Below are 118094 nucleotides of genomic sequence, written 5' to 3'. Positions count from 1 at the left end.
CAATCATTTTTTTTTTCCTTTATTCGATATTGAGCAGTGAAGAGACAGACAGGAAACAAGTGGAGAGAGAGATGGGTATGACATGCAACGAAGGTCCCGGCCAGAACTGAACCAGGGACATTGCAGTCACATTAACCATTCCGCTACTGGGGCACTCAATTTGTTTTAACAACAGTCATGTCTCCAATGTTTTAAAATTATTCATAAGAAAATTATTGTGAAACTGAACAAGACAAAAAGCAGATTGAAACAACAAAGTTCTGATTATAAATTTAGCCAGTGATTTCTGAAATGGTAATAATTGATTAATCTTGAAGTAGTCTGGGTTGTAACCTCCTTTCAGAGGGACAACTGCCTCTATTTCATGGTTCAAGAACTCAGCTTTTCAAAGTGAGAAGACAGATTGGCTCAAGGTTAAATGCTTTGGCAAGACAGTCATTAGTGTGCAGCAAGTGAAGGCTGGTGGTAAGAGAGAAAACCTCTACTTCTTGATTTTCTGTGAGATATCTCCCACTCAGACAATTTGGCCTGTGGAGCCAGGAGTCACAAGTCAATATCAAAGTCCTTGTGTTACACCATTTCAAACTGACATGACTAATTAGAAAGAAATAGTCAGGTCTTCTCGTTGAAGTATTTCTGAGAACTTGCTTGTCTCTGTCAATATAAAATTAAAGCACACATCAAGAATGTCCAGATCGACTTAATTTATTTATTAAGTCGTACAAAACATACAAAAGTGTTGTATCGTAGCTTCTTCAGGTTTGCTCATCACATGTTCAGCAACAGGTGTACACTTTTAAAGCTTAATGTAGCAGCTGATTTAGCTGATTATGTGATAAACGTACCTGTCTTTCTTAATAAATTAAAGTCTAATAGACAAAGTACAAATCATGTATAAATAAAGAGCTGTCTAAAGGTCTAACAGGCCTATACATTACATCTAATACTGACAAGAGTCAAGAGTGTATCAGCTCTCACTATATAAAGCAGATAGAAAAAAGAGCTATGTTATTCCATCATAAAAATCCAGTGCTTCATTGCTTATATTCATATAAGCAATCATATACTTCATATACTCATATTCTTCTTCAAACCTTTATTAAAACAGGGAGGGCCATTGAGAGCAAGCTCTCTTTTACATGGATGCCATGATTACAGTACATAAAAAAAGCACACGAAAGTTACAGTATACATCAACGACAACAATTCAGCTATAAGAACAAAAGAAACAATAAAAGCGCAAAAATTACAGTACCAACAGATTATACAACAAACAGGCCAAAGACATCAACATACAGGACAACATCAATTCAAAAACACGTGCATTCACACTGCTCCATGTCAGTCAAAAGAGATTTAAAATGATTAAAAGGGATTAGCTTGTCTAATTTTACAAGCTTCTCCAGATTGTTCCACTTGTGTGGAGCATAGTATTTAAAAGCCAGTTTCCCAATCTAACATGATGATTTTTGAGGGTGAGATACCCAGGAAGTTTTCCAAGAAGTGCTCTATAAAAAAAATAGATTGCATCGCCTTTCTCTTCTAACTGCCAATGACTGCCACCCAACTTTCTCATATAGTATACAATGATGCGTTCTAAAGCCATCCCCAGTTATGAACCTAAGAGCAGAATGATAGACTGCATCAAGAGGTTTAAGAGTAGAGGCAGGAGAGTACAGTACATATAAATTACCATGGTCCACAACAGATAAAAAGATTGACTGAACAGTTTGCCTTTCGCGATTTGGGTAATATATGCCTTATTTCTATAAAAGAATGCCAGTATTGTTTTTAAAGACTTAGTCAGTTCATTAATATGTTTTTTGAAGCACAGCTTGTCATCAAGCAAGAAACCAAGATATTTATAGGAGTATACTCTTTCAATTGGTGTCCCATTAAGGGTAGTAATATTCACTTCAGTGTAACTGTTAATCAGTTTTCTAGAAACAGCATGGATTTTGTTTTAAAATGTATGTTGTGTAAAAATGAGTTTGAAGGTAAATGAGTCTAAAAGTAATTTAAGATCAATTAAAATGTGCTGTATAGCACAGAAATCAAAATGCAAGTTTTAAACTGCTTGATCAACAGAGGTTGCGTCATCCACAGATGAATTGTACTGTTTCTAACATTTTCTCCTAAGTCATTCATGAAAATTGTGAATAAAAGTGGTCCTAGAATAGAGCCCTGTGGCATACCTTTGTTAACACTCATAAAGTTGGACTGATAGCCATCAGCCACAACAGCATGTGTTCTACCACTGAGGTAATTTGCAAACCAATTACACAACTTTTCATGAAATCCAATAGATTCCAGGAATTTGATGATCGACAGTATCAAAAACCTTGGATAAATCAATAAAAATGGCAATACAATCCTGCTTGTACTATACACAGGTCTAAATCCTGATTGATGCAATTTTATAATGGAGTTTTGAGACAACATTTCAACTAAACATGATAGTTTAGAAATTGGTCGGTAATCATTTATTATTTATATATTATATAAGTCAACTGACAATGGAGCTGCTAATAATAAAAGCCTTGGCTCTAACTGATTAGCCCCAATGTACCTTTTAGGATCAATAAAACAAAGAGCATTAAACACTTCAAGGGTCGTAAAAGGCTTCAATAAAAAGGTCTGAGTGCCTTATTTGTTTGCCCAGCAAGGTGCACTACGATCAGAGACAGTGGGAGAGATATCCAGCATTTTCAAATAAATAACCTGAAGAAATGAAATATTCATTGCATCACATATTTTCTTTCCGACTGAGCTAGCGATGGAACCTTGAACAATTTAATTGGGTAAGGATGAAGAGGGATTATGTGATAATGATTGAACCATTTTCCAAAAGTTTCCAAATGGTTTCCTTTGCTTTCAGATAGTGCAGAGACATAAAATGAAAGATTTGGAATACTGGATTTAGAATAACAGTGAGACACCTATTCTGTTGTTGACGAAAATATTGCCAATCAAGAGGATGATTTAGTTGTTCACGCTTTGCACCAGGCAGCATCCCTTTTATGTAACATTTCAGCAATTTCCAAACACAACCAAGGATTCTTTCTGTTTTGACTCTGAATTTCTTAAACGGCGCATACTTGACAGTGATGCATGCTGTTGGGCAGTGGTCACTGAAGTCTAGAGGAAAAACACCACTAGACTTATAATGTTGAAGTCTATTTGTTAAAATAATATCTAGAAGTGTGACCTTTTCTACATTTTTAGATCTGGCTGAGTTGGAGAAGACATAAACTGTGTGAGATTGAATTCAGTGCAGAGATTTTTCAGATCAGAAGTATTAGTTAACCAGTTAATATTCATATCACCCAGAATAAGAAGTTCTGAATTTTCATAGCTGGATATCAAATCAAATAAATCATCTATTGCACCTGCAGGCGTAGAGAGTGAATGATAAAACCCAGTAACTAGTACCTTTCCAGTATTAATTTTCCCAAGCAAACACTTGTAGCCAAGAGTTCAAACATTTTGGCTTAGATACAGAGGCAACGAGAGAGACAGATAAACAACTTTTCACAAAAATGGCAAAAGGTGTGCATCTATCCAGCATGCCTCTCTTTGCATTAGCTGTTCAATGAAGTTGCCTCCTTTTGGGTAAGGCAAGACTCTTTCCATTAAGAGTGGAGGCTGATCCGTGTTTTCAACTCAAATTTTGTTCATATACAACGACCTTAATCAGCAAACATGGTTTACAGGAAATATGATGCCACTCATATCATGTTATGTATTAACATTGTCAATATAATGAGGAAATGTCCATAAGTTGCCAGTATTTTACTGTTTTTTACACTGTCACCACTGTAATTTACTTCAACAGTTAATTACTGTAAAAATCATTATTGTATTCTTTTGTAGAATGTGGTGTTTACAGTTTGATACTATAGCTGGGCCTGCAGTAAGGACCTGTATTTTCACTGTGTTGCTATTGTAATCTACATTAACAGTTTCTTACTGTAAATGTTTGAGTAAACAACTGAAAAGTTTTCTTCTTATTCATATTAATGAAAACAACCATAAATTGCAGACATATACTGTGAATAACAATGTGTCTTCAATCTCACTGGTCCAGTAATGAGATCTGCTCAGTTTTACATTTAAAAAGTCATAACCCCTCTACCATAACATCCATCACAAAAGAGGATGAGACAAGTGACAGCTTTATGGAACTGAACATTTATTCAGAGGCATTCAAATATGCCAAATAAATTTCAGTATACGTGTTTGAAAAAAATCATTCAATGTATATCTGTTAATTATAATATCCTGAGCTGCCAGCAAAACTTAGTCATGAGTCTAAACAGCAACTGAATAAAATAAAATATTAAAAAAATATAAAAGCACAAATGAACAGATTGCAGGATACACAGTTGGTAATGCCTTCAAATGTCCTCTGTTATAATTGGCAGAGGGTTGGCTTCCAGGCTCACAGCTCACTGAGTGAGAAAAAAACAAGAATGAAAATCGAGCACACAGTGAGAGAAAAAGAAATGAAACAGTTGAATGGCAGCGAGAAACATTTTAAACAAGGACACCTAACTTACCTTCATGAAGTGACGTCAAGTTCTTCAGAAGAGTGGTGATAAGGATTCACTGTGAGCTTGTTTGTCTTCTTAAGCTTCACTTTCGCCTGGTTGGCCTCTGTTCCCCTCTCAGGGTTAATCACAATGAAGCACCTGAAAACAACATGTAACACTTTTACAAACAAACAGCATTGCCTGGAAAATCACATATTATTATCACTAGCTTTTAGTACAGCTTGGAAACAAACTACAGTATCTTTGCAGAAACCTAGCTACAGCTTAGGAACACACTTGGGTTGAGCTTAGACAACCAATATTACCACTCTGTCTTTTGGGGCTCATAAGGTGTAGGTATAGATTATTAGAATTCACTGATATGTAGTTAAACTTGACTTGCAAGCAGAAGTGAAAATATTGTTTAAATACCGGTAATTCAAACTTCCAACTGAAGAACTCTACCTGAAAATGCTCCAAGTGCTTGCTAGGATTATATCAGTTTAATGTTAGCAAAAATTAAACGTAGTTGCTAATTGGGTAACCAGATGTTGTTCATGGTTGCATGTTGCTTCTGTGCCTCCATTACTGCTGCAGTGAAAATGAAAATACTATATTTTACTGTCAAATAGTACAGTAGCCTACTGTTAATGTGTGTTCTTGATTTTGGTTCAAAAAAGCGTTAAAATTTACAGTATAGAATTTGGTTGTATTTTTACAGCAGTTTATTACAGCGTACTTATGACTTCTGGATGGGAAAAATCTTACCAGTGAACATAAGTCATTCAGTAATTATGCTTCCTCCAAAATATATTTGGAAATAGTTAATGTTATAAAAATTATGATTGCACTATGTATGAGTGTTACTATTTTATTTAGATCATGATGAATTGTTCCTGTCTTGTACTGCAACTCTGCAACATCAGCAGACTTATCAGCTAAGGTTAAAGGAAGTTCAGTATTATATTTGTAAAGAGGAAGATGTAGAAATTGAAATTCATTGGAGACAGGGTGAGACATGTCATCTGGGGGTCAGTTGGGCAAGATGGCTCCTGGACAGGAGAACTGAAAACAGACATGACGTTATCTATAAGTCTGTATTTTGATAGATTAAGAAAAGAACTGTAATGCCAACTTAAGATGTATAAAATCCTGTTGTAGGCGCTCCACTGGGAGCCTTTTTCTTTGTAACCTCATCCTGTGTGTTGCATTGTGAAACGCTCCTTCTTGTACAAGAAAATAAATTCTTCGGCTCCGGTCTCTATTCTTTAATGGTCAGTAGGAAGAATTTTTTAACAGTTAAACTAAGGGTTTCTATTCGTATAATGATGGCATAGTCTACATTTCCACTTTAATTGCAGCTTTATGTTCTTTGGTTTTTGATGGCATTTGGCCACATTCAAAAGTCCCACTCTCACCAGAAAGTTGCCATTACTTTGGACATAAGGACATTCTTACTCTCCGCAATGCCTCCAGACTGCTGGTACCCATCTTTGTGAGAATGAAACCTGATACTGGCTAATCTCCAGAGTGTTATAGACCTGCTTTTTCAAACCCTACTTTGCCTACATATCCTAGTTGAGTATACACATACAACAGAGGCTCTGTAGTTTTGGCTTCTTGTTTCTATGCCAGGATCCCATTTGTGAACTTCATCTCTGCTTTCAACACTATTATCCTGTACCTGCTCCACAGCAATCTGTTGCAGCTGTACATTGCACCCTCAATGAGTGGGTTGATATGGGACTTCCTGACAGATCGAAGGCAGCTACCTGTCAAGCCCCAGGCTGCAAGCACAGGTGTAACGCAGGGATGTGTGTTATTTTCCTCTCCACTGCTCACTGTAAATCCATGATTGTATGTCCTATCTTGTCCATCAAGCTTCTTAAGTTTATGAACAACACTTGTCTTGTGAGTTTCAGCTACAAAAATAAGTTTGAGCTGAGAAGAGAGGTGGAAATTTTTAGATCATACTGTTCCATTAATGACCTTGAGGTGAAGACACTTAAAAATGTAATGAGAAAAATTCACGTTCATAAAAACAAATTATATCTGAATTTTCTTTATCAATCAGTTTACTTAATTAATCTTATAGACTAACTAAGTAAACTAATGTAAAAAGAGTAAAAAGCGTCCAAATGTCAAATTGGTTGTGTAATTGTACCAACAGTCCAAAAACCAAAGGTATTCAATTTACAATGCTATATAACAGCATTATAGCATCAATCCAGATATTCTACATACACGTAAACACATTTTCTGCACATATCTACAGTTTGTCTGTAGATTATTATTTATTATAAATGTGGTGTACAATAGTATGTACACCTTTGTGAACAAGTTTGTGCTTGGTGCTTAGTTTTTCTTTTTTTATAAATGTGTATTTATCCATTTCAAATACAATATTTACCTATCTACACACACACACACAAATGTCTATCTGACCGATAAAACCGTTGTCGATTAGTTTCTGGTTGAGCAGCTAATCAATTAATTGACTAATCCTTTCAGCACTAAACTGCCTGCTCATCCACACTACAGTAACTTTGCTGTGTGTCATGTAAACAGGTTAATGTATTCATTTTGTAGCTGCCTCACACATATTAAAACACATTACTACTATTCTTAATCCATAACATGGATACATTTTTATGTCAGCCATTTACCGTGGTTTCATTTTTGGATTATCATGTCTTTCTCTTGTCTTAGGGCAGCCCTCTCATGTCAGACAGGATGGCTGTACTCTTCTATATATTACTGTGATTTCTGTCTGTGAGGGTGACATTTTGGGTAAACAGGAATCTGTGATTATTCATTCAGTTTATTGGTTTATGGCAACAGGGAAACTCAATCTCAGGATAAATTTCCATAGACATATTCAAATAAACAGCTTAAACCAAACAGGACCTTAATCTACAATCATATTGTTAATTTGTATATGTTAATCTAGCCAGTCCACTGGCTGATCAATTTCTAAGGGTCTACCACCACCAGCAGCATTAAATGAGGATGAAAATATGTAAAATCAAAGGCCATTAGTGAATATCCTGCCCATTGTGCAGTTCAGTAACAGAAAGTACCCTCACATCAGACTGCAGTCTCAGGTTTAGCACTGCAACCTCCTGTCTCAAGAATAAGCTCCAGTGTGTTGTCTGCATTGCTGAACAGGTGACTGAGCAGTTGACTGTCCTTCATTTGACTAAAACTGAATGACATCATGCAGAGACAAAGGCAGAGAATATTGCACACCTGTGCCAGAAACTTTGCTCTGACAGAAAGAGCTGATCCAGATCACCCTTCAGCTTAGTCAGTTCTTCATGTGCAACAATTACATAAGTTAATGCAGATGGTAACAAAACAAACAGATAAACAAAAAAAAAACCTAAATACAAAATTCCAAGGTAAAAATAATGTTGTGATGTATTGTGCTATGGAGAGCAAAGAGTCCAGATGCAACCTATTGCAGCTGTGAGATGATGGCTTTTTGGCTGGATAATCAGACACAGATATAAAGGGAACTTGACACACAACAGTATTATAACTGGAAGTCACAGAGAAAATGTTTGTGATTAAAGACAATACTTTATTTATTTTATATTTGTTGTTTTGCCTGTGTCTAGAAGAGCATGTGGCAGTGTGACACCTCTGCAGAAAATAATCTGTCTTCCCTTGCTGTCAGAGAGGCGGCCCTGAAAATGCTTGCCTTTCTGACTCCTGGCGACGTTGACAAGCAGCTCATTTTAGCATCTCATTTACTGCCTGAGGACAAACGTAATTCAAGTATTTAAATGACATCTTCCAAACAACAATGAAAAGCTCATTGTCACATAGAGAGAGTCACATGCAGTATCTGTTCCCATAAAGATCAGAGGGAAGTAAGTAAAACTGCATGAAGTCGAATTCAGTTAGTTTTCCTTTGGCAGAAATCATCACAGTAAATTGATAAGAAAAATTTCCCTCCAGTCTTGAGCATTAAAGACTTCATGAAATATTCAAGACTATTTGCAGATATTTGTGTTTAGGGTGGCTATACTATTAAGTGTTCCTTGGAGCTTTGATGCGCCATTATTAGCAGTGTGCATGGGTGGCTAAGGAATACTAAATGTTCATTCAGTAGGTTAATCCAAATATCCTTTTTCCTTTTGCCTTCCTAAGGCTCAGCGGGGCATTCATTAATTTCTTCTGTAATTATCACTCTCCCACTGGCTCAAACAGAAGTAGATTCTCTTAAATCCCACTCAACATTATGAGTGGATTATGTGCCAGAGGCGTAGTGCATATAACAAGTTCTGACTGTTTAAACTTTATGAGCTGGCAATCTGTCCAGTGTTGTGTAGTAGTAGTAATGATGTGCATGATCATACACCTGAATCAACTGACATGGACGTGATTTCAGACGTGACTCTTTATTTATTGTGTAAATTTTGTATTAGTTTGTAATACCATATACAGTGTCAAGTCAGGTCAAGGCAGTTTTATTCATATAGTGCCAAATCACACCAGAAGTTATCTCAGGGCACTTTTCACATAGAGCAGGTCTAGACCGTAATCTTTAATTTACAGAGACCCAACATTCCCCCATGAGCAAGCACTTGGCGACAGCAGCAAGGAAAAACTCCCCTTTAACGGGAAGAAACCTCGAGCAGAACCGGGCTCTAGGTGGGAGGCCATCTGCCTCGACCGGTTGGGTTGAGAGAGAAAGAAGGAGGAGGGAGAAGGGAAGTGGGAAGACAAAAAACGTTAACGCATCATGAAAAATTAACTGAATAATTTTTATCACAGTTACAAACCCTGCTACAAAGGTGGGTTATTTGAGGTTGAATGCCATAATCACGTTTTTTCTGTGTTCTTTCAAAGCACGAGGCAACCAGCAGAGCTTCAAAGAGGCAAAATCATCTGTTGCCAAGCTCCAAGTGCATGGAAATTGTGCAAAATTACTTAATATGTCAGTCATATACACAAAAACTGTCAACCTAACCAACATGAATAATAAACCAGTGGTGGAAGAAGTACTCAGATTCTTTATATGAGTTAAAATGGCAATATCAGTATTTAAAAATTGCTCCATTACAAGTAAAAGCCCTGTGTTTAAATTTGTACCTAAGTAAAAATATATAAGTGGTAAAATGTACTCAAAATACCAATAATAAAAGCACTCATCATGCAGAGTTGCCCCTATCAGAAGTTTATATTATAATATACAGTATATTATTGTATCAATATTATATAAGCATTAACATTTAAGTGGCATTTTAAAATATAATGTATATATAGGCCTACAGTACAGTGCAAAAGTTTTAGGCACTAAAAGTAAAGTGAGGATGCTTTAAAAACTAATGTCACGAATAGCTTTTATTTATCAGTTAACCTTATACAAGGTTAACTAAACAGAAGAAACATAAATGAAATCAATATTTGATGTGACCACACTTTGCCTTTAAAACAGCAGCAGTTCTCAGTACACCTGCACAGTTTTTCAAGGTACTTGGCAGGTTGGTTGTTCCTGCATCTTGGAGAATTTGCCACAGTTCTTCTTTGGATTTAGGCTGTATCAGTTGCTTCTGCGTCTTCATGTAATCTCAGAATGACTCAATGATGTTGAGATCAGGGCTCTGTGGGGGCCAGACCATCTGTTGCAGGACTCCTTGTTCTTGTTGCTGAAGATAGTTCTTTATGACTGGCCGTATGTTTGGGGTCATTGTCATGCTGCAGAATAAATTTGGGACAGAGCAGGAGCCTCCCTGATGATATTGCATCATGGATAAGAGTCTAAACATGTACAGTGCCTAAAACCTTTGCACAGTACTGTATATACACAGTGGTGTTGGGCATTTTCATCTAGAATAGAGCTGTAGCAATTTACATAATAGATTAAATGATTGACAAAAAAATCAATTGGTGACTATTTTTCTAAGCAATTAATTGCCATTTTTAAGCAAAAATGCAAAACATTTTCTGGTTCCATCTTCTCCAATATAAAGATTTGCTGTTTTTCTCTGTTTAATATCAGTGTAATATGATTATCTTGGGGGTTTTGCTTATTGGTTAGACAAAACAAGACATTTGAAGAGGTCACAAAGGACAAAATGTGATGGACGTTTTTCACTATCTTATAGATCAAATAATTAAGTAATTAATTGAGAAAAGTGGCAGACTAATTAAAACTTGCAGATTAATCCATAATGAAAATAATCATTAGTTGCAGCCTTAATCTATAACAAGCATTTTACAAACTGATAATGTGATTTGTATGAAAATTCATACACTAACTAAAGCTGAGTAGAAGTATAAAGTTGAAGCAAATGGAAATAACTGAGTAAAGTAAAGTACATGTGCCTCATAATTGTACTTACAGGAGGTACAGCAGTTGACTTAATGTGTGCTTCTGACTTACTTTCCACCACTGTAAAGAGCATACAGTTCACAGTGTGAAGAGTTTACTTTAATGTAGGCAGGCTACTGCTACTGTAACTTCAGAGTTTTAGCTCCTCCGTGCATTATTTTGCCTGTTTTATATAAGTATATTAACATTTATTGATAGTGGTAAGCAATTAAAATACGCCTATAAGTCACTCTTTTCCCTCACAAATGTAGCCTCTGATAATAAAATGACATGTTTTTATTTATCTCTGATTGAAACACTGGAAGAAAATGACCTTTTAATACTTTAATGAGTGGGAATAAACAAATATTCTCAAGCGTCTTCAGATATGAAAGGTCTTCTATAGGGTGAGTTCTCGTGCCAGTTTGAGGATAAGACGAGTAGGTTACTGTAAATGCACCTCCGATGTCCCATGTGCCACTACCGCCGCGCGCGCAGGCAACTACTGTACAGTCCTTATCCTTTTGCGCGAGCCCGGACGTGTCAGGCTCAACACGACGTCAGCCAGACCGTGGACACTTTCTGCCCCCTAAAAATTAATCCATACAGTGAAATGTAAAGACCCACGAAACGTACACCTCCTTGTTTGAGGCAACCGCTGCGGGTTTGGTTCGTAGTAGACCGGCGGCGGTGCGAACAGGAGTGCCGGTGTGTCCTAAATGAACGTGCCGGGGATTGAAGTGGAGACAACGGAGGACTGGGCTGATGCTGGAGAAAAACCAGGGTACTGACAACAGCGGTGGCACTGGGGGTAGACACAGTGAACACAAGGGCTCGGGTTAGCCATATTAGAAAGAGAAAGAGTTTGGGGCCATTTGTACGAGAGCGACATCCGCACTTTGAAGAGACGAACTTCACTGTCGCCGTCGCCTCGATGCTGCGTGCTGCTGGGCTGAAGGAGTGAAGGAGATGCGCGGTGTAACATGGATATCCGAGAAGGGATAAACACCAACAAACACCGCAGGGGACGTAAACAGGTAAATAATTACAACTATTTGCTTTTCTCTAGTGTATAATGTTAAAAACCCTTATTTTCAATATTCCCCGCTTGTTTTCTGTCTGTGCAATCATCAGGCTGTTCTCACTTCTTACTTCCACTTCTGGCCTCGAAGAAAATTATAGTAGCTAAAATAGTGTCAAACTTAATATTTTAGACATTCACCGCAAGATATAAGCATTTAGGTTGTCCTGTTCTGTGTTTTTTTTTAGACTATGCATGCCCATTTTTATTTCTATCACAATGGTAGGCAGCGCACAGTTATTACAACGTGCAGCGTGTAATTGTAGCCTACATGTCAAGGCATATATTTGTCTCCATGCATTTTATGGCCGTGCATTAATTCAGAAGAACGAACTGGTTTGAAATCCCAGTGTTCCAATTCATAGTTGAGTTATACAATTTCCATATAAGCCATTAGAGATAATAAAATTATATGTGTCCTTTAATTGCCACGGCTATCACACCATGCATGTTTTCTATAAGAGCGGCACACATTCACTTATCAAATCCAGGCTCATTTAAAACCTCTGGCAGAAGTCATTTGTTGTCAGTGATCAACAGAGGGGATTGGGCTGAATCCGGGCTCATCATCTCTCGCTTGCTTTGATTGCACCGAGCTTCCAGCTTGATTGCCGTTCAGATTGTCTAAAGTCCTTAAGCGTGCCACTGCGTTGGAAATATTGATTCTCATGATATCAAGTGTCCATATGTTTGGAAAGGAGCTGCCTTGCACATGATGATTCTGCTATTAATTAAGGGGTGGCTGAGAATAGATTCTTTTGGCTTTTAACTCTTTCCTATGGCAACCTTTTTGACATTTTGTGTTATTTTGCCTCTCAGCAGGAAGTCTCAGTGTTGTAAGCACTGGGTTTAGTTTCATGTTGACATGGTGCCATCTGGATGTTCCCTAGGCATAACTGCTACCGCCACAAGCTAAGGTTTAATTCTCTACTCTAAACACTGCTTTGGAGTGTTACTCCTCTTACCTTTTTGTATCCAAGTGGTTGGAAATGTAGAGCTACTACACATCTCCTTGGGGAAGTGTGCTTATGGCTGGACACGTTTCTGATGATGTCACTGTCTCAGAGAGAGGAGGTGGGTGGAACATGAAGTTTATAGTAGTCATAGAGTGGAACCTGGTCTGCATGAGAAGTGGAGGAACAGCTCTGGTAAATGTTGATGCAAGGGAAAATTATGTGCATTTTGATATAAGTAGGGATGTTTTTCTCCCCCAGCATTTTATAGCACAACAGGTAAGCATAGATAGTAGGATGAGCTACAGTTTTTATGCTTCTGCTGTTCATCCTTTTCTTTATGTTCAAAAATAACAAAATGCTTTTGTTGTGCTGCAGAGCTAAGCTATATAATCTATATAATTTATTCAACTGAGTACAATTGTGACAGTGACAGATATAGTTCAGAGGAACCTACTGAAATGTACATGCATTAATAAAATTCTTCTTCTCTTCTACAAAATATGTAGGTTGAACAGCAGCAATACAAAACCGTGTGGATCATATGCTTGCCTATTTTCTAGGTGGACTAAGTGTGAGTAAACTGAGAAATGGATGGGACGTTGCTTTTCTAGATCTTGACACTCTAACGAGGCACATGCAGCAAACAAGTTCCTCTTTGTTTGTCTTTCAACAACTGATGAAATTACATATTAAATACTAATCCTAACAGAGGAGGCAGTGCATTCACACTGGAAGAAAAATGTTATTTCTGAAATTTAAAGCAGAATCTGCAAGTTGTAGTTTGATATACTGTACATCGTCTTGTATTACTTCTTGACTTTACACAGTGTGAAAGTTCATAAACTTGTTGTGTAGTAACTGCCAAGACAGTGCAGTAGGAACATATATGTGCTACATACTGTAGTTTGGCATTGGGCCACAGTTTACACTCATCTCTACGATACAGTTTGCCAGATTTTTTGTGATTAGTGTGTTTCCAAAAATGCCTTAAGCCATCGTGCTTAACTGACAGTGAAGTTTTTTTGTTTATAAGATGATCTTCCATTCCTCAAAGTAACAACTGCTTGCCTTTTACCTCCATCATGGGCTTTAAAATTGCCTCCCGTGATAACAGAAAGGTGTTCCACCAAAGATCTAAATCTGTGTATTTAAGGAACTATTAATTGGCAGGCTCTAAAATCCTAATGGGATCCTTAATTAGTGGCTTGGTAAAGGCAGGTGCGGTAGAATTGTCACCCACTTGTGCCTAAAAACGCATTCAGCCAGAGCTAGCATCAGTTATAAGACAAATACACAGTATGCTGGCTGCAGGTGCCTAATTAGAGTGATTAAAATCTAGGCCATCCCAGTTACATCTCGGCTATTAGCAATGAAATCAAAAGGTTACAACCATTTATCAATTCACTCACATCTATTACTTATTTTAGGGTATTTACAATGGGCGCATTGCTTGAGACTTAACCATTTAATCAATAATGCTACATAATATATATATATATATATATATATATATAGTAGCAGGGAACGTGATATATATATATATATATATAGGGATAAAGGGTGTTGAGAAACTTTCTAACTGAATTTTCATGCATTTTTATATAATGATGCGTAAATTATTATCATATACTAGGTCCATTATGCTAAAACTTGGAGCTTGGAGCATGCGTGTAAGCAGGAAGAACCTTTCAACATACTCCGTTGTCTTTGTCACAGGGGAGATCGGGATGAGCGCTTTCGTGGAGCGCCCCCGGTGCGGTCTGGAGAAATGAAGAAGCTGGCACGTGTTATGTCATGCCTGCGGCTTGTGTGCTTAGATCAAAACACCATTAGTCTCTTTGTCTTGTGCCACTATTTGAGGTAGTATCTTGGCTAGGGAATACGCTGGCACTTCCTTGACTCCCGTAGTGTGCCATTTGTGAGGAAGAAAAAAAAAATGCGTTGGCACACATAAAAGCTGCAGCTCAACAAAGTTTTGAGCATATTGGTTATATGTGCCTAGATTATAGAAGAGCAAGATTGGCAGGAGGAAGTAAAGGTTTTGTGGCTTCGTCATCTCTGTGTAGCTTGAAAATTACCCTGAGTTCAATGTTTACAATCAGCGTTAGCAGAAGCTTCAAAATAGCTTTGGAAGTACTGCTTTTCTTTTCATGTTAAAATTGTACAGGAGGCTACAAACATTTATGAGACCTACTTAACATAGAGCGAGGACAATGTCAGTTCAATAATGAAAAAGAAAACTATTTCAGAACTTCAAAAAACAGCAGTATAGTCTTGGTCAATGTATAAATCGCTCCCACAGTAAAAAAAAAAGAAAAGAAAAATCTTAATTGCTGTCTTATTCCTGTGTGTACTTGGCTTAATGATTAAATATTTAGAGTAAAGAGGCTCATAACTGTAAAATACTATCATCTGATTAGGACTTGATATCATTATCGCTGCCACTCTTCCACGGAGCTGCTTGGTAAATCTTTGATTCATGTCTGCGGTGAATCAAAATATGCAGGATTAGGGAGAAATTTCACGTTCTCTGCTACTACTAGTCTCAACTCGAGCACCACCAGAAAATGAATTTTAAATGACTGGAGGCACTCAGAGCCGTGAGATGAGCCTCACATGCAGGAAAACACTGATCGAGCTGGTGTCTGCAGATCAAGTGAAGTCACAGCTCAGGTGATTAAAGATGCAGCATTGTATGCCATTTTTCCTGGTCTTGTCTCGTTTCTGCGGAGTGTGGGAGTCTGGTCTCATTCATGATTCAGAGCTCGGGGGGGGTTCGGGCATGTGTGTGTGTATGTGTGTGTGTGTGGGGTGCTCATGCATTTTAGTGTGAATTTTATCTTCATCTGGACTCTTCAACCAAAGGGACCTGGAGTACCCTTCTATTAATACATTTTTGAGCCCTGAAAAATTGATAGCAGTGGAGAGATCGGTTGTAGTGGAGAGGGTCGAATCAACTGCCATCACTGTCAGCTTCTGTGGCTGACTGAACTACAATCTGTGGTTTATCAACTCCAGCTGGTGCTGTCAGAGAAGAAGAGGAAAAGAGGTGTCACTTTGACAACACTGAAATTTGGATGAGTGCTTTGTCTCCACAAATCCAAAGCTTCCCTCAAAGCAGCTGAATTTCCTCAAAAGTCAAATAAAATAAAGCACAGAGTTTTACATCCTAACTTCCTGCTGCCTGCTACATGCCATTGATTCCATGTGATTAGATGAAGTCCCTGTACTACCACGCCTGGGAATGGAATCTGACAGTTACTACAAGGAACTGATTGACTGATCATTAATTGATTAATTTACTCTGTAAAAAGGCAGAAACTAATGAAAAATGCAAATCACATTTTCCTTAAGGGCAGAGAAAAGCAGCAATCATCACATTTGAAAGGCTGGGATGAGCCAATGTGTGGTACTTTGGCTGATTCATTAATACATTTTACGATAAATTAATTATAAAATTTGTTGTTGATTAATTTTCAGTGTTCATATAATCTTCATATAACAGCGGACATCATGATTTTTGGTTTTATGTTAACATGACATTTGGGTATTTTGCAAATTTTTCCTTTAAACTAAATATTTATGGAAATTTTACCCAAAGATCATGAGAGTCAGAGATGACATCTCTGAGTTGCACCTGACATTTTGCAGATCTCTCATCTCATAACTTAGATCTAATGAAAATGTTTGCATCTCTCATCATCTATCATCACGGTTTGGCAAGCTTTAGGTAAACTAATGTCAAAGCTTTTGAATTTGGCAGATACTATTTATGTTTCCTTTAGAAACTGACAAGTTTGTTTAAGTACTTGAGCTGAAATGTCAGTTTCACAGCTTGGAAGATGAGACTCTTCACACGGGTAATGTTGTACTCTATACAGCATGCCCATCACAGGGTCAGCAGTGGTTGAATCATTACTCAAAAAGAAAGAAAATATGTAAATCTGTCATTTATTGCATGTTATTAGCCATTTACATCATCTGCATTTGTGGTAGGAAAGGCTGAATTCATTGTCGTCGTGTTACATTTAAATACAGTTGAGTTTGTACAAATTGGGTCAGGAAATGTTTAGGTCATGACTGTCGTTCCAGCCTTGATCATATTTCATTTTTCAACCATTGGCTTTTTCCACAGACATGAAAGAGGGTGGGACTTGAAAGGCAAAGTTTGAAAGCCTTTCCTATCATTAACTTGCATCTCATACGGCAAACAAATGAGAGAATCAATTTGGGATGAAAGTCAGTCATTGGCCTTGTCACTACCACTTAAGGTCACAGGCGTAATTCATTTGTGTTGAAGAAGAAGTCAAATACTGCCACGGACACTCCCCAAATCCCCTAGCCATCATCTTAGTGCTGAGCTTCTTTGGATCAAAAGGTTGTCTTTTATCCCCCTCCCACTAACCACCCTGTCTGATGTCTTGTGTCTCAGGGCTTGCTGAGGAATAGAGATCAAGAGATTGCTGGTAGAGGCTAACAGATACCTGCTTTTATGAATGGGACGTCTCAATAGTTCACACTTTTCTGGTTGTGTTTGCTTGTGGTGCTGTCAAGGCAGGATAAATTAATTTTAGATGACCATAGTGACAAACATTTACATGGCTGACAAAACAGTTACTTGAATAGTTTTGGAAAACATGAAGCAATATTTGCAAGTGTAATGTTAATTTGACAGTTCAATCTGCAGCCTGAGGTGAGTATTTACTTAAGAAGTCAAAATCAAACTTGATGATTTGTTAAATTTAGTGTACGTTTAAGTGATAGATGTTAGCCAGACATGTTAATATCATGGTGTAAGTGTGAAGTTGGAATTTAAAGTTTTATTGAATTTCTAGGCTCCTCTTTTCTCTTTTAAACACGTTGTATGAAATAATTTATTCAGTGCATCTCCCACAATTATTCCCTCAAAGGAGGAGCACTCCAAAAATATCCAGGAGCACAAAAAGGGATTTGAAGTCTCTCTGTTTTATTATTAAAAGCCAACATTTACTCATGACATTTGCATCCTAATAACTGCAAGATAAGTTGGAACTAAGATGACACTCTAAACCCAATCTCCATAATGAGATTTATGGAGGGAAAGTGTTGCCTTTAATGGTTTAGTACACTCAGAAGGGAGAGTAGTGTAGGCGAATGTGTCAGGAACACAGTTGATATATTCGCATAAGCATCAGTATGCTCTGTCATGCCTTTCAGTGGTGCAAAGATAAGAGGTGTGCAGATAACTGAGTAACTATAAAAGTGTAATCTTTCAGTTGTCTCTGCTTTTTTGGCACTTGCTTTTTGATAGACTACACTGTACGCTCTTATTAATTTTTTTCCTCTCATTTATTTCAGTAGGCTGATGGTGTGTAATCAGAGAAAAATGTGCCATCAGTCAGTTAAATGTACCAAGGAGAGTCAGTTTGAGCAAAGACAATGGCTAATTTCCTCTCTTCATCCTTTCTCACTCCATAACCAGCCCATCACACGCAAACATTTATGTGCTGATTTATCAGAAATGATCATAGCTATCAACATGTTTGAGTATTTAGACAAATAAATACATCACTGTTTATCAGTGACAGGAGGAATATGTCTCATTATCAGTTCACACTTTTTAGGGGACTTTATTTGAGTCTAAGCAGGGATAAATTACGGTTTAGTCCTTGAGAAAATCAATTGTGTGAGTCTCCCGGGGGACCAGAAATGGTTTTGCGCTGGGTACAGTCAGCTCTTTATGTCAGAAATACATAATCCCTCCAGCTCAAAAGAATTCGAGGAGCCAGGACAGTGCTTTATTACATGTGTCTGACAACCAGCTTGCTTTTTGTTTTGTCTCAGCAGGTTTCAGTACAAGCAAGAAATCCCTTTATGTTTTTTTCTTGCAGACATGATCCCTATTATGCAGTGTTAAGCACACTTAAGCAAACTCTGCAGCACAAGTGTTTTGTAAGTGCTTTGCTTGAACAAATCATTTCTGTGTTTGCAAGAGACAGAGCAGTTTCTTGATTATACTAACAGATATACACTATATCCAGACTACCATTGTCTGCATTTCAAAACAGAGATGATTTTAAATATCACCTTAGAATTGAGTGTTTTCAAAGATTAAATGTATTAGCAAAAGACTTTGATTTTTAGGACGTGACTGATATTTTTTCCTCTCATGTTGTACATCATAAAAGTAATTGCCTGGCAAACATGGACAATTATTGTCCGTGTGAAATAACAGCATCAGATGAGACCAGTGACCAGAATGTCTAATGGCTTTTCCCCCTCCTTCTCTTTTCATTTGACAGAAGAACGGTGAAAGTGCTGAAAAGGACAAAGCCAGGATTCTACACACCTGTGATTGGATGTGAGCTTGTATTGACCTGAGACCATTAAAATGGAGTTGCTATGGAAACTTATACTGCTACTGTCATTGGTGGAGTGTCTGGCAGGTAAGCCTCCCAAACATGCACTTTTTTTATGTTGTTAGCATACTGGAAAAGAATTGTTATTTATAGATTTTTTTGTGATGAATACTTGGCATACAGAACAGATGGCACTTGAAAGTAAAAAGGAAAACTAAAAGGTTTTATGGCAAAGAGTGCCCAAAGCTTTCTATCAATTCTAGAAATTGTAAGAGAAGTTCACGCCGTTCCTTTTCATTGGTGGCTCAAGGCAGCAAATCAACATTTCTTTATTTGTGCATAGTAGCTATCCCTTTTTTACTAGCATTGAATCCAGTTGGAAAAGAATAAGCAAGGTTTCTATCTCTCTCTGAAAGACAGTCTCTATCTAGCAGTTGAATGTGCAGTCATTCATTTTAAAGAGCACCTCAATTGTTACTCTAATTGAGATTGCACTGGTAGTAGTACAGAAATCTTGTCATTGATCTTGCCTTTAATGAGAGACCTAATTTTCTTCCCTTACAAAATGTTCAGGGTCAAATGCTAGTTCTCTTCAGAATGTCAGAGTCTGAAGCTGAGAAGAAGATGAATAAGGGCTTTGTCGCATGAGCGCAGTATCTTGAGGAATGAGTAATCTTTCATGTTGCCTTGTTCCAAATCAGCAGCCCCTCCTCACAGCTGGGACCTAAAATAATTAGTGTTCATGCGTGTGTGTGTGCACTCATAACTGTGTCTGTCACTGTGTGTTTGTGCATGCGCACCTCTTTTCAAAAGCACAACAGTACGTCAGCACCTAATTTGCCTACATGGCAATTAGCACCACTTATCACTAAATCCAATACACATCAGTGGATGTCTAATGAGGCTTTCCTCAGGGAACTGTGACTCACTACGGGATTAGGATCTACACCACAAGTCTGGATCACATATTATGTCCTACTTAACCATTCTGTTAAATACACAGACGAATGAATGTCTTCAACATCAGCGGAAATCCTGCCACAAACCTGACAGAGTTTTGATCTCAGACAAACAGGCTGAGGACAAGCTTCAAGGAGACAATTCAAGTCTGCAGTCTGTGCTGCATACATGATCCCAGCTGCAAAATTTACTCTTGCAATCATGAGGTGCAGAAACTGAGTTTCAGAGTTATCTATTCAAAGCAAATTAGTGTTTAACAAAGGAACACAGGGCAAATCGTTTCTGAAAAGCATTGTGTTGCAAAGCCCTTGCCTCACTCTTGAGGCTCACACTCACAGTTGGTAACACAGAGTAACCAAGCATTAATATTCAGTATGGGGCTACATTACATATGCTCTGCTTGCAAGACAAGTATGGCGCAATATAACGATAGACCTCCAGAGTCTCCGTGTTCTGAGAAAGACATGATGAGCATTTTAGTATGCAGAAGCACAATACTGGGAAGAGAAAGCACAGTGTGAGGGTGTTTGATAGGTGCTTCTTGGTAGGTTGGGAGTGGGTTTTTTTTGTGGGAGAGCGCAGGGACCAAGGGGAAATCATTCCCATAGCAAGTTCATCGGGAGTTAACCAGCCCTCCCCCCCATTCCTCCCCGAGGGTCTGAGCGGCCTGAGGCAAGGGTGTGCGCTGTACGTGTGTTTGTTTTGAATGAGTGAGTGAGTGAGAGAGAGAGAGCAAGGGAGTAGAGAGGAGGCTTTTGAGGGAGGGTTGGATGTGGTTTGCCCCACACAGATACAGATAACCTTTGTACAGCAAGTCACTTCCAGCATTGCATCAACAGTCTCCATATGACCGAAGTGATTTTGTACACAGTCATAGCCAAGTTGGTTGAGCATGCTCACAATGGTGCATTATGTAAAATTACTTTTAGAAAGTAAATCATTATTTGGGGAGAATTTCAATTCTATTAACACACTGCAATATTCAAAATACATTAATATATATCAAAGAAGGAAAATAAAACTTGCTGCTCGCTTTTTGCCAAGAATATAAATCACTTGATGCAAAGTATTGAGTCTAAAAATTTTTACTAGAAGCTCAGATGAATTTACAAACATCTGCTTAAAAATAATTGGCAGGAGAGAAATCATAGAAACATCTGTAGTTGGTATTGAAGGGCTACAATTTAGCAGCACTGTAAACCAAAATGTAAACATATCCAGTAAGATTGTGTCAGGGCTCTAACCAACAATCAAGTGTTTTGTGCTCTCAGAATAATTCGGAGTTAACATTGGAAAAATCTTTCATGGTTTGTTTAGTGGTTTTGTACAGTTTCAAAGAAGTAATGCATTTTTGGCACCTGGTCTTGATGTTTCATTTGATGATCAATCTCCAGGAATTGTTGAAAGTGGAGCGATATGAATAGATGATTAGTGTTCAGAAATCACTCATATTAGACTATATTTATAGGCCAATCAGAACTAAATATTCAACAAAGCTGTAATGAGTTTTCATTATGCTTATCTGAAGTGGTTTGGCACAGCAGTCGTGCTACGATTAATCTTTGCTGTGTAAGAAAATCAAAATTTCCATATGTCACCCTTGTTGTGCTGCTGGAAACCTGTAAGCCTTAATGTGACAGTTCAGAACACAGCAGCTCACTCTAAATAAATAAATACAAGACGTTACAATTTTAGCACCACCACTGTTCATTTAAAGCAGCTTCATGTCTTAGTGATATGCCAGTGAAAATGAAGAGCTGCTTCTGGCCAGCAATATAATCTCCTAGAACTACTTTTACTTTGCTCTCTGCTCTGTACCCCCATGTGTGCATCCCAGAGATGACTGGAGTTTCAAATATAGACTTACCTCATTGATTCATCAGAACATGGCAAAGCCTTTTAGGAATCCTTAAGCAAGGATTTTATTGCATCTTTGAAGTTCTGTATATGTGAAAATGTGGAATATTCCCCATTGAATCTTCCTCCCGTAGCTGGTTGTATTTTCGCTTCACCCAGGAATGAAATATCATCCATTTTAAATGTGTTTTCATACACAGTGTACCTTTAATTATAGATCCATAATAATTAATCTGCACTGTGTATTATTTCTTGTAAATACGTCACTATCAATGAAACAGGAACACATTTTTGTGACAGGATACATCCAATAGCCTGAAGCACAGCTGTGAGCTGCTTTTATTGGCATGTGTCAGTTTTACTCCTGTTTTCTCCTGATGCTGAAATTTGCAGTGAGTAATTTTTAATTACATTAATATGAACATTTTGCCTGTATTATCTTACATAGTGCCAAAGACATGACAGTAATTATTCTCCTTGCAGTTCTCACACTATATAGAGTATATTTATCAGAAAGAATTATACATTTATTATCATCGTCACATATATATTAGTTTAGTCAGAGGGTGTAAAGTGTGTGTATGATGGATTTGTTTCACAACCTATTAACAGTATTCTTGGGTTTATGTTACATTTTGTAAGAAATATTTACAAAGTAAATAAACCCACTCTGTATGTTACGCTGTGTTGTCAAGAAAAATGAAAACCACTGATTGCCAAATCAGGCATTATGTAAGTTACTGTGGTCGGGAACATTACTGTACAGGTTTAAACCATGATGAATGCTTCCATTAGTGTAGACCATGGTAGCTGGTAAGTGACAAATAACCTTCTCACCAATCTTGGAAAGGAAAAGGTAGGGATATTACTACAATTAGATGACAAATGGCAGTCTCAGAAGCAATATGTTCCTGGGTTTATGTAGACATTCAATAGAAAGAACAACAACAACAAAAAATTGCTTTAATTTGCCATTCACACATGTGGAGTTGGACCTAATCAATTCTGTGTTTCCCTTGTGAACACTGGATACCCTCAATACAAGGGGTGTTATTGAATTTCAGATGCACTAGCTTTGATTAACTAGAGAATGGTGTGACGTGGTTGGATAATGGTTGGAAATGTGTTGGCCACATTCCTCTCGGACTATGTGGATGAAAATGTAATCAACTTAATTAATGAGAGTCTGCAGTACAGTACACCCAAGCTGATAGTCATAGCAGGAAAGTATGGCCTGGAACATTTTGTATTAGACTGACTCTTTGGCTTTTTCTTTTTATGTGTCTCTAATATTTCTCCTCACTACATCAATAGTACTGGAATCACAAGAATGTGGCCATCTCTTTCAACTATTTTTACTTTTGTATTTTTCTGGTAAAGTGTTATAATATTAATTGTTTAATTATTTAAAGTTCAATGTTTCTGTTTTTCAAGGACCTTAAAAAATAGGTCCCACAAATATTTCAAGTATCAAGACAAAATGTGATCGAACCTTTCTCAAATCAACCCAAACCTTCTCTCTGCTCTGGAGTAACATTTGCTGCCCCTGAATGAGAGACCTTAAAGGTGTACCTTATCGGGCTGGACAGAGGGGAAAGATGCTTTAAAAGGCAAGATTGGCTTTTTTTATTTGATGCATAAAACCCTGAGCTGAAACGAATGGATTTGGGACCTCACAAACGACCGATACCTCCCCCACAGCCGTCTCCCCATGTGCCTGTTTATTCATGCTGAGGTAAGCTGGAGGAATTCATTTGCTGTCAGCTAGTATTGAATTTGAGATTAGTTTTTATTTCAGCCTCCAAAACAGCTCCCTCTGCCTTCCACTTGTGCTACGATGCTGAGTCTTGTGTTGTCTGAGGAGTCTCGGTAAAACGGCTGCACATATTACCATCTGGCAGCAGGTGACAGATATGAGTGGAGGCGGCCTATTTTTTTCATAAAGACCCTTTCATAATGACCTCCATCTCTGTCCTGTGGCATTGTGCAGTCAACTTCCTGTTAGGATTCTGGATCAGTGCACTTCTCTGATAGAGCACTTTTTCATCATTTTGCTTTCTGTGTTCAGGGGTGCTCAGTGCTGGACCTGCTATCAGATTCTGACATTCTGGTTTTAACAGGATTTCTTGACTCCCTCTTAGATCTTTAACCGGCTAACAATATGTCACCTAGAGTCTTAGTGTTGATTTTAAATTTTAAACTTTCATTTCTTGGCTTGATGTATTTCCATTATGCAGCCATGATGTGGTCAAGCCAACAACTATGCCACCAAAATGAAATCTTCCTGGGAAAAAAAAATCCTTTCATGTTCTTGGCTGGTGGATTCCAGGCTGAGCTGACTGGTGTAGTGTGTAACACCTCAATGTTTGATTACCAGAAAGCAAGGCTTAAAATTATTCCGCTTTTCCCTACCACCTCTTACTTATTCATTCCCGTTAGGGCAACGAAAGACTTTCAGAGAGTTTGCATCAGTTTGAACTGACGCCCTAGGCACAGCCCCCGGAGCTCAATCCCCTCTCATTATTCTGACACTTATTCACCATTATAATAACAGTTGCCATGGTGCTGCCAAAGATCAGGTCAGTTCAGCGCTGCCATGACTGAGCGTACGGGCTTCCAAATATCTTTGTTGATTAATTTCCCATTAATTGAATATTGAGTTACATTTGCGTACGGCAGTCCACTCAGGGATTGAGTGCAATACACACCAAGGTTATGCAAATAAAGTCTGACAAACATGGTTCAGTGTGTTGAGGGTGTTCGCTTGTGGTTGCAGGAGGGGTAATGCAAGATGTTCTTTTGAGCGTACACAGTTGTTTGTGCTTTAAGTGTAGCAACAGCAGGGCACAAGTGATAAGTGAGAGGTCCAACGCATTAAATAAGCACCATGAATCACTCACTGCGCTCAAAAACAATTTTTTTCCCACACATTCTTAATCAGGAGGTCATAAAATTAAGTTAAGCATGAAGCAGAGCAGTGCATTTTCTTTTTCCAGTTTCCACGCATTCATTTAGTCATACTAAACTGCTGTATTTAACAACCCTAAAAAATGAAGCAGCTTTTAAGAAAAACAGTGGTTACTTCAATAGTTCAATATAATAATCTTTTTTTTACATAAAGCTGTTGTTGCTGTAATTGCCAGACTTGGAAGTGAAATTTCATTAAAATTGTGCCAAATATACATACAAAACAACGTTACTCCTTCAAATGTGAATGAATACTGTTAAAAGCTTAACTATATTGTTGATTAAATCTCTTTGGGTTTTGTAGCATCATCAAGTTTTGACATTATTTTCTGTGATAAACTGTAGCATGCATAATCAATTAATGGCATACTTTTTAACAGTAATATACAGTTGCTAAATTGTAGAGCAAGCAAGATTACATATAGGTTAAGGTAATCTTATTTAGGTAAGGTTATTTAGGTTGGAGAACTTATAAGATCAAATAACACATGTTGGAACAAACACAAAGATGCTGTTCTGTTTGTGGAAAATTAAAAAATAAATTTAATTCTGACTGGTACTGTATATACCACTGAATTATTGTTAATTTAATGCTTTGTCTTTGAGTTCTGACTTTCTATTGCTTTGACTCAAAGTATTAATTAATAACTGAAGGGTTGGATTACGTTTCCGGGCTGCCTGCTGAATAGCCCAAATTTAAGCATTTTTCAAAATGATGCTGAATGTAAATGTTGATGACTTGATAACTGAAATCATTTATCAATTTAATAAGGCACAATGATTCATTTCATGTTTACAGCAGGCTCTATCATCCTTGAAAGTTTGTATACAACAAGTGTGAGGATTTGTGTTTGAATATGAACTGTATAAGAAGTGTCTTCTAGTAATCAATCATCTCTCAACGCTGTTTCGAGGGACACGCTTCATCTAACAAAGATTATAATTAGGCAGATTTTATTCTGTGTAACTTTCTGAGAGGTTTATCCTTGTGGAGAGGAACAATCAGTGTACAAGGTCCCTTGTCAAACATCTCCACCCTCTCAGAGAGTTATTTTGAGTCTTGAGGATAAACCTGTACTTCCAGGGCTCCAGAGACTTGTAAAGGATACCTGCCTCTCATACAAATGAGTTATCCTACCTACAGATTCTTCCCACTTCTATGCCATTACAGAAATGCAAATGCCTTCTGACAAATCCAAATGAATTCCCCTTCCATTGCGGAGAGAAATGTTTATTCCAATGAAGTTTTGACTACCCCATGGGTCACTCGTTTGCTACAGAATTACTGTGGGTCTTGCCTGCATAACATGCATTCACTATTGTACCTTCATAATTAACTAGGAAGGGAATGTCACACTAGACATGATGCTGTCTTTGTGTTTTGTGTGTGTTTTCCTTTTTTTGGTTCTATTATTCTTCTGAATGCAATGAATCAACATTTCTGTTATATCACTTAGGGAATTTATTGTATTGATGTATGTACTGTGCTGTATATATTATATATTTAAAAGTATGTCTTCCTTGCAGAGCACCACATGATGAGTAATTATGATAATAATATCCAGTGTACACACAGTGCATATATGCAAAAGCACTGTAAAAGTGTAATTCAAAGAGATTTGCAGGCAGTGCTGGCTATTTGTTATATCATGGAAAGCTTGCATTAAAAGTTATAATGCATAGTTTGGATGATATTGGGAAAAAGCTATTAGTGTTTCACCTCCTCAGAACAATATTTAGAAAGAGCACAAGACTTAGTTTTGATTTTGTATTTCAAGAAGAAAAACAACTCCTCTCTCAAGTATTTTTCCCCTAACTTGGAAACTACAGGCATTTTTCCTTGTCTGAGTTGCAAAGGGCACCATTTTGTTGGCTCAAATGAGAGGGCTGATTTAAAATGAGACCATATTACTGGTAGTATTTGTTGTGACATTTTATTTCAGATTTCACTCCCTGGGAAGATGGTGATAAGTTCGAAGGGTTTAGATGAAATTGTACTGAAGCATAGTGGCAACTCAGTGTGCCATTCAGATGTTTGCATTAAAGGGGCCTATTATGATTTTCTTCAGCCATATTTGTGTATATATATATATATATATATATATATATATATATAATGTTACAATATCCGATGTTCATATTAAACTTGGCCAAAGTTTCAAATGATAAGGTAAACATATGTAGAAGTAATCTCTGTTAGCAAAAAGCACCGGCTTCAGACTGCTCTGAACGCTTGGTTTCTGACAGCTTTTTCTACTTTCAGCCCGAGCCCAGGTCAGCTCATGCTGGATTTCTTCATATGCTCCATGCACAGTGTGCCAGTTTACTGCTCCGCTCTGCCAACATTATGTTGTTTTTCCATTGTTTTGGGGGTAGTCACACCGAGTCATGACTTGAGTCGTGCTGGCATGCTGTGTTTTCCACTACACAGCAGGGTAAAGTAAAATAAGCTGTTTACCTGTTGGAGGTGTGCTGGTCATCTGCAGCTCCTCATAAAACATCACTGTGACTGTTTCTGCTTGTACTGTTTTTATTGAATAATAGTGCCGCTAATGAAGCTCTGCTAATTCGGTGGTGAACACGTTTCATTTCCTCACAATAGTTATTTGGTCATTTAAAAACTTTTAATGTGAAACAGCAAAAGCAGGAAATGTTAGGTTTTCATCAATAGTAACTTAACGCGACTCTGATACGGCTGCCCCTCGACAGGCTTCCTGAAACTGGCCAATCAGAACAGTAGGCTCATTGGGAGCGGGGTCTTAAAGTGACAGGAGCTAAGACTGCCTGTTAAGAGACAGAGGCTGAACTGAGGGGCTGCATAATGGGCCAGTGTAAGATAAATAAAGAGTTTTTTGAAATTTGAATCATGCAAAGCTACTCTAGTGGAGTCCCTGAATAAAAATATAGAGCTGGAAATGAGCATAATAGGTCCTTTTTAAAGTTTCATGAAGGTTGCAGCTGATTATGCAGTACCTCAGGGATATAGCAACTTTTTATGACTGATACGAAAAATGCTCATGCTCTGCTCACATGGCTGACAGATATAGCGATTCACCCTTCTCTTGTTTAGCACTGTTTTCCACTTGCTTCTGTCCTCTGTAAGCCTTCGATATCTGCTTGCTAGCTAGAAAAATGTTAAAAGTGTTTTCAGGCTAATCAGGACATCAAAGCTGATCTAGTTTTGTTGGTTCTCCACCCAGGAAGTGGAGTCCTGCTGAGGCCTGTGTTCACCAAACAACCCGGCAGTGTGGTGTTTCCCCTTCAACCTGGCGAGAATCGCAGAGAGGTGGTGTTTAGCTGTGAGGCCCAGGGACACCCACCACCCTTCTACAGGTAAGACCTGCAGGCATCTCTCCATGCACACAGTTGGGTTTTTGTTACACAGAACCTTTAGGTAATATCCCAGAGCTTTCAACATTTGCACAAAACACCCAAGCAAGACTGGATTTATTGCCCAGGGAAAACTAGGTATTTGTGGACATTATGGCTCGCTGCTGCTCACTGCCTGCAGCAGTTAGCTTCCCTGTCAGTCGTGGTTAATTTGAGAATGATGAATTAATTGGCCTCAGTTGTTGGTCTAATATATATTTGCATTGGCGAGTGGACATTGATCTGCTGTACAATTCATTTAGAGAGCTTCCTGTCATCAGTGTCACTGACCACTGAAAAGATCAAGTGACCCAAGAGAATCATGCACCAAAACTCGGCTGCTATCATGACAGAGATAGAGTGATGAGGATAAACACCAGTGGAGTATGTTTCACACACCAGAAATGAAGTGGCAGAAGATTTTCTTCCATATCTCTGCTTTAGACCTTTAGACATTTTATGTGAAACCCTACTGTCAAAGGCTGCATAGACGTTGCCACGGGGCATCTTATTGGAGGTTATCACTACATGATAAGCATGATTTAAATAACTTGTTGGACTGTACACTGGCCCTGTGTGGTTCAGTGATCCCCCAGTGACTGTGTTAGAAACAAATTGATGCCCAATTCTTCTGCCGCTAAAATGATGACAAATGAAAACAAATGACAAACGATGATTTGCTTTAAAGTGCATCAAGCGCATAAACTATTAATTCATAATCTATCAAATGGGGATACATAGCTGTTGTACTCCCGTCAGTGTAATTAAATGCAAATTGCAAAGCCAAGCATTTAATGTGTAATAGGTTGAAACGATCCCTCATAACATCAGCATATGCGGCCGTTAATGTAGCTTGAAGATCCTTGGTGTTATGCCTAATGGGCACAAATTGAAATGAATGTACAAGATCTTATCACTTGGATCGGCTGGAATACTTATTAAGCAATCAGTCGCTATTTCACTGTCTGGATAGTCCTACTTTTGAAATGAAAACCAATTTATGAGTTCAAATCTGCAAGTTTTTTGCCCTTCTGAGTTCAAGTCCTGAGAGCGTGCCCGGCTCCATATCAAATCAAATTTAGCTTTAATTAGCTCTTTAATTACAGCAAGTGCCACCAACTGTGGCAGTTGATATACCACATTAAGAAGTGATTTTCAGATTGATCACAAGCTGTTATGATATCATACTTTTATCCCTTTTAATGGTGGGACTCATATTCAGATGGACATATTGCTGCATTGTTAGTTCAACCAGCATACATCATAGGACTGTCATCGCCTTGGCAATTATCTTTTTTTTTAACCAATGATCATGTGTGCCAGCTTTGGAAATGGGTTTTGAAAGGGGTTTGGGTCCTTGTGAGGTTCGGCAGCAGGACACCATATGCTGAGTGGCTCCTCACCGCTGCAAATGTAGGCAGGTCTATTTCAGGGGAGCCAAGGACAAATTAATTTGTCTAAGGCTACCCAACGGCCGCTGCCACATAGAGCCCCTACTTCAAATTGTCACCATGGCCCTTGATTTGTCTCATCTGGAGCTCTTGGACCTGTTCCAGCTGCAACACCAAATCATTAAATCAATCTAATCAGCCAATCTGCCACTGAGCACTGCTCTGCTGCATATGTCCCCCCTATTCCCTCACTTCTTCAGCCCTGCCTCCTACTCTCTTTGTCTAAATCCTTCCCACTGAAAAAGGAGGCAGAAAATCAGAAATAGAAACCTCTAGCTTCCTTTTTTTCAGAGAACTGTGAAAATCTAATCAAGACCAAGGAGCTAATATTCACCCTAATTGTGCCTTATTTCTACAATGAAAAGCAGTTTCGAGAGAGTCTCCTTTTGCAAGTGTCACTTTTCTTTTTAGTCTGTTTACTTTCCTCTTTTTTTCTTATTTTCTTTCCCTTTGAATGTGATTTGGTTTGAGAATGAAAGTGCAATTTGCACACTAAATTTGCCTGAGTAGAATGCAGACAATTTCAAGAACCTATTGAATTGATAAATTGTATCTGAATACATTTAGAAAGTTTTCTGCAAAACAAAGTGGCGTTTAATCCTTTTCATGTTGTGAACTCTTCTTGAATTCACAGCAAATAGAAACTGAGCATTTTACTCTACACAATTTAGGAGGTAATGGTCAGATGCTGCATTTAGTTGAACTGAGCATCAACTCAGCAGGTTTTCTTAGCCCATAAGCCTTAATTACACAAAGTGAACAACATTAGGTCTCCCAAATCAAGCAAGCCACTTGTACAGTTAGAAGTTGATTGTTTGCAATTGCATCTTGCTCTCTCTCTCTCTCTCTCTCTCTCTCTCTCTCTCTCTCTCTCTCTCCCTCTTTCACACACACACACACACACACACACACACACACACACACACACACTTGCTGGACTCCCATATTACTCAAAACAAGAGGTTTAATCAAAAAGAACCGTTATTCTGTGCTTTGCGTGTGGCCATTTTGTTTGAGCAGTCCCGGTGCTTAGCCCTCTTGTCTGATAATCACTATGATTAGAGAGGAGGATTTTGATTCACAGTGAAAGGGCCTTCCTCATGGGGCTGTGGTTGATTGACAAACAGACTGAAAAGAAAAGGAAATGTCAGGAATTTAGAGCATTTGATTTGTGAGTGAGACTTCTGTTTGTAGTTAGTAAAAGTTTGAATAGAATGAATACTCTTTTGAAGTGACTTGCTGATTGCCTCTCATTTCAGTTAAACTAATTTTGGTTTTGCTGCAACGCACATCAGACTGTGTTATTTCTGTTAATGTTTGCTTCATCCACAATAAGGGCTGTTTAGTCACAGTTTAGAATACTGGGTAGTCTCTATATTACAATAATTGGGCAATTTATTAAAAGTGATTATCAGACAACGGATACATGGAAATGACAATAAACAGTACACCAAAACTTTCTGTATGTGTAATTTTGTTGTGTGCTTGCATTCACAGGTGGAAGCTAAATGACTCTTTCATCCTGCCCAGACCAGGGTCACGCTATTCTCTCATGGGAGGAAACTTACACATCAGCCATCTGAATAAAGAGGAAGATGTTGGCATCTATCAGTGCCTGGCATCAAACTCTTTTGGCACCATTGTCAGCAGAGAGTCCAGTCTGCACATTGCATGTAAGTTCATATTATAAGCAAACTATACTGTGCATTTTTTCAGAATAATTCCACTTTTATTGGTAATATATGTTTCCAGCAAGCAAAATACAACACTTAAATTTGTCTTTTTCTTGTATTGTCTTGAACAATATCTATGTTTTTTTCAATTTTATGTTTTCACTTCAGCTGAGTTTAGTTCACCTCAATTCATCTTCAGTTCTTTTGAGTTCAGTTCTATTTTTGTTTGTCTTAGAAAGTAAAAGTTTTGTTACACTTCAGACGTTGTGGTTCGCTGAAAGTATAATGACTCAGTAGGATTCTCTAGGAAATTGTTTGTTGTCAGATCTTATCTAACAAAAAACAACCAGTGACAAGAGAATCTTAGGCTGATACTGTTAGGCTATTAATGAGAAAAGACAAATCAACCGGTCGTGTGTATATCACGGTATGTTTTCACCTTTTAACCCTGATTAGAGCTCCAGTGCTATGCTGTTTACTCTGATTGGTGGTTCTAAACTTCTCATAGACCTGTGAAGAAGACTGTGTGATTGTGTGGTGGGCCTTGACAGACCCTGTATAGTTGATGCTTTACAGTGTTCATCCATCACATTTTATAAGACCAGAGTCTAAGGCATCTCTGATGGCAAGGTGAACTTGAAGCCCCCACTCTTGATGGGCAGCCCATATCAAATGACAGCCCTGATATCTGTGAACAGATGGTGCAGCTAGATTGAATTCTGATGTCTGTTTCTCTGCCATAGCAGATGCAGAGATGATCCTTGGCAGGGAGAGCATAAGAGGTATCCATCTCTGCACTATTTGGTGCTTCTTTGTCACAAAGCAGCATTAAATCTTCAGCATATAGTGCAAATTGGTGTCCTGAGTTGCCAGCAGGCTGTTGATCATATTCACATTTCCTATCAATTTTCGAGGCCTGACCTGAACTGTATGTCATCATGATTGGACTCATCCATTGCCGGGGCCTGACCTGGGACCCGCTGCTTTTGTCAACGGATGAGGACAAGCATCAGTGCTGATGTGTCATACGTCTTATTTATTGCTCTTGGTTTAACTTAATTAAGTGTGCTGTGTGATTGAGCGGGTCTCAGTTCAAGGAAATAATTCATGGAGGAGAAGCCTGTTATGAGAGTCAGTATTGTGTCATTTGTAACAGACTGACTCAGAGTAGCTCAGTATGCTCTTTCAAACACCAAGGGGGCTTGCACCTCTCAGTCTTGTAATAACTCTGTGAGACAAACACCAAGGTAAAGGCCATTAATGAAGAGAATACAAGGGTCTACAATAATGTTCAGCTGGTAATCTTATCAAGTCTGGTATCCCGCAACCAATGCTTTTAGGCAGAAAACAAATATAGACACGTGATTACAGCAAGATTATTATTAACAACATTATTACTTTCTTTACTAATGTAATCTATATTTGGCAATGTGTTCATGGAATTCCTTGCTGATGATGCTGGACAAGATCAATGTCTTAGATTTGCACCAACTAATGAGGTCTCTCACCATCAAATTTGTATTGCATGAATGTGTAGTGCATACATAAGAGTTAAGATAGCCTACATTTTTAATCCTCTGAAAAATGGATGATATAACAGTTTCTGTTACCATCTGGTAGGGGCTTAAACCTCTAAAAGTATAAAGGTTCTTGATCCTGTTGACAATACAGACTTAAATGTTTAAAAGGCCCTGCTTGCCTGCTGGGAGCGCTGGAAGGAATAATCTACTGTAGTTTGTTATTGAGCCAGATTGAGTTTCCTAATCTCCCTGGGATATTTTTGTTGTAAGTGAAAGGATTTTCACTGATGCAAGATGCAACATTATACAACAAATTGCAATGTCTGCAATACAGGCAAGGTGTATTGGAGGCCCGTCCTGAAGAAGGAACATGCTACAAGCTCATTGCTGTGTAGCTTATAGAGCCACAAGGGTAATACAGTGTTTAATGAAGGGTGAAATAGCTGTATTTATGAAAGCAATGCAGGATGCAACTCCCTTGTATCTTGCTGTCCGTGATTTCAGTCCTATAATTGCACACAATTTGCATTTTTTTCCTTACTGGCTCCTGTCTAACTTAACTACCTTATCTGTGTAATTAATTTGCAAGATTTCTATCTCATGTTTTTTTTTTTCTTCTTGCCCCTCTCATTGTCGTGACTTGTTTAATTTAAGTAATTAAATAAGGTAATTAATGTTTAGTTTAAACTGTATATCAAGAAATGTAAAAGATGTACTATTTACATTTGTAATATTTACAGTAAATGTGACACATTATGAGAAACCTGGTAATGGTAATAATTCAGTGTTACTATGGAGAATATACTGAAAATACCTTGTTTCAAGCTACACACAGAGATGATTTCATTTTGAAGTTTCAAGGAAATAAGCTGCCCTATGCTTTGTCAATGGCTTTAGTAATGAAAAGTGTATGTTCAAGATGTCAGGTATGAAGTCCGCTGTTTCTCCCCTTTCTGTAAAACTGCAGCATGTTGGAGAATAAGTGTTCAGTCTGAACGATATCTGCTCTGGTCATTAATATGAAGCTTCCACCATACAACACTCATTTCCATCATTTGTGGTCTCATGCCTCAGGTGAAAATTAAGTCTATTTTGAGCTGGAAAGCATCTGAGGTAGGGACAACATTTCTCGATTTCTGATCAGCACTATGATGCTAAGTGCTCAGTCTGTGCTTCAAATCTACTTTTTCGGAGGAAGGCAGTGGGTTTTTTCTGAATGCAGCACTTCACAACAGTTTTGTAATTGTCAGGAGACACCAGCAGTAGCACTCTGTAAGAATTAGGCCTCTTTGATGTTTATCACTCCTCAAATGTCATGTGTCACTCACTGTTAAGAGTTCACTGCATGAACAGAGGAGATGAGAGAGATGAAGCAAGATGGGAAGGAGACAAATACATATGATAAATGGTAGATTTTGTGAGCGGATGATGGGTTTTACCATCTATCATAAATGTCCTTTGCAGAAACAACATATGATCGCTTGTTGATTGTAGCTTTTTGTACCCTTTTGACTACAGAGTATTTATGTATTTATTTAAATTTATAGTATTTAAATATGGATTTCGGATGGTAACAACCCAACAGCATAATTCAAACGGCTACACCATAGAAATACCTACTCTGTTCCTCAAACTCTCTCCTGTATCTAAATCTAAATCTTGTATCTTCAAAGGTTTCAATATAACATTCCAAGGATATTTTGTACTTCATTGGTATTAAAACAGAACTTCTCAATAGATTAGTTTTTCTCATATTTTAATATTTCAGTGTTTACCCACTTAAAAAGGTTCTATTAAACTTTGCTTTACTGTACAATGTTGTTTTTCCCCAAATAATTTCAAAAGGCTTTGACTCGTCTATTATACTTAGCTGCATGTCAGAGGTTTCTAAAAGCATTGCATGAAATTACATTTTCGAAAACTCTATTGTTGCATGTTTCATGATGCCACTTGTGTGTGTGTGTTTGTGTCAAAGAGAGAGTAGAAATATTAGAGATGAATAACGTTATGTTACTTCTAAAGTGGAAAAACGTCAATCCAGCAGGATTTCAATAAATTATTACTCACTGGATTGACACCCAATGCTGTGTAGAAGCTCGTAAATATGTTTATTTACAGTTATTTGGAAATTTGCTATACAAGTTGGGTTGAAGTTAAAATATCGTTAAACCTGAGATGACTAGATTCCAAAGTTGTTCTTGTATGTTGCTCTTGGTGGCTACAGTGGTTACTGTTCTATATATTGGTCTTTGTTCTCTCTGTGTGGTGTTTTCATGGTACGTTAGGTATTATACATTCTCCTGTCATTTCGCTTGATGAAAAAATTATAATAATAATGTTGTTTGAATATCAGTTTTTAAGCAAGTGTACTAAGTGTTTTCTAGTGCAGGGTGACAATATCAAAACGGTCACACATAAAAACAACAGCATAAAAGAACATTTACAAATAAAATCATCCATAAAGTAAAAAACAAAACAAAAAACAGTCAATGAGAATTTTTACAAACATAAAATCTGGTGATTACAGTACAGAGCCGTATTTGAAAAATGAAGTCTAGTGGTCATACAAGAACTAGAGTTGGTCCTGGGTACAAGTATAACTTAATCCAATGGTACTTAAAGGTGCCCTGTTTCTGACCTTTAGTAGCACTGTGGAGCATTGTGCACACACACAAAGATGCACATGCACGTGAGTGTACACGTGGGTGATCTGATGCAATGTCCCGCCATTGGTTTCAAACTATTTCAATGATCTACAGGTGGCTTTAATGCAGCATTAATACTCAAAAAATTCGGTTTTGCAAATGTTTTATGAGGAAGAAAATACATTCAACACACATGTTAGACCTCAAAATACACATAATGTATTTTGGTGAGTAACACTCACTGTAAACATAACTTTTGTTTGTTTACAAGGAAACTCCACATGGCACCTTTAAGTGTGTAGGCAACATAAGAGTGAGAGGAGATATCCAACTACCACGTGCTTTTGCGGCATACCTCTGTCATTTCGTTATTTAGACTCCCGAATTTTGGATGGATTAAAATGCACTTGCACAATTTTGTTGAGGTAATCAAAGAAAAGTAAATGATTTAGTAAAAAGGTTTTACAGAATAATGGCAATAGTGAGTGAAGGCTCTTCCAGTTTGCTGTTTGAAGACAGCTGGGTGGGAGGTGGATGAATCACTGGCAACTCACCCACAGCCTTGGCTGTTGCAACTTGCGACTCTAAAAAAGACATAATTTAGGTTTAGTAAGAAGAGAGATGGTTCTTTTGAAACCTACACTACCCTGTTCATGCACTTTTAGTCCCTTTTTTGTATAGTTTCCTTTATTCTCTAGTGATGGCAATGTTAGTCCGTCTGCCAGAGTAAAATATGTCTACAGCTCTTGAATGGATTGACATAACATTTGGTACAGACAGTCATGGTCCCAAGAGGACCATAAAGATTTGATAATTCCCTAACATTTCATTATCCTGTCAACCTTGGCTGTATTCTACACTTTTACCAGGTTTACATGGTGTTGGATAAAAGTACTGTACTGTAGCAATAGAAATACCATCAGACATTTATCGGATGTTAATTACCATTTATATTAATGTCCTATTTTCTGTCAAATCTAACATGATTTTTTTTTGTTAAAGATGTTATAAGGTAAAAAAGCCTAAGGGGTCATACTGTAGTTTTTTAAGAATATATTCGATCCAGATCCGCTCTGACTGGTCAGCTTCCTTCAGAAATACTTTCATTAAGGGACAGGAGCTTAATTAAGCTAAAAAGTTCTTTAGTCCATTGCTAAAGAACTTCAAATAAAGGTCCTTTTGGATTTTTTTTTAAACCTCTGATGCCTTTTGTCCAGTGGTTATGTGACAAATGTAACCACATCACAAATCATCCTCAAGCTCACACTTCAACAGAATGGCTTCAATTTTTCTTCTCTACAATCGCCTCTCATTCATTACAATGGGTCACATTGGAGTAGCTAGCCCAAAAATGCAAATTCACATCCAATTTCATGGATCTGAAAGCACTCAAAATAGCCTGAACCCTGCCATGGAGAAGCACATGGAGGTGCAGAGCCGTGATAGGCTTGATAAGATGATCCAGGGGGTGCAGAACAGCTTGGGTTGTCAGGCATTGTTGGCTTTTAGTGTGTCTAGCTCATTTACGCCCCACCATACTCCAAAGGAATATTGATCAGGAGAGTTTCACTCTCAGTGTGAGTTGAGCAACTCTAATATTCTCAAAAATGTGAACCTGTTTTTTTTTTTTTTAAAGAGTTTAATCTGAATCTGTATGTTGTTCACAACATACCTACTGACGGAAAACATGCCTTAGGGAGAGATGTGTGGCCCTATATTTCTTTGTCATTAATGTAAAATATAAGATCCGATGTAGCTTTTTCCAACACGAACTTTGTGCTCTACAGAAACCACACACGCACACACACACACACACACACACACACACACAGAATCACCTGCTATGACTTAAGTGCATGTCTATGTGTATACGTGTACTTTGCAAAGCTGTAGCAAATGCCTCATCAATACACTACACCTCAGATGAAAAAGATATATAGGCGCACATAATGGTACATGTTGTAAGTGGAGCACATGTTACATTTGTATAAGGTGACAAATGATTCAGCGAACTAACGTCAAACGCCTCACTAGCGCTGGCTTAAGACACCTAAGATCTGACCAAACCTCTGAATGCACGCCAACAATTTACATAGACTCACAATGGAGACACAGACATTACACACGTGACATAGGTAAATGATAAATGGACTGCACTTATATAGCTCCTTTCTAGTCTTCAGAGCACTCAAAGCGCTTTTACACTACAAGCCACATTCAGCCATCTACACGCACACTCACACACTGATGGCAGCAAGCTACCACGCAGGGTGCTGGCGCAGCCATTAGGAGCAATTTGAGGTTCTGTATCTTGCCTAAGGACACATTGACATATGGACTGGAGGAGCTGGGAATCGAACCACCGATCTTCTGATTAGCGGTGGTCGTTTCATATAGTTTGGTGACCACCAGTAAGAGCCGCACTAATTGTAAAACAAACATACCTCCCTGCCCTCCGAGGAAGAAAGAAGATGCAGCATGCCCCAATCTGCTCACTGTGACGTGTTGAACTCTGAGGCATAAAGTTGTGGAAATTCCATGGAGTGTCAGACAGCAGGACTGTAATTAGCTACACATGCTTCCAACAAAATCAACACAAAAGTGATGAACTGTATAAGTGACACTCCCCTGCTCTGAGTATGAATGCATTTTAGCAGTGGACAGACATCGATCCAGGTGAGCAGCTGTTCCCAGCAGCTGGACTAACATTAGCTACAGCCTTTTTCAACTCGTGTAGTATGTTGATACAGCTTGCCAAAGTGCATGTATACATATATACATGCACTTTAGCTGTAGCAGGTACATGGTGAATTTACTGTGCATTACTTGGCTGAATCATTAGGGTGCAGACACACCAAATCTGGCAACGACACACTGGGGGTTTAGGGTTAGGGTGGGTGATGTGGTGGGTAATGTACTGCGAGTTGGGTAGTGCTCGGTTTTTGCTCTGCCGTTTTTGACATTCTCGTTTTACAGTTAAACAGTATCAGTGTTTCCCCTATAATGGCATTTAAAAAAAGTTTTTTTGGCCTGGCAGGGGTTGTTGTTGGCCTGGCAGCCCACCAGGCCAAAAAAACATTTTTAAATGCCAATAATAACTCCAAATACCCATTCAGTCGGAAATCAATAACGTTTGGGAACCTCTGAGCAGGGCTGTTTCGAAATGTGAGTCTGTGTTGTTGCCTGGGAAACTCCTGGTAGCATAGCTCCTTCCAAGGAGTAGGGCAGTGCATAAGCAAGCGAGTGGTTAAGTGAGAGAGCGAGCGGCAGAGAAGTGACAGTGAAATATGTGGCTGTGCACCAAATGTAAACATGCGCTCCTCTTACAACGTGTACCTATACGCATGCCTAGTTATCTATCAAACTGTAAGATGTAGTGTGTTGATGTGGCGTAGCTATGTGTGCATATGAGATTATACACAGGTAGGTGTGGCGGATATGTGGTAGGATATGACCACCACCAGCGCCACACCTATGCCACATGTGTGTGAAGTCTTGTTTCCATTGTGAGTCTACGTGAATTATTGGCGTGCATTCAGAGGTTCAGATCTTAGATGCTAGTGAGGCGTTTGACGTTAGTTGGCTGAATCGTTTGACACCTCATACACACAGACGGCTGTTTACAGAGGTTGCCACACCTGAGCTGCTTCATTTAGGAGTATATTTAGAGGAGCTGCTGCATGGTGGCTGTGAACACAGCTTAATCGCAGGAGACAATTTCATCTGTGGATGTACCTGTGTCTTTAGTCTGTTCTATTTTCAAAGCTGACAACCCTCTAGACTTCAACCTTTTATAGTAAACTGACAATAATTTAAATGATCAATTCAAATTAGGAGAAATATAATTCACTATGTGTACAATAATGAAATTGTTTTTCAATTCAAAACAATGAAAAAAAAGAAAAACTATTTCACATTATTTTTAAGATAAACACCATGTTATACCCATTTTAAGTTCAATTTGAATTTTTTTTTTTATTTCAGATGTTTCTTTTTTCTCCCAAAATAATTTTTATCAGGAAAAATACTGATGTTACAAGCACATTAATGAAAGACTCAGAAGATATTATAGTATTCAGACATACAGTACACAGATCTACTCTCTACTGTCTAAGAAAGCACACACATATACACAAAATGGCTGTCTGTGTAACAGTGGACCAAACATTGGGTGGTTTCATCAAGTCTGAAACTACAGAAAGTCTACTGTAGATATTTCTTATCAGCATTCGGATGACAACAGTGTGCAGAATATAGACTCAAACCAAACGGTTTCACAACATCAAACCATTCAGAATCTTTGCTACTGCAGCTGCTGGGACGTACTGTGTGACTCAGCAGGCAGAGGAACTGCCAGAGCAGCTATAGTTTAATATGTTATCAGATAGCTGGTTACCCTGCTCACCAAGCCAATACAGATTATTGTGTATATCATAGGTAGGAGAAAAAAAGTACTGTTTTTATTATACTATTTTAATAAAGCAAATGAAAAAAAGATGAAACTTTTATGTACGGATCTGCTTCTCTGGGTTTCCACTGCTGCTTTGCTAATATCTGAGCTATGTCTTGTACCATGCAGTATTCTGTTATTCAATCCAATTTTAACTTACATTTTTTATTGTTGTGTTTTGAATTCTTGCAGTAATTAACAGCACTAATGTTACATGAGGATGCGATATAACTCGAAGTTAAGCATGAAATTACATAAGCATCATTAGGGGGCTGATAATGTCTGCTTTCACATACATTTCTGGCACACACTGCACATAAAGGACTTAATAAATTTCTCACATTCACTTCAGCACATCTAAAGGGATCTATAGATGGCTTGTTGGTCCATAGAGACGCTCACTGTGTCTGGTCATGCACATAGAGGTTTTATAAGATTATTAAACACGGATCATCCATAGATTTAGAATTGGCCACTGAAGCGTCCACCCAATCTGTCTGCACCAAAGGAAAGAAAAGAACTTAATGATCTACTAATTAATTTGTGAAGTCATACACTTTCCGCTAAATCACTGGTGAGCAGAAAAATAAAAAATAAATAAAAAAAGCTGCATTTGATTGTGATAATGTAATATAGTCCTGCTGGATGCAATTTCCCATTACTCACAAGGTCTACAAAGATCATGCACTGTATTTATTATGCAGAGGCTCATCCTGCTGTGCTTGTACACTGGAGGTGTCAGTTTTGCATCCTTTCTCCCTGTTTTTGAATTCAGTCTTGATTATGTCATTATATGGCAGCTGCATATTCGGCAGCACTGCTTGCGATATCTCCAAGAGCCACAGCAGGCAAGAAAAGGCGACGTGTTCAAGGATTGCTGTCTCTATTTGCTTTCTCTCAGCAGGTTGTCAACAAGTCTCCATACAAATGATGTTTCAGTCTTAGTCATTTAATTGTTGCTGGTCTGTGTGCAGCGGATGAAACACAGAAAGTGATAACAATACGCAGTTCCAATTAAATTCACTCATGTGTGACTTATACTTGAGGAATTGCTTTCTGCTCCAGTCAGAAGTGTTTAGGACTTTACAGCACCATGTCTGCATTTATGCAAACATAGCAAGAGTGTTTCATGAAAATATGCAAAAGTTCTGCATCATATTGCACTGTTAAACTCTGGTCTGTAGCTGTGTTCTAACCAGATATGAAATTACTAAGCAACCACAGATATGACTTGTAGTGCATTTTTATCTCAGTAAACAACTAGGCGTGTCTTGCTTGCATCCTGTGTGCTTATGGCTTTTGTGAAGAATGAATTGATTATTTTGCTTTTATTGCTTTTGTGTTGTGGTAAACAGACTTGGAGAACTTCAAGACTCAGAGAAGAAGTCCAGTGAGGGTTCGTGAAGGTCAAGGAGTGGTCTTACTGTGTGGCCCACCACCCCACTCTGGAGGTAAGACGGCCTATTCTGCACTTATTTATCATAAGAAGACTTATATTTGAATTGCTACCTCATACAGTTTGTGCTGCAGTTCCACCAATATTCAGTATCAGTGAAGAGTCACTATCTGTCCTACATGTGGAAAATGGAAAATGTCGGCATAGTGTGATATCACTTTTTTCCTTCCTCATCTACTGCCTGTTTATCTGAACTAAGTGGAAGTCATGTTTGTCCTCTCCCTCTCGGATCACTGTTTGTTTGTGTTGTTGAGGTCAGTGGAGTGAGTCATTTTTACTTTGGGACACTCTGGCCTGTCATCCTGATTTTCAATGGGGGCGAGAAAAAAAAATTGGCATGCAGACTGGAGAGGCTGTCTGTGACTGGGGCCCTGCCAGGCTGAGTAATAGAGCTTCTCTCTGAAGGTGCTTTGTTTGCTTCACATCAGCCCTTTGCATCCATGACATTATCAATGGGAGTTAGCATCCACTGCTATTAACTACCACACAGGGGTCTGGAGATAGGCTTTTTTACTCTCTCAGCCAGCGAGGCTGAATGTAATTCTCCACTGTTGGAGAATCTGGATATACTGTAACATACTGCGCTCAGCAGGGGAGACAGGAGCTTCCAGCCATTATTTTCAAAGATGAGTTTTAAAGAGCGTAGTGATAACATTTTTACAGTAAGTATTCACTGGCTCAGACCAAATTATCTTCTCAGTTTCATTTTTGTTTTAAAAAGCACCGACTCAGATATATTTTGTGAGAGTTTCCTGTGATATTTCACAAGGAAATGGTATTGAAATCAAAACACTTATATTTCCAGTTGACTCAGAATATAGAGCCAGATTGTAACAGATGTCAAAAAGCTGTGATTAAAATTTCTTTTTCTAAGGGTATTTGTTTTACATATGTAAATTGAGTTTTGTTTGATGTATTGCATTAGAGTTGTACATTAATTAACATGAACATGAATGTTGTTATTTTATTTATTTATTTGCCATATCATAATAACAAATATATTGTTATGTAAAAATGCACATGATATTTATGCTGTGATAATGATTTTGGCCACATCACTCACAAAATCCTGCTAATGGTACAACTTAAACAAACCGGAATATGCCATTGTCCTGAAAGTAAAAGTAATCTTATTTTATGATTATGCGAAAACAAAAGAAGCAATTTCATAGATAAATAGTAATACAGTATGACATCAGGAAGCAGCTACCAAACAGTTATGGCTGCTGGATGTTATTTGTACATATTGAGCACAAACTATTGCCTGTTATCATTCAGGGTGAAGCTTAGTCACCTAATTCATGTGCTGCTGCTGTGTGAAACCATGTTCAGCTGCTGCACTGAGAATCATTTGAGGTGTTTTTTGTCTTTATCACAGTCACTTGCAAACCTAACAGTAGGCCTACATTTGTAGTGCTTTGTTCTGTACAGTATGTGTTACAATGAGACATCTCACTCATGGGCCATATGCTTACATTTGGCAGCCTCCTAGTGTAATGGATTTTTTTAGACACATCCCCTGGTGCAACGTGTCCAAATGCCAACATACACTCTAGCCAGCTTAAAATCAGAACAGCAGCATTTTCAGGGACGTTGGGTTGTAGTAGTAGTGTAATGACAATGTCAACAATTATTTTAAAAATCTGGGCACAATTTTAATGCAGTATTTTATTCATTATTTGCGGGGAAACAGTACTGAGTTTGTCAGGAAACTGTCCCATATGCAAAATAATGTCTTTCTATTTAGAAGCTTGTTTGTTATGAAGGCAAATCCAGCATGCACTAGGCAAATGTTTACAATTTAAAAGATGAAGATGCTTCTTTTATGTGCGTGCACTGACAAGGAATGTGGCACTCTCTGGACAACCTTTTGGATTAAGCAGCTTTTTAGCAATGGGCACAGAAATGAGTCAACACTGACTGATCTCTCCTTGGATAGATTACACTTCCCATATCTTTTTTGGTAATTTGCACACAGCACACAAACAGGCTACAAGTATTATTTGCAAGCCAATCAGAAAAGGGAGGGGATTTACGTAACCAACAATTCATTTAGTCACTTGGAAATGTATTGACGTAGTTTAATGAGTCACCTTGAGTCATAAAAATAATCTGGATTGCTTGCTTGTTTAATGGATGCCCGAGTCAGTGTAGGTTATATCATTTAATTCAAATTTAAATTCATTTTGTGTATACGATGGCTATGTATTGTGTATTTATAATCATTTTAAATGTTGTATACAGTCATTACAACACGTTTCCTAGTAGTTAAAGTTATTCATATTGGAAGTAAAGCCATACAAAGCATGAACTTGCAATATTATTTACTGTAGGTATTTGTTTTATGCAGAGCAAGCAATTCTTTGGTAATTTCCCATCGTTTAAGAACAAATTGGTAAATGTGGATTTAAATGTAGGCACTGAAGCCAATATCAGTACAAATGTGATTTAATGTTAATTAAATTTAATTTTACCAAGGTGTGCAATTTATGGGCTGCCAAACAGACAATTTTGAATCATAATTAATTTATTTGCAAAATGTTCACGTTTTTTCCTGATGCCAATTGTGTAAATTAGGACACAATAACAACTGACTTTGCAGTAGAAGTAATGTACATAAAGTTACATACAATATGGCACAAGAACAACGGGGTGCGACAAGGAAAGTATAAGAGAAAGTCCAAAAATATTTTACTTTTAAGTTTAAGAGATCCTGTATTACATATAAGAACCAGGCCAAGGACAGGTTTGACTTAAGGCAGTTAGTTATTTTCACATTTTAAAACCTGAAGAATGAATCAGGAGTGCTGCTCTGCTCTGACAGAACTGGAGGGGCTGAATGATCTTGTCTGGAGGTAATAATATGAACATCACACCTGCATTTTAAAGCACCGAAGCATATTAGATGAAGACACCGTTTATTTACATTAACAGCAAGTAGGATCTTCTCTCCAGTGTGGAACTTCTCAATGTGTTTGTCATTTGAGTCCTTTGAAACTCAAACTAGAATGTAACGTCTCTATATAAACTAATTTTCATAACATTCAGGAGATCCCCCCGGCCTCTGTTGTTGCACTTTGTTCAAGAACTCCAGCTGCTTTGTTGTGACTGAGATCTTGCACATTTGACAATATCGCACTTCAGGGATGTTTACAAAGAAGTATGCCACAGTGTGTTTGTGTGAAGATTTGACTAAATCATTAGAGATGCTATATCTGAGACTTGCTTTTGTCTCCAGGGAAATGTAAATAGATTTATTCAATAATTCATGTTCATCTTGTCTGTCATTTGTTACCTAAATTTACTGCTTTTTATTTAGTTCCAAACTCCCTTTGGACTTTTCTCCAACATGACACTGATCATTTGGGACTAGAGTCCTGAAGGGGTTGTTGTCAGTAACCCACACTGTTACATTGCACCTGGCCCATATCTGTCACATCCAGTCTGATACCAAACCTTTACCTGCTCTTAAAGGGAAACTTGGACTTCAACCTGGACCCTATTTTCTCATCATTTTGTGCCTAAGTGACTAATGGAGACAACAATTTTTGAGACTGGTCCGGTATTGAGCGAGAGCACTACAGCTGGCAGCAGCGAAACGGGCTGCAATGTAATCCTTTGGGGCAATTGTGCCCTGTCAGTGTCCTTTCGCTAAAACTGCTTGTTTTTGCCACCGACAGGCTCAGATTGTTATAAGTGTCTGAAAACATTATGGAAAGGACCATACAGAGAAATAAAACTTCTTTCTTTATGTTTCGCTTGATCTGGTCTGTTTGTTATTGTGTCTAACCGAGTCTTGCTCAAGGAGAAGTCTCACTCTGAAATCTCGCGAGAGTTGTTGCAGGAAGACAACGGTGGAAACTTGAGTTGGAGGAGAGGAGTGCCCGGAAGAGTTTGTTATGTTGGAGCACAGAAATGTAGCTTAGTGTTATCAAGGTTTTCAAAGTCATGGCTGAATTTACTCTTGAGATTTAGGAGCAAGACTTCTCCTTGAGCGAGACTTTGTTAGACACAGTAACAAACAGACTGGATCAAGCGAAAGGTAAAGAAAAACATCTTATTTCCCCGTACGGATCCATGATGTTCAGCCTGCCAGTGGCAAAAACAAACACTTTTAGTGGGCGTACATTTATGGGGTGCTATTGCCCCAAAGGATTACATTACAGCCCATCTCTTGGCTCCCAGCTGAAACGCTCTTGCTCAATATTGGACCAGTTTCAAAAATTGTTTTCTCCATTAGTCACCTAGAAACAAAATTATGGGAATATGGTGACTGAGTTTAAAAAGCCCGTAGTTTCCCTTTAGAACAGAATAATAAGTACAACCATGCTAACATAAATTCTGTAGGCCTGTTCAACATTTTGCCATCATCATTTTATAACCTTTGATGACACAAAAATGCCACAGAACCACTTAAACCTACATTGTTATTGGAGTAAATGCTTCCTCTTCCATGTTAAAACAATGTATTAATTTAATTTGACTATGGTACAGACTTATGTTTATGCACACTGGGTAGCAAATGTTTTTGCTGTTGGCTCCATTACTCAATTTGCTACAATGCTCCTTGAAGGTTAAGCACAGAAATGTTGGCCCATTCATTTAAGGACATTAAGTTGTTCTCACAGTAACCCTCCACACACAGATAAAAACTGCAATGGAGATAAATGTATCACGTTACTGATATTTCATGTCACCTAGCCAAAGTTGTTTTTTTTTTTCAACATGAGCCAAAATAAATCAGGGGATATTATGAGCCTGTCAAATGCATTTCTGTCTTTTTTAAGAAACAATCTGCCACAACGTACAAGTAATTTCACTTAAAGAGTTCTTCAAAATTCTGTACAGAAACTGTGTTTGAGGAAAAGTAAGTCAAAATAATGCCATGGACTTTATGAGGTAGAGATGTCCAGCAAATATAATTTAGTATAATGCGGGGATATCCAAAATCCAATATGCATTATCAATGCCCAGACTAACTGTCAACTATAATTTTACTTGGTGAATGGTGATAAATTGCTAATCTTGTTTAGATTCATTCAAACTGGGTCAGTTCCCTTCCCTGCTGTTTCCCTCATATCAAATAAACACAGCCAGAGCCTGCATTTGGACAAGCGACCAGTAATGTACAGTCTGCTTTTATTTATACCAACAGCCCCTTCATTCCTTCTTGTTGTGATGGATCATAGCTGTTCTCTGGAGACCTAGCACAGTGCTTGGAATGATCCATTTTCTGACAATATTTTCAGCAGCTGTCATTGTAGATTATGCCTATTGATAGAGATGTTGAGGATGCTGAGACACTCTTTAGGATGAATCACATCCAATTTTCTAACATCTTTGCTGAAAGGTAAGCCTGACCATATCTGCTATGGTAATAATGTATCCCTCCTACTTTCAGGTTCATACACACACAAAGACACACTCTTAATGGTCACATTCTCTCGTCCTCATTCAGAACCGTATTTAGACTACACATATGAATAGTGATATTGTACCTGATTACTTTCATCCACTGGATTCTTTTTAGGAGAAAACTGTGAAGAAAAGCAAATAAATAATTTGGATATCAATGTTAGTGACAGGAACTGTTTTTTAAAAAGTAGAAAAATGCCTGATATGTGTTTATAGTATCATAAAAATATAGTTTGATTTTACAAAGGAATTGGTTTAGCAGAGAACCATTACTGTATATTGTCACAGGTGGGAAAAAGACTATAAAGACTAAAAGAATAAAAAAGAATGCAAGACACATTCTCTCATAAAGGGGGGCAGGACATAATTCATGATCAGCACAATACAGCCTTAGACAAGGATCTGCCTCATCTCCCCTTTAAAGGATTTCAGTATCCCATGCATGATTCAGGAAGCCATTATTTCATTTTAACGATGCCTCAAAACCCACCGGACAGCTGCAGGAAGTAGTTTGGTGCGGCCAGGATGCTCTACAGTTGTGAACAGTTTGAAGTTGCACTTTGAAAATGACCAAAATATTGTCAAGTATCCAGGCGTTCTTCCACTGCACTGTACTGTATTTGCATTAGATGCCTGTCTGTGTCATCCTTTGCTTTGAGAGGGTCTGAATGACTGCGGTTAGGCCGGGACCTAATGCATCTGACCTCTTTTCACTAATGGAAGCGGGCCTTTTAGATTTACTCAAGGCTGAAATCACTTGTTCTCTCTGTGTAGTGCATCTACCCCAAAACAGAGGCTGCTCACTGGCTAGTAAAAACACATATAGCTTGCAGGGATTTTTCCCATGTGCATGACCTAAGCCATTTCATAGAGTGAACTTGTTGTGTGTTATGAATACAGATAGGTAGCCCTGGTTAATGGCTGTTACTGCCAAGGGAACAGACTTGCGAGCACAAACTTTGACACCGGTTGTGCATATACTTTTCTTTGAAGCAACACACACTTGTGCAAAACCCCACTCTTGATTCAGTATGTCCTTGGTCTGTCATGTTCTATTTCTCTTTCCTCCTCTCAGATCATTAAGGGGGAATTGATGCTCCCTGTTCATTATACAAGGGCTAAATGGAACTACAATGAAAATCTGCCACTCACCGTCACTCATGATTGCATTATTCTATGACAGCCCATCTGCAGAAGGCTCTCAAGTCAAATCATCAAGTACAACCAATGGTGCTTTCCACTTCCTATTTCCTGTTTCCTGTTTCTCACCATGAATCTTTAACTAACCAATTAGTAACCTCTTATTTGCTGTTGTTTCAGTTTGTTGTGCCCTGCACCTTTGGAAGATATTGTTTCAAAAACAGACATTAAATATACATGACCTTGTCAGGATGAGAGCTGGGATATATTATTTAGAGGAGAGGAGGATATTACAGCTGTTCCCTCTGTGGGTCTGATGGATCAAGTCAGGAAGCTATAGTAGATACAAGTCACGAAGGCTAGGTTGGAGTTCAGGGCAGGAGAACAAGAGAAATACATTGAAAATGAAATGTAACTCCACTTATTACAGTATCTGTCTCAGTGAGTCTGTGAAAGTCATCAAAGGTATAGTTCATTTTCTGAAACATTTTTATTCATTTTCTTGCAGAGAGTTAGACGAGAAGCTTGATACCATTCACTCTACCACTTTCTCATGTCTGTTTGTTATTGGAATATATTGTATGTATGTTTGAGGATATAAGTGGAGCCACGATACGGTTAGCTTAGCCTAGCTTAAAGACTGGGAACCGGGGGAAAGAGCTAGCCTGGCTCTGTCCAAAGGTAAAAAAAAAGTCAACCAATCAACAAACTCTAAAGCTCACGAATTAACATGTTACATCTCAATTTTTAATCCATTATAAAAAACAAAGTGAAAAAAATGAGAAATAATAGTGACGACAAAACTCCAGGAAGTCACTGCTCCTAGCCAAGAAATAGTCCAGCAAATAACGCCTCCCTTGAAACCGCAAATTGTAATTTAAAAAGAAATTTTTTTAGTCACCAGACAGACATGAGAATGGTATTTTTTTATGAAATATCAAACCATTCCTTTATTTCCAAAGCACATCTTTAGAATGTTAGCAAACGTACTGTATGAAAGCAGCAGGAGGGTGTTCACACAAGATTTCATATATCATAATGTTTATACACATTGTTATATTGAACATATGGCAAGTTGTAAAGCAGGAAACATTGGTGTATCTGGCACAAGTTTTAATCTCATGTTGTCTTCTCTGGATGATCACAAAGTTAGGTTGTTTTCTACCAATCCAACCCACATAAAAACACCCACTCTGTACTTAAAAGGAGCATCCTCGCAGGCGCATCACAAGTTCTCAAGATTCTATGTCAGAATGTGATTTGCAAGGTTTGCTGTAATATGTCAAAGCCCACACATCCTCTTGCCCCCTAACGAGCAGAAGTGAAGAATTCTGAGTCAGTAGATGAGCGTCCAACTCACATCTCAATTATTCCCTGTACTGTAGTGCCGAGTCATCGCTTAGACAAGTTTTTACCAACGGCCAAGATTGCTTTTGGGACAGGGATCCAATATGGTCCAGAGCAATCTATCCTTGTGTCAATATGTCAAAACACCATCATTCCTTTTTATAATGTTACTGATTGTTAGTACAAAGGCTCTCTGACTGCACTCCATTTGGTTGATAGTACTGGGAGTCTTTCCCAGAAGCTTGTTATCTGGGATGATGAATAGTAGACTAGGTGGTACCAAACTGAATAACATGATCTGAAATACATTGGTTTTATTGGGCATAATACAGTGTTTTATGCATTATCTGCCACTAAGGGGTTGATTTAAGGTCCTCTGCTACTACATGACAGCCATAAAGGGAGAGTGTTTTTTAATGTACAACCACTGTGTCTGTGTTTTTAAATAAACTCTTATTAAGTAATACATCCCAAAAAGAGGCACCAAAAATAAACAACAGGCTTACTTTAACTTTAAGGTTACTTTACACTGAAGGACTATGATTAGCACAAATACACTTAAAGTAAGGCTCTCCTCAAGGGTTGCAACGAACATTTATTTTCATTATCTATTAATCTACTGACTATTTTCTCAATCAAGCAATTAATCATCTATAAAAAAGTCCAATTTCAAGTAGCTCAAAGATATTCAACCAGCAAATATTGACGTTGGAGAAGATGGAACCAGTGAATTTTTGCATCCAAAATTACTTAAGTGAATAATCGACTATCAATATTGTTCCCCAATAATTTGCCTGTAGATCACGTACTTCAGCTTTACACACTTTCTCCTTACACTTGCATGGTCATTTTGCTACAACCACAAACAGAGGCCATATTCAAATCAAAAACAGCACTGCGTTAAAGAAATGCGAAGGACTGCGTTAGTGGATGGTGTGATGCTTCAGGCACTGGAGAGAAAATGAAATACAGTATGAGTACAAACAGTACAAATGCAGTGGTCTAATTAAAATTAATGAGGAGGCTGTGTTTTTTGACACAGTGCTGTTGTTGGTATCCTAATGTCAATTAGTTTTCGGAGAGGTATGAATGTTGTAGATGTAAATATCCAACTTTCCTGAAAAGCCAATCATTCATACTCGTAGCATCATCATTCTAACGTAGTGAACCTGTGAAACTTTTACCATATTAAGGACATTTATCCAACAGTGAGTGAGAGTAATTGCTCTTCAATTATAAATTGTGTTTTTAATCATGGAAGTCTGGCACTCAGTCCGAACCACTAATTGCTTTATCCCTGAAGGCATCCACTCAAATTGAAGTGATGAGATTGCTGATGCGGCACACATTATCTGTACATGGGTATAGATGATGAATAAATACACTATGTGTTTTTGACCTGTGTGCTTCACACCCATTATCCCCAACTTTGTTCACAGAGCTTACCTTCACATGGATCTTCAATGAGTACCCATCGTTTGTCATCCAGAACACACGACGATTCGTGTCCCAGAAGACAGGCAACCTCTACATCGCCAAAGTGGAATCCTCTGATGTGGGAAACTACACTTGTGTAGTCACCAATACAGTCACCAAAAGCAGTGTTCAAGGACCACCAACACCTCTAGTGCTGCGGGTTGATGGTATGAGACGACTCCACTTACTATACATAGAGCGCAAAGTAGGTATAGACTTTTTTGAGAGATGAAAATTTGATTTTACCAGCTGGAATGATAACTGTTGCCAGCAAATGTAATCAAATGTAGCTTATTTATATCTGAGACGTGGCTTAACTACAAAATAATGCTATTTGCTGTTGTCTGTTCAGTGTGTTAACTATACTACTTAGGCTCAGACAAAGATGGTTTCGGGAAAGGAAACACCACTCTGCATTGTTAATATATTTGAAAGGGGAGAAAGTAGACAATGTGGATTTGCTGCTCAGTAAGTCCATTCGAGTGGTGAGTCTCTTGGTTGAACTATCTAGCCAATCACGTTATCAAAGTTTTCTTTGAGGTTGATGTTAATATGGCTGACTGGATGGATTGGAAAAGACAACCCTGGGAGGACTGCTGTCATCCTCACGAGGCAAAACAAGATATGTTCGCAATTATGCTTTCTAGATGTTTGATGCCGCGTAGACCACCAATACAGGCCTGGAGTGTAATTTATAGAAAATAACTGAATTTTAAATCAAAATCCCAAAAGTGGTCAGAAAAAATCACCATGAGATACAATATTTTCCCCTAAGCCTTCAGACACAGTACAGAGTTATTGCCAATGTGTCTGCCAAGTTATTGCCAACACAATCATGACTTCTGTGATTCTTGACTCTGATTTTGTTTCTTTCTGACATTTTCAGGCTTTGAGCTGAAAGAATTCCCTTCAGATATACGTGGCATCAATTCTATATTTCTGTTTGCAACTCCAGGTGTGATGGGTGAATATGAGCCAAAGATCGAAGTGCAGTTCCCTGAAGTTGTTCCTGTCGCTAAGAGCTCAACTGTCAAGCTGGAATGTTTTGCACTCGGAAAGTACGTCCCACTGTGTATTATTATACCACGGTCTTGACTACACCATTAGTTGTTTACTGTACCAATCTGAGCTGCATGGTAATGTGTAGGGTCCCTGTGAAGTGATTTTGAGAGCAAAAGATTTCTCATTCTGACTTTTTCTTGTTCTGTATGCCAGAGTTTAAAGACTATACAGAGAAGGAACACTCACCAGTTAATTTTTCAGAATAATTATAGATTGACATACTCAACAGTGTTTTTCAGTATTCACTGATATCATATCTATGTCTTCGACTAAGCTTAACCCCTCAATAAAACGTTCTTCAGAAGTGTTTTTCATTTCGTGGCCTTGCTGTGTGTTTTATTTCCTCGCCTTTAGCCCAGTGCCAACCATCAGCTGGAGAAGAGTGGATGGAGCCTCTTTTGGCAGGAAGGTGGACATAAATAAAGCAAGCGGAGTTTTAGAGATCCCTTACTTTCAGCAGGAGGATGCGGGGATATATGAATGTGTGGCTGAAAACAGCAGAGGAAGAAACTCGGTTAAAGGAAAGCTGTCTTTCTATGGTGAGTTGGAGGATGGTTTCGTTGACTTTGATCTAAAACTTACCCTGTCTTGGGAAAAAAAACACTTAATGCCATCAACCTTCCAGTTGTCTTCCTAACATATCATGTACATTTATAGACTTTTACCAAATCTTCTGCCCATCGATTCATAGCTTCAGTTAAAACCCCTCAATAGTTCTTCATAGTACTGAGCACAATTGAAAATCTTGCAGAATAAAAGTGTAGTTTTGGTGTGAGTCAAACAAAAAGTTTTATTTGTTGTCAAGCAATCTGTAGCTTTTATTAGTCTCCATATATAACTGCATCATATAGTGGAATGTGGCAGTAAATTAATCTATTACCAGTAGTTCATTTCTGACAAGCTCTTCATTGTGCCGGCGGCTAACATGGGGCTGTAGCGCACACAGATTTATACCACCTTTCAGGGAGAGGTGATTTTTCCCTCACCAACACTGGACTTATGGCCCACATTCTGAGAAAGCTTTTAATGGCCCTTGATGAAGGATTTTTATAGTTTCTCTAGCCATTATTTTGCAGTTTATGCATTGATGATGTCTGCCCACAAGGCCCTTTAGAGACGTGCTTGACTGAAATAATCAAATCCAGATTTTTCTTTCCTGTGAAGGAGGATGCCTTTGATATGATAATACAGGTTTTTTGCAGCACCTGTGGGTAAGACGAAATGCTCACAGTACCTGTAGGTAGGCTGAGGATTAAATGTGCTTTACTTTAAAGAGACGTGCCTGTTCATAGAGCATTATAGCATCGCAGGACTGGGTCTTAACAACTTAGAGATCCTAAAACAAGGGAAAATGGTGTGTTTATGTAATAGTCATTTTGTAAACAAGGTCATAACTTTTCAGTAACTTGTGGCTATCACTGTGGTACTATGTTGCATGGCCTCTACACCTGTGCTCCGTTGTAGTTGTATGGAAGACATGTTTCTCCTTGTAAGATTTAAGTTTCTTCTCAAAGCCAGGGAACCTGGCCGGCTGCCAGGTGATAAAAATCTGTAATCTTATTTTAAACTCCCATAGACAGGAGCTCGCGGGACATCCATCAACTCTATAGAAGAATAGGAGAATCAATACGGGGATGTGGTGTTTGCAGCATCCAACCAATGCTGGCAAAGGAACAATAAAGGGTGGCGTCTCTTTCAATTTCCCTCTTAATTGTCCTTCTGTAATTCCAGGGGATTTATGAAATCATGGTTTAGCAGTTGACTGCATTTGAATAGGCTCACAGGAGATCAGATTGACTTTGTATAGAAGCCGTTTGCATCATGTCTTCCTTTCTATTATGTTATGTCTGACGGTCTCATTTGTAATATCATTAACAGAGTGTCATGTTGTATTTGTTTTTGTCTAGTGATGTATTTTCAATTCAGTACTGCTTGCTCGCTTCCAAATATATTTATTGTACAATTTCTTTTCATAAAAAGAACATAAAGAGAGCTTGTTTTTTGATAACAAAATATTATCTCAATTCTCATATGGGGCTGCTGAAGACTTTGTCTCTGAAAGCTTTTTAAATATTACTGTTCTTAGCAAGTATAATGCACTTCAGGCAACCCATGCTTCACTGTTACCAAAGATATTAAATTCAAAAAACTAATAATCAGCAAGAAACACCTTAATTCATTTTTGAAAAACACTGTAGTTGGTTTTATGCTTCCAAGCCTTTTTTTTTCATCTAATGGTTTCATGATTTTGCCTTTTAATTTGACAGGAATATAGTTTCTAAAAACACACAGGATATGACAATCAACTGTTAAGTCAACTTCCATGTTAAAAAAAAAAAAAAAAAAAAAAGTTGAGCCCCCTCTAATGCCCCCAGTGCACATCATGACTGAATTAAACAGTTTCACTCATAACATTCATAGCCGCATGACGACCTAGTGATAGGAGAGACTGTATTTTGTACAGAAAACCCTTGGTTTAAGTCCCCCTGTGTGGGTGAGCATTTGGCCTGCTAAAAAGTCCTTGACACTGAATGTGCCATGGATACTGTTCTAGCTGTAACTATACTCTCATGTCCCCGAAGAGAGATAAGATAAAAGGCTGTTTCAGTATAGAAAAATTAATCACATTATAATTTTTAATATAATTATTAAATTATCAAAGTAACACAGCCAGGAAGTGGGAAAGATTGACTCAACTACCTCTCTTCCCTTTACCCTGGCAGGGCGTCCTGTATTTATGGGGGTGCTTCACAAGAACCATAAATCTTCTTACACTGTCACCAGAGATAAGGTGCTAGTCATTTATGTGACACCAGCACCACCATCATAAATATAGAGGCATTTTCTCTATGGATTTCAGATGTTTCAAAAGACAAAAAGGGAATATGACCTGTGTTATTAACTGCACAGCAAAAAAAAAGAATTACAACCTATTCGTTGTAAGCATCACAAGAATATATAATTATTTCATATATGTATATATATATATATATATATATATATATATATATATATATATAATTAAACCTGATTCCTATAAAATATCTGTATCAAATGGTTTATTCAAGCTGGCTGTGGCAAATCCAATAGCTTATCTTTTAGCTTTTAGCCTTACAGTGAATAGTTTCAACCGTTTCAACTATTGATCCTACCTAGTTTTACTATTATACAGTTGTTTTTATTTATATGTTTTTCAAGTAGAGGGCAGCTTTGGGTTAATTGGAAGTGGATTTATGCTTTGTGCCCTTGGATGCTTCTTTAATGAACTAATTGACTGCTTGGTTGGTTCATTGATTTATTCTGAAACTGCTTTGTACGGTTAATGCTCAAGCATCTGTGTAGCGTTGAAGTGTTCATTTACAGTATGTGGTATGTGACCTCACAGCTGCACCTCACTTGACTGAGAAGCCTCAAGATGTTCAGAAGACCATTGATGACACTCTGGTATGGGAATGCAAAGCCAGCGCCAAGCCCAAACCCTCTTACCGCTGGCTGAAGAACGGAGAGCCTCTGGACCCTATGGAGGTAATGGATTTATTTTTTAAAGTTTTTAAATATTGCTTTTATTGACGAAAACAAAGAAATGAGCACAGACAAAAGAATGATTGCTCAATTCCCCCACACCATGCAGCACTGATCCCCTTCAAGAGTACAACAAAGATGGAAAGAAACAAATTAAAAACAGAATAAAACTAAAAGCTGGAAAAATGAAACCAGGTGCAGCCACACATCAGCCATCAGAGCATCCTCCACTTTTTCATATCGTAGTGCCAAATATTGCAGAATGTTTGGTAGAGTAATGAGATATTGACTGTATTGCCAAACTAGACTAGACTACCTCAAATTATACTTGTGCAAATCACCTCTGGTGTTTTTTCCAATCCTACTGCAGTATTTGGTTAATCCGCTCCCCCAACTTTGGATAGTTTTAGAAATTTCATACATTGTTTACCGCTTCATTGTTTCCATCACATTTAAGCCAGAAGCTGCTATGTTAGTCCCCACACAAACCTGTGCTTGGTTACCAATAACATAAAATCATTAATTTTTACCCTCCATCTTTAATCAACACTTATGAAGGTGTTTAACACTCTTCTGACAAGAAACACATTAAGATTGCTGAAAGCTGCAAGGCTCCATCTAACAGGCTGGTATTAAATCATATTGTTATTGTTAGCAGAGGGTCGATTTTTTTTTTTTCATTACAACAGCCCCTAAGCTGGACAAATAGTGGAAATGAGCACAATTTAATATGTAAGATGAAAGATAATAAGATTACAGTAGATTCAGAACCAGCTTACTTAAAGTGTGCACTGTGTTACCTCACCATTTGTTGCATTCATTTTCCTGAGAAGCAAAATTGCTCCAACTCATAGGCTTGTATTTGGCAAGAACATGTCACTTTGAAATAGCTGTATTTGCTTGGGACTAAATTTGGCTTCAAAAGAGTGTGTGTATGTGTTGGGGGAGGGTGTTTGTGTTTTGCAAAGAAGCCAAAGTGATGCCATTTTCAGCCTGTCATCAACTAGGGACTGTTGACAATTTAGTGCTCAATCTCTCCTATCTGCTACTCTCAATTTTATCATTAAGTCTCTTCTCTCTGGGGAGGGTGAAAAAATGCCTTATCATCCAAAATACATTTCACATTTAGGCAATTTGCCTCGTTTTGTGTTATTGTGCCGTTCGGGTGAGTGTGCTTTCTGCCTAAAAAGAACAGCTCCAGTGAATCACAGCCACTGATAGTGTCAGTGTTTGGACTGGGTAATGAGCCCAAAACTGGACTGTTGTCTTTAAAGGTGGGTATAGTTTTCTGTTACTTTGATTGAGAGTTAACATAATATTCGAAATCTGGGGCACTTTAATTAGAGATCTGAATCACTATGCACTCACAGTGAAGAAGATTACACAGCTTTGCACTCTAAATGGCTCGCCATCATGATACAGAAGTAGTTATCCGCAAATGGACATTTCACTCTCTGTCATTCGTGGCTGTCTATTTTGTTAATTTTGAAGGGCGTAGAAAAGGTCACTTCCTCTATTTGCCACACATCCTTAACCACAGGAAACCCTTATCACTCCACCTGCGCATTTCCAGTATTGATTTGTAAATAACATTGTAAAAATTCCTTTGGCGGTTGGCCAAGGTAACATATTCTCTGTACATGTGGCTATATTAATGAGGTGGGGTGTTACCATTTTCAAAATGCCACCGTCAACAGCGGCAACAGTAAATCAATTTCCAAACCCAAAGGTCAGCGATGTAGAAAGAGAGGGAGAAGGAGAGGAAGGCCAAGGGGGCCATTTGTTATTCCTCATTAGAATGGATCAGTCCTCCTTTCACTTTCTCGCTCTCTTTATCTCAGTATCTCTTGTGCTCTCTTTCTCTTTCTTACGGCCTCTTTCAAGCTTTTTTTCCCCTCCCACTCCCCCCCCCCCATCTCTCTCCATTTCACTTTGGGCCCCCTCCAAGGGAATTAAATGGCGCAGAGGAGGGCTGTCACTTCAAAATGTCACCCCGGTGAAACAAGGACCCACTCACGCTTGTATTTTTCAACTCTACCACCAGCCTCCCCCTTTAGTTACATACATGAGTGCGTGTTTTTGAGATTTCTCTACCTTTGACCTCCAAAGTCACGGACCTGACTTCTGAGGCGCATTTATCACACATTAAATGCACCACTACAATCAGCAATAGGATAATTACATCACCAAACAGAGCGTCCATGATTTGCCTTTATACAGTTCAACTTGAAACAGTGCTGGTATCAGAGTAGAGTCAAGCATAATTAATGATGGCCATGAAGCAGACGAATGCCACCATTTGTCTCCAGCGCTAAAGAGATTGTGATAGAGCCACCACTGAGTCTCTGAGGGTTTTTCAACAGGGTAGTGGGTACAGAATAGCGCAGTGTGGCACCAACCCATGCACTTACACAGATCTCTTTCATCTCTTTCATCCCCCTGGGCCCTTGCACTGTGTAACCTAAAAAGGACCATCTATCATCTATTCAAAGTCTCTATGACTCGCTCTCTCTCTCTCTCTTGCTCTCTCTCTCTTTCTGTTCCTCGCTCTTTCTCTCTCTCTATCATCCTTTTTTCCCTTGAACACACATATAAGCACCCAGTCCCGGCCAAAAACCCAGGGACTTGTTGTGTTCCACTTGGAAACTGCTTCATCCATCCTCACCCAGGACCCCCTCTGGTGGTGGCTTTAGTGCCAGGTCAGCCGTGTGTCCATCGTGTGACTGGGCCTCAGAAAGAGCCCTGTTTGAAGATCCTCAGCCGTGTCACTGACTGATGTTAAGGGACAGTCCTTGTCTTTTCAAGTGGCAGTGCTGTAATGATTCCGCACGACAGACAGACCGGCGGCAGGACCCTCTGGACTACTTTGTCAGTGACATTAAAAGGTCCAGCTACACTCAGTGGGAAAGATCAAGGGCAAGAACAATGAGTGCTGCCACACTTAAATTGACACAACTATAAAAAGGGAGCAGAAAGCTGTGCCAACCCTTGTAAAGGTCAAAAGAAGCAGTGGGGAGAGAAGAACTTTGTTTGGTTTTTCTATTACTGTGTACTCTGTAGGCATTTTAATTGCATGTATGTATTTTTAAACAAACAGCTTCATATACCGAGCATTTTTTCTCTGCCACCTAAGACTCTGTGATACTTGACAGAGTTCAAAATAGCCTGCATGAAACAGCTTATTCCTCACTAATTCTTCAGAGGTTTGATTTCAACCACCGTTTGATAATGTCGCAGTGCTATGTTAAGCAGAGGGGGGTTACATCGAGTCACTACGGGACTATTAAGACCACAGAAAATTAGCAGTGTTTCAATTATCAACCCCTCCGAGGAGAGAAAAAGTGTGGCTAAAGCTTGAATTAGATCAGGCCATTTGTCAAAAATGAACATAGTTGGCATCATAGTACTTAAAATGTCCATATATAGCCCTAATTACCCACCTCAAAGCAGTTTTAGTCTAGTATTCTCATATTAACACCTAGTGTGTGACACTGTTATGGCACTAATTGGATTGTTTACAGAATTTCCTTAAAAATGGATTATATTTATACATTACTTATATAAAGTGAAGAGTTTGCAGTCAACAAAAAGTGATGTTTTTGCTAATGTTTAATAGTTGTTGACTTCAGATGTCAAAACCTGTAGAACCTGTAGTGTTTAATTTATGTGTGTATGTGTTTATGTTTTTCCATCTCAGTTCAGTCTAAATTAATGTAAATTCTGCAAACGCTGCTTCAAAGAAGATAGATAAATAAGTATAATATAGATAGATATAAAAGGCTTAAAAGGCTGATGTAATACCTGAGAAGTAATAGAATTTACAGTGACATTTTATTACTTTATGTGACCCATTTGTTGACCCATATAAAGCAACAGTACAATAATGCAAATGGCTATTAAAAATGTTTCTTATATAGTAAACCATATACAAACAGTGCAAAAGACATTCTAGAGTAAGTATCAAGTATAAAACAAGTCAACCTGTGTGTCACCAGTAAACTTAAGATAACATAAGATAAGATAACATTTGAGGGAATTATACAGATAACTGGCTTATCAAACTGAAATGCGTATGTACATGAGAAATACTAGAATCTAGTTTGTCTTTTCTCTGTCTTCTGTTTACATAGTGTTATTCTGTTAGTATATTTTAGGAATTAATGTCAGATTTGCTTGAAGATCATCCAGTGACATCTCTTAGGCAGTATTTTAAAGGCCATAATGTCTCAAGAGAATCTAAAGCTGTTAGCATAACTTGTTATCGTGCAGTTTGGATGAATGCTCTGGGTATTTATCTTTCTTAATCAACAGAGGCTCATCAAAATTGGGTTTGATGATTAAGCTCCTCTAATCAATATTTTTTGTATTCACAGTGGATAACTACTGCACACTGAAGAAGGCATACATCTGTGTATTTTTCTCCTGTGCTCAAGTTTGATGAAGCAAACTAAATAAAGGGAACAATCTGACTGATTTGAGTGTGCAAACGCTTTCATGTGCTGCTTTGAACTTTGACTTTGGTTGCGTGCACCCCAGTCCCCCGTTTTGTTTTTGCTTGAGTGCAATGTTTTTTACTTCCATATTCACAATGGATCAAATGACTGTGTGTAACGTGAAAGACACAGAATTATAACCCAAAAATGCTGTGATAACTCCAGTGTACACTACCTCCCCACCTGGTGAAGAAACCAAGATATTTCTCTCAGAGATTGATGGAGACCAAACAGCAAAAAAACAAAAAACAAAAACAAAACAAAACAAAACAAAAAACTGTTAATATTTAACTTGGGTTGGCAGAAACACAATTAATGCTATGTTTTTTTTATGTTTGTTCATGTACAAATAGGTGATTGTTTGCTAACACATTAACAGGTTCATATGGAACTAATGTGTAATAATATACTGGATGTGTGATTTTCAACTTCAACTTCCTATAATTTAAGTTGCCAAAAAATCAATGAATGCAACTTCAAGTGGTGGCATGGACACAAAATTACCACAACAGAGTGGAAATATGATTTTGATAACACTACTTTCAGCATACAACAGTCCTAGCACAGAGGAAGTCCTGTTAAATGTGTGTATTTGCATATGTCTGTGTGTGTGTGTCTTAAGCAGGACAGAGTTCAGGTGAATAATGGAGTGCTGACAATCAGTAGCTTAAATCTGGCTGACATCGGCATGTACCAGTGTGTAGCAGAGAACAAGCACGGAAGAATCTTCACCAACGCTGAGCTCCGAGTCATAGGTAAGATCATTTGGTTGATTTCCCTAGGTACTTACCCAGTAGAATTGCTCTCATGTCATCTCCCTAATCTCTGTGAGATGGTTCGTAATAGACACTTAAATTTGGCATGCTGATTAATGTGCAAATGCTGCCAAAATAAATACAATACCAGTCAGATTGGCGGTGGTGCAATAATTAAAGGTCCACTTTTAAGGCCACATCTCCTACACCCACAGTCATATTGGCAGAACATTTGCTACACATGTTCGTCTGCAATTTTGCCAGTTGGATCACGAAGATAATTTTATTTAAAAAAAAAAAACATTATTCCCCTAATGCTCTTTTTTTTAATCATTTCTCTATTTGTTTTTTTGTTTTTGCATGAAAAACATTTTGCAAAAAGGCGGTGCAGTAGATCTGAAAGATAAACTCAGCCTCCCCCATTAATTTAAATGAAAGCTGAGCACATTTGAAACAAAATTTGTTTTTATTCTTGCCTCTGTGTTGAGCAGACTGAGAGCTAAGCGCATTTGTATCTACAATTCAAGTTCAAATTCAAATAACCACATTGGATGCAGTTCAACCTTCAGCTGGGAAAGTTGAAATGACTTATTTGCTTGGAGATGAGCAGCTGTGTACACCAAGAACAAGAGATGAGAGAAACACTTTGCTTTGATATTTATATGTTATACTATTTAATACTATTTAATTAAATAAAATAATCTCCTGATCATATTTCCCCCAGTATTCAGTGTTAGAATGTAATCTTTCATTTTTACATATTTTATAATGTTAAAGGCTTGGCTGCTATGACTAATTGCCAACATACATAGTAACATACAGAAAATCTGACCGAAAGATGTATGAACTTTCTATATTTATCTCAGTACATTTAGCCATTCACTTCTTCATATCTGGCTAAACTTTGCTAACTCTTTGCTGTGGCAGTTTTACACGATGGCATTAGTAAAACAAAGTGTTAGAAGGCTGCCAATGCCACTTTGCTCAGTGTTTAAGTTTAGAAACATTTCTAATTCTGATTGGCAGCTTGACACAAAGTAACTACATGTATGCACACAGGGTTAAAGCTGCAGGACTCTCAAAGCCTCTGAGTAGGTTTAAATGACTGAACTGTAGCTGTGTAGACCAAAAGGTGATCAGTTAGTGCAGTGAAAAGCCTGTATAACACAAACAATTTTACACCTACACATTTATTATGAGATCCTATGTGCAACCCCTACTCTATTCCTTATTATTTACTTAATGTGCCCAAGGACCTCCTTTATATAAGATGTCAGAAAACTATGAAAAATACACAGCACAATTTCCAGGACATCTCTACTTTATGTAGATATCAATAGATAGATAGTTTATTATTGACAGTATTAGGATTGTTAAACTATTCTAATATCCATCCTTCATATGCCACCATCATATCATAGCACAATTTACTGTTCATCATGCAGTTGTGAACACTTAATACATGATAGTAATTTTTCATTTACATTATATGGTCCCCCTACAGCTCAGAGAATCTGTTTAAATTCTGTAGTGCCATAGTACATTCATTTATTATACATGAAGATAAACACAGTTTATTGAAACTATAACTCCTCACACTCCTTAACATACGAGTTCATGTAAATTATACCCAGTTTCTGTGGGAAGTATGACAATATCTGTTGTGTTGATGAAGGAAATGCCCGTATTTCACACTTGTCAAGAAATAATTGTGAGGTGCAATGTGTGTATGAATACATGTGTTTCATAGCGTGTATCGTGCACTCACGTGCACTGTCATGCACTGGCAGGTGCTCAGCCATGTCACTGGCGCCAAGCTGTGTGTTCACTTTGAAGAGCTTTCTGCTGAGTCTGTGCGCATACAAAACAGCTCCTGACGACGGCGCCTTAGTAATTAAGGCCTAAAGGAGCAGCAACAAAGCCTCCCTCTCGTTTTACATTCTCTCATTTTTGCTTTGGAGCCCCACGGCTTCATTCTTAATGCATAATGTCCTTTTAAGGAAAATGCATGGAATTGGAAAACCCACCTTCTTTCAAATAAAATGTCTTCTTAAAAATGATGTACCGTGTCTCTTCCCCCACATTTGTGTGTGTATGTGAGTCTGTCTGCCTGTGTGCAAACAAGTGTACATGTGTGTAAAAATAAAAGGATGTGAGAGCTGATCTGCCTAATGGATGCAGTGACCTGCATGTTTTAAGAATGCTTCTCCACTCTCATTTCCTCAATAGCTCTATCCCCTTTGCTCCCATGTCTCTTTCTCTGACAGTAAATTAAACCTACGTTCTCTTTCTTCATCTCTTGTCTCCCTCACAATATTTATATCTCTCTCTTTCAACTCTTGCTATCAGCCATCGCTCCAGACTTCTCACAGAACTTGTTGAAGGCCCAAACTCTGGCCCGACAGAGTGGCGACGTCCTGATCGAATGCAAGCCCAGGATGTCTCCTCGGGGTGTGATTTCATGGAGGAAGGGAAAGGAAGCCTTGAGAGAGAGCCACAGGTACCAGGTTACTTTCTTTAGAGCAGTAAATGTGTTGTGTGTGTGACCACAATTGTTTAGTTTGACTGTCTTACTTGCAGAATGGTATTTCATTGACTTGCTTTTTTCCCTACTTGATATTCATGGTGACAAACTGCAAAGAACAGAACCACAGTGTGACACAATACAATTTGAATTGCACAACACGTTCTGCACTCCACCACTCTCCCCCCGCTTTCTACATTTCTTCTCTGAACTCCATTGTACTTTGCTCTCCTGGCCACACTCAGAGCTGGTTTCTGCACTGTTTACTTAAGGTAATTGGCCATTCCTAGACTGCTGCACTTGGATCGATGCGCTGATCCATCAGCTCATTAGCAGCATGTAAGGCCTGGAGGGTCATTAGACCACAAGGCAGACGATGATCCAGGCTACCAGAGAGACATGGAAGAGGCAGATGCTATCCCCAAAAGGACTGATCAATGGCTAGCCGCTGAACAACATACTTATGTGATAGTAGTGGCGACACCAGGGCAACTAGCTGGACACCTTGTTTTATTAGAAATCAGGTTAAGTACAGATCAATGCAATACCTCTGTGTGCTGGAGAAAAGAATAAAAAGGAAAAACAAATGTTAATCAGACAAGAAAAACCAATTCTCCTGCTGAAGACGTAATGCTGGTCAAGGTGTCGCTAGGATGTACAGTCAGTAATTGATCAGGATTCTGTTTCTTCTCACATGGCAGTAATCAGGGAGATGGTGGAAGGCAGCTTTTAAACTGCATGGCCTTCATGTCATTGGTCATTGCTAGAGTGGACATATGCTTTCTCTGTTGTCTCTCCATTTTCAGAAATGCCACCACTTGATATTTGCACTGTTACAGTTCACACAAGCTTGAAACATTCAGTTTACGATTTAATTTTGAGGAACAACCTGATGTGCTATTGCACTTTTAATTGTTGCTCAGAAACGTTGTAAGGAAAGCTGCTCAACAAACAGTGTGTGTTTTGTGTTTTGTTCAGGTGTGCTTTCATAATCTGTCACTGTATAAAACACAGTGTGGTCTACACAAATCAGTCACTGATGCATTTCCACGATCTGATAATATCTTTATTTGTGCAGGAATGTATCAGCAGGAGGCAAAGCACACCTGCTGGCACATGTGGTGACATACTGGGGGTCCTGATTTCTCATTTGATATGGGATTAATTGTTCAACTGGCTCAGCAGCTTTTCCACACACAACCTCTGGGATATCCATCCTCGCCACAGTGGGGGTGCAGCAGGTTTAGTCATGTTCTCACCTCCCCCAGTCAGACAGTATGTTGGGGAAACTAAAGGTGCGATCTGATTGTTACTGATGCCAGCAGAGACATCTTGGTTACAGGAGTAAGATGTTTTATTTAAGGGGGAGCAGCGGAATCAGCACCAAGATTATGCGTTGCAAACGGCTGCTAAATGTTCGACCCAGCTTGCAGATTTATCATCCTCTTAAGTATTGAAAGGAAAATGCATCCATATTGCAATGTGCAATATCAGTTGCGCCCATAAAAGCGAGATTTCCCATTTGAGATTTAACGTTACGGCCTTGCCCTGAAGTGGGTGAGTTGCATACAAGATGTTAGGCTTTGACATTATTGCAGCATCTCTCGCAAACCTATTCCCCTGTTCCTGGCTCGTTAGCATTTACTCTCCTCTATATCGAAATGGGTCCGCTACCAATGCTATTACAGCAGTGGCACAACACTAATCCATCCCACTGGCTCAACTAAAATACCCATAATTCCTTCTAATCTTCCAGGGATAATGTTTTCAAGGATCTGGAGCAGATGAGAACAAATCAACTAAGAACAAGGCAGGATCTGATTAGTTAATGAAATCATGCAGCGGCGATACCTACATCAGCTCATACGCCAGGCATGTATAACAAGATAGCCTTATAACAGGGTTGCTGTGCACTTAAGCGGGGAGCTATGAGGTTAACGATAAAGTGCTTACCATAATTTTATTTCACTGCTGACCACTGCCAGAAATTGTAAAATGGAATAGCTCTCAGGAATATTACCTTTAGATTGAACCACTGTGTTTAAGATTGTTATGCTAAACGATATGTATTGCTTCATCATGTAATGTGAATCCATTTATAATCCTGCTACTCTAAAACAGCGAGTTTTCCGGATGCATTGCCAATACTTAACATGCATCACAGTAAGTGAAATAAGCAGTACTTGTGGATACTGCAAGTTCCTAGTAATAAACTTAGTTAATTATACAATCCTTCTTAAGTGGTTAAAATAATGTTTTTCATTACAACCTTTTAGTTTTTTGTTACACCAAGGAGAGACAGACCAAGCTTTTAGATTAAAGCCAGTAGCTCACTTTTACACCAGCCAATAAGGTTGAGGTAAAGTGCCTATTTACTATATCACACTGCTCAAGCTTTTATGTACACCACAAATTTCCCCAATACCTTAATTGCTCCAGGGCAACCTTTGAGAGAAAAAGGAACAAAGTAAAAGCATTTCAGACAGATAATGCTCCTTACATCTTTATCTTTCACCGTTCCTTTGAAGCTCTGGTGAGGAGGAAGCCTGACACAGGCTACTGCACAGTTTAATGGCAGGTCTTATCCGTGTGACATCTCATATCCATAACTCTTTGTTATAGTCCATTACAAAGGAAGCCGTCAGTTCAGTTAGGAGAATATACCTCCGGCTCCGCAGGGGAATAGGCTCTGTAGAAGAGGCTAATGTATTTTAATTCTTGCAGCCTTTAAGGCGATACAGGTCATTTTTGATCATTTTGGGAGGTCCAGGCAGACTTCAAGGGATCTTTTAGAAAGGAGCGTTCAAGTTCACCTTTTCAAACCAGTTATGTTTGAAACCCCGGTTCAACATCATTACACTGTCATGTGCAGTTTAGGAGATAAGGTGGGAGCTTCTAGTGAGGATTTGCGGTGGACATTTATCAACAGAGTAATTCATTTCTAAGGATTCAAATGTGGTCAGGAAACTGTTTTATATCCAGGGTTGAGAGGCAGTATCAAAAATTGGTGGAATATAATTTGATCAAATTGGCATGACCTTTCTGACTGAAGAAAATAACTGTAGATGGATTTTCTACTGTAGCTCGAGGTGAAGCTGTTTTTTGCTTTGCGTCCATCAAAAATATCAATAACAAATTTCTCCCACAAGCACTGAATGTTTACCCAGCATTATAGCTTCTTTCTTTGACAACAAATCCCAACACATGGCAATGATCTTACTCTAGCTCTGTCATCAGAATGTAAGTCTTAACAACTGTTTCACATCATGAAATATTAATCTGTGCTCACCAAGCTTAATGGTTATTGCTTATTTCTAATACCTTTGATAACACCAGGCCAAATTAATTATTAGTTCAGCAAGCAGTGGCTGTCTTGTTAGCTCAGGGGAATTCATTTTTGGCTGGACCAGCCACGGACCAGCCCTATGACCCCAAATGTCTGTCCGTCACTGACTTACTGACAGACTGATTGACTGAGTGATAAAGTTAGTGGCCCAGTGTTGGAGTTTCCCCATTGGGAATGTACGTCCTCATGGGGCGTTTACAGCGGAGCCCCCTGAGGACATAATAGAAACTGAGCACAGTTCACTCTCATGCGCACAGTCCCAAAATAAGTTTCACACGGAGGCTCCGACACTGATAGGAGCACCAACCCGCGGATACAAAGAGATGCGACGGATCCATTTTACCAGCCTGCATGGTGGCTAGCAGCTACTAAGCATGGCTAGCAATGTTAGCATAGCTGTGCCATGCTGTGTATGGCTCATAAACTGTATAAAAAAAAGGTGCAGCTGCGGTGTTTCCGGTTTAACAGCACTGTGCTGGCAGGTGACAGGTGTGTTTACGGTGTTTGATTGCTCACGGTGCAGATTTAAAGTCACACAGCTGGTGGACTGTTAGCCTAGCATGCTAATCCTACGTAATCATATGGATGAGACCATATGTTCACAGACATCTGCAGATAGAGACAGATGAAAGCAGGGGGAGTTAACAGATGATTAGAACAGTTAAAATTGAAATAAATTCTCTTTCAGTCAAACATCCCAACATAAGTATTGTTCTTGCTACTGCATTTATACCCTTTTTTGACTCAAATGTTTGTGATATGCTACTTCAGTACACCTTAACAACAAATATTGGGGACACTACAGAAAATTGCAGGTGAACATTTAATATCCAGGAATTCACATTATAGACACTGACTATCCTTGTAACCAATTGGCCATCATTTCACACATTGACCATATACCGTCATATACTAGGTTTTGACCTAGTCTTGTTAACAGTGTGATATTTTATTGATCCCAGTAGGGATTTTTTCTTCATGCCTGCCCCCTGTATAGAGATCAAAGCTGGTAGAGACTCAGTGTTGCTTAAGAACATCTCAGCGAGGCAGATTCTTGACTTCAATGTGACAACTGAAGGACAAACCTGTCCCTCCTCTACTATTATTTTTATTGTTTAGAGATATACAACAGAAGTGTCATGTATATGCCTGTATTGATTTTGTGTTCTCCAGTGTGTTGTCACCACCGCTGCAAGCATATAATGGAAATATTTTATCAAGGATGGGTAATTTCAGTGTGATTTGTCATTATGACCCTTAGTTATTAATCATTTTTCTGTCCCTTTGATGTTAACAAGTTCTTAGACACTGGACCCCCAGCTGAGAATATTTATAAGATCTATTTTTGCCTTCTCTAATACTCCTCAGTGTCAACAAGCGTTTTGGACATTTGTATCATCAAAACACTGTTAAAATGTGTTAAACTGTGACAAGAGGTTCAGTCGATATTTTTATGCATTAGGGAACACCACAAAGACAGACATGAGGTGGTGTTTTTTTCCCTGCTTGTCTGATTTCTATTGTTTTCCCCGAAATAAAAGGTTTTTAGCAAATAGATAGTAAGACAATGTTGTCTTTGATTACATTAGAAGCCTTTTTTTTGTAAATCACAAACCATTCAGGTTAAATTAAGCTAAATTAAGACACCTAATTCAGCAATAATTAATAAAATGAAGAAAGACAATACAGCTATGTTTTACACAAATACAGTGTAATGCCGAGTATTTAGGCTGTATTTATTTCAGACTATTTACATTGAACGACAGTGAATTTAAAAACAGTAAATACTGTATCCTCAAAGCATGATTGAAGCACTGGGAAACATTTTTAAATGACACATAACAGAAGGAGAATGCAGGAAGTGAGCAAAAACTTCAGTCACGCTGTCTTTTAAGGGATGTGATAGATTCCCTCCAGTTATTACAGAAATCAAAGGAGAGAGAACAAAGAAAATGTGTTTTCTAAACCAGTTAGAGAACAGGAAAGACAAAAGGATCAAACATGAACATTAGGTATGAAAAATAAATAATTTAGTGATGCATTATATAAAGCCAGTATTAGTGATATCTGATAATATTTTGATAAAATAAGGGTTTGAAATGAGTGGTTCTGTAGCATTATTTGCACACAGAACACATGAATAGACATTTTTCATCAGGGTATTTTGTGCAGCATGTGGCTAGTTTTTCACTAAGGCCAAGGAATGAATTTTTATTAAAAACCATTTATTTCTTTATTGTGTGCCTCAGTCACCTGTCACCCTGACATTCATTTCACTTTTACTAAGTGTTTGGTCGTCCCAGGGTTGTGTGAAGTTCACCAAACAAGTTTCCCACTTAAATGTTTTTCTTCTTGTATCCTCTATCCTTGACTCTGGTCAAAATCTACTAAAAACTGGGCAAAATGAATGTCATTATGCATATTCCTCACAAGTTCTCTTTGCACATGTTTGCTGCACATACTTTATACAAGGCCTTGTTGACACCAGCATGCTTTTAAAGACCTCACCCCTACAATCAACACTCTTGGAGGCAGCATCAACGTTACTTAAGTTTAGTTTTTCAGCTTTGAAATTTGTCCCCTCATGTTACTCTGCCAGTACACAAAATAACTGACAAAGTAGTTCATGATTCATAATTATGGTTTAAAGTTAAAAGCACAAATGATGATGAGCTGTGATTGTTTGAGTCAAAGAAAGTGCAAGTGAGTGAAATGAGAAACTAAGATTATAGATTAGTTTAATTGTTGCTATGAGATGAAACAGTTCTTGTCTGATGAAGTTAAAACGTGAAAGATAACTCTTCAGGGACTGGAAGCATGAAACGCTTTATTCAAGCAACACCTTGATGCTGACTTCTTTCATATTTGGTTTGGTGTCACTCCAGCACCTTGTTTACTGGTATTAGCAGTTCACTCTCTCTATCAGATGAAATCTGTCAGGCTTGACTGATGACGCCAGCAGCTTGTGCAATCTGTTCTGGAGGTTCGACTTCCTTTTATTACCACACAACCAGGCAGGTCAAATTTGTTATTCTGCTGCTGAAATTTCATTGACATATACAAGAATCAATTGGATCAATTCAAAGAACTGGTTGGGTTGGATCTTTATTTTACTTTTATTTTTGTCTCAGTGCATCAAGACATAAGAATATATAATATAAAATGATTATAAATACTGGTAGTAGCAGTAGGGAGTAGTAGTTGTTTTTTGTAGTTTTAGGCTCTATTTATTAAAGCATATATTACATTAATCCAGGTTAGAAATTACAGTTATTATTATTACAGTATAATTACAACATATGGAACTCAGTTATCTCATGGTTAAATTCATTTATTTTGGGCTTTTATCTGATTTACTGAAAAAAAGGCTTTGGCATTACGCTGCATTTCCGTCCTTACTTAAAAGTGCATGTAAGGTGAGCTTTCTAAAACATCATGTAGCACTGAATGCAGGAGTGCTGGATTAACTGTGTTAAAATGAATATTTTAGCTTCATGTAGTGCAGCGTTTGGGATAACCGGAGTTGTTTAGGCAACAGGCCAGGAATTTCGAAAATCATGTTCATGTTCAATTATGTCTGTGTATTTATGTCTGCTGAAGCAGTATTTCTCCTATTAACAATTAAGATACACTTATACAGTATGAGTAGATCTACCGTATAGCATTCATTCATTGATATCACCGAGAATTCAAAATGAGATTCTCCTCTCAAGTGATCTTGCTGTGTTCTTATCAAGTCAGTGGTGAGAAATCAAACTGTAACTCCTCACGCTGGGGTTCTCCGTATGTCACGCCAAAGCACAGGGAGCCAATTAAAAGTCACTGAGATAAATTCCACACTAAAGTTAAACTGCTTGAGGACAGTGGACTTGCTCATTTAGAATAGATTTTATGCACTTTGAATATATGTAAAATGACACCTATGCAAGCTTCCATGAGTAGAGCGGTATTTCAGTTTAACTTTATTACTTTATTACCAACACTGATGAACCGTGAACAGGCCTTACAAGGTGATGAATATACTCATACACTGTATCTATGTATATGCTGTTTTTACCCACAGAGTTACTGTGATGGATAGCGGAAGCCTACGTATTTCCAATGTTTCTAAAATGGATGCTGGACTCTACACGTGTGTAGCCAGAAACCAGTTTGGAGTAGCAAGCAGTGCTGGCAGCCTTTTGGTTAAAGGTAAGATACGACTGTTTATTACCTTGTCTCGGTTTCAAACATCAGCCCTGGTTGTTTTACTGTAAACCACAGCTGGATATTGCTGGATGTGTTTATTGACTATGTTTATATGTATACTAAGATTCCACTATTATTCAGAATATGACAATATTCTGAATTTGATACATGTCATGTAAACAGCATATTCTGAATGTAGCATTTTCCAATTAAGACAGGTGGGATATGCTGATATTATTCGGGTTTTAGGAGCATCCTTTAGACATGTATACAGTGCATTCGGATCATGCATCTCAGTTGGGGTTTTTACCACAGTTTACGAGCTCTGTGTGTTGTAAACAAACCAACTAGCCAACAGTTTGCAAGGCTGGGATAGAGAAGCATGACGGGCTGGTTGTGTAATGCACTCCTGCACAGGAAAAATGACATATGCTGGAGCAAGAAGGCAGACAGAGGAGAGGAACGAGAGGAGAATGGAGAGCTGTTCAGGGTGGGTTGGAAAAACAGAGCGTGCCTTCTCCACGACGGGAACGGAGGGGATTGGTTATTATCCTGACATGCAGCCATGGACTGACGGTGATGACTCGGTGTGATGCACCAAAAACACTCAGCAGTGTAGTTAACATCATGGGACAACCTTGGTGCTGGATGTGCCTGTATCTATAAATTTATAATATCAGTCATATCAATATAGCTTATAAATATCAGGCAGCAGCTCATGTTTTTCACCTCACTGGTTTACTTCACTGCCTGCGGACATCTTGCGAATCCCGTTCCCACTGGAGCAACTCTGAAAACACTCTGCATGTAAACGGGAATATTAGTGGAATATTCATTTTCATTAGCCATGTAAACAGCTTAGTAGGAATATTGTCTTTTTCAGAGTAAGGGCAAAAACTAGAATATTTTGTGCATACAAATGTAGTCATTGTTTATTTTATCCTCATTAGTTTTTACCTTGGCAACAACTGCTCTTGTACTACACATACATGATACAATTACAGCAATAATGGCTATTTTTTTAAGACATCATTACATCAACGCCTAACATATGATATGCAAAACATTAACAGGTTGTATGCTTTTTGTGGCATATTTTAAGAATGAACTACTGTAATGTAACACAAATCAACATCAGGACTTGTACAGATTTTGTTATACAGCTTTTGTAACAAACTAAAACATCATTTCTGGTTGTCAGTATTTTGGAGGAACACAGAACAAATTATCTGGAAGTCTGCACAAGAGCTGTGAGACACAACCGACCAGTGTTGCATTTTAAATTAACCAGCACTGTACACTTGATGAAGCAGAGTCGTTATAAAGACTAGCCTTCCTCTTACCTGACAGATATACAATCCAATTAGTTGATTGGCAGTGGTTGGAGGAAGCGAGACATGAGGCTCATTGCATTCATGTGTCTCAATGTTTAATTCATATTTTTTTGCACCGTGGCTCGTAGCCATGCTCGGTTTGTTTAAGATTTCAATCCATTTAAATCACACACTTCTGCAGTGCAATGAATTTTCTAGGTCTTTCTAAAGAGCAGAGTCAACAACAGTGCTCTATTAAAATGCCTTTTGGTTATTCCTCTTCACAGGTTTTTTGAATTGCAAATTGGTTTGCACAGAGGCCCAATTTTGCTTCCCCCCCCCCCAGCCTCTTTACATCTACGAATGGAACTGTTATACTGTAAATATATATGTGTGTATTTATAATATTGGTCAGAGGGGGAAGGTAAATTATATATTTACTCAAGGACAGTACTGCTCTCAAGTATTAATCTGAGATACTACACAAGCACAATATTTGCAGTAAATAATAAATACTTCTCCTGTTGATTAGGGCTGCAATAGCCATGTAAACCATTTTTCAATTAATTGATCAATGCTTTACTCTATAAAATGTCCAAAAATAGTGAATAAAGCTCATTACAGAGCCCAATGCAACATTTTCAAATTTCTTATTTTTGTTTGTACAGAAGTCCATAACTAGTATAAAACGGAGAAAAGCAGCAAGTCCTCAAATTTGATTCAAATTTGAATTGTTGTTTAATGACTCAGTAAATGATTAATCGATCAAATGATCAAAGTTAATTCAATCGATTAGAAAAATTATGACAGTAAATTTTCTGTCAATTGAAGATAAATCAACAAGTCTTTTCATACTTGAATACATTTCATGATTAGTACTTGTTTACTACTGAAATAAAACTGTGAATGTCAAACAAAGTGAGGTAGTGGGTCAGCCAGTTATCTTTGGGCTTAACGGGGTAGATCATCATGGTAACCGATGCTGCATGGCAGGTTAACTTTAGAGGATCAGATCAAAACCTGTCAACAGCTCAACTTCTGACCATTCAGCTCAGTTGAAAGTTAAGTCATCATTCCTACAGTATAGGATCCTCACCTGGACAAAAGTACTGTCTGAACAATAAAATGATAAGTAAGAGCGATTGATACTTTAATAGTCATAGAATCATTGTACTGTTCAAGGCTTTCCTGGGTGCACTCTGGGTTTAAAAAGAAAAAACTTGAATGAGGGGCAAATTCGCAAAGAATGAATTGCGGCCGCTGATACCACCGTGAATTGTGTATCATCTGCCCCGTCTCAAGGTCCAATTCACAAAAGATAAAGGGCTAATGATATGACGCCACAAACATGCCCTTGAAGTTTTGCAGCTGAGTGCAATTTGCTCTTGTTTTGCATCTGATTGAGTGAGCAGAGTGGTCTCCAGTGTTTCAGGCTTTTCTCCACATTTCAGCACACATGGTCCATAATGAAAACTGCATAGAGCACAAAATCCTCAAATTGCGTGTCTTTAATTAGAAGAAGTGCGCACACACAGAGCTCTCCACAATCGCAAACCAACTTTCATGTATTTTGCTGCTTTTACTTCTTTAGTATTTCACATCTATAACATAATCTCCTGAAATGTCACATGTCAAAATACAGCCATTAATGTGACTCAGGCAGGTCTAAAATGTGTTATATTAATGTCTGAATCTCACAGTAATGTTGTTCAGGTGTCATTGAATGTATATGTATGGATTTCGCAGAAACATCAGTACTGATGTTCTGCTTGGTGCCCACAGCTGGCAGCAGCAGTACACAGCAGCTGAAACCATAAGTGCGTCTTCAAACTGAGAAAGAGGCTGTGCGCATTTATGCACGCGACACAGCAGCGGTAACTTCATTAACACGGTCATCGGTCAGGATGTGGCGGTTATTAATGTTCTGTGTTCTGCTACACATCAGGTCAGCTGTTACACACAGACTCCAGGTTTATACGGTGGAATTGTTTGTGATAAAGCCGCCCTTATGGATGCGCTGTCAGGACATTTTTATTTTTAAGTAGCTGAAAGTCCCGATAATGTTACCACCCCATATCCATTTGATCCCCCCAATGTCTGACTAAAGATTTTACCCTTGATATCATCCAGTATCAATTCAATATCATTTAATGCCTCACAACCTTGAAGATTTGAAGAGATAGAGAGAGAGAGAGAGAAAGAGAGAGAGAGAGAGAGAGGGAGTGAATGCGCTTCATTAACCACCAACTCTCTGAAGATGCTAATAATTTCACTCTGACTGCATGTGGCTATTAGTGCTTATCTTTTTGAATAGGACTGTTTTTGCAATGAGGCTCATTTGCAGAGAAAGGAGCAATTTTTGCACCAAATGAATGCATATTATCTCATTTGCATATGTGCAAATAACAAAGGAGCACCAAGATGCTATTTGCTTGGCAGCACAGTTTGGGGTGCATTTCAACCTTTGCGGGTGCCTTGTGAATTACATGGTTTCTTTTTGTCTCATTTGCACAGGTTTAGTGGTCACAAAAGCCGCACAATCCTTTTGTGAATTTGCCCTTGAGTGATAGTTTACTAGCCTGACGCACCAGATGGTTTGTTACACAGAACCATCTGAGAACTCATCCCTGCAAACTGTTTGGAAAAGGGCGGGCACTTACAAAAAAAGAAAAAACTTGGCAGGTGATTGGATGAACCATCTGTCTATTACTGTCTATTACCGTTTTACCTTGTGAGGCAGCTGGATTCGCAAGATCATGAGATCATACAAGAATCCTCATAGGACGCTGATTGGTCCGAACCACAAGTGGTTAGGACACAAGTGCATAACTTGAAGCCTGACAAGATGGATTCTCGTGATGTTGTGATCTTGGGAATCCAGCTGCCTCTCAAGGTAAATAGTTTACAACACTAAATACATACGCATTTACATACTAAATACTATTCTAGCTGCATTTAATTGCGCAAAGTTTCCTTTTCCCTTTGACTCTTATTGCATCAGTGCAGCTCAGAATGACATATTTGGAAATAAAACTACATCCTCTGTTGTCTTTCATAAGAAAAATTATCCTCACTGTAAATTAGCTTCAGTTATTATAAATTCAACATTTCGGTCACATGAACTTCATTAGGCATGAACTCCTTTTTCTCTTCTCTCTGCCTTGGCAGCATGAGCACACTTACATTACTTACCTTTTTTCTGTGCATTTCATATTCATAATACTTTGTTCATCATCAAACAATAAAGCAAAGAGTACTCTCCACTAAATACATATGTAATAATTCTGAGACTTATTTCTGGCCTTACTTTTGATATTTGCAAATTATTTCTAATGTTTCTATATTAGATGCTAGATAATTATATTATTATATTGTAACATCTCTCTTCATTGAATATTGCTCTTTCGTTTCATGTTTCTGATGATGTCGCTTTTACTTGACAATGCCACATCTTTCACATGAACCTACTCGTAGCTGGAAAACCCAGAGATAACAGAGCCAGATGACACCTGCTTCATGATACCGGTAGTCCCAGGTCAACAATGTCAGGGTCAGTGAGGCGAGGTAGCCCAAAGAGAGCCAGACTAAACTGAACTTTCTTCTTTGTACAGGCTCCTGGTCCTCAGGATTCTGAGCACAGCTTGCTTTCTATCCTAATGTCTAGTTAATTGCAGTTAATTGCATTTAACCCGGCTTCCCAAGTGTAAATCATTCCTGCAATTCCACCAGGAGTTGATGTCAGCTTCCACTTCATCCCAGACGTGTTATTTTGGCTTAACTGAATCACAAGCGTACTATTAAGGTTTAATTTCTTCAGAATGTGGATGTTCAGACATAACAATACATCCTATGCTCATTCAAATAGAAACATTAAAATCTAGGTTATACACTCTCTGATCTGTACAATAAAAAACACTCTTTATGGTTTACAGAATGAGACTTGTCATGCACAGAGCACGCTGTAGGGAATGAGGGAGCCAATTTGTGATTTTCCTTCCAGTATTAGCAGGAAATGAGCGTGACAGCTTTGCTATCGGAGGCAGAAAGTTTTGCCCCTCTCATTTTGGCATCCAGTGCCGAACTTTCCTAAGACTCACCTGGAATGCACTGCCATGACCAGTCAGTTCTCCTTAGGGGGTGCAAGATAAACAAGCTGGCTTGTTTTGACAGAGCTGAATATAGACCTTTACTCCCCCTGACATGCTGCATTGGCTTGCCTGTCCATTAGATGCTTATGACATGCATGCATAATTCACAGTGGATTGGTGTATGGGCCTCTCAGCCTGTACTATATTCTCTGCACCACACTGCTGTTGAATGAGACACCCAACTGAGACAGACCAAAGATTATGCTGATGTGCACCACGCTGAGGATGAAATAGGATGGCTTTTTGTCTCGGCACAAACAGAGCCAAATTATAGACTCGGATCTGACCTGCAGTAATGGCTGAGCTTTTCATTTTGTTTGTTTATTTTGCTTCTTCGTTGTTGTTGCTTAATGATACATATAAGACCATGCTCTGATTTATGAAAGTTAAAGAAAGAGATCCGATACAGGCCCACTGGTAGACTCAAAAGTAATTTATCTTGAGAGCCTTTGATAATGTTTGGCTAATATCTGAGACTGTATTTGGTGCAACTTGTTTTTGAGTCTGGCATGTTTTTGCAATTATTTCTCCATGTTCCGGAAATAAAAACAAGTCAGCTGAAAGAAGTGGATCACTATTTATACAGTAGATACACTGAACCGTCTGCAAAACAGTACATCTGCTCTAACAAAGGAAAACCACTCTGTTAACATCCACCTCTAACTTGGTGCTCCCTGTTTCCAGACCCAACCGTGATCACTAGTCCAGCAGGGCATCTGGATGTGACTGTGGGTGAGAGCATTGTGCTGCCCTGCCAGGTATCACACGACCCCACACTGGACCTCAAGTTCACCTGGTTCTTCAATGAGCAGCTCATCCACTTTGGAAGTCACGGGGCTTATTTCGAAAAAGTTGGTGGGGTAAGTGCATCCGTGTCTTTAGATTATTGGTGTCTCTGAAGGAAATATGATACGGTATGTTGCAGGCTGCATGTTGAGCTTGGACACCCCTTCATATCACAGTTAAAACTGTGTGCTCCAGAAATCTCACTCACACACACACACACACACACACACACATACACACACACACACACACACAGATATTTCTGAATTCTGAGTTCTTCAAATGACCTTTGAAGTATTTATTATGGCAGAATAACAGAATATTTCTGAAGTGCCAGCCAAGTAACTTTTCTTGAGATAAAAAACCAACTATTTCTATATCCTTTTGACAATCTTCATGTTTCCACTTGAATGTGGTGAATCTGACTTGACAACTAAAAAAAAGCTTGCTGCGAGCATCTGAGGACAGGCTTAAAGCAAATTCATACGTGAATAGTTTCACACTTTATATTGCTTCTTTCTTTTACATCGATAAAGTTTTACACATACACAGTAGTTTAAAGTGATTCCTAAGGAAGTGAGCCATTTAAGTGATCATTAAAACATTTATAGGTTTTTTTCTCCTTACAGCTCAATTTTAGGCAAATCTTTTAAGGAGCAAAGAATTTAATGTTTGTTGATGATTAATCATACCGATGATTTTTTTTTTTTTTGCCTGAACAAGAGGGCTCTATGTTTGCATGTTTTGCCTGCTAATAACACCGTCTCCATTGACAAAAGCAGCAACCAAGGATTTCATTATGCAATGCTCATTCATGCATTACATTTGATCATCTAACACCAAATATGTTTCTCTTTTAATTAGGAAAAGCAATTATGAGGTCTTGGCTTCTTTATCTCTTCTTGTTGTTCTTTGCTTTCTGCGCGATCATGAACAACAACAAGAGCTTTATAATTGCATGTTTCCCTGCATTTCATCTCTGCACCAAACCTCTGCATGGTGCTGACATGTTGTAGAAGGGAAAATGGTGACATATTAATGCTGAATGGTCGTGTTATTTAAACTTGCAGATGTTTTTCTTTTGGAGCAGATCCTGACATGCTTTTCACTTTTGATGAGTCTGCTGTGAACACAAGAAGAGTAAAGCTTGTAACATACAATAGTATCATGAGTCATTGATTTATAAGGTCATCAGAAATTTGCTACTATCCAGGTACAGGTGCTGTCCTAAATGTGTATATCCCAGTGCACTTTTTACACCTGCAGCGATATTTCCTAAATGTTTAGATCTTTATTACAGATTGAGATTAAATACAACACAGTGCTGAGTAAAAATCTGTTTTAATAAGCTGAGTGAGTCATATGAAATGGTAAAAGTTGTAATACTTTAAGGTTATAATATCATACCTTCAGTAAACAGAAGCAGCAATGCATTATTGCTCAGAAATGGAACAGAGAAATCAATTGATTCAAGCTGTTATTTTCAAATACTATAGAAACTATAGGACATATAGGTATTATAGAAATCTGACACAGGATATATACAGTTAAAAACCCTGTAGCAGCATCATCCAAGTCTGCTGTTAAAGAACATAGTGTATCCTGTAAGTGAACACCATGAAAACTGTATGCCTCCAGCAATATTTAAACCAACCAGTCTGTTGGATACCACTACCCCCTCTTGTTGAGTTTATAGCATTTTGCAGCACATCCTACTTGCATTTTTGTGGGGCTAATTGTTACTACCAGAACAGCAGTCGTGCTACTGTGAGAGCTGCACTTGGTGGAATTATTGATGAAATTATGGGACTCACAGTGTCTAAGTGTGACATTTTAAACATAGCAGTATAGAAAAAAATAAAATATACTTTTTCAACTGAAAGCTATTTGGCAACATGCAATAAGATGCTAAATGATCATGAAAACCTGCACTCTGTCATTTGGTGCGTCCCTGGACTTATGTTGTACATTTCTCATCCATAATGTAATAAATTAAATGCCAAAAGAAATCACTGTGACATTTCACTAGTATTCGCTGTCCTTTTACTTCATTTTGCAACTTTAAGATTCTGCCTTTTTACTGTTTTTCTTAAATTTTTGCTGTTGTTTCTTCTTAACTTCTGCACTGACAGCGCTCGGCTGGTGACATCATGATCCGGAACATTCAGCTGAGGCATGCTGGGAAATATACGTGTGCAGTACAGACCAAGGTGGACAGTGTGTCTATTGCCACTGATGTGGTAGTCAGAGGTAAGGATGAACCCTCACACCACATTATAAAAACTTAAACCTGTAAGTCAGATTTGTAGCTCTGCATTAAGCAGAGGAGTGTCTACACATAGTCACTGTAGCTGTGCAGTTGCTCTCAAACATTTAACTACATGTCAAGACTGTGGGGGCTATGGAAATACGACGCTGAGCCAGCAAGCACCTACAAGTTTCAGAAAAAGGCTCAAAAATCATCTCCATTGTAATATCACACAAAGCAAAGACAGTTTCATTACAAACCTTTTGCTTGCCAGGTTCTCGCTTCCTTTGACAGTGAACAAAAGTACTGTAGCTATTAATGGCTGCATGTCAGTAATCTTCTATTCAATTCTATTCGAGTTGTTTTTTGGACTGCATCTCAATAATCTTCTATTCAATCGTGAAACAAACATTCTCATTATGAGTTATGACACTATGTCACAAAGTGAGTAAAATAATGTGAACAGTCTTACTGTGGTGTATATAATTAAAGCATGATGGGGCCTGGTAATGTACAACACATATACCCCTTTATGGCATTTGCTCCCAACCTTTTTGGCTTCTCACCACTTAAAATAAACCAACATTGTCTCATCACAGGTTACATTATGTTCATGAGTTGTGAAAACTTTCACCAAGGAGTGATTTTCCATTAGAATATCTTTAAATTGTTGCATTTCAATCACTTTTAGAAGAAATCTAGTATTTCACTAGAGAAAAGCCAGAAAACAGTAACATAACTTTATGTAACATATTCGTGTTTTTTCTTCTTCTCACAACCCTTCTGATTTACTTTGCAAACCCCTGGAGTGAGTCTTATCCCCAGGTTTGGAACCACTGTAGTAGGCCATGTTATGATCCTTCTGTATTTCCTAAACTACAGTACAGTAAACTACATTTCAGAAAAACATATAATGAAATAAGAAAGATTACATTTGCCAGAATAAATCAATCTGCAGATTTTGCTGCTTTTTTAGATTTGTTTTTGTTCTTTTGTGCCTCCAACGTAGCAAACAGTTGAGTTTTGGATTAGTTGTAGTTCAATATTGCACACTAGCTTCAGAAAGTGTTAGCAGCTGTTTTCCTTTTTGAGATACTCTCAGCACTAAGCGCAAGCCACCCACTTTGATTTTCCGTTCTTCTGCCTCTTGTCTTCATTAATCTCTACAGTATACGTCATCCTGTGTGAGTGAGCTATGATTAATTATCCCTCTAGGTCCCCCAGGCCCCCCTGTGGACTGCCAGGTGACTGAGATGACAGAGACTACTGCTGCTCTGTCCTGGGGACCCGGGATGGACAACCACAGCCCCATCCTCAGCTACACCATCCAGGCCAGGACGCCCTTCTCTCTTGGGTGGCAGGCTGTTACCACTGGTAGGTTGGTTTCATCTGACAGTCTTTGTGTAGGTTATGCAAATGTGAAGTTTATTGAGCACATAAAATAGAAGCACAGGGGTGTGACTGGTATCCTTTTCAAACACCACATATGAAATGGCAGTAAATAACACATCATCAGCTTGGCTAACTTTCAGTGGCAGATCTTGCAGGGCTTTGATGAAAGGTTATTTCTGTGATGTCTCTCAGTTCCTGAGCTGCTCGGGGGGAAGCAGCTGTCAGCCACTGTCATTGACTTGAGTCCCTGGGTGGAGTATGAGTTCAGAGTCCTGGCAACCAACACCATAGGAACAGGAGAGCCCAGCAAACCCTCCAAAAAGGCCCGCACCAAAGAAATGCGTATGTATCAGAAGTCCCTTACATTTCCTCCGCTGCCAACACTGACAAAAATTGTTTTCAAATTATGCACATTATATGTAGACAGATCTTACTTCATCACAGCAATTAGATCCCTTCAAAGAACTTTATTGTACCAGTGAATTTCAGAGAATTCTCTGCTTCCTCAGGGCATACAGCACATGAATGAACCATTCACAACAAATATAATGATGCCAGGCAGCTTCAGTCCAACAGTTTCACTCGTGTGTGTTGAGAGGGAAAAATAAATCCTCTAAAGAAATATATATAATATATACAGTATGTTTGATTCAGACCCAACTGTTATAAAATTGAGTGGATTAAAAGGGATTTAAATTAAAAAAATAAATTACTCTATCCCCAGCCAAATGTATTAATAAGTAGAAAAATGTACATGCCTGTCCCTTAAGAGTTTTTTTTTTTACATAACTACACACACACATTCAGGCACATGCGACAATGAACACATATGCATAGATAAATATACATGAATATACACACAAAAACATTGATTTGCTTACACAAGAGAAACGGTTTCATAATGAACAACCCAAAAAAAGATCCTCATACCGAGTACATTGCAGTGTTTTACAGCATCATTAAAGGTACACTGAGCAGTTTTTAACTAACAGTAGCACTATGAAGCAACATTTTTTCGAGTGGGTCCCTTGTTTTGTTTTATTTTGTACACAAGGATGTATATGCACACATGTGAGTATTTAGAACACTTGATGTAAACAGAAAACTCCACAGTGCATAAGGTGTTTGGATTTGAAGTTTTAGGATCCGATATGCTACATTTAAGTACAAATTTAAGAAAAGTCTAACTCTTGAAAAATGTAGGACATGTTCAATATCAGCAGCTCTTTTCATATCATGGTGAGCAACAGAATAGTCCATATTTTCATTTTGAATGGCAGATACTTATACATTCATGTGTTGATATATATATTTGAATATACAAACAGTTCCCAGGGTGACTCCAGCCAGAGTGAATGGTGGTGGTGGAGGACGTTCAGAGCTTGTCATCACTTGGGAGGTAAACATGCATTTACATACATTACATGATTCTGTTTGTGTTTGTCGTTTGAGTGAGTGGTTCTGAATGTGTTTTTATTTATCTGCTATATACAAATACATACAGCACCAGTCAGTCACCACTTCCCGTCCACTTGAATGAGAAAATGTGTCCAAACTTTTGACTGATGCTGTAATTGAAATTGGTTTTAATAAAGGAAACACAATTTTCACACTTATATGAAAAGTACAATACAAACCTGTTAATGTATAGAAATTGATATCAAACACAACAGCCATGAAATATTGGACACTTAAATGCTCTCCATCTGTGTTTGGATAGTTTTATTTTTTTTTCTCAGTATAAAACCACTTAACCAGACAGTGATAAGTTCATGCAAGGCTTGCAACTACAGGATCATCCTCTAAGTGCCCATAGTGCATTTCTTTTAGGTATTAATATCTTTAAGATCAGTCATGCCCGTCTCTCTTGAATCATCCCTCTGAGTCATCTCATACCTCCTTAGCCTGTTCCTGAGGAGCTGCAGAGCGGTCCAGGTTTCGGCTATGTGGTGGCTTTCCGCCCACTCGGGGCACAGGGCTGGATGCAAGCTGCTGTCACGTCCCCGGACGCCTCAAGATATGTCTTCAAGAATGAGAGCATCCCTCCCTTCTCCCCTTACCAAGTCAAAGTCGGGGTTTACAACAACAAGGGAGAAGGCCCTTTTAGTCCAGTGACCACCATCTACTCAGCGGAGGAAGGTGTGTATTATTACAACGACTGTATATGGAAAGTGTCAGCTGATTTCTCTCTGGAAATGTACAGCAACACTAACACTGTCTCAGTGATTATACACTGCAACAATGAAGCATCAGACTAGTCTTATTTTATCAGTGTGTATTTTGATTCCAGTTTAATAATTTTCATTTATAAACACCCACTGCCCCAAAGCCAAACGAGTGGACAAACAACTCTATTAAACACTTGTCAATTTCAAATAACTGTCAATTGGGTCTTAAATCCTGGCTCCAAACACCTTCAAAGAATAAAAACATGTTTTCTCAGCCAGTGTTTTACAATGAGCAGTGTGGTCCTACAAGTTTGAACGGTTTTGTTTATTTCACATGAGAGATTTCTATACTCTTCTCACTGGTTTGAAGTGGGCAGAGCTCAGCTGGAAAATAAATTATGTCACATACTGTATGTATTTCCATGCACCAACTGGGATTCAGCAACATTAAAACCAAGATTTGATAACAGTTGTTGGGTTGTTTGCTCATGTTTAGAAACCGCAGTCAGTCTAATCTGATCAAACCACACACATAATGTCCTCATGATGCAGATCAGCTACAGTAAGTGCATGACTGATAAACCCTTAAAAATGTTTTTCTGAAATTTCTGAAGTGCATTTAATCATGACTATTTCGTTATAGAGAAATACTTCAGATTAAGATATAGATGTCTTGCAGCCAGTTGCAGGCAGCGTTGACCTTAGCAGGTTTCAGTTTGGCGTTAACACAAACAACAGAGCAACCTCTGCTTATCAGGAAAAGTTGGCCACCAAAACTAAAAGGTAATTATTTTTGCTATGCTCAAGGCTTGTTGTAAAAACAAAACTCTCCATAAAATCTGAAAGGTTATCCTACAAACATGCTATTATTATTTATTTTGTCTTATAAACATGCACATGAGTCACTGTCACAGCAGGAAAATATTTTGTTTCTGCAAAGTATTGAATTAGTCTTTTTTGACAGTGAGATCATTTAGAAGAGCTCAAAACCCCTTCAGTTGTTTAACAGAAATATATTTTCTTGTGTATGATACATGTACATGTTCCCAAGGACATAAGAAGTTTAGATGGGTACCTCTACATTATTATCACAGTTTCTTTAACAAAAAATATAGGTTCTTTATTAGTTAAATATATTTGTGCTGTCACAGATACCGCTGCTGAGGAGTTAAGCATATCACACTTTTGAGTGATACAAATTCCAGTGAAAAACATTTTTTACTCATCACACAACAATGGCGCTACAGTATATTTATTAAGTCTTACTGTACATGTGGGTGTAGTGAATACATGTCTTCTTCCTTATGCTGACTATTCTGTGTGCATTTCAGAGCCTAGCAGAGCTCCAGGGAGGCTGAGGGCGAAGAGTGTATCAGCATCCGAGGTAGAGGTCACCTGGAAGCCGCTGGCCTGGAGCAACAGCCGCAGACGCATCCTGGGCTATGAGGTCAAACTAACACATGCCCACACAATAGGAACTGTACAAACATAGTGGACAGTGCCAACAGCTAGTGGCATTATATTTGTGTTTTCATTGGAAAACAATAGGATGACCTTTTTGTATTTCTGTTTATATGATTATTCATTCACGAAGTAAACCGCAGTATATGAGCATGGTGAAGCCCTCCAGGATTCATGCCCACAAATGCAGAGTTATAGATACAAGTATTAACAGTTACATGCAGGCTGAAAAAGTGATATCTGTGTATCTGCTTTTAGTTGCGGTACTGGGGTGAGAAAGAGAAGCAGGACACAGCCAGTGTGATTAGGACGGTGGGGAATAAAACTTCAGTACTCATCAGGGATCTGGAGGGCAGCAGTATCTATTACATGTCCCTGAGGGCCTATAACAGCGCTGGAGTGGGTCCACAGAGCAGCATAGTCAATGTCACTACCAAGAAACCACGTAAGGACTCGTATTACAACACAGAGCTGGCAAACGACTGTGTACTTTTGTTTGTTTTTCTCTGACTTCAGGTGACTTAAAGATACCTTGTGGAGTTTTCTTGTATAACAAAAGTTATTTTTGACATTCATCAAATTGCATTGTGTATAGCTAGTTGAGGCCTAAAACATCCATTTTCTTCTTCATAAAACATTTGCACAGCTATTTAAAAATATTTTGAAACCTGCATTGTTTACATCCATATATATCGGCTTTCAGTCTTCTTCTTCCCTGCTTTTTTGTGGTGCGTTGCTTTGTTTCTTGGCATCTCACAACTAATAATAGTGTGAAACAGAGGGACGACATATGATAGATGTGGGAAATCTTTTAATAAATGCTAGTTTCATTTACCTTCACACCAAGCAGTTTTCCCATGTAGACCTAGCTGGCAATTGATGAGCTGTTTCCAGCCGTGATAGTGTCGCCTAAAAACATAAGCTAAAACATGGCACCACTAGTGTTCAGAAGCTCTACAGGGTACCTTTAACTTTCAGACAGATGTGTAGCATCTTACATATACGCAGGCTACAAGTGTTCACCACAGTGATAATATATCTGTTACACATTCTTGCATGTCTCTTCTTGCTTCTTGTCTCCCAATCCATCCCCCTCACAAACAGTCAAACATGAGACTGCTCTCACTCCTACTCACATATTCCTAGAGTGTGTTTTGCGTGGGATGATAAACTATGCCCAGTTTATTATCCCACTGCTCATTCCTAACAGTGGGATAATAAACTGATAATGAGAAATATCCTTCATGCTGAGTTGGTTCTGGATTTTACTGTTTATTGACCAGTTGGCTTGTTGTTTTTCACCTTCCTCTTCCACTTCGCCCCCCTCCCAACCCCCGTCCTCCTTTAGCACCTAGTCAAGCCCCAGTCAAAATCATGTGGAACACATCCAACTCCAAGGTCATCCTGAAGTGGGACCAAGTCCACGCTCTGGAGAATGAGTCAGAAGTCACAGGATATAAGGTAAAAAAAAAAAAAGTAGAGAGTTTTACACTTCTGCAACAGAGTGCTTAAACTGGACTGGCTGAAGATGTGACGAGTGAATGGTTTTATAGATTGTAACGTAACAGAATGACAGACTGTCACTTGGTCCATTTACTCCATATGAGTACACTTTTCTTTTGTCAGTTTTGACAACGCTCATATTTGTGAATGCGCTCATTTATACCCTGATAATGAAGGTTAGATGCCTCTTTACTTTAGATGTTAGGCCAATAAGCACCTAAACCTCTCACAGTCTGGTTAACTGCATTTAATTTAGTACTTCAGCTACATAACTGTTAATGCAAAAATAAACAGCTTTTTGGATTGTTGCTTAAGGAGTCCTTGCAGCAAAAGACTATTGATCCATACATGTATAGTGTTCCCAGTTGATTGATTGTTATCTTGCCACATTTTGACGCTTCACTTATCATAGTGACATCGTTTAAACATGTTATGCAAAATACATATTTTAAGAATTACTTCAAGGATTGAATATCAGGTTGTTATGAATCTTCCTATCGGCCTAAAAAATAATTACAACGTTAAGAGAATGTATCGACAGTGAAATTTGGGTCTGAATCACCTGCAGTCGCTGCACATTATTCTCATTACTTTAAAGAGGTCTCCTGAAAGCGAGGTTTACTTTATGTTAATTGGGCCGGTGTATCGACAGAATAAATTCAAGCTGCAGCTGAACATCCTGGACTGACGCATCTATACTGTCCCCTTATTTCTTCTGCACCCTCTTTTCTGGTGATCCAACACAGTCGTTTGTAATTAGACTCATCATTGTTAGTTTCAGAGCCAGCATTTTACATCTCAAAGAGCTGTCTGAAAGAAACACGAGCTGGGAATCAGATTTTCTTTTTAATATATTGTCAAGAATCCCTTGGATTGACTTCAATGTCATGCCTCACATTGTTATCATCTTTCCCTCTCTGCTTCCTTTAGGTAATGTACAGCCAGGACAAACACAGCCGTCCCAGTGTGGTAGAGACCAACACCACCTCTTTGGAGTTGTCACTGCCGGTCAACCAAGACTACGTCATCCAGATTAAACCCTTCAGTGAGGGCGGGGAAGGCAGCAGCAGCCGCCAGATTACCATCCCCAAGATAGCAGGTGAGATAGTCCCGAGCCATGTCTCTATTTATGATGTGTCAGATAAAAAACATACAAATCCATTTCAGTGTGTGTGAGTGTTCTACATGCCCATACACTAGTGTTTAGAGCATATAAGGAATTATTTTCTGCTCTGAGTAGTGTAAAAAAAAAAATTGTTGTACCCACTTTTTACCCACAACTTGTCTACTTTTCCTCAACTTGACTTTCTAAGGTGACTTTGATGTGTGAACATATAAATAAAACAGAGTATGTTTGCAAACTAGCTTGTGAAAATTAGGTATTTCAGCCCTGACTCAAACGCGTGTTCTGTGGCTGCACTGCATTATGGTCTTTTGAGGCTGCTGTCTGTAGATAAACTGGTAGCTCTGACTCTTCAATGAGAGATTTTTCCCATTAAATGTTATGTAGAATGATGACTCTTCAAATAAACCTTTTCTCTTTGAAGCTAAGTATGAACTCTATGTTCACAGTTGTCTTAGATAGCTGTGAAATACTGCCTGTTATCCACAGACTGAGAAATATATATCATCAAACAACTAAATAGGCTTAGACATGCAAGCAATATTGCCAGTAGGTGGTTGTTCAAGCAGTGTTGAAGTCGTATAGGAGTGGATTTTTTCCTTTTAATCAAACTATGTCTGTTGCTGTGCCCACCTCACAAGTCTGACTCTTTTAAAGTCAGGTCGCCCCATAAGTGAGCACAAGGCACTAGTGCCATCTATTGATATATGTGTGCACTCACACCATACAGTAATCCTCTGTATTGGATGCATGTTGTAATTGGCTTACTGTATTCTTGTACTGTGATAATTTATGTAAGACCTTTACGTCAGAGTTTACACTAAAGCCACATTTGCAGTTTTTGTGTGAGTTCTGTCATAAATTTCTAGACCACACCGGACATATGGAATACAAGAGCATTAACACCTGTTGGATTCTGATTTGCTTGTGAATTTCAGGCTCCATAGCCATGGGTGCAGCTCCAGAGTCCTCGGCATTTCCCTTGGTCAACCTCGCAGCCCTGATCCTCACAGCAAGGAGTGTACTATGACAAACATCTGCAGGAACCAGGCGCTACAGCTGCTTATTAAGAGGAGAAACAGCAGGTCAGAGACAACAAGAGGCTGACAGCCGCATCCTCACCTGCTCCCTTCCCTACCCTACTGTGTCTTTCCTCTTCTTTCTACAAAGATCTCTTTGTGAAGAAGTCTCTTTTTTCCTCCACCTTTCTAAAGGAGTTACTGAAAGGAACTGGCTCTTTCAGAAGTTGCTTTTACGGAACTGAAAGGACACCGTGACTCGACTGCAGTCTCTTTGAAGATATTTTTTTTTCTTTGCTCTGTTCTAACTAATGGATATTCTCAAATAGTCACCTTGGAGGCCCGGTGGTGTGTGATGCACAATAGGATATGTCTATGTTTTCTCCGGGTGGACTGTGCAGGTTCTGCTAAACGGATATGTGTGTACCACTGGACTTTTCTTGGATGACGGAATTTTATCTATGGCTTATTGGAGATGGAGGAAACGTAAACACTGACATAGCTCATACCTAAATGAGGTTATATTTAAGCTTGGTTTAAGATGAGAAATGGTTAAAGTGGTTTCCCTCCTCTCTTTGGACTGTCTTTGGGAAAGTTTCTGCACTGTCTATGAAAGAAAACCAACTGTTACTAATCCCTGCCAAAAAAAAACAGGGAGCTAAGCCTCATTGCTTTATGACAAACCAGAGTTTGGGACCTTTGTAACTTTGCCTGGATTTTATTCATGCTTTTACGTTGCACCACATTACATCAAAACCTCAGAGTTGCCATGAAATGGACTGGAACCAAAGGTATTGAGCCAACAAGGTTTGATTCCACCTATTGTATCATTCTGAGAAAATTAGTGTACGCTCCTAAAATTCCTTCCATTGTAAACAGCAGACTTGTGTTGATTAATCGATGTCTTACCTTCCTCGCTCATCCATGATAAGTGCATAACAAAGTCACGCTGAGCAGTCACTGTATGTACACTGTATGTATGAAATCCTCAGGTCCCAAATGAGCCTTAAGTCTTATGATTATTATCCATGTTGTTATTGTTCAAGAGACGTTTTATTTATTTTCCTCCTTTGTTTATCCACATTGTATATTGGCTCACTCATACTATAATTTATGAATAAGTGACAGTATGCTTTGTTCAGATTTTTCACTTTTGTTACTTTTTAGATCATATTTTTGGGCGTTTTTGGGCTCAGAAACAACATGCCTTTCTCCTATGTCTTTCATGATGAGCATTGTAATACCGTACAAGTGGCAGTGATTACTGACTTTTCTAACATACCTTATTACAAAGTAGGGATGGTATTTTACTGTCAACTGCTGTTTGGCATGAGATTGGTCAGTGTACATACCTACGTTGCTTAGGATGTCTGAATGGATCGACCTGCTTTTAATAAACATAATGGCATTTTCCTCATTTCCTTCTTTGATGTCAGATAAGGCCAAAAGGTTGTGTATTTCTAATGTAAGTGCTGCTTCCTCATCAGGCTATGAAATTTGAAGTAAAGCTTTTACAAAACATGTTGGTTTAATTTTGACATTTTAAACAGGAGTTTGTGAAATTTCAGTTTGACAAGAAAAAATCTTAAGATCCACTTACTAGCTCTTTCTGGAGTTTGCAACCACATTTTACAGTTTTCTGTAGCAGATGGAGTTTGCTCCGGAAAAAGCTAGAAAGTGGACTGTGAGTTATTATTTCCAAGTACTGAATGTAGTTATATTATTTTATTTAACTTCACATCAAGGTCACACTTAAAAATATGTGGCTGGGGTTGAACTGAAAGGAGATTCAAGATTCAAGAATCTTGAATCGTGAATCTTAAAATTTAATGGCTGGGGTTGAACTGAAAGGAGATGAAACTCACATAAAGTACATAAACATTCAGTTTGTATTACGTAAGTCTGAACCACTACTAACCTGACTCACAGTTGTAAGACAAAGTTTATCAGATCTGTGGAATAACCTCAGATAGAAACCTTTATTCATTCAGAGAAAAACCAACCGAGGGCAAAGCTCTCATTTAAAATGGTGCCCTGCAAATACAAAACCAAAATAATATATAACAAAAACTGTAAAAAGTGTCAAATCAACAATCTTATACATAAATACAGCACAAACACAAGACAAATGATGTACAAAATACAAAAAGAACACAAAGAAAAGACAGTAATATAAGTACATTACACAGTGATAAAACAGACACATTAAGAAAACAGGAGCATTCATTTTATAAAACATCATTTAACAGAAACTTCAGAAGTTCTAGGGTAAAAAATGTGTCTAACCTAAGGGAGTCCTGAAGCTTTTTCCTCCTATTAGGAGCATAATAGGTGAATGCCGTTTTTTCTAGTTCTGAATACATGAGATATCCAAGTTAATGCATTCTTGTGAGCGAGTATGATATCCTAAGTGATGTCCACCCTACGTTCTCATAGAGGATACAATGATGGGCTCTAAAACCTGTAATAAATCTCAGAGAACTGTGATACACAGTCAAGGGGTCTGAGGGTATTGGCAGCAACACGCATGTAAATTACTGCATAGTCAGTTTGTAGCAGTCACCCATTTGTGGGACTTGCTATCATTTCCCTGTTCCAAATTCATGTCTCCCTGTTACGAATTTGTATTTTATGTAGAAATTCCTCTGGGTTGATTGGAGGGTTATTCAGATCACCTGTTGTGCAGGGTGTAGGGACTGGCTGAGGGCAGCTGAGTTCATTCCCCTCTTGGCCAATCAGGGTGTGGCAACGCCTTTTTTCTGGGGTTTAAGAGAGGAGAGAAAATGCACACCCTGGTCACTCTGTTCTTTCCTCAACTGGTTGCAGACCTCATTTGTAGAGACTGTCAGACAGAAACTCTCGTCTGTTCAGGCCCTTTTGAGTCTTCTTTCTGGTCTTTTGCCTTTCTGATTTGAGGGTACCTTTTGAGGGAATATAAAACATAATTCTGTCAACCAAGTTACCTGCATTGGGTTGATCTTAGTGCTATTCCTGCAAGGGGTTGTGCTTGCCTCAGGATAGCCAAACACCTGCAGGCTTTATTTTGTTTATTAAACGTATTAAAGAGACATTTTTTCATTAGAATTATCGAAGAGGCATATTTTCATTATTACTATTGAAGAGGCACTTTTTCCTTATTGTTGAAGAGGCATTTTCTCCAAGTGACTATTATTTGTTTTTCTTTATTTTTTTATGTGGCTGGGAGCTGGTTCTCAGGCTACTTGCCGATCAGCTGTGGTCTGGAGGATCAGTACCGCCACAAGTTCTTTGACGTGGATTTTAAATGATAATTTTTCATCTAACCAGATATCGTTTAATTTAACATGGGACTTTTTTTAATGTGAGCCTCAGATATTGTACTAATAGAAAAACTTAGAAGATTTTTCATTTGAGATCTGGTGAAGAGCATGTAATTAGTCTTATCTGGAGTAAAAGCTTAAGTTTAATCATGGCCTTTTGAATAGCCAAAAAATCTGCCTTTAAATTAGACAAATCTTTGTCAATAGAGGGCACCGATGAGTAAATTGCGGCGGCGTCAACATAATAATGAATGGAGTTGTTATTAATAAGCCCAGGTCATATATGTACAATGTTAACAGGATAGGACCTAGGATTTAGTCCTGTGGCACCCGTTTTGTAACTATTACTTGGCTTCTGCCAGTAAGATAACCAGTTGCATGCATTTTTGTCAAAACCAATTGATCTAAGTCTATCCAGAAGAAGAGTATGATCCACTGTGCCAAATGCTTTTAACAAATCAGTGATCAGGACAATACAACACTCCTTCCTATCCAGAGAACAGATCATATCATTTACTACCTTACATGCTGCTGTCACAGTGCTACGTCCAGGTCTAAAACCAGACTGATGGGGGTTTAAAATGTAATGCTCAGACAGAAAGTGACACATTTGATTATTGATGAGCTTTTCTAAGATTTTGGATAAACATGACAGCTTGGAGATTGGGTGGTAGTTATTTTGATCGCTGGTGTCACCGCCTTTATGAAGAGGCAGCACATGTGCTGCTTTCCACACTTCAGGAATATTCCCAGATAACCTTAATAATAATTCCCCAGTCTGATGTTGTTTAAGCGATCAGGATAATAGATAAGTACAGTGCTCTTGCAGAGATCTTTACACCCACTGCCCTCACTGGGAGGATAGCATCAATGCTACATTTCTCCATTTGTTCTGTTTCATATGCTGTATCTGTCTGACTGGGAGATTCAACAATTAGCAATCATGTCTAAGAAGGGATTTCAAAAGTATCTGTTTTAAAGATAATTGGGTTTAACTATTTTGACAGTAATTGTTTGGGTCATGGAGTGTATTCTTTGTATGACTGCATACACTGAACCGTAACGTCCATACCATGACAGTTCATGACAAATACACGAACCGTTACAACGCCTATATAGGTTATATAACTCCCCTTTCATTGAAATCATTTTCCTAGCAGTTATATTTTAAATACAGATTGTGCATATATTTACTGTATGTATGATTCAATTTTTTCTCTTAGCTATATGATGCATTTGCACCATCTTAACTGCTGCTCACGAAGTACTTTGGTGAGTGTTGAATAACTTGTACAAGCAGTAATAATCAAACTTATCTCATCATATCCTCTAACATCTAACATGTTTTTGCATCATAAATGTATTCTTAATCCCTAAAACTGTGATACAGAAAAAGACACAACTATTGATATGTAGGAAACCTAAAACCTTATTTTATATTGCATTATTTTTTCATGATTGAAAAATACAGTAGCTGTACTTCATTAGCAAACACAGAGAACAAATACATACCAGCCATAACAACACAAACACAGATAAGTGGAAGAGATCAAACAGAGGATTCCCTTCCCTCCCATCTTTTATTCATTTTGAAGGAATGCAAGTACAATGTACAGCAAAGACACAGCACCAAGCAATGGAGAGCAGCAGAGCAGAAGAGATGAAGCTGGAGAGGAGGAGGAGGAAGGCTCTGTACAGAAAGGAGAGGGCTAGGTTTAAGGGTCAGCCAGAGGCCGTCCAATCAGACTTCGGCACCAGGTGTCTCAGCCCCAGCCAAGTGTCTGCGATTAATCACAGTCTGGTTATTACTTGTCAGACGTCCAAGAGCTGGCCTTTTCTGGACGGAGGGGGGTAAGTTTGACCTTACAGGCTGATCCAAGGATGATTTGGATAATTTTGCCCCTCAGTGATGGACGATGAGTGAGATTTCAGCTGGGTATGCTTGGTGTTGTTGCAAAGCTCTCTTCTTTTAGGTAACTGGTGCCCCCTAGTGTACATCAAGCCCGTGGCCATTAACTACATCTTCACAATCCACCAAACGGCACCAAATATACAGTACAAGGTATGCATGGCTGCATTGTTTTTTTTTTTGTTTGTTTTTTTTCCATCTTCAGGTTTGACACCCACATCCATGAGTTAACCATCACTTTTAAGGACTCAGAACCAAAATATGAAACACAACAGGAGTTACACTACACATGTAAAGTTTAGTGTCTGAAGGCCGACGTAATACCTCAGTAATACCTTCATAAACCTGACATGACAGTTTTTAGCATTGTTTTTCTCAATTGTATGATTATGTTGCTGTAAGTATTGATTTATATATAAAATATGACTTTTGCCAGAAGATTTGCAAGTAATGTGAGACACCAGAATTAAAGGGAAATCTTGCCATGTCAAGTTTATGCATTTGACTCTCTAGCACTTCAGTAATTAAAAGTAACTCGTTCATATAAAGTTATTTGAAGTATTTCATACAAAATCGGAGTTTGTACAATTTGACTGTTACCTTAAAGGGGACCTATTATGCTTTTCCTTATTTTCAGTCGTGTGTATATATAATGTTACAATGTAGGTTGTTCATATTAAACGTGGCCAAAGTTTCAAATAATGAGGTAAATGTATGTAGAAGTAATTCCTGTGAGCCAAAAGCACCAGATTCAGACTGCTCTGAAACGCTCGGTTTCCAACGTTTTTTTGCTACTTTCAGTCTGAGCCGATGCGGGCTCATGACGTATTTCTTTAGATCATCTACTCCACGCACAGTGCACAAATTCACTGCTCCACTCCGCTAACATTATGGACATATGCTGTGAGTGTTTTCCATTACACAGCAGGGCAAAGTAAAATAAGTTATTTACCTGTTGGAGGTGTGCTGGTTGTCTGCAGCTCAAACATCACTATGGCTGTTTCTGTTTGTACTATTCTTCCCTCATTATTTCTAACTGATCCTCTGAACAAATAGCTCCAAATATTTCCATATGTTGTTGTGTCGACCACTTTAGCGGTTACCGGTTAGCACTGCTAACGAAGCTCTGCTAATTCAGTGAGGAACACATTTAATTTCCTGTTATTTACTCATTTAGAAGCTTTTAATATGAAGCAGTAAAGCAGGAAATGTTGGGTTTGCATCGGCAGTAACTTAACTTTTATACAGCGGTCCCTCAGCAGGCCTCCGGAAAGCTGGCTAATCAGAACAGAGTGGGCTCATCAGGAGGGGGGCCTTTGAGAGACAGGAGCTAAAACTGCCTGTTAGAGACAGAGGCTGAACTGTCGGGCTGCATAAAGGGCCAGTATAAGATAAGGTGTATTTTGAACTGTGAATCATGTAAAGCTACATTACATTATTAGAGTCCCAGAATAAAAATATAGAGCTGGAAATGAGCATTATAGGTCCCCTTTAATTGGCACACTACATGTCTATGGCATCCCTCTAACATTTATGTACCAAACCACACAGAACTAATGCTCCTACTGTATGTATTATCTATAACACTGTACTTTGCTTGAAAGAGAAATGGAAGGGCTCTGATGCATAATACCATGTCAGCAGTTCAGAGTGTCTCGAAATATTTTGTAAAATAATCAGCAGTGAAAAAAATGGGTAGGCATTACAGGCCTTCTCTGTGTTCCTTTATTTGGAGGTAAAATTTGTATTTTATAAGCAAACTGATATGTAATAATATATTTAACAGCACTAGTGGCTTGAAATGAGACAAATGTGTTAAAGGGTTGTGACAGAGGGAAGAAACTGTAACCACTGTGCTGTCATTGGATTAAAACCAAATGCATTGTGTGCTCGAAATTTGTTTCTTTTTTTTTGATGAATACTCTTCATTTCCTGTCAGGAAGCTTAATTTCCTGTTTTACATGCCACAACTCAGATTTGACTTCAGATTGTGAATAATTTCACCTTAACGTCTGTGCGATTTCTCATAGCGGCTCTTTCATGATCCACCATGTCGTCCTAGATATCATGATCCGTCATTCTTGACTTAATAGCCATATTAATCAATTACAATCCAATAATGCAAGAATTTATCATGCAAACATTATCTCAAATACTAGTTTTACTTATGCAGCAGCCCGTTGGGCAACTTGAACAAGGGTGTGAGCCTACTCTATGTACTTACTACACAAAGTCATATTATATCCGGCTGAATTCTGAAAGCGCATCTAAAGGCTGGGAAAGGAGAGAAACTGGGCTCATTCTGAAACATCAGCATGCTCAGAGACTACATCGCCACCATTTGGATAAATACAACAGGTACACTGTGTATTAACAACTCCTAATGTCCAGACAGACATATGCAGAAATTCTCAAAGTCAATCAAAGTCCATCATGACGCAGTGACTGGAATCACATCTTTGCATAGCCTACTTGCCACCCACATATCATGGTAAGATACAAGTAAAATCCTAAAGGTGAGACAGGAAGGGGGAAGAAGTATAGTGATCAGACCACAGTAGCTCCAACTTTGGTACTTAAACACTTGAATAAACACCAACAGAGGACCTTGATGATCCTTTCTATTCAACAGTGCATCGTCATCAGTCAGTATGATGGGAGGTGGGGCAAAGCTCATTTGTTCATTTGACTGGTTGTGTGGGAATGAAAATTTAATGTAGGTTTGTTCTACTCTCACTAAACCTTGCTTTACTGGATGCTGTAACTGTACTGGAGTTACATGTAATGGATTTTATTATTAACAAAGTGTTAGCACACACAGTAGGTTTTTTTCTGCACACACAGCAGGAGTCTGATGATTTCTTGTTATTCATTACAGCAGGATAAGACACTCCTCTATGCATGGCCATTTTTTTCTCATATTTCTTTTTTCACAAATGACACTTCCTGATTGGGATGGGTACCAACATGTGACCTTGGATTATCCACAGTGTGAATGAGGACGAGCACACAGATTATCTAAACAAACCCCTTCTGCACTAATTCCCTTTGACCTTTAAGGAATACTTAAGCAAGAGGTTTGGATACAGATGCCCCGAGAGGTTTCAGAGAATTTAGTTGGATTATGTCTTTAATTGTTCCAGATGTTTGGTGTTGTGGTGGCACACTGTCAACCAATCAAGGACCATGAAATGTTTTCTTTTTTGCAGCATGACCTCCAAACCATAAAAATAAAACATAAGAAATCAGATTTGAAAAGAGTCATGTTTTAGCTCTGTGTATGCTTGTGTGTGTGTGTGTGTGTGTGTGTGTGTGTGTGTGTGTGTGTGTGTGTGTGTGTGTGAGTGTGTGTGTGTGTGTGTGAGTGAGTGTGTGAAGGAGGCTCCATTAGGGCGTCACTGGTAGTAGTCTATCAGTAGAGATGATGGGTGGCAATTTCACGTCTGGTCCAAAGGGGGGCACTCTCGTCTCAGGAAATCAAGACTGCAGATAAAAAAAGAAGAGATAGTCAACCCTTAAATCCCTGAACCTCAGAGCAGGTTATGAGGCTACATCTTGGCCAGATATTATCTTTTTGGAGTCAAGATGGCACCTGTACCTCTGATGTGCCGTGTCGATCCTCAGTGGATGATTCTGTTTCCCTGACAACAACTGCCTTGGTCACCTGCATGTCTGGATGCTGCTGCTTGGCTTCCTGTATTGCAATAGCCAAAGCCTGCAAGAAAAGAGTGCACTGTGATTACTATGTATAAAAATGCATATCAGGAAAAATGTTTAAAATACTTTCACACAACTTTCATGAGAACTTCTGTTGATTGTCTGTGTTTTTCAGCTCCAGGCTGAATTCCTGTCAAATTCCAGTTCAACAATTTTTTTATATAGTAAGACAATTTGACTTTAATGTTTCAAAGAACAGTTGATTTTCTTTGCATTTTTTAAATAATATAATATAATATAATATAATATAATATAATATAATATAATATAATATGAAAATATATGCCTGCAATACTGTATAGAGGCTCAAAAGTAGTTCCAATACCAAAATAATAAATAATCAGAATAGATCATCAAAAACTACAATATCCAAAACCAGCAACCAGTAAATACCTTGCACACATTTGTTCTAACACCACTGCCCCCCCCCCCCCCCCCCCCCCCACACACTTCACTTGTTCACCTCAGCTCACCTGTTCCTGGTCTACATCATCATCTCCTGTGATTATGATCCTCTTCTCGATCCTGGTCTCTGAATATCCTCCTTTCACTGTCTGCAACACACAACAGCTTCTCTGTAAAAAGCTGTTAGAAGTAGAACTCACATTTCACTGTACTCAGACATAAGAGATGAGCTGCACCCCCTTGTGTTGAAATAATCTTAAGTTAAATTCATAATTCATATGGTTTTACTTAAGCGTCTCTACCTTGGTGACGTGTGTGGTTGCTGAGGTAACGTTTTCAGTGACAAGAATGGGTGACCCTGTTGCCTCTCTTCCAAGACTGCCCATATGCACCTGAGAAAGCACAACAGCTGGCAGCATTAAAAAATAGTGTAAACACTGACATACATATGCACAAATCAGTACACGTTATAAAACAAGCAATAATTCTTTGATATTTGAAGACATCCATCATATTCAGGAATTCATGTCTTTGGTCTTTGTAAGTAGGTTTAAACCCTGGAGAGCAAGAATGAGTGTGCTGCAGGTTGAGTTAAAATTGGAGAGGTCCTCTTGTTTGTACTCACAGGGGATACACTCTGTCTCGTAGAGTAAGAAACCTCACTAAGGCCACCGATGCCATGATCCTGAAACAAAAAGTTTTATTATGTGACTTATTTTTATTCAGAGCAACTGACATACAGCTCCACAATAATAATCCATACTGTATATAACATAATAACTGTTTTTTGTTCTAATCACATCAAATATTCTTTCTCATCTATAAAGTGTTTCACTAAAAATAGTAATTTAACCTGATCTGTGAACTCCACGATGGTCGTGGTGACCTCTGACCCGTTGGGCTGGGTCTCCGTCCTGACATCCGTCTTCCTCACTGTCGGTGTGATCATGACATCACTAGCCTCCCTGCTTAGTGGAGGGACGGTAGCGATACGACTGGGTTCCCTGTGCGACTGCTCTCTGTCCACTGACGATGACACTGGTACTGACCTCTTTGGTTTTTTGGGTACTACAGGCTTGAGAAAAGAAAAAAGACAAGTTTTAGTATTTACAGGGAAGACAAATAACTGCTGCTTTTATTCTGAAGTTCTGTGGGAAAACAGGACTTCAAAAAGATCCAGAGATATCAGACATGAAGTTGGAAGCACCTTCTTCACAAAAATATATTCAATATTTATTAAAGCTTCTGATGCACAGGAATGAACAAAAGAGTACACATAGCAAAAGGCAAACACAAGTGACTGAAATTCAGTGGTGGAAGAAGTATTCAGATCCTTTACTTCAGTAGAAGTACCAATACAGCAATGTAAAAATACTCCATTACAAGTGAAAGTCCTGCATGAAAATACTTAAGTAAAAGTACATAAGTATTAGCAGTAAAATGTACTTAAAGGACCAGTGTGTAGGATTTAGTGGCATCTGGCAGTGAGGTTGCAGATTGCAACAAATTAATAACCCCTCACCGTCCCTCTCCAAGCATTTAGGAGAACCTACGGTGGCCACGAAACTCACACAAAATACAAAAGGCCCTAATGATGTCATATATATTATTATAGATGACATCATTAGATTATAAATACTGAAGCATCAGTGTTAGAGCAGCATGTTACTATTGTAGCTGCTGGAGGTGGAGCCTGTTTGAACTACCCCAAAGGGTCACCAGATAAATCTGAGGGGTCATGAGATGATTAATGGGAGAGGAAGTTTCAGTTTTTGGACTTTTTCTTTAATCTTTGATTTTTGGTGAAATGCTGGATCATTTGAACATTTATTGAAATGAAACCATGTGAGAAGTTTAGAGGGAAAAATCATTATTTGGTGGAGCTGTTAACAACTCATAGACATCTGAAATGTGACCCCGACTACACACTGCTTTTTGTAAGACGTCAAAAACCAAAAAGGTTGGAAACCACTGGTTTCATCTTTAACAATGTGTTGTATTTTAAAAGCTTGTTATATTATCCATTGTGTCAAATCTTGTAACTAAAGCTGTAAAATAAATGTAGTGGACGGGCAGTATAAAATCACATAAGATGGAAATACTCAAGTAAAGTACAAATACCACATAATTGTACTTAAGTACAGTGCTTGAGTAAATGTACTTAGTTCCACCACATGCTGGAATGCAACATGCAGACAGGCAATATGAGTTAATATCAGTTTTTGAAGAAGATCTTTTATCATAGAAATTAGATTAAAAGAAAAGACAAACAGGAAGGAGAAAAGGTAGGTGGAGGGTCTGTCTTCCATCAGCGCTGCTAGATAAAGAGCATCAAACTCAAATCACATGTTTTAATTAAAACATTAAATTAAATCTCATCTGCATGTTTTATTACAGCCACTTACTTTATGTTTGTCCTTTTTCTGTTTTTTTGTTGATTTCAGAAGCATATTCAATATATATTTTAAGCTCTAGACTTTTACATTATACAGATTTATGACTATTGAAGGCTTAAAGCTCTACACAAAAACAAACAAACACCAGAAAAAACTGTTTGAAATCTGTGACAAACACTTTGTTTTTCATCTGGACCATAGTAAGCAAAATGTTGTCACGGTTCTTTTTATTTGACCAGTACATTTCATTTACACTGACCAACTACTGCACAGGCAAACTAGAGCTTGTAAACAAAACTTGCACAAACTCATCAACAGCTCGCTGTGGTAGCCTGAATTCACACTTTGTTGCAGACTTGGACTGCACTAAGAGGGTGATATGGGGGTGTGAGAAGGTGGGGGGAGTTGGGGAGGATATACATGCAGTCCTACTTCAGTAGTCTTGGCAAAACTGTAGCCTGCACTTCATATTTCCAGTTAAAAATGTGTATGCAATATTCCTGAGACATAAAACAACTTTCTGAATTTTCTGTTCATGGTACATTCAGATTATGTTCACACCCAAATTCACCTGCATTGCAGTTTGATTGAAAGAGGAGGAAGATGCATATTTTTAGGCAGTCGTGATGCCTTAAAATAGCACAGTTCTCAGCTGCCACAACAAATCAAACTAAAGGAGCAGAAGCTCCTACAGTAAATGCTCCAAACACACAACACAGAATTTTGTCTCTACCTGCACATCAGGCCGTTTCACCTCTGGTCGGACCTCTTCAGCCTGGATATGTTTGGCCGGAGGGCTGCTGCTCGCTCCTCTGGACAGAGGAGCTGACACTAATGGAGGCGGGGGTTCAGAGGGGCCTTGTTGCTGGAGAAAATCGATTCCAAAGCACAGACCCCCGTCAGGTGACAGATCCCTCTCTCCCAGCTCTGTCATGCCCCTGGAGAACTCCTCCATGCCTGTGTGCAGGTCCGTGAGGACAGTGAAATCTACTTCTGCCTCCAGGCTGGATGTAGAGCTGACTGTGATGCTGGAACATTTGCGCTCGATGCCCAGGTGGGTCTCCTTCAGGTACAGGATCTCGTGGTCTTGGTCATCCTCTGAGACAGAGCCAAGACGTCTCTCCCATGGTTCCCTCTACAGGAAAGAGTGCAGAACACTTAATGCAGACCATGTAAAATACAGGTACATTTCCTTATATAATCAGTCTGAGCAACAGAAAAAAATGCTGATCAGAATTAAAAATGTAGGGCAGTTTTACAATAATTACTGATATGAGCAAAACCAGCATCAGAAAATATTATAAATTAGATTTAATTATTTTTAAAATCCTGTGTTTTGACTTTTATTGCAGGGGTTTAACTTTTTTGATTAGATATCAACTTGTAAATTGTACTTTTAATTTTTGCAACACTCGAATGAAATCTTAAATGAGAATGTGTTGAATAGCTAAGTGCAGTTTGTTTACTCATTTACGAATAAGTAGCTTAAAAGGAGAAAAAAAACAGACTGGTGGAGCTGAGCGATGACTCACTGAGGCTTCGTTGAAAGGCTCCTCGTGAATAGCAGGTGTGGGAGGTGTCTCCTATAGAAGAAAAACAAACAACAAGCAAACATTAATATAAAACAGAATAAAGTGTGTCAATTCATAGAATTCAATTAAATTGCCACAAATCATAATACCTATCTATAACTAACGTGTGTGTCATTGTATCAAAAAAGGAAAGAGCAGAAACACAGAGTTAGAGGTTTTCTTGTCACTGTGTTAACATGATGTTCTGTTTACAGCGTAAAACAGTGATAGAAGCATTTATTTTCACATTTAGAGAAACCAAGTTTGCAATATTCTGCTTTTAAGCTAATTGCATTTGTACTCGGTGAAATTCACTGCATTATTATTTATAAATGAGAACACTTAATTCATCCATCAACTTGCTAAACTTACACCATCAACACATATATGAGAATTCCCAGAGACTCTAAAGCTAAAGGTTACTGTCAGAAGCATGCACATAGGGTACATTTCACAGAGTGACATTCTTAAAAATGGCCGCAAGTGCAACGGTAATGCCATGCACTGAAAGGTTAGATTTCTAAAAGTCCCTTTCAGGAAAAAGGTATCCATATTTGTAAATGCAACATATGAATGCCTAAGCCCTGAAGAGGTTTGGCAGCTCTGCAGCCTGTGATTACATCTAATCACCTTTGTCATTTTCTGCTATCGCTACAGAGATGCCAAGATAGAACATTTGGTTCAAATGCCCTTCTCTGCCATTTACGAAAAAAGATTTAAATCATGTCAAAAAGAGGTTTCAAAGAAAAATGGTGGGAAGGTCTTGCGCTCCTTGCAACAGCAGCCACCTTTGTTATGTGAGGATGTTGGAAGGAGAGACCAGGTGTTAACGTGACAAGTTAAGGTGAGATAAGGAGGGACGACTGAAGCTTAAGCAATGGGAACTTTGCTTAAAAGGCCCGCAGGGTTCTGAAATGGCCAAGCAGATGTCAAGCTTTGCGGAGGGGAACAAGGGAAAGCAAAAAGCTCCCTGGGCCATGGACGTGAATTAAGTCGGTCAATGATGCGATGCAGAGGAACGTGAAGTTTTGCCTTCTCATACACAGCCACATGAGTTCTGAAGTATGTGTGTGTGTTGTTTTTAGATGATAAAAACGAAAGATTTGCACCACATCGCCTGAAGCTCATGCAATGTTTTACTTTCCGATGATTGACAAATAGGTTAGGGGTCAGATGGTTTTACCGCTTGCTTCCTCTTGGTCGTTTCTTGGCTGGGCGTCCTGTAGTGGATGTGGCTGCTGTCCATGTTGCTCTGTCTGTCTCGGGACCACTGCGTTTTCAGAGGAAGAGTCCGAGGGGGAGCTGTGGGGAATTTGGAGCTAGCGAGATTCTCTTTAAACTCTGTGCTGTTTTGAAAATTATCTTCATGTCGCATATCTCCTCTTGTCCACTGACTTTGCCCCGTTGTATCCCTGAAGTCTCTGAGCTCTTGTTGTCCAAACGACTCGCTCTTAATCTGCTGATGTAGTTGATTTTGTTGCTGATATGACATTGCAGCTTCACTGTGGTATTTTGTGTTTTCCTTGACAACATCTGTGGCGGATTGCACTGCAGCATTACCATCCACTCTCCTTCCTGTCTCACAGTATTCGTCTTTTGATTTTGTCATCTGTACATCCCCAGCCGCACCGAAGATGCCTCTATCGGACTGGCTTTGAGTTTGAGGGTTTACAACACCTTTGTTCTCTTTATTCAAAGATTTCTTTGATCTCTGCGGCTTGAGAGGAACTATTCTGGTGACTTCTGAGTGTGAGTTCCCAGTTTTGTTGCAATCTTTCTCTCCCTTGAGGCTTGGGTCTTTTATTTTCCATGTCTCATAACGCCTCACGTCACTCTCAATTCTGCCCCCGTTGCCCTTTGGGAGAGAATCCGCAGCTACCGGAGTTTCAAAGTTCTTCAGTCTCTCTTGATGAATGTTGTGCTCATACTGACAATGCCTCCCATCTCTATTGTTCATTACACTCCTCTGTTTGTCATGCGGAGAGCCGTATCCATTTTCTTGAATAGAATTCCTTGCTGTTACAGAATCATGGTGGCCATTAATCGCCAATGAATCGTCCATAGGGTTCATATCTGTTGCTGTAAAGTCTGTTTCCTGTTTTGGAGATGTTCCAGTTTGAGTTCTCAATGAATCCCACGGTGTTTGATAATTGTTCATAGTTGCTTCCCTCCAAGATGTTACTGTGAACGTGTCTCTACCCATAGGAGAGGTCTTACTCTTCTCCTCTTTAGAGTAAGTATCCAGCACTCCTTCATAAGCATCCTGCTTGTCAATCAATTTGGCATCACCGGTCGCCTATGTTGACATAGAGTAAACAGTTGCATTAGCCTAGCTAGATACACGTCTCCTCCATCTCTGATATCATTGTTACCCCACATCAATACTGTAAATGATCATTCAAGAAAAAGAGTGATTAACTGGAGGACCTAAGACCATGATTTTCTGTGTTTTGGTTCAGTACAAACAGCATTTTGATAGAGAATGGGAGGAGCAGACAGGATGGGAAAGGGCCGGCCAATACAATATTTTTAGAAAATGGTAATATATAGAAAACGAATAGTAAGTTTAAAAAAATGGGAATAAAATCTTGTTCTTACTGGTTTCCGCTCGGGGGTTCCTCCAGGAGGAGTAGCTGAAGAAAGGCGTTTCTCTCTCTGGGCCATCTTGCTGTTAGGCTGCCTCAAAGCTCTCTTCAGCTCATTGATGCTGGCCTGGTGCTTCTGTATAACATCTTCCGGCTTATCCAAGAACTGCTGCTTACACAGTGAAGGGCACATCCATGGCACAAATTAACATATACATTAAAATCTGAGCTGTAAATCTATTAGATTCTGGTTATATTTGTTTACACAATTAAACTATATATGGATTCACATTGAAAATGAATGTGGAGGTTTTTCTTTTTAAAATTCCTTCTCTAACTCTATTCTGATTAGATTGTAGTGCAAGATTTTCTGTTTTCTGTTATTTAATTGTGCTGTAGGATGAATTAAATGCTACATCACATGGTTGGACAACAGAGGTCTTAAGGGTGACCAGATGCAGATATAGGCCTCATCCAGAGATCCAGGTACATCTGGAGGTTTGAAAATCTTCTAATCAGTGACACAATTATATTACAGTATATTTTCCTTCACACAACCACTTCTACTCTGCAATCTTTGGAAGATGGAGCACATGCTTTATTGTAATTTTCCCTTTTATTTATTTACTGATCAAAGGCTAGACAGATGACAAGATTTTCACTGGTAACAGTGTTCAGAAACTAGGAAACTGACGTGCACAACTATGATATTACACTTAAGAAAGCGGTGCACCAATCGATCCTGAATATTTGAACATGACCTCCATTGCTGTTGCTGTGGACTGTTCTAACAGTAAGTGACAAGCACAATGATAAGCACAGGACTCCTGGTGAGGGTCACACACGGCACATGCCGAAATAGAGAAGACGAGCAGTACCTCCTGTTTGGGCCGAGGGATGGCCAGATCCTTGTCCAACAGATGAGGGAGCCCGAGGTGGGGCAAGTGAGATGAAGTGAAGGGTTTTGAGCAAAGCAGGAGTTGAGGGTTGGGGGGGTGGGGTAGTTGGAGAACAGATGCGTGCAGAGACAAAGAGGTAAAGTGCTGCAGGTGAGTCAAAAAGGCAGGCGGCCAGACGGACAGACAGAAACAGTTGACTGTTGGGGCTTTGGACTAAGACAGTTAAGCCATTTAATGTTCTGCCAAGAAGACAGGGACAATCCATTTCAATGTCAGCCGATCGATAATTAATGCAGTAATCTATAGGCTGAACATTATTAGGGGGATTATTCCCATACTTCTTCATACAAAGATTTGGTGAGAAGGAATTACAAAACCACAAATGAACAGACCCTTGAGTAACAAATGCAATGCCAATATTTCCTACAATACCCCGTAACACTACCAAATTACCAGTGCAAGACTAGATACACTTCCATTTATCATCCAAATAAAAACTAAAATAAATTTGGCATAAACAAAGACACAGTGTGTCTTGAATGCCATTTTAGCAGTAAAATAAATTAAAAATAAGCATTAATTAAATAATGAGATTTTATGCATCTCAGCTGCTGTACCAGGAGATTTGTTAACTAGGGAACCACTGATTCACTGAGTCATCAACAGTGCTTAAGGGCCATCTGTTTATCCTGCTAATAACAATCAATCCCTTTAATTTCACACAGGGACACTGTTAAAGATGCACGCTCTCGAACATGTGTTGACATTTGGAAAAAAAAAAAAAAAGAAGCTTTTTCCATGTAGAGTTTTAATGTTTCTGTCACTCTGGATAAGAGCGTCAGCCACAGTAAATGCCTGTGAAGTATATCAAATATGAATTCCCACTGAAACTACTTCCCAGTGGGCAGATAGAAAAAAAAGGGAGAAGAAGAAGAGCCTGAATAAATGTATATAAAACATTTTGTGTCTATTCATCTGAAGATAGATTCATGCAGTTTCCATGGATTATAGTCAGTGGAATCCTGGAAATCATGACATGAAAAGAAGTAACATTCGTGCTTAACAGACACAGAGTACGGAGCATGACCTACAACAACCAAAACCACACAGACAGACAAAAGTGCCCATGGCCAAAATACCTCTGATTTAGAGTCTACAGGCGAGCCTGCCTCCTCACCCTGCAGGAGAGAATGAGGCGGAGAACAGAAAGGTCAGAGAGAAGAGAGCAGAGGTTAGCAAGGTGAGCAAGGTGTGTTAACATTATAGCAGCGAGAAGAGAACAAAACTGTTCGAGGCAGGGTGTGAGTTTAAAAAAAACAAAACAAAACATCTGGAGCAAAAAGATCAAGTTAGATTTTGGGGGGAAGATTTGAGAAAAAGTGAGTAGAGCTGACTCATACTGAGAAGTCTCATAAGTCTGGTGAGGAGCAGAAAGTGGAAGAAATTAGGTCATGGGGAGAAAAAATAGGGACAGTGATTACAGTCTCAAATAAAAAGGAATGTGAGAGAGACGGATGAGGAGTGTTAGCCAAACGTTCATGAGGGATTTTTCCGACTTGGGGCGAAGCTGTGTGCTTTTACAATTTAAAATGAGCCAAAGGAACTGCTTGTGGATATTTCTCTGTACTGTCCTCAAAAGTGTGATACAGTTCACATAGGAAAGGCAATATTTTAACAATGTGAGTGCTTATTTCATTTACAGTGTTGATTCATACTGTGTGAACTATAATGTACACGTTGCAGGTGTGTTTAACAGCTATAAGCCAAGACAATAAGAGCTGGAATGAAGTCAGGTTTGTGTGTATTTGTACAGTTTTCTATCCTCTCATTTTGTACCTTGAGCTCCAGCATCTTGGTGGGCGTTGAGATGTTGGCAGCCCGAGTATGCCTCTGATCTTGACCTCGCTCCTGCAGCTCCAGCTCCTGATCTGTGTAATGGTCTTGGTCTTGGTCCTGGTCCTGATAGTGGTAGTGATCGTGCTCCAGGTCCAGACTGCCTTCTTGGTCTAGGTCCTCTCTGGACATGAACTGTGTGCGCTCACTGGAGCTTCGCTGGGACAGCTGGTCCATACTGTCACCTAGAGCTGAAGCTGGTTAAAGCCAAGGGAAGGGAAACGTCAACCGTTTTTAAGTTTTTACATGACATGATCTACTGTACAAGCTCAGTATGCTGTGCATAAACATAAAATTACTGCCTTCATTTCTTTTTTTGCTGAGAAATTTGAGACTCAGATAACACAGGGCTACTGGAGCCTTACCCAGCACACACTGGGTGAGATGTTACTGCCCCACAACATAATCCAGGAATCATGAGTGCACCCTGATGGGAGAGTGGAATAACTGGGTTTCTTACCTCCATCAATACTTCGTGGCAGCAAGTACCTCTTGCTAACTGAGCGGTCAAACTGCGGAGCAGGCCTGTCAATCAGAGCACTCGCCTGTCTGGTTTGGGCTTGGGTCCGCCCACTGTAGCGGAACTTGGAGCCAATCACCAGGAAGCCCTTGGGAGGCGGCTCTGGGGAAACCAACCTGCAGGAGGATTCAGTTTATGAAAATCTGCCACAAGCACCAAGATTCTGCACCTAGTCTACACATTTTACTTTATTACACAGTTAAGAATTTGACAAAGAAGAGAGAAATGAGACAACTATGAGTCCCTTAATTTTATACTAACTTTTCTGAGTAATTTGCAGGCACATAATGGTACATTTTTAGGACATTTTCCAGAAAGAGGGGTGGTGCAATTGATGAATACAAATGATAAGAAAACTGGAAAAAGTGTTAAGTTGTACCCACTTAATACATTTGGGTTCAAATGTAGTTAAAAACATCTTTACAACTTTCTTTTCTAACAGAAAAAAAAACATAATTTTCAGTGTGTAGTTTTGTGTGTCAAACTAGATATTTACATATTAGGTTCTCCCATATACTATCAAATTACATAACCCTTTAAAAGAAATGCTCTAAGAATGAGCAGTTACTCTTGGAAATTAGTAGTAAACTAAGGGATCCGTAAAATTAGGTGTTACTGTCAGGAATTAAAATCTTGCTGACTGCAAGAACTGACCATTTAAACCCAAGGAAATATTCATTTATTATTGGAAACTTAATTCTCCGTACTGTATGCATTCAACGGTCTGCTTGTCTGTAGACAAATTTCTTACTTTTGCATGTTCAGCTGACCTGCTGTGCACTCACCCTCTTGGTTACAATAGAAATTAATTGGAATTAATTAATTAGACGTGTACTGTTTCCATTTCACCTATAATTAGAAGCAAATTACTTTGTCCTCTTCAGGAAGCTTCCTATGAATTTACAATTACATATTAGTAATGTTCAAGTACTTTCAACAAATTATAGGGAATTATGAGACCTGTAAAAATTGTTACCATGAAAAGTTATTAACACATTTGTATGATGAGTGTCACTTGAGGGATACTTCCACTGTGCCAAGTGCTACAGTGCATGCAGGGTGCAACAACTACAGTGCAGAAAAAAGTCTGTCTGTGTATTTTTGAGTATGAAGTCCTACCTGAAGAAGGTGTGGTGCTCAATGCAGACCTTCCACAATCGCTTCGAGGCCCGATGGTTGGGCAGCTTGAAGCCTATGGTGCTCTCAAACTGTTCATACTGAGCAGTGAGGGGAAGGAGTGGAGGGGTGGTGGTGGAGGAGGAGGAGGGCAGGTGAAGAAGAAAAGAGGAGTGAAGGGAGTGAGTGCCGGGGAAAGATGAAGTGATGGTGGTAGGGTGAATTGTGTTTACTCCGCAGGAATGGAAAAATCAATGTCGTTTTTTTTCTGTTTAGCCATAGACATATTTTCTCGCATCTCCCCACTGCCATGTCAGGTAGATTTTCTATCTCTAACCAACCTACAAATTAGCCGTTCATGCACTTGCTGCATCAGATGTTCAGTGGTGTGAACAGAAGAAGCAGCGTTCAAATCAATAGCTTATTAGCAATATAACAGCTCTTAAAACATAAGAAGTAGTCCATTCAAATGAGGAAGCCAACTTTTAATCCATGCAAAAATTCTGTGGGGACAGTTTAGAATAAAAGGGCTTTAAACACAATGACAACCCTCTGGGTAAATTTGAAGTGACAGCTGACTTAAGAGGATAGATCTACAGAACAAAGTATATGCACAGAGTGGCCTTGATATTCGGTATTAAGATGTCAATGTCAGTTTAACAGTGGATATAAAACACACTGCAGATACCCTGAAGGCCACAGATTGTAGGGAAAAAAAAAAACAAGAAATCTTAATAATTTTAGGGAGTTGAAAACCAGAGCGAGTGTAATGTGGCTCTAACAGTCCCAAGTAAAATCCTTGATAAAAGTGTAAATCCTCATGACTGGTTAATCACATTTAAAGCCACCATAGAGGAAGAGAGAAGGAGGAAAAGAATAAAAACATGACCTATTGGACTCATCTGTAAGAACAGTATCTCTGGGGGCTATAAATAATGTCTGAAAAAACACTCCTTGTCAGTTGTCACATGGTATTCTGCAGATAAAACTCTGAAGTAACACTTTTATCAGACCATGAAATGACTATTTATGCTGTTTGCGACAAGTCAAGAGAGACAATGATGTAATTTTAACAACTGTGAAACCATGAAATAGAAATGTGGAGTTGGCTCTTTACCAAATGATCCTTCATTTCACTTGTCTCGGCTTTGCCAGAATGACTGTCACGAGCTGTTCTAGTGGGGCTGTGCATGCAGTCATTGCACAACTTCTCAAGCAAGATGCAAAAGACAAGATAATAATAGTTTTTATTTACCTCCCCAGGGCGGATCTTGATGTAGAAGTTGCTCCTCTTATAGGAGATCTTGAGGATTTTTGGCCAGGCGAACCGGTTGATCCTTAGACGGTCTCGGTAGATGAGCAGACCGTTGGCGCTCACACCGAGCATTATGTCAATTCCCTCTGAATCCTGGCAAACACAGGCATAGAGGATCAGAAAACTTTGAACACAAGTGTGAGGAAATACTGTCCAAGTCTGGGAGCACCTATGTATTATCTCTGTACCTTAGCGTGATGCAGGTCCACTCCATACATCGAGAGCTTCTTGGCATTTTCTAGAAAGTTCACCTCTGCGTCTGCTGGACTCATTCCCCTACAGTACAAATGCCGCACATGAATCATCACGTCTTTTATATTGATCCCACAAATCAAGCATTTGCCATTATCACCATGGCATTCAATTTAATTAATGAAGTCATTTTTTCTCTGACCTGTAGTTACGGTGCAGCTCCATCACCCTCTCCTCCAGCTCACGTGTCTGGTTGGGGGCAAAGCGGAAGTCGCTGACATAGTCGGGGCCATGTTCCTCAGGCTCGTAGTCTCCCAGTTCAGCCTGGACAGTGTAAGAGCCCAGAAGAGCGTGGGTGACAAATGAGCAGGGCAGACGGCCGGACAGGATGTCGTCCCTCAACTGCAGGCACAGGTAGTACCTAAAGAGACACAGCAACAGACAGAGATGCTGCTTGTCTTGAAGTGTCTACTTTATCAGGGAAGACCCACTGTTAGACTTGTCTCTCTCAGTTCTTATTTGAAGTTGAATCAAGTTTTTAGCCATGCTAGTGTGGCTTTAAGAAGCACTACTGCATGACTGTGTCTAAACACAGAGCTGCTGGCATATGGCTGTAAATCTTTTCTGTGTGAAATTTTTAAATGTCTCTTTACTTGGCCCTCATCTGTTTCTCTCCAGGAAAACAAAGGATTTGACAGATTAAAAGCTTCTACACTGACTGAGTCATTCATTAGATGATGGAAGATGTAGGACATAGCTCCTGACAATCTATATCTTTGCCTATCCTACTTTTACAATTTTGGTCCATTAAAATTACCAAAAAAATGTTATCATCTGTTTTACTTACCCCTATTACTACTTGTGGAGGTTTTTAGATCTCTGAGAATTTCCTCATCTCACCAGAACTGTGGTGCAATTTGTTTGTGGTGCTCAAAGAACTGCAAAATGACAACATCTCTTTCCAGAGACAATTTCCCAGTTATTCTGTTTTTTAGGATAGTCCACAGACCTCAGTGTTCAGCAGAAAATAGGTCTTAATGAAAACTACATCACAATGCCAAAAGCTTTCATACTGTACGCACTACTTTTTGGCAGAAAGTGGCTCTGATGAGAACGGCTCTTACCAGAGTGTAACACAGAAAAAAGTTTTATGTAAAATGCTTTGAGCACCACAAGTTTCAGAAATATCTTGTATAATTTGTTTTTTGTGTAATGTTGGTGAACAGACCTTTTAAGCAGTTCATTATTCATTATGATTTATTATATTTATACTTTTTGTCTTTTGTCTAAAAATAAAATCTTCCTATATATGTCTGCATAGAGTACATACAGTACATACACTCTAGACAACAGTCTAGTGAGCATAATAAACATATGTACATATATACATACAGGCTTATCTTTTTGCAAAGATCATAGTCACAGAGAGAATTGTATTGTTTCAAGTTCCGCACTGCAGGTTTAAAGAGGACCTATTATGCTCACTTCCAGCTCTATATTTTTATTCTGGGGCTCCACTAGAGAAGCTTTGCATGATTCACAGTTCAAAAAATAAGGAAAAGCATAATAGGTCCCATTTAAGTGTCCTGACCACATGGTGCACACCCAAGGCACCAAACAACAACTAAGGTAACAGTTCCACAATTTAATACATACTTACATGACAGGAATAAATAAGTAATAACAAATAAGCAATTATAGTGGGTCTTCTATCTTAACACTCAACATTTTACCTTCAGACAACCGAAACAAATCAGGTTTCTTTTACTGTATCTATCTATAAGTTTGCTTTGACCTATGAGTCCCTGTTGTTGTATTCAGACCTACCTGGTGATGTCTTCAATGAGCACAGATGGGTCCGGGGGGTAGAACTTGACAGAAAATCCCAAATTCCAGGAACCAACTGTGGACAAACCATCAGTAAGATTGTTTTGTGAAGGACTGCCTGTTCATTAAAATACTGCATGTGTGTGTGTGGATTCTTGACCTGCGTGTGTGAGACTGTATATGTGTGTGTCTGCTGTACTTACCCCGAATTTGCTTCTTAATCTCTTTGGAGGGATCCAACCAATTCTGATAAAGAATGAAAGAGACAATCCCTTTTGAGAAATTTCGACCTCCGCAAAATCATCCATAGCCACATTTTTAACAGCCCTTTTAAGTACTGTACCTCGCCAGCTGCTCTACCCTTTTTAAATCAATTCCCTCGTTGAAACCAAATATATTCACGCTACGAGAAAATGGATGAATGCCTCTATAAACACTGAAAGCGTCAATATTGGGGCTATAAATGCCAGTTGAATCTAGCTCCGTCCGCTTAATGTCACTAGAGCTTTCATGGTGCTCTGTAGACCCTGTGCACAATTTTTAAAAGGCCATACTGTCTAATCACATTTTAAAAGGTTAAAGGCCATGTATGCCAATCTCAGGCTTTAAGTGGTTAATCATTACTAAAAGGGCAATGAGGGACTCACTGCTTTAAAACACCTGGAAATGAAAAACTGGTTGAATCAGTGCTATAATTCAACTAAAACAGTAAATAAACTATTACAAGCAGCTACAAAGAAACATTCTTCTTCTCTCGTACTTATCAATACATATACATACATACATACACTGTATTATGAATAGTAGTCACTGTGGCAAGTAATGAAAACTAAATGAAATTCTTGTGAAATTCTGTTTAAAGCTCTATATGATAAGTTGGGGATTAAACTGGACAGACGTCAGTGCAGTTTGTTGCACATCTGATGATGTTACACAGTAAACGCTTGTGCTGCCTGGTGCTATCAGATCAAAGTGGATACAAGAAGCACATGGAACAGTACTGTACTAATGCTGTTCTTATCATTTCTGGTTTTTATTGACAAAAAAATGTATCACTTACACTACATACAACTGTACAACTGCACTATAACTACATGCCCGAGTACTATTGGTGAGCTACAGACCACTAAATGCCTCTTTACATTGTATGAGTCAACTACAACACTGGTGAAACTTTAAAGTTAAAGATCCCCTTCAGACATGTTTTAAGATAAATAAAAATACACCACTTTGAATAGTAATTTGTGTCTGATATGTTTTTTTTCCCCACAAAAACAGTTGAATTACCCAATCCTTAAAATTACATCTAATAATCCTTCTCCCTCATTATTTTAAGTTTGTAAAATGTTAAATGCTTTGGCCCCTCCTCCACTATGTGTACACTCGCTGAGTAGGTTCTATTAGATCCTCCAGAATATCCTCCATACAAGATTGTACCATACCGTTTCGTCTCACTGCATTTGGGCAGTCAACTTTCTCTGTGAAAGCCACAACTCAGATGAATGTCTTTCCTGATGATATGAAGAGCTGCAGTTCCATCACTACGTTCAAGACCAAATTAAAAAATCTGGTAAAAACTATTCAGCTCTGTAACCACTGAATCTAAATTTCATCTCATGGTCTTCTCATGAATGCAAATAATCTTGCTTTTAATTTGACAAGCATACATTATTAATTTCTAGTTGACATTGTGAGTGTATATGATGTGCTATTGTGTGTAGGTTTGTATTTTGTATAATGTGTCCTGTGTGTTTTTTGCTTTGTACTGTTTGTTATTGTGCTTTTATATGTTTTAATTTTATGGGACTGCAGATGAAAATTAGCTTTGCGCTGACTCTGGTGCAGTACATCAAATGTTAACATTTATGTTTAAAATTGTACATTGTCCCAACAAATACAATACAACAACATTGAAAATTCAGAATCTATGAATATAAGAATATTTTTTTAACTGCTTAACAAACACGTGTACATGAATAAAAACCTGCATTCTGTATTTATACTGTGTACTGTGTCCTGCTCAGAGGCACATGAATCATTTCTACTGGCAGAATGTGTTTGTTTATTTATTAATTATTTGGTCTGTATTATTTAATAACCCAGAATATGGTCAATGTCTTTTGAACACTGGAAATTATTTATTAGGCTAAATGTTTCAGGGAAATTGAAATTATGTAACTCATATCAAACCCGACGCTCAGGAATTTTTCTTAGCTTCACATGTGACTGAATGGAAATGATGATGAATTATGTAAAATATAAATGTATTTAAAATGTGTCTCTTGCTGACAGACAGACTCTTCCTGTCTTTAATTTTGTCCATAATAAAAGTTGATGGGGGAAATAACAGATCATGAAAAGAAAAATCTTTCTAATAAATGAAGAAAGTTGTTTATGGTTCTTTTGTTGATCAGACCGACAAGTAACAGATGTTTAACTAGATAATGAATCAGAAAACAAATAAAATATAAAACTTGGGAGTGGTACACTGTTATCTGTCTCCACTCTGGTATAAAACTGCACTTCCATGAAGGCTGCTCTCATGTATCCTCGCTCATGGCTACTCAGAGATCCCTCCTCACTCCTCGCTCCTCACTCCTCAGAGCAGAAATAAGAGCTTTGAGACAGCCTTCAACATGGCAGACCAGGACAACTTCCGGTTCAAGCAAGCAGCGAGGAGCAACAAAAGATCAAATAAGAGACTTGAGATGTACCCAGAGAAACTGTCTCCCTTCAGCAGATGAATGTGAAAGCAGACTGCTAGTGTCAAACTCTGCACTTACATCATGTTGTACAGCGAAGCTCAAACATCCAAGTGAAGTAAGAAGAAAAACATATATTTGAAGAGACAGCGACAAGTACAGCTTTAAAGTGTAGATTTACAGAAATGTAGCCAATTGACATATTTAAGCTTATATTAAGGGGAAGAAGAACTTAGTGAATGTTCATCAAATAATAAGCACACATTGATACAGGCAGTTACAAATCTTATAGGTCAAGAGTTGTTTTTATTATACTCTCTGTTTTATCAGGTCGTATGTTCTATGTTTTTATTCATGTCTCTATTATTTTTACCTTGCTCTGTTTTTATTTTTGTTATTGTTTTATCGTGACTGTCTATTTTATCTTGTTCTGTAAAGCACTTTGTAACTATGTTTTGAAAAGTGCTATACAAATAAAGTTATCTTTCTTCGTGTGTGTGTATGTATTTGTGTGTGTCTGACCTTGGTGTTGTCCGTGTCCTGGAAAGTCAGGCCAAAGTAGTCCCTCTCCAGCAGGTTCAGATGGCCACACACCATGTCCAGCAGGGTCTGGCCCTTGGCAAATTTCTGTGACACACACACACACACACACACACATACAACGTATAAGAACACACAGAAAGTGGGCAGGTGACATGGTGTGGCTGCTAATACTCAGACAAAAAGAAGAGGACAGCGTGTAATAATGCAATTTAATAAAGTTGTGTAAGATTGGCATCCAGTGTAAAATAAAGTATTTGTAAGACTGTTTGAAATGGGATCTCATTGCTTCAAAAAAGATATTTTATGCATTATATTCAGTGGTTGGTTAGTAAAATAATACATTATTTTCATTTTCTTGTTTTCATATTTCCCAATGCAAAGGAGACAAAAATATCAGTAACATAAATATCCACCCCAATGGTGGTCTGTGAGATGCTTCCAGCTCTCAGTCTGTCCTCTCCCCTGTTGAGGAGGAGGAGCATCCCCCTGTATGTCTATATAAGGGGAGGAATTGCATTTCGCATCAGTGGTGTTTCAGCAGACCACACCTTTTTTCTATCCAGCCCTTCGGGGCTGAAAACAAGGCCTCTGTGGGTTGCACAGGCAGCCTTGGCAAATGCTATTTCCACACACACATGCACAGACACAAACACACACGCGGATAAACACACGCGCCATATTCGTCTCCAAGGGAAACCTGGCTCCTATGGCGACAAAGCAACCAAGCAGCTGTTACCATGGAAACAGAAGTAATAGGTCCCTTCTGTGTGTGCGCGTGTGTCCTCTCACTTTCTCTATCTCTGGTTACTACAAGGCCACCACACAGCTTTGTTCAGCTCTTTTAATAAACATTCACCTAACCTTTTAAAAAATGAAGAAAAGCAAATTAATTAACCGTTTTAGTAATGTGTCTCTCAATCAAATAAATAATAATCCACATCCTGCTGCACTGAGGCTGCCGCGGGAAGAGTAGTGAGAACAATGCTGATTAACAGGCAGAGGCTGCAGTCAGAGATTTTTCGGGGTGTGGCGCATTTATTCGATTTCCCAACAAAATGAAATTGCAACACACATCTCAGGTGGTCCCCCAAGCATAGCAACCAATTCAGGAGCTGTTGATGAGATTTCGTTGTCGCTCCAATTGGCTCCAATCACATTTCTCTAACTAGTTCTCTGGGCTGATTGTGTTAGCAGCCATTTGGTGTAATCCTAGAAATCCATTTTGCTGATCGCTTGGCCCATGCAAACAAGATGAGGAGAGACAGCCTACGTGTGAATGAGTTAACGGCTGGCCGAGGAGAAAGTAAATCTATTGAACTTTGTCACTTCAACTAATACAAGTGGAGAGATAGCGCTGTGTAATCAAATAGCTAGAGATTTGTTAAAGTTAGCCTGAGTCATTTCTGTTATGCAATGTAATTGCTACAGTATTTAATCTTTACAGTTAATACTAGTCTGGGCTATAGCCAGGTTAAACAAAACCATATGATGGTCTACTCAAATTAAAGGTAAATAAATGGTACCATTACATTTGCTTGCACAAAAGTCCTTATTATGAGTGAAGCTAAAAAAATACTGGAACTTACATTTCCTAAAATGCCTAAAGCATCTTTAATTAGACCCATTATGCCTGATAAATGCCCATAACATCATCTGAGTTATTTTTTCAGACTTTACAAAGCTGTCCCCAGAGCCACAGAAGATTTTTACAACTGATTTCATGTGTAAAATAGATACGGTAGAATGCCCCTTTAATCAAACTTGCAACCAAGTTCACACTGGGTTCAACACGTTTTCAGTACAGTTCATTAAAAGTAAGCAAAAATTACAGTCTTGTACTTCATACTGGATTCATTAAGCAACATCACATTTGAGGCTGCCGCATGGAGGAAATAGATGTAAATACAATTAACATTTAAATTGTAATATTTGAAGGTGGATGGACCAAACATCCCCTCTAGTTCCAGAGTAATTTAATTAATAACTTCAAAGCTGGTTTTAAGACATAAGACACTTTATAGTCATTGTATGCAACACAATGATATTTTGTGTGGCGACCATCACAAAACAGCAGCAGTAAGAACACTAAGGAATGAGTAAATAGAATAAAATCAAATTAATAAAAATCATTTACATAATCTTAAACATTCTGATATGAATTGCACATTCATACAATCGAGCTAGTCGTAGCAGTTGTTTCACCAAGTTCCAGCATGACGACTTAGAAAAAAGCTTCAAAAATATATTTGATATGTTCAAGTTTCTAAATAACGGTGCGTGGTACAACTCTTGGGTTCTGAATTTAACCACATTTTTTAAGAGCCAGTAGTAGCTCAAAGCGCAGTATAGATGTAAGTCAGTGTAGAAGTAAGAGAGACTGTCTTCCAACCAGACAGGTAGAGCTCCAGTGCTGGCAAGTACACGCTCTGAAGTTCCCTCGAGCAAGACGCTGAACTCAGCTGAACCTTCAGAGGCTCAGAGGTCTGAAGCTGACTCTGCACTCTGACCTCCCATGAGGGGAGGAAGTGGAGAGCAAAGCTGCAGGCACATGTATTAGATTGATGCTGTTAAATTGGGAAGAAATGATGCAAGATATACTGTACTGTAGATATACTGAGGTCATAACCCTTTCAGCTCTTTCAAATGAGGCCGAGCCTGGACCCAGTGTCATGAATCTTTCATTTAGTTTTAACTTGTTAACATGATCAAATAAACCTCACATATATGGAGCTGGTGTGTTTTTTCCTCCAAGGAACTTCAGATATAAGAACGCTGAATGCTTTTAGTATGTGCACAGATATAGAAAAGTATCTTTTTTACTGCATGTTTGATGCTATGCTGCATCTGTCTAACAAAGTGAAATTGGAAAAAAAACAAAAAAAGTTATAGAGATTATTTGATTTGGGAGATATTAAAGTTGTGTTTTACTATTCAGACCACTCATGTGAAAAAGAACCACATTTCAACTGTTCCAGTGCAGAATAGACTGAGAATAAATTTACGAAAGCACTGAAATATCAGTAGTGCAGAATTCACTGAACTCAGGAAAGCAGTTTCAAAACAGCCTCGCCTCTGCAATACAGTGAAAAAGTCACGTGGTCATGCGGTTAACCAGCAAAAATGAAATGAACCATGAAAATGAACATTAGCATTTCTGGGGTTGGACCTACAGAGAAAATTCCGTTCAGCCAAAGTTTAA

The 118094-nt window shown here is 38.6% G+C and overlaps 2 protein-coding genes across 6 annotated transcripts; one reads left to right on the top strand and one right to left on the bottom strand.

Annotated features, from left to right (window-relative positions):
* Positions 1 to 11375: 11375 nt before the first annotated feature.
* cntn3a.1 (contactin 3a, tandem duplicate 1) lies at positions 11376 to 89419 on the top strand. 2 transcript variants are annotated; one of them, XM_067591910.1, is made up of 23 exons: positions 11376 to 11891; positions 19173 to 19316; positions 28214 to 28346; positions 31331 to 31506; positions 41477 to 41572; positions 50919 to 51122; positions 51911 to 52013; positions 52372 to 52556; positions 55403 to 55542; positions 60658 to 60787; positions 63137 to 63287; positions 70721 to 70848; positions 76991 to 77166; positions 79225 to 79342; positions 80556 to 80714; positions 80925 to 81074; positions 82061 to 82131; positions 82637 to 82871; positions 84232 to 84347; positions 84620 to 84806; positions 85710 to 85822; positions 86795 to 86963; positions 87926 to 89419. In XM_067591910.1, exons 2-23 carry the CDS (start codon positions 19262 to 19264, stop codon positions 88015 to 88017), a joined length of 3087 nt encoding a protein of 1028 aa, XP_067448011.1. In that variant the 5' UTR covers positions 11376 to 11891; positions 19173 to 19261; the 3' UTR covers positions 88018 to 89419. The 2 variants fall into 2 exon arrangements, with proteins under 2 accessions (XP_067448011.1, XP_067448009.1); XM_067591908.1 differs by having other exon boundaries at positions 60655 to 60787.
* Positions 89420 to 94921: 5502 nt separating this feature from the next.
* On the bottom strand, positions 94922 to 114975 carry si:dkey-178k16.1 (band 4.1-like protein 1). Of its 4 annotated transcripts, XM_067591904.1 has the most exons (21): positions 114875 to 114975; positions 111854 to 111896; positions 111651 to 111726; positions 110026 to 110244; positions 109820 to 109907; positions 109572 to 109724; positions 108320 to 108417; positions 107141 to 107316; positions 106624 to 106877; positions 105927 to 105965; positions 104767 to 104796; positions 103902 to 104057; positions 102487 to 103599; positions 101265 to 101315; positions 100466 to 100867; positions 98190 to 98411; positions 97962 to 98021; positions 97639 to 97728; positions 97405 to 97485; positions 96813 to 96929; positions 94922 to 96697 (listed from the first exon to the last, which is right to left on the bottom strand). In XM_067591904.1, exons 1-21 carry the CDS (start codon positions 114947 to 114949, stop codon positions 96692 to 96694), a joined length of 3549 nt encoding a protein of 1182 aa, XP_067448005.1. In that variant the 5' UTR covers positions 114950 to 114975; the 3' UTR covers positions 94922 to 96691. The 4 variants fall into 4 exon arrangements, with proteins under 4 accessions (XP_067448005.1, XP_067448007.1, XP_067448006.1 ...); XM_067591906.1 differs by lacking the exon at positions 102487 to 103599; XM_067591905.1 differs by lacking the exons at positions 104767 to 104796; positions 105927 to 105965.
* Positions 114976 to 118094: the final 3119 nt, after the last annotated feature.

This window comes from Thunnus thynnus, chromosome 6, assembly GCF_963924715.1.
Source record: "Thunnus thynnus chromosome 6, fThuThy2.1, whole genome shotgun sequence".
NCBI lineage: Eukaryota > Metazoa > Chordata > Actinopteri > Scombriformes > Scombridae > Thunnus > Thunnus thynnus.
This window is presented reverse-complemented; position numbering and strand designations above follow the sequence as displayed.

Excerpts from the sequence above, each read along its gene's own strand:
- cntn3a.1 (XM_067591908.1), top strand. The coding sequence starts at position 19,262 with ATGGAGTTGCTATGGAAACTTATACTGCTACTGTCATTGGTGGAGTGT. Across the intron at positions 79,343-80,555 it reads CACTGATGTGGTAGTCAGAG|GTCCCCCAGGCCCCCCTGTG; the intron begins GTAAGGATGAAC and ends TTATCCCTCTAG. Across the intron at positions 86,964-87,925 it reads TACCATCCCCAAGATAGCAG|GCTCCATAGCCATGGGTGCA; the intron begins GTGAGATAGTCC and ends TGTGAATTTCAG.
- si:dkey-178k16.1 (XM_067591904.1), bottom strand. The coding sequence starts at position 114,949 with ATGGTGTGTGGCCATCTGAACCTGCTGGAGAGGGACTACTTTGGCCTG. Across the intron at positions 103,600-103,901 it reads GAACCCCCGAGCGGAAACCA|GCGACCGGTGATGCCAAATT; the intron begins GTAAGAACAAGA and ends ATGTCAACATAG. Across the intron at positions 97,729-97,961 it reads CGAGACAGAGTGTATCCCCT|GTGCATATGGGCAGTCTTGG; the intron begins GTGAGTACAAAC and ends GTGCTTTCTCAG.